At 48.1% G+C, this 138,298-nt stretch overlaps 12 protein-coding genes and 3 long non-coding RNA genes across 28 annotated transcripts in view; 7 read left to right on the top strand and 8 right to left on the bottom strand.

Annotated features, from left to right (window-relative positions):
* The window catches only part of LOC120673580 (NADH-quinone oxidoreductase subunit B 1-like), a 3,198-nt gene extending 1,366 nt beyond the window's left edge, over positions 1-1,832 (top strand). Inside the window, exon 2 of the mRNA XM_039954487.1 lies at positions 1,319-1,832. Within this exon, the coding sequence (XP_039810421.1) occupies positions 1,319-1,553 (235 nt within the window). The 3' untranslated portion in view covers positions 1,554-1,832. The remainder of the gene's footprint in view (positions 1-1,318) is intronic.
* Positions 1,833-2,383: 551 nt separating this feature from the next.
* On the top strand, positions 2,384-4,790 carry LOC120676064. The gene is made up of 3 exons (XM_039957284.1): positions 2,384-2,549; positions 2,654-2,850; positions 4,303-4,790. The coding sequence occupies exons 2-3, from the start codon at positions 2,660-2,662 to the stop codon at positions 4,487-4,489; spliced, it is 378 nt and encodes a 125-aa protein (XP_039813218.1). The 5' UTR covers positions 2,384-2,549; positions 2,654-2,659; the 3' UTR covers positions 4,490-4,790.
* Positions 4,735-6,630, top strand: LOC120674945 (aspartyl protease family protein 2-like). The gene is made up of 2 exons (XM_039956042.1): positions 4,735-4,743; positions 5,236-6,630. Exons 1-2 carry the CDS (start codon positions 4,735-4,737, stop codon positions 6,628-6,630), a joined length of 1,404 nt encoding a protein of 467 aa, XP_039811976.1.
* Positions 6,631-6,639: 9 nt separating this feature from the next.
* On the bottom strand, positions 6,640-15,170 carry LOC120676087 (uncharacterized protein At4g10930-like). 9 transcript variants are annotated; one of them, XM_039957304.1, is made up of 15 exons: positions 14,551-15,169; positions 13,693-13,790; positions 13,341-13,437; positions 12,646-12,736; positions 12,437-12,486; positions 11,881-11,953; positions 11,668-11,777; positions 11,501-11,566; positions 10,783-11,396; positions 10,410-10,458; positions 9,123-10,323; positions 8,968-9,042; positions 8,133-8,613; positions 7,456-8,045; positions 6,668-7,367 (listed from the first exon to the last, which is right to left on the bottom strand). In XM_039957304.1, the coding sequence occupies exons 3-15, from the start codon at positions 13,376-13,378 to the stop codon at positions 7,143-7,145; spliced, it is 3,663 nt and encodes a 1,220-aa protein (XP_039813238.1). In that variant the 5' UTR covers positions 13,379-13,437; positions 13,693-13,790; positions 14,551-15,169; the 3' UTR covers positions 6,668-7,142. The 9 variants fall into 9 exon arrangements, with proteins under 9 accessions (XP_039813235.1, XP_039813243.1, XP_039813238.1 ...); XM_039957307.1 differs by having other exon boundaries at positions 13,693-13,778; XM_039957301.1 differs by lacking the exon at positions 13,341-13,437 and having other exon boundaries at positions 6,640-7,367; positions 14,551-15,170.
* Positions 15,171-27,576: 12,406 nt separating this feature from the next.
* Positions 27,577-30,321, bottom strand: LOC120675863 (GDSL esterase/lipase At4g10955-like). Of its 2 annotated transcripts, none has more exons than XM_039957077.1 (3): positions 29,773-30,321; positions 29,125-29,212; positions 27,577-28,966 (listed from the first exon to the last, which is right to left on the bottom strand). In XM_039957077.1, the coding sequence occupies exons 2-3, from the start codon at positions 29,184-29,186 to the stop codon at positions 27,979-27,981; spliced, it is 1,050 nt and encodes a 349-aa protein (XP_039813011.1). In that variant the 5' UTR covers positions 29,187-29,212; positions 29,773-30,321; the 3' UTR covers positions 27,577-27,978. The 2 variants fall into 2 exon arrangements, with proteins under 2 accessions (XP_039813011.1, XP_039813010.1); XM_039957076.1 differs by lacking the exon at positions 29,773-30,321 and adding an exon at positions 29,300-29,428.
* Positions 29,016-30,538, top strand: LOC120675864. Its single transcript, XR_005675523.1, has 2 exons — positions 29,016-29,259; positions 29,349-30,538. It is a non-coding gene; the product is annotated as an uncharacterized LOC120675864 (long non-coding RNA).
* Positions 30,539-31,809: 1,271 nt separating this feature from the next.
* Positions 31,810-50,793, bottom strand: LOC120673399 (fe-S cluster assembly factor HCF101, chloroplastic). Its single transcript, XM_039954213.1, has 15 exons — positions 50,589-50,793; positions 50,398-50,517; positions 35,660-35,802; positions 35,504-35,554; positions 35,052-35,207; positions 34,833-34,976; positions 34,611-34,753; positions 34,367-34,436; positions 34,178-34,273; positions 34,001-34,090; positions 33,860-33,913; positions 33,664-33,787; positions 33,379-33,503; positions 32,365-32,487; positions 31,810-32,217 (listed from the first exon to the last, which is right to left on the bottom strand). The coding sequence occupies exons 1-15, from the start codon at positions 50,671-50,673 to the stop codon at positions 32,134-32,136; spliced, it is 1,608 nt and encodes a 535-aa protein (XP_039810147.1). The 5' UTR covers positions 50,674-50,793; the 3' UTR covers positions 31,810-32,133.
* A 10,636-nt stretch (positions 50,794-61,429) lies between these two features.
* On the bottom strand, positions 61,430-62,269 carry LOC120673318. The gene is made up of 2 exons (XM_039954099.1): positions 61,983-62,269; positions 61,430-61,794 (listed from the first exon to the last, which is right to left on the bottom strand). The coding sequence occupies exons 1-2, from the start codon at positions 62,233-62,235 to the stop codon at positions 61,658-61,660; spliced, it is 390 nt and encodes a 129-aa protein (XP_039810033.1). The 5' UTR covers positions 62,236-62,269; the 3' UTR covers positions 61,430-61,657.
* A 2,335-nt stretch (positions 62,270-64,604) lies between these two features.
* On the top strand, positions 64,605-65,609 carry LOC120675683. Its single transcript, XR_005675445.1, has 2 exons — positions 64,605-64,717; positions 65,444-65,609. It is a non-coding gene; the product is annotated as an uncharacterized LOC120675683 (long non-coding RNA).
* Positions 65,610-66,878: 1,269 nt separating this feature from the next.
* Positions 66,879-71,424, bottom strand: LOC120676063 (probable sulfate transporter 3.5). 2 transcript variants are annotated; one of them, XM_039957283.1, is made up of 11 exons: positions 70,773-71,424; positions 70,427-70,634; positions 70,114-70,285; positions 69,091-69,156; positions 68,767-68,880; positions 68,531-68,647; positions 68,022-68,435; positions 67,738-67,928; positions 67,592-67,651; positions 67,404-67,480; positions 66,879-67,313 (listed from the first exon to the last, which is right to left on the bottom strand). In XM_039957283.1, exons 1-10 carry the CDS (start codon positions 71,113-71,115, stop codon positions 67,420-67,422), a joined length of 1,746 nt encoding a protein of 581 aa, XP_039813217.1. In that variant the 5' UTR covers positions 71,116-71,424; the 3' UTR covers positions 66,879-67,313; positions 67,404-67,419. The 2 variants fall into 2 exon arrangements, with proteins under 2 accessions (XP_039813217.1, XP_039813216.1); XM_039957282.1 differs by having other exon boundaries at positions 67,569-67,651; positions 70,773-71,423.
* Positions 71,425-94,423: 22,999 nt separating this feature from the next.
* LOC120675488 (probable E3 ubiquitin-protein ligase RZFP34) lies at positions 94,424-99,724 on the top strand. Of its 4 annotated transcripts, none has more exons than XM_039956692.1 (12): positions 94,424-94,608; positions 96,233-96,466; positions 96,560-96,647; positions 97,092-97,151; positions 97,237-97,269; positions 97,361-97,438; positions 97,530-97,573; positions 97,668-97,708; positions 98,159-98,241; positions 98,356-98,447; positions 98,526-98,631; positions 99,162-99,724. In XM_039956692.1, exons 2-12 carry the CDS (start codon positions 96,288-96,290, stop codon positions 99,264-99,266), a joined length of 909 nt encoding a protein of 302 aa, XP_039812626.1. In that variant the 5' UTR covers positions 94,424-94,608; positions 96,233-96,287; the 3' UTR covers positions 99,267-99,724. The 4 variants fall into 4 exon arrangements, with proteins under 4 accessions (XP_039812626.1, XP_039812625.1, XP_039812624.1 ...); XM_039956691.1 differs by having other exon boundaries at positions 95,896-96,466; XM_039956689.1 differs by having other exon boundaries at positions 94,425-95,742; positions 95,896-96,466.
* A 1,747-nt stretch (positions 99,725-101,471) lies between these two features.
* Positions 101,472-103,620, bottom strand: LOC120675487 (FCS-Like Zinc finger 10-like). Its single transcript, XM_039956688.1, has 3 exons — positions 103,512-103,620; positions 102,013-102,707; positions 101,472-101,902 (listed from the first exon to the last, which is right to left on the bottom strand). Exons 2-3 carry the CDS (start codon positions 102,663-102,665, stop codon positions 101,794-101,796), a joined length of 762 nt encoding a protein of 253 aa, XP_039812622.1. The 5' UTR covers positions 102,666-102,707; positions 103,512-103,620; the 3' UTR covers positions 101,472-101,793.
* Positions 103,621-107,361: 3,741 nt separating this feature from the next.
* On the bottom strand, positions 107,362-108,549 carry LOC120675486. The gene is made up of 3 exons (XR_005675373.1): positions 108,198-108,549; positions 108,008-108,085; positions 107,362-107,597 (listed from the first exon to the last, which is right to left on the bottom strand). It is a non-coding gene; the product is annotated as an uncharacterized LOC120675486 (long non-coding RNA).
* Positions 108,550-123,283: 14,734 nt separating this feature from the next.
* LOC120675485 (trihelix transcription factor ASIL1-like) lies at positions 123,284-132,772 on the top strand. The gene is made up of 2 exons (XM_039956687.1): positions 123,284-124,500; positions 132,431-132,772. The coding sequence occupies exon 1, from the start codon at positions 123,393-123,395 to the stop codon at positions 124,470-124,472; it is 1,080 nt and encodes a 359-aa protein (XP_039812621.1). The 5' UTR covers positions 123,284-123,392; the 3' UTR covers positions 124,473-124,500; positions 132,431-132,772.
* Positions 132,773-133,318: 546 nt separating this feature from the next.
* Positions 133,319-136,022, bottom strand: LOC120674944 (potassium channel KAT4-like). The gene is made up of 8 exons (XM_039956041.1): positions 135,871-136,022; positions 135,380-135,748; positions 134,849-135,224; positions 134,494-134,733; positions 134,286-134,384; positions 134,130-134,165; positions 133,778-133,994; positions 133,319-133,674 (listed from the first exon to the last, which is right to left on the bottom strand). Exons 1-8 carry the CDS (start codon positions 136,020-136,022, stop codon positions 133,319-133,321), a joined length of 1,845 nt encoding a protein of 614 aa, XP_039811975.1.
* Positions 136,023-138,298: the final 2,276 nt, after the last annotated feature.

The following is a 138,298-nucleotide window of genomic DNA, read 5'->3' as shown; positions in this document are numbered from 1 at the left end:
ACCCGCCCTAGCCCAGAGGGTGTGTACTCGGGGGTTAGCTAGTCTTAGATCAATCTTCCTCAAGAACTCGATGAACACAACGGGATTTAGAGTGGTTCGGGCCGCCGGAGCGTAATACCCTACGTCCACTGTGTGTTGTATTGCCTTCCCACGAGAGTGAGAAGGTGCGAGAGTTTCAGCCTGTCTGGATCCGTCTCCCTCTACGGTCTAGCGGGCGTGCTCTCCCTTTTATATGTCCAAGGGGAGCACGTACACTGAGCGGGGCCCCGACATGTGGACTCGGCGATGTATTATAAACTACATTTTGGCCTTCAATGCCTCAGATCCGGAGATCTTGTCGTCGGCCTCCGTGCGTAGCTTCTGACCAGGGATGGTCTTGAGCTGTCCTGTCAGAGTAGAGTCCAGCCTCTGCAGCCGCGCGTCGAGGTCATGATGAAGCGCCGAACTACTGACTCAGTCCACTGTAGCAGCGTACACTGTTGCTCCAGTCAGTAGCTGGTCATCATGACTCGTCGCCCATGGGCGCGGCGCTGCGTCTTTAGTGCTTGCCTTGGTAACTGACGAGCCGCCTCGGTAACTGGCGATCCACAGTGTGGACTGACAAAAGCTGCCCCGTGCCCAGCGGCAGCAGAGCCTGCCTCAACCACTCGCACTTAATGCGGGTGGGTGAGGGAGCTTCCAGCGGAAGGCTTGCGCCCGCGCCCGCGTCTGCGCGACACGTGGCGGCTCCGGACCCCCCCCCCCCCGAGTAGCTAGCTGAGCCGAGAGCTCACGGGGGGTCCGGATGGCACGTGGAGGTCCCGGACCCACCTGCGGGAGTCCGGATGGCACGTGGAGGTCCCGGACCCACCTGCGGGAGTCCGGATGGCACGTGGAGGTCCCGGACCCACCTGCGGGGATCCGGGTCCGCGGCCACAGGTGTTGAGCATTTCCACCTCTGGGACACGTGGTGACACCAGACCCGTCCCCGAACGGGAAGCGGGTCCGGGACCGTTGGTCCGGTGAGATGGAGTCGGAACCCAGGAGTCCGGCTGCTCAGCTCCTTAGGGCGTAGTTACGGATAACTACGCGAGTCTTGGCACAGTAGGAGTGGGTACCCCAGTTGTAGGGTCCCGACAATTCGCTTCAGCTTTAGTTACTTCTAATATTGCCATTCCTCATCCCCTGTTTTTTTTTTTTCTGAGATGTGTGCAGGCTTAAGAAGATTACGCAAGCAATTTCTTATTGACTGTTATAGTTTGGGGATAACTTTAAAATTTATACATTATCAACTCATAGTTTCCTAATACTCCTCGTTCACTTCATTTATTATTTGCAGGGTTTATGACCAAATGCCTGAACCTCGATGGGTTATCTCGATGGGCAGCTGTGCTAATGGTGGTGGATACTACCACTATTCCTACTCTGTTGTCCGCGGATGCGACCGTATTGTTCCCGTTGACATCTACGTCCCTGGATGCCCACCAACCGCCGAGGCACTACTGTACGGTGTCCTCCAGCTCCAAAAGAAGATCAACAGGCGCAAGGATTTCCTTCACTGGTGGACCAAGTGAAGCAATTGTCTGTTCTTGTTGTTGCTCCCGTGCTATATTTCTTCGCATTTGACCTACTCGTCATCTGAAATAAGGACAGCCTCGGTGCTTGGATTTGCGAATTTGTTGTTGTACCTGGAAGGATGCATGCCCAGGTTGTTTGATAAGCATGGAACTCATGTACTTAAAATCAGTTCAACAGTAGTGGACAGACCAGCTGTGAATCTGTATTTTTTCTTTCCACTGTAATGCGGGAGTACGCCGTGTCTTGTTTGTGAATGGCAGAATGGGTTTATCTTCTTTGCAAATTGCAATATGAGTGCTACTCTTCCCTCACCATTGGGATTTAGGGTTCGGTTGGGCTTTAGATGCAGCAGGAACTGTCGAGTTAATGTAATTGCATATGACTGCTGACTTGTACAATAGTACTCTAAATGCCTCCTTCCAAGTTAAATGCTGCAAGCCCCATAGAGGAAGATTTTCTTCGGTAGCACTGCGATTTGTTTTTGAAATGCTGCAAGCCCTATGGAGCTAGTACAGTACTATTGCAGTTCGTTTCGGAAAAAAAAAGTATAATCGCTGTGTTCGCTTGGCTTGTCAGCCAACCAGATAGCAGTATTATTCTCTCATACTAAATCAGCACCAGCCAGTCAGCAGTACTGTTCTCTCATAACAAATTAGTATTAGCCACAGCCAAGCGAACATAGAAGTGGCAGAATGTGAGATAACAGGTGGTCCTGGGACCACATGTTAGTGACACATTTGTGCTATGTTGTTTGGAAATAGTGATATTCCATGGAGCTTAGATTTTACCATCGAAAATCGTATGCATAATGGAGTTCTCTTGGACAAAGCAGCCCTAACCTCCCTTCCAAGACAAGAGCGCCGCTGCAACACCAGGACCAGGCCTGCCCCTCCTCTCCTCCCCCAATAGCCGCCTCTCTCCCCCAAGTCGTGCCCTCTCCTCGGATCTCTCCGTCCGCCCCCTTCCTCCAACTCGTCGGCCTCAACCAAAAGGTAACAGCCTTGAATCTGCGCTCTCGAACCGGTGGATTTCCTCTCCTTTCTTCCTTTCGATTTCTTCTCACCACCCGCATTGCCCCGTTTTGAACCGTGAGCAGATCCCCATGGCGGCGCTAGGGTCGAAGCTGGCGCAGCTGCAGTCCAAGGCGTGCGAGGCGACGAGGTTCGTGGCCAAGCACGGCTGCGCGTACCACAAGCCGCTCATGGAGAAGAACAAGCACCACGTCGTCGACCCGCCCACCATCCAGAAGTGCCAGGAGCTCTCCAGGCAGCTCTTCTACACCCGCCTCGCAAGGTCAGTGCTTGTTACCTGCCCTATAGGCTATACGCCCGAGTCCTAGGCGTCGATTGGTGTCTGTAATGCTAGATTGTTTCGTGATGTTTGTGTAGTTGCGTCATGGCAAGTGGTAGTCGATCATGCTGTGAGTTTGCCCAATTTTAACGAGTAATTAAAACAACTTGGAACTGTAGGTGGATGTGCCTTTAGATGTCCCTGTGGCTAGTTGTAGTTGATCTTACTGCCAAATCCATGTAATTTGCCCAACTTACGTAATTAGAACAACTTGGAACTTTAGGTGGATATGCCTTTGATGGTTCCTGTGGCGCTTATGTTGGTCTCCCTGCATCGATTTTTTTGGGCTTGTATACCCATGGGAAGCACATTGGTGACTTTTATTGCACACTAGGTTCAGTGAACTGATGGGGATGTGAGAACGGTTCATATGGGATTTGTGTATGCTCAGAGGGGATTGAATGGAGGGGGATATGGATTGATCCAAAGAGCCCGTGGTTACATTCATTGCTTCTTTGTTGGGAAGAGCCTATTTTTTTTTTTTTTGAAGTAAAGGAAGAGCCTAAATTTTTCCTTGTTAACCTTGAAGTCTTCTAGGTTGATCTCAGTGAGGTAAGATTTGTAGGAGATAATACAGCTGAAGCTCAGGAGGTGCAAGCACTTTGCTAAAATTATGATTGCCTCTTGTTGCGGTATGCACAAAGGTTGGGTTGCCTGAACACATATAGACCATAGAAAATTACACATAAGTCCTTTTGATGGGCTGGTCTAGCACCTATTTACCTTTTAACTATTGCAAATTGTAGTTTTCTTCAGGTCACAGTTTGCAGAATGCTATCAAACTAATCATAAGGATAATCTTAAGGCTTGAGATATCTTTGTTCAGATGAATCATGTATCTTCTACCACATTTATATTTTTCAATTATGTCTGCTGCCTTGGATGTTGAATTATATCTGCTTAGTTTTTGTACAGAAGTTTGTTTGTGCTTGTTTATTAACAGAAATGTTTATGGTACCTTGTCTGTATAGGAAATTGTTGCTGCTCAAATTTCTTTTCCATTAAACCTTTGTGATCGATAGGGAATTCTTGAAAAATTTTGTTGTTATCTCCTAAAGTTCTAGTCCCCAAGAGGTACTAGGTGCCCTGTGATGAGGTATTTGATATCAGCCATATGTTTGATCTGCTATGTCAGGTTGTTGTATAGTTCTGAAATTAAATTAAAAATCTTGCACGTGGTAAACCTGTAATGTCAAGTTTCAATTATTGGATCAAGAATGCTTGACATCTCAGTGTCAGTGGTCCATGAACGCCACCTAGACTGAACTCTCGGGCAGTCTCCAGTTCAGTTGGACATTTTTTTTCAGCTGACAATTTTTAGAAATATGCATTGCATATACTTTGCTGTCTTCAAAATTTCAATGTAGTTTACCTGTGGATATGTGTTTCTTGCAGCCTTCCTGGTCGTTACGAGGCATTCTGGAAGGAGCTTGATAGCGCGAAGCTATTGTGGAAAAACAGAAACAACCTGAAGGTTGAGGATGCTGGCGTCGCGGCGTTGTTTGGCATCGAGTTGTATGCTTGGTCCTGCCTTGGTGAGATCGTCGGGAGAGGATTCACTCTTACGGGCTACCATGTCTGAAGCCTTACCTCTAGCATGAACAACCACATTAGTCCACATTTGCCGACGAATACTGTGTCGGTGGTCAGTTTTAGTCTGACATGAATCGCGTGATGCAAAGTTTTGTTATTATTCCCAAATACTCTTGAAGCCTTGATGCCGTAGAACTACATTGATCTCGGTGGAACGAGAAATGGTGAGCTAATAATTTGCTGTTATCCTGCCCTTTTGTGCGCCAGGTCTATCATATGCTTGTGTAACTGGGCATGAGATTGGTATGTCATAAACTCATTTGCTTATATACGCAATGCTATACATCCAAGGCCCCGCGTCTACAAAATTCTGGTTCAAGTATTACCATGTGTGAGTTGCTTGTTGCCTCTGTTGTGTGATACATGGAAATGTGGTATTTGTAACCCGTCTGTGTCTGTGATTCATGGGAAAGGTGGTGTTTCGACACTTGGACATGGCCCAAGAGGCCCACAAGGGTGTGCGATTGTTTGGATCATCAATTGGGATCTGGAAATGCCGCCGGGAGTTGAGGCTTGAGATACACGCAGCCCAGCAGCGGAGAAACAGATGGTTATTAAAGCAACTCAAGTCTGAAAGGGGTGTTTCGAATTAAAGCAACGAGCCAGTAGCATTCATGGCTGAAAACTTACACGCCTAGTGTAATTGACAAACTGATTTTTTAAACGGACGCTTCACGAGGAGAGAACTCCCAACGAAACATCTTTCTCACGCATGCCTCTCCATCAGCAATTCAGCATACACCTCCCGCCGGCGTGCCCTCATGGCGTTGCGCAGCCTACTGCTCCCCCTCCTCCTCGTCTCCTTCAGCGCCAGCGCCACCCAACCACCAAGAACGCTCCAGCCTCCAAGTCCCCGTCGTCCACCGCGACGCGGTCTTCCCGCCCGCGCCCGGCGCCCCGCCGGGTGGCCTCCTCCGCCTCCGCCACGGAGCCGACGCCGGCCACTACACCGTGCAGCTGGCGTCCCTCCACCCGACCGCCGCCGCCGACGACGACGACCGGCTCCGCTCCCCCGTTCTCTCGGGCCTCCCTTTCGACAGCGGCGAGTACTTCGCGGTCATCGGCGTCGGCGACCCGTCCACGCGAGCGCTCGTCGTCATCGACACCGGCAGCGACCTCATCTGGCTCCAGTGCGCGCCCTGCCGCCACTGCTACCGCCAGATGACCCCGCTCTACGACCCGCGGAGCTCCAGCGCGTACCGGCGGATCCCCTGCGCCTCGCATCGGTGCCGCCGCGACGTCCTCCGGTACCCCGGCTGCGACGCCCGCACCGGGGGCTGCGTGTATATGGTCATGTACGGCGACGGCTCCGCCTCCAGCGGCGACCTCGCCACCGACAGGCTCGTCTTCCCCAGCGACACGCACGTCCACAACGTCACGCTCGGGTGCGGCCACGACAACAGGGGGCTGTTCGAGTCGGCGGCCGGGCTGCTCGGCGTCGGCCGGGGCAATCTGTCCTTCCCGACGCAGGTGGCGGCGGCCTACGGGCGCGTCTTCTCCTACTGCCTCGGCGACCGCATGTCCCGCGCGAAGGATAGCTCCTCCTACCTCGTGTTCAGCCGCACGCCGGAGCTTCCGTCCACGGCGTTCACCCCGCTGCGGACGAACCGGCGGCGGCCGAGCCTCTACTACGTGGACATGGTCGGCTTCAGCGTCGGCGGCGAGCCTGTCACCGGATTCTCCAAGGCCAGCCTCGCGCTGGACCCGGCGACCGGGCGCGGCGGCATCGTGGTCAACTCCGGCACGGCCATTTCGCGGTTCGCCCGGGACGCGTACGCGGCGGTGCGCGACGCCTTCAACTCGCGCGCGGCGGCGGGCGGGATGCGGAAGCTGGACACCAACTTCTCGGTGTTCGACGCGTGCTACGACCTCCGAGGGAGAGGCCACGCGACGGTCCGCGTGCCCAGCATCGTGCTGCACTTCGCCGGCGGCATGGACATGGCGCTGCCTCCGGCGAACTACCTCGTCCCCGTGGAGGGAAGCGATCGCCGGACGTACTTCTGCCTGGGGCTCCAGGCGGCGGACGACGGCCTCAACGTGCTCGGCAACGTGCAGCAACAAGGGTTTGGGGTTGTGTTCGATGTGGAACTTGAGAGGATCGGTTTCGCGCCAAACGGATGCTCAGCCTGAGTGATCAGATGCGAGTAAAATTTTTTGAATGCAGTTCTGAACCCGAAACACTTTGTGCGTGGCAAAATGCAGTTCTGAACTGTTTTTCGGGTCTCAGATGTACAGAAGTAACAGGAAGGATGACACATAGACATAGCCATGAATGCCCCCCATGCGTTTCGGGAGCTAATTTCAAGTGCTAAAGTTTAGGTGGATAAAATTTAGCCAGCTAAACTTTAGCACTATCCTGTTTGGAGCCATGTGCTAATCACATGCTAATGGGAACCTATTAGCACCTATTAGCTCCTTCGCCCCATCTAATGTTTTGCCCATATCCATATATCTGAAGTTTTCTAAACTTTAGCACTCCTGTTTGGAGGTGCTAATGCTAAAGTTTAGTACTTCTGTGCATTTGCACTAGTCTCCAAGCAGACCCTCAGAAGGATTGGTACTCCGAGAGGAGCTGCCAATTTGCCGCATGGACTTCATGTATGGATGAATTGCGGTTTTACTTCGTAGTTGCATTTACAAAATCAGGCAGAGTCTGATTTAATCTTCTGCTGAGCAGCCTCAACGTACTGCAGCGCAAGCTTTTTCACCTTGTCACCCTCCTTGATCAAAAAGCTCGCGTTCTTTGCGTCGCGGTGGAAGTTCATTACCTTGTCTGTTGTTTTCGCGACAGACCACCTATACTGATCAACGGTGATCACACCACTCTTGCAGAGTGGCCTGATGTGCTCTTTCACGAACATTTCAACCTACATACATTGAAAGAAAAACATGTATGAAGAAGTGGCAATGGTGAGAGCTATTAGAGAAATGCCGTCCATCGAATAAGTGGGTTACCTTCTTATATGTAGAACTTGAGCCATCTGGTGTGTTATTACTGGCTGGATCAGGTGCTTGCTTCTTTGGATCATCTCCACCTTCAGCTATATGGGTTGGTTTGTCTCCTTTTGGATGTTTGCTGTTTAGTGATGGTTTGACACTGGAAGATTTCTCTTTAGTGGGTTCTAAATTCTTTGGATTTCTGATCACTTCACCATCTATTGGCAAGCCATCCTCTTGAGGTTGATTAGGCAAACTGCTAGCTGCTTTTTCCACATCTCTCGAGGTCTCCACATTCCCAGCAACTTTATCAGGCATGTTGCGATCAACTGAAATTCCACTACCTGGTCCACTTGATTTTTCACATTGCTCACTGCACCCATCAGTTTCAGCCAAGTTCATTGCATTGGTTTTGTTTGCTGTCACGTCCTTCTCAGCATCTCCCCGAGCTGCCAACTTCTGTTGCTCCCCAGAATTAGGTTGCGGTTGCTGACACGACACAGTATTGAGGTTTTCGCAGATTGCAGCATCAAAATCATTAGGCAGTGATGATATGTCATCTTTCAGTGACTGCAAGTTTTTGCTCTGTTCCTCTAGTCTGCATTCTCCTGCATTAACCGACAGAGTATCTTTCACAGTTAATATTTCCTTTGAGAAAACTTTGGATAATTAGATACTCAGGGAATTAGAATTACCTTCAACGGATGTGATCTCTCTCTCAGGGCTGTTAGGAGGGGAATCAAAGAGGCCCGCTTTTCTTAGTGCTTCTTCTGCGCTGCTGAAGCTAATAGTGTGCTCGGGCACAGTTTGCTCTGATGCAATATCATTGCCCAGTTCACTTTCTTGATCAGAGACAACTACTCTATGTACAGCATCTTCCATATCACTGCTGCTAATATTGGTATTCTCAGATGTAACTTTCTGTAATATCAGATCACTGCCTAATTCAGTCTTTTTGGTTAGAGTTGAAGTGTCCTTATCAGATTTTTCCTTGGCAGGCTGACGACTAGCCTGAGAGCAAAGACTCACATATATGGATTTGCTACTTGACCTTCCATAAATATCCTTCTCAACATTGACAGCATCAGCAATGGCCAATTCAGTATCTGCACATCTGCGGATGACATCCAAATTTGCTTTCTGCAAATAGTGCTCAGCGATGCGGTGAAGTTGTGCCTGAGATATATAACATAAGTCTTATTAGTACTTGACCACTAGATTCAAAAGATAATGCAAGCACAGTTATGCCTAGGGCAGTTTGTGATTGTTGCAGTTTATGTTTTAAGATGGTGTTGTGAAGTAGTTGTGAGAAAGTCGGCGTCATGTTTGGCAAATCAGGTATCAGTTTAGGAAAAAAAATATCATCAAATGGCCAATTAGCTAAACCATTTTTTTCTGTTGTTTGAAAAGCAACAATTTTGCACCATGGTCGTGCAGACAAGGGCAGCTAACAAGCATTAGAAACTATTTAACAGCTGGTCGAGCAAATGAGATTCTTGAAATCTATAGCAATGCCTAACATATGGTTACCTGTCTAACTGATATGGGAACTTTGTTATTGCGGCCAGCTGCAAGCTTTGGCCTCATATCCACCGGAAGTTGTGCCTAAGAAAACCAAGTAAATGAGTATTTCTGGAGCTGTTAATGTACTTCTTTAAAAACATTTTTGAAAAACTGGCACATACTAGTAGAGGGAAGTTTCCCTTGAGAGCATCATTGTCTCCAGTTTGGTCTTTGCTTGTAACAGAGCTGGCATTTTTTCTTGCCAGGATCTCAAGAGCCCATTTTCTCTTGTCCTCCTTGATATCACCAGAAGAACGATTTTTCTTATCCAGGGAAGGCTGACTGTTTCTATTTTCTCTTCTGATTGATGCTTCCTTATTTAGAGTTGAAGAACTTGGTATTTTTCCAGTGCTGCTGGGTGAACTGATTTTAGTTGCATCAATCTCTGCTGCAGATATGTTAGGAGATTTGCTATTATTAGCTTTGATTTGGCTACTTTTATCTAATGGTGCACATCCTTCAAGGGCAGAGAGAGGTCTTATATCATCTTTCCTTGGAACAACTGATGCATCAGCTAAATACAACCTGGACAAAATGGAATTGTTACTCTCTCCCCTTTTCCCCTGAGCACTTTCCTTGTCCATTTCAGAGGATCTCTTGAGTAGCTGAAGTACTGATTGCAGCGTCTCGATCTTTTCAGGATTCGTTCCTGGGGAGCAACGGTATTTCCAAAATTCAACTTCCCAATCACGATGCCAATCACTTCTTCTTCTTCCTGTGGATGTTCCATACAACTTTTTAGTCAGGTTCTCACGTTTATTGCCCTTCTGAAGCAATGACCTCCTTGTTCTAATTAATTGGTTGGTATTTTTTGCTGTTCCATCCACTGACTTTCCAATAGCTGCACGGAACGCAGTTAACAGTTTTTCATCAAAAGATCCATCCTTCTCGATTATATTAGTGCCTGTATCTCTAACTACTTCCCTGATCTCTTTCTGTAGCTTTTGAACCATAGCAGATGATTGTTTTCCCTCTTCCTTTCTTAAGATCTTTTTCACTCTAAGACCAGACTTATCTCCTGCTCTTCGTCCTACAGGTTTCGCCAGCTCTCTACCAGGATCCCTTATGTAGGTCTCACCTTCAACAATACTCATTATATCAGGAACAGATTTATGTTGTGCAAGAAACTCTGACATATCATCAACATTATCTTTTGCAGAATTAGTAGTATGACTGTGTGTTGAAGAAAAAACTGAGTTTCCAGTTAGATTCATATCCTGCTCATGCACTTCCAATTTTGCTTTCTTCGCGGGGTGGCTCACTTCACTTCCTGATTCCAAGTCTTTCTCTTCTTTCATGCTGTTGCTCTCATGTCCATCATGCCTAAAAAAACCAAATAAAGGAGTTACTTAATGAAATGGTTAAACTAACATGAAACAGGTGAGTTCTAAGTTCCTGAGGATTTTTACCTGAGTGGCGACTGCATGTTCTGAGCAGTTTTCATCTGCTGAACTGCATCTGTATCAATCACATGCATGTCAATCAATCTTACAGTCTTACTACCAGCATTGATACTTGATAGAAGAGAATACGCCATGTTGGATGCAAAAACTTGGTCCTAGAACAAAATGCAGCTTAACAAAACAGGATTACAATAGTCATGGTATATCTACATGAGATATCGTAGTTGCTTAAGTAGCCTATAAAATAATTAATGGTAAAAAACAGTGATCAATATATGAATACTTCTCACAGTTGCACTTAGTGTAATTGACGTGGCATGTCTAAATAAAGCAAGCTATAAATATGACATATCTGACTACGCAAATGGTCACAGCATACCTGGCAAGGAAGGTTGTGGAGATTTGACCACAGGAGGTCTTTCATCATTGCTTCTTTGCGCTGCATTATCATCTCCAGTATTTGTAGCCTCCTTACTGTTGCCTCTAACTGGACAAGACACAAGCTTTGGTACATCCAACTGTTCATTTGACATGTTACTCTGCTCTGCGCTTATGGTTACTGCTGACTCACGTATTGGTGAAAACTGTAATGGCATTTCTGTTGATTCAGAGTAAAGAGTGCGAACAATATTCATTTCTGAAGATCTATTCTGGGATCTACTGAAACTATCTGTGTTCCTCAGGCTACTAGAATCTGCTGCAGTATTATGTGTAAAAGCATCTCTGGAATGGCTTGAATATGGACTGTAGTCAAATGCTTCATGTGTTGTCTTCAAGCCTAGTGAACCTTCTGATAGATCACTCCTAGTTTCATACTGTACACCCACCATTGATACAACAAGGGCAGTTTCTCCCTCATCAGCAACAGATACAGAGACCCTCCCAGAAAATGATGCATCAGTACTTGTCCTATCAGAACCAATTACACATTCCTCACTTAAGTTTTGCTTCAAGATAACATCTGCCGTGTGTTTCACTTCAGAAGACACGCACCTAGAATGGAATTGATGATTCAATTATCACAACAGTAGAGCAAATTCAACATAATGGTTACTACTATCAAAGGGTGATTGAAGAGAGAGAATATATCACATTACCTTGGGCACAGCCATGAATTTTCAGAAGTCACTTCTGGATTGAACCCCACACAAATAGCATGATACCTGGTTTAAAGTTAAGGGTCGACAAAATTAGAAAAAGAATATGGTTCTCAAGTCCCAAACTCTCAACTGGCAATTTCATAAAGGAAGACAGAATTAAGTACCATTTATCACAGGAGTCACAAGCAATTGATGTATCTAAAGTTGCATCATCTTCAGCTGCCACAAGTCCACTCCGAATCTTGCAATCACCATCATCCAAACAAACTACTGCCTGGAGAATGAGATAAACGGAGCAAGCTACACAATCAATTTTGTGGGAGAGAGAAGTATGTTTGTTTGAAAGAAGATTGTGAGTGCTATCTGAATGTTGTTACTTCGGCATCAATATAGTACGATGGGAAGGAAAGTGTGCTGCTTTCCTCTTGCACATACCAATCATCATCACAGCTGCACAATGAGAAGCATAAATAGAAGTCATGAAATGGCCTTAATTTTATTTCTTTGAGCATTGGTAGAAACTAGAAAGGGGTTAACATAAGATTGGGTGAATCATAAAATAAGAAGTGCACAATCATGGTATTCGTGGAAAAATGATAGCACGAATTCACATGCAAATGATGCAGCAATATACAAACTTCCAGGTATACCAATCATTTCCTGCTTCACATGGTCAGGTAACTCAATATCACTTTTTGGTTGCATCGCTTGAGAAGTAACCAAGGCCATGCTTTCATTGGCACAGTGATTCAAAGACTTAAGAGGAAATAAAACACTCTGAGATAAAAGACTAAAGCATATGATAGAAATAGTCTACTTTAGGACTTAGGAGGAAACAGGTGGCCACAGAATATATATAACATAAGCAATTAACAATACTAGTGTTAAACTAACATGTGTGCATACTGGAAGCACAAGGAGTTGCCACCATACCTGGTTAAAGAGTATTCATCTTCATCAACAGCTCCAATCGCACCATATACCTTCACCAGTAAAAAGCAATATAAAAATATTACATTCCAGTAAAATTCTATCTTCCAAGGTGAGAAATTGAGATAAATTTTTTACATCAAATTTCCTCCACATTTATTATCAGAATCCAGTCAGGGAAAGATTGACAAAAAAGAATACCCGATACTTACTGGAGTGCTTGTTATATGTTGAAATTCACTTTTGCAAAGGGGGCAGCGATTTGTGATGGCAGCCCAGTTGTCAATGCATGTATAGCAAAACCTGGTATTTGGAAATTCAGATTTCTATGCATCACATTACTGTTTAAAGGAATCTTCATATCAATCTTTGAAAAATAATTACTATATTCGGTAGTTATGCTGAGCTGCAAGTTCTTTTCTAAGATCCCTTGTGATACATAGATTAAGTGCTGAGAGAACAGAATGAATGGCTACTAATCCAAAATAAGAGGATGCAACTCTAGCATATAATAGGGACATCAATTTAGAACCAAAGCACTTGACTTCAAATGTAACAGGCAAGAAAAGGAATTGAAATGAGCAAGTAATACTGGAGTGGTGGTCAGGTGGATTAAAACCACAGACAATGTAGGATCAAATGAAGATGAACTGGATGGTGATAAAGAACTGTGCTCCGCGCCTTGCAGCTCTTACTGCCCGGCAGCATTAAAGAAAGAGTCATGAGAATACATAGATGCTGCCAAAAAGCAATACGTATCCAATCCATTACCAAATGTTCTTCTTCTTCGGCGTCCATAAGGAGGATATAATCTTTAGCCGAAGGAAGGCCACTCATACGAATTCATTTTTTCACTTTTCTAAATAGGCTTTGTTCATCTATATTTCATCGATAGTTCTTCGATTACCTCTTGAAGCTCTTTGTTCGTTCAAGCGAACAATTCATCGATGTTCGACAACCCCATCATTCAAATGAGAAAAGAAAAGGATGCCGTTCGAGAAAGCCTGTCAAAGAGTCCGGTAGTGGGTGAGTAGAGTCTTTGCTTTTCCCCTCTCGCCATTTCATTGCTTTTAGTTGACGTTTGTACTGACAAGCTTAGCTTGGATATTGGAACTATCTAATATACAAATTTCCTTGCCTCATTAATATCTTCCCAATAATATATATTCCAAGGAAATTCCCAAGTGACCTTGATGGAATATGCATGAGAGGTGATGAATCAAATCCTAGAAACTATAAATCTACAACTGAAGCCCTACCAGTGTTGGCAACAATCCAAGACTCCTCTATCGATGACGATGTCTCCACAAATGCCACAACTTTCGTTCTTGAATGCATAATTTTCCTGCAAAACAGTCTGATGGCTCATATTAGAGCCCAAACATGATTATGTGAGGAAACATGGAATCAAGGTACAGATAATAGATAGCTCCTATAAAAGCAAGCACTAACTATTGCACTTACTGGGCTATGTTATTCTTACAAAGTTAGAAACAGGATATTCCTTTAATGTTTGAACAATCTACTCAACAACCTACATCTACTTAAGACATTATCACACTACACACTTTCATCCCATGACACAAGTTTGGTCAGGAACATCTGAGGCATAAACCATACTAACAAAGCATAAAATTGGGAAGAATTGCAGAAACGGAAATTTCCATGTATACCAAAAAATCCGTTATTAGTTTCGCTTTTCATCTCTCCAAAACACAAATCCCCATAAGAAAGGTGGCACTGTTTAAATAATTCATAATTGAGAAACAACTCTGAAGTTTGATTCATTGCTTCTTCATGCTATACCAATGTAGCCAGTGAACTGACAACATTCCATACCCTGTGAGCAATCATGAATTGCTCTAAGACTGTAGAAGCATCCTAGCATGATCCGACTGGAAAACTAACAAAACTCGCTATAAAAAATCTAAGAACTACAGCATAGTAGTTACTGGGAATTACTATCTGCATAGAACTAGTTCATTCTTCATTGAACAACTCGACCGGCAAATGCAGTACCACCAATTAATAGCACAACAATGAAACCGTAAATCCAGCAGCAGCAAAGCAATTTTGACTTCGCTAAGTACAAGTAAAATCCTAAAGGGACACAGTACCGGATCATCCATCTTCCCCGGTGCTCCACTCGATTCTCCATCAACCTCCATTTCCCATGGGAACATCGCGATTGAGCTTCGGCACGCAGAAGGCGGCTACGAGCGCGCCCTTGCACGAACCCAGTACCCGCAACCAAAAATCAGGGACTAATCAAGCGCCGGAGCTTAAGAGAGCTGGGGAATCTCGCGGTCCGATCGCTCGCCACTCTAATTGGGGAAACGCTGAACCGATCGGCGCAGGGTATCACCGGCTCCGGCGAGCGGCAACTGGGGAAGCCCTAGCAAAGGGGGTTAGTTGGGTGGCTGGAGGGACAGCCTGGTCACGGCGGCGACAGGTCTGCTGGCCTCCAGTCTGCCTCCCACAGCAGGCGCCCGATGGCCAAGCGCCGCAGCCAGCGGCCGGATGCGGCGCGGCGGCGGCCGGGTTCGACGCGGGGCCGGCCTCCTCCCTCGCGGGGTGGCGGCGACCGGGTGCAGCACGGCGGTGGCCGGGTGCGGCGCCGCGACGGGGGCGGGCCGGCGGCCAGGCGTAGCGGGCGGCCTCCGAGCTGCCTCGCGGTGGTGGCCGAGCGCGGGCGAGACGAGCGCAGCGACGCGAGCGCAAGATGGGCGGCGGGATTCAGATCCCCTGCAGTCGCGTGTATCGACTGCTTTCTGCAGTCGCTTCACCTGCACCGTTCCCCTGCGATCCAACAGCGGGCTCGTCAAACTCCTCGCCCAAACCGCACAACAGCTAGTTAGAGCGGCCCATCTGATCCCATGGCGCTTCACCTATTCCCCTTCCAAGGTTAATAATCCCGACCGGTCCGGTCAAACCGCTACGGAAGGGCGGCGGTTTGACCGGACCGGTTTGATTGGAAATCGGTAGAAACCGTTGAATTCAAATCCAAATTCAAAATTGCATTTGTAATCGGTTTGACCGGTATACCGGTCGGTTTGACCGGTTTACTGGCCGGTTTGACCAGTTTGAATTCAAATCTAAATTCAAAATCGCATGTGTAACCAGTTTGAAACGGTATACCGGCCGGTTTGACCGGTTTACCAAGTGGGCCTTAATGGGCCGTCTCATTTTTTTTCTTTTTCTTTTTTGGTTTAACTTTAAATGTCCGAAAAGTATGTTAAACGAACGAATTTTTGAGAAAATTTGACGCCATTAGATTCGTCGCACCTTGAAGTATTTTTAGGAATTTTTTAAGAATTTTTCATTTTTTCGAATTCAAATTTAAATTTTGAATTTGGGCCGGTTTGGTACCGGCCCAAACCGGAACCGGACCGGACCAGTTTGACCTATAACCGGTTCCCACCGATTTTGTAAACCCTGCCCCTTCGCCATCGACCATCATCTTCCTCGTCTCCTCCGGCGTCGTCATCCTGACGACAGGCTACGGCTACCTTCGCTCCCATGCTAGAACCTCGAGTGCTTCTCCATAGATGTGCCCCGGATGACGCGCTCGCCGATGCGGTGCACGACGTTGGACTCGGCAAGCATCAGCGCCCAGTAGAACTTGATAGTGGCGTCGTAGTCCCTGGCCCTGGAAATGCTGAGTGAACGACTTGGCGCTGTTGGGATGGCGTGGTGGAGGCGTGGAGCAGTCAAAGCACAGATCAAAATCGAAATACGACAGTGATTTTCCCCGAATTTACAGTTAACTGAAATGGAGTCCGAATCCTAGGAGCTGAACCGGCTTCCTCAAGCTCAATCAGGTGTGGGCGAAGTAGGAGGCACACGCGGGACGCCGCAGTAGGCCACACACGAAGGAAGGCGCGGCCGCTGTAGCCGGGTACGCGGAGTGTTGACCCTATTTTGCGCCAACACACTCGAAAGCGCTAGAACGCGCGGATCATCGACATGATCTTCACCAACGGGCTCCCTGCACATAGATCGGTCAGACCGGTTATGGCGACCGGTCAGACCGGTTCTATAGAGAACGCCGCGAAAACCTAAAACCTCGAGCTCGGGAGGGACCCCGTCGGAGCTCGTGGATCTAGGATTGCTCTGAGGTCGGCAGGCCACTCAGAACATCCTCGAACGCCGTAGAGACAAATGAAGAACAGCATATGAGATTAGAAAAGTTTGGGTTTGGAGGCAAAAAGTAAAGGATAAATGTGTGAATCGATTGGGATTGCCTCAATCGGTCTTAGGCTTTATATTTATAGGCCGGGGAAGTCATACCCCTTCTCCAACTCGGATTACACAAAGTTTCCACAAATAAAACAACTCCTACTCGGACTAAAACTGGGCAGACCGGTCAGAACGATCGGCCTCTGACTTGCCAAATTTGGCTGTCAACATATGCCCCTCTACTTTTTGGTGAGTTCCACAAGCCAAAAAGTAAGAACTATCCTGATGTACATATTTTACACAGAGCATACAAATCTAAAAATAAAACTAAGGGTGATATCTAATACCGGCCATCTTCGTCTTGACGCACTTTGCCACACGTTAGGATAAAACTTCTTCAAGTATCTCCCATAGATAGATCTAGGTAGACCCTCACCTTGCTTCGTCTCCATCATATATGAATTACCAGAGATGACCTTGATAATCTTGTATGGACCCTCCTAATTTGGCGATCATTTGCCAAACTTGTTGTTTTTCATCCTAAGAGGCAAAATTATCTTTCAAACCAGATCTCCAACCTGAAAAGATTTAAGTTTTACCTTCTTATTGTAAGCTCTAGCCACCCGAAACTTGTCTTTCTCAATTTCCTTCAAAGCCTTCAAACGCTTGTCGGTCACCTCATCAATATTATCCATCATCAAATCATGATAATCAATAGCGGAAAGGTTATTTTGTTTCGCTAGTCTATAAGCGTCCAGATTTACCTCAACGGGCAAAACGGCCTCTTGACCATACACAGGCTCAAAAGGAGTAACCTTAGTAGCACCATGTCTAGATATACGATGAGCCCACAATGCTTCAGATAACACTCCATGCCACCTCTTAGGATTTTTGTCTATCTTATTCTTGACAAGTTTGATCAAAATCTTATTACTAGACTTGGTCTGCCCATTGGCCTGAGTATAGTATGGAGATGAATTAAATAACTTAATCTTGTAAGATTCGGTAAAGGCACGCGGCTCTTTTGATATAAATAAAGAACCTTGATCCGTTGTCGAAATTTGTGGAATGTCGAATCTATGAATAATATGCTCAGTAATAAACTCAATTACCTCCTTATGTGTCATGTTCTTCAAAGGAACTTTTTCGGTCCATTTAATGAAATAATCCGTAGCAACCAACACGAAGCGATGTCCCTTTGAAGATGGAGGATTAATTTGTCCAATGAAATCCAACCACCAACCTCAGAACGACCATGGTTTAATAATATGATGTATCAACACAGCAGGCACCAATTGCAAATCACCAAACCGCTGACATTCTTCACATCCTTTATAGTACTTGAAACAATCGGACATCATGGTGGGCCAATAAAAACCGGCTCTTCTAAGTAACTATTTCATCTTGGGAGCCGATTGATGAGTACCACAAATACCTTCATGAACCTCACCCATAGCAACTTGGACCTGATCCGAGTCTAATCATTTGAGAAGAAAATCTTCGGCAGTTCGACGATAAAGCTCATCGTCTATTAAAACATACTTGAAAGCCAAACGCCGAATATTTCTCTCTGCACCACGACCAGGATTTCTCAAATATGATATAAGAGGGACCCTCCAATCCTGGGCTTCAGCCGAGACAGCTGAATCATCCTTTTTGGCCGAACCAGAACCAACAGCAGCATCACCGGTCAGACCGGTCCAGGCGGTCAGACCGGTCTCACTGACCGGTCGGACTGGTGCGTCCAGAACCAGAAACTCGGCTTTCGTTTGCATCGGCTTGCGAATGTTGAAATATTTTTTCGTAACATTATAGCCAGATGCTTGCTGAGACAGAGTGTTTGCCTTTCCATTCTCTTCCCTCGAAATATGTTTAATAATAAATTCATCGAAGGAAGAAATAATATCAAGGCATTTATCAAGATACGCATTTAGAGAACTTTTATAGCATTAGCATACCTTGGATACTTGCTGCACCTCCAGAAGAGAATCTCAAAAGGCTTCAACATGCTTCACGCCCATGGATTGTAAAAATTCCAAGCCAAATAGAAGCGCTTCATACTCGACTTGGTTATTTGTGCATTCCTCTTCCAATCGGTTTGAAAATTCAAAAACAACACTACTTGGAGAAATAAGAACGGCACTAATTCCTTGACCATCATCACAAACCGATCCATCAAAGTACAACTTCCATAGTGTGCAAGTAATATAACCGACTTCTAGATTATGCTTGTCATTAATCCGATGCTCAACAATAAAATCCGCTACAATTTGGCCTCTCCTAGATTTTAAAGATTCACAAGCCAAATCATATTCAACCAAAGCATAAGCCCACTTACCGATTCGACCATTCAAAATCGGCTTTTGTAACATATGTTTGATCACATCGGTTTGACATACTACTATGCAAACACTAGATAGTAGGTAATGCCTCAATTTGGTACAAGCATAATAAAGAGGCAAACATAACTTCTCAATAAATATATACTTTGTCTCCGCATCAATAAGTCGTCGGCTTAAATATGTAATGATGTACTCCTTCTCTTCGGTCTCTTGAGTCAAAACAGCCCCAATGATCTTATCTTCAGCAGCCACATAAAGCTAGAAAGGAACCCCTCTCCTAGGCGCCTTGAGCACATGTAGTGAAAACAAGTAAACCTTGATATTTTCAAAGGCCTCTTTCTGTTCAGCCCCCCCAAGTAAGTTCAATTTTATTCTTTAACCGAAGAATAGAAGTAAGAGCATCAATATGCCTCATTACAAACAGTTTGCCAATTTTTCTAGCTCGAATTGAAAAACTTATAATTCGGCTTTTATTTGCTGATGTTTACAATTTTCAACCAGCTCAATACCTCAAATACATAATCAAAGTCTTGAGAGCCCCTTGCAAACTGATCTGTTGCATAGAAACTTCATGAGGTAAATTATCAGTTGCCAATATTTTGCCCCCCCCCCCCCGAGCACTTAAATGTCGTTGAGCTCCATATCGTTGTGTTTTTGATGTAACCTCATGATCCACTAGCTCTTCATTGCCTTGTACCGAGAATGCTAGCGGTGTTTTTCCATCGCAAGGAGCCGAAACAGGCACTGTCAATTTGGCTTTCTGCTCTACTGCAACCTCAACCGGTCTGACTGGTTGGTCTGGCCGGTCAGACCGGTCGCTTGTACCGGTCAGACCGGTCGTGCTGGCTGGTCAACTGCTTTGACCCTCCATACCTTGCACTGAGGAACCATAGGTCTGTAGTTGTTGAATTGTTTATCCCTCAGTCTCTTGAACTCCTGGTCCTTCTTCTCTTGAGCACGTAAACGCTGCAGATTCCTTATTTGAGTACGAGTCAACTCTGGAGGACACCATTTTGGTTGAAAGTACCTTGATGTTGAACTACTGCTGCTGGCCCCATGATCATTAGCCATGATCGGCCTTTGGATAGAAGGATTGACCGATTTACCAAAAACCATCGGTCTTGTACCCACATCACTGACATCCACCTTGATGTCGCCGATCTGCACATCGTCATCGGCTTTAGCTTTCTCTGGATTAACAGTGGATTGTACATCTTCTCTCTTCTCCTTGACACGGTAAACCTGTCTTGGAGAATGAGCCTTTCTCGGCCTCCGATGAGACCGGTCGGACCGGTCAGTGGTGACCGGTCTGACCGGTGTAGGCTGCCACCTCTGACCTGATTGGTGGGATCCCAATCGATCGTGCACTGGTCGTGAAACCTTGTTGAACACTGGCCTTATGTGATCCTCCTCCCTGTGGTGAGATGGTGGATATAGCATCGGATAACAAAACATCAAATTCCTTCATGCCCCCATGTAGGACAAGAGAAACCCGATGCCAGTGACACCTATGACGTAGTAGCATACACCTTCTTAGGAGGGAACACTGTAGTGCTATCACCCCTATGCTTCCTGGATTCTCCCCTAGAAGAAAAACGCTTGCCTTGACACGGAGGTGAACTTGGTTCTTTTTTTAGTGGCCGATTTTTTGGAACGACCTTTGTGTACTTGTTCAGTAGCTGAGCAAAGATGAGCTTCTGCTTCGTAAAACTTCCCTGCACCCTTGACTCATTAAGCTTCCGAGTACCTCCTTCCGGGCGCTTAGGCTTGAAAGTTCTGGGCTAGTCTTTTGTCTGACCGGTCTGACCGGTCGTGCCTGAGTTGCAGGCTGACTCGTCTTTTGAGAGGAACTTTCTTGCCCCCCGGGTCTTGAAGCTTTGACAGTGATCTTCAGTGACTCCTTTCCATTAGGAGTTTTCTCCATCGTCACTTCCTTAGTCTGAATCTTGTCATTGACATTTTTCGGCCTTGGCTCGCCAATGATAATATTTTTTCCTTTTGCTCCTTCGGCTTGTTCCGGCCGAATGAGTACCTTGACATTATCCAAATCGATTGTAGGGACAGGGAATGACACCTTGTCATCTTTCACCTCATGCATTACCAATCGTCTTTCATTAACGGCCGATTGGATTTTTCGACGAAAGATATTGCAATCATTAGTTGCATGGGAAAAAAGTATTATGCCACTTGCAATATGCATGCTGCTTTAGCTCCTCAAGCGGCGGTATGGCATGAGACATCTTGATGTTTCCGCTTCTAAGCAATTCATCAGATATACGATCACACTTAGAAACATCAAATGTGAAACGAACTTGTTCTTGTCGATTCTTTGGAATCGGCTTAAGCGATGAACAAGAACATGGCTTAACTTCTGATGGCCATATGAACTCAGCAACTTCCTTTTTCTCATCGTCCGAATCAGATTTACAATCAACATCTATGGACCGATGAGTATTATGGGCATCTTTTGCGCTCTGGAGTCTAAATTCTAAACCCAAGACTTTCATGTGCAAATAATTAATAGTATGGTACTCAAAGCATTCGAGTTCTTTTTTAAAATAAGAACGCAAACCATCAAAAGCCAAATCAGCCAATTTCTTTTTAGAAACTGTTAAATTGAAGCATTGATTTTTTATATCTTTAAATCTTCGGAAGTAATCCGAAACAGGCTCATCTTAGACTTGCCTAATCGATGCCAAATCTGACAGCTTAGCCTCATTGTCCCCATTATAAAAACGATCATGAAACTTACGTTTCAACTGATTCCAAGATTGAATAGAATTCGGGGCCAATGAAGAAAACCAAGAAAAGACGGTTCCAGTCAAAGATAATGAAAATAAGCGAACGCGCAAAGCATCATAGAAACATGCTTTTCTCAGTTGTAAAATATATTGGTCAATGTGCTCCCAAGGTGCTCTATTATCATCACCACTAAATTTCACAAAATTAGGAACACACCAACCAGCAGGAAAAGAAACCAAATCAAATTCAGCAGGATACGGTTTTTGGTATAATGTAGAATTACCTATATACACACATAATTTGGTTTTTATCGCACTAGCCGGATCCTCTTTTAATCTAGCAAGATCGGCCTCGCATCTACCACTTGTGGATGCTTGTGCTACAGAAGTAAGACGATGTTCTATAGGATCGTCTTGTACCATCATCTGAACCGAACTTATCGGTGCATGCCCCGCAGAATTTCCATGTACATTAACAAAAATCGGTTCATGTGGAGAATCGGATTCTTGTGAAGGAGAAGGCTGCACATAATTTGTCATCTCATTGATTCGACTAAGGGTTGCTGAGTAAGGAGTACACGTGTTCGGTGTATATGTTAATGGGCTGACCACCATCGCACTGGTCTGACCGGTCAGTTGGACCGGTCCGACCGGTCCAGCCATGTTTTGCTGTAATGCTCGCGGTGGTAGTGTTTGCCCTTTATAGTAGTTCATCGGCATGGCATACAATACTTCTTGGGCAGATGCTGGCGTAGCCGATGAACTAACAATTTGGAAAGCACAATTATCATCTACAGATTTTTCTTTTTTCATAATGTCTAATTGACCCTTTAAATTATTCATGGGCTTATATATATCAGCAATCTTTTCATCCATAATAGATGATAATTGGCTAAACAAGTCGGAAGATGAAGTGCTTACATCGCTTATTACCTCGACTTGCTTATTCTTGAGCGTGAAGGAGGGCATCACGAAGTCTTGAATCCTAGTGACCTGGCCTTGCTGATTTTTCTTGAATCCCTTCAAGAATTGTGCTTTGAAGTGCTCCCTGACCACCAAGTAATCTTGGCGCTCCTCCTCGCTGAGTTCCTCGATAGATGTGGAGATGTTGCCTTCGTCGAGGTCGGTGATGACGCCCATCTTCTTTGAGAACTAGATTAGATCGGTTTAAAAACCAGATTAATCTGTCCCCGGCGGAGTCGCCAAAAAGTGTGTTGACACTATTTTGCGCCAACACACTCGAAAGCGCTAGAACGCGCGGACGATCGTCGACACGATCTTCACCAACGGGCTCCCTGCACACAGACCGGTCAGACCGGTTATGGCGACCGATCAGACCGATTCTACAGAGAACGCCGCGAAAGCCTAAAACCTCGAGCTCGGGAGGGACCCCGTCGGAGCTCGTGGATCTAAGATTGCTCTGAGGTCGGCAGGCCACTCAGAACATCTTCGAACGCCGTAGAGGAGAGCAAAGAACAGCAGATGAGATCGGAAAAGTTAGGGTTTGGAGGCAAAAAAGTAAAGGATAAATGTGTGAATCGATTGGGATTACCTCAATCGGTCTTAGCCTTTATATTTATAGGCCGGGGAAGTCGTACCCCTTCTCCAAGTCGGATTACACAAAGTTTTCACAAATAAAATAACTCTTACTCAGACTAAAACAAGGCTGACCGGTCTGACCGGTCGGCCTCTGACTTGCCAAATTTAGCTGTCAACACGGAGGAGCGGAGGAGAGGTTCGGCCGTTGTCGCGAGGAGAAGGAGCGCGGACAAACTCCACCACAGCCAAGCCTGACCGGTCAGACTGGTTGGCCTCTGACTTGCCAAATTTAGCTGTCAACACGGAGGAGCGGAGGAGAGGCTCGGCCGTTGTCGCGAGGAGAAGGAGCGCGGACAAACTCCACCGCAGCCAAGCCCAGGCAGGGAGTGAGGGCGGATGCAGCAGCCTGCCCTCGGGACGACGACGACGCCCGAGGAGACGAGGAAGACGATTTTCGATGGCGAAGGGAATAGGTGAACTCGCGTCATGGGCAGAGATGGGCTGCTCGGACTAGCTGTTGTGTGGCCCGCGAGAGGAGTTTAACCAGCTCGCTGTTGGATCGTAGTAAGTTTTTTCACTGCCTTTTTTCTCCCTAAAATTTTGATCCAACAGTTTTTGAAACTATGCTTCATGATTGAGTATTATTTTTGGGGCAACATATAGCGATGGTACATTTCATTATAAAGGGTCAAAAGTACCAAAATATGTCCAATATCAATAACATAGTGCAGAGTTGATTTGAGCAACCTTACGACCATCAAGGGGGCATTTTCAAACGGGAACATAGTTCATGAGAAATTTATGACGATGCACACAGCCAATTTATATATTTATTTAAAAAATATACACAAGATTTAAAATTTATAAGTCTGTTTTCTTTGAACGAACAGTCTCGAGATTAAAGTTAACAAGTCATCGATGCATTACTCCACTACCATATCAAACGTGCATTACTCCACTACCATATCAAACGTGCTTTCACAATTTGTTAAGTAGAGGGGGCCACGTTTGTTCACGTCCGCCCTATGCCGGAGGTCTTAGGGCATGTACAATGACAATAAATTCCTCATCTACGAACGGTTTATTTTGATTACCGATGGAGAGTTATTGCTAAACCGGGAGCTATCGTCGTCTCACAAGAGGACGACTTCGGCTCGTGGCCCGAGCGCGAAGCAACTCCTCGGCGACCGCTGTACGAGCGCGGCGGCGACTCAGCGACGAAGGCCCTGATCCGCTGCTCCTTGTGCCGATTTTGGCGGGCAGAAGCGCGCGCGAAATCCCCATGGCGGCAAACTCCGCAGGCATGCATTCCTTTGCCCCCTTTTTTCCATCTGTTCCCAACATATCCTCCAACAACAGCAGCAATCGGCGGATGCAGCAGGGCCATGGGGTCGGAGCAGCAACCGGCAGCCGCGGCTGCGTCCATGGCGTGCGAACAGAAGGAGCTTGCGGCACCGGCATGGGGTCGAAAGCTCGGGACAAAGGCGACGGCGGTGCGGGGCGAGAAGACTACGGCGGCTGCGATGGCGGCGCATGGGATGAAGGCGGCAGCGGTGCGCGGCGACAAGTCTGTGACTACAACGACGATGGCGCATGGGCAGCAGCGTCCTCCCGAAGAGCCAAGGTTCTCCGGCCTTACCCTTGCCTATGGCCGATTCAGCACTAGCCCAAGCTTTGTGGCCCCTCCACGCGGCGGCAGGATCTTCACGGCCACCCCAAGGTCCAACAGCGGCATCAACTTGTCCGGCAGCCCCAGCTTGACGTCCTCAACCATGGCCAGTCATGAATCACTGACTTATGCCGATCCGAGAGAATGGTAACCATATTCCTGCCCCCTCCTGTTTCTGAATGTGAGATTGTCTGATGCCTACTAGTTCTGCATGTGAGCTGAATGTGAGATTGTCAAACTATTAATGGGTGAAGCTGAATGAGATTGATTTTTTTTTCTAAGTGAATGTTGTTGTGGAATTTGGTCTTACTATGCAGGGATGTTTGCCTGTTTGCCTGAAAGTGGGATCTAGTTAGTGTATAAATTTTGTTAGTGCCAAGTGTTAAATAGTATAATCAGTGAACTATTTTCCGAATGTTGTGTACATGACAGTAGCATGAATATTAGTGAAATTGCCTAAGATTTAGTTCATTGGTCTACATTTGGACCAATGCAAGATCTGTTTTTTGCTCTGTATGCATAGAACAATATTTGGGCAGCCTGAATTTCTGGAGCTTTGCAAGGTCTTTCATGTGCATAAGCCTGAAATGTTATAGCCATTTTTGCTCTTGAACTGTTACATACATTTTCTGGAAAAAGCTAAGAATATTGAATTTTTTCTTTGCTCCTGCATTATTATGTATAAGCAGATCCCAAGAGATATTGGACATGTGTACAATTTTTTTCCCCTGAAAGCACCACTTTTCACTTAATGGTAGATCTGTATTTGAACCATGCTTTCTTAAACTTTTGACTGACCTGACCTTTTTCAGGTTATATTGTTTCACCTATGGGGCTTATGTTGTTGCAAGGTCAGTATCGCCATCATCTATGCTTGACCTTTTAGTTGCATTATTTGTGCTCCTGAACTGACAACAGTTCAATGTGCCTTACAGGTACAAGAAGGAAGGCAAAATTTGAGCAAAATGATACACTGCCTGAAGAGATAGGAGGCTCTATTGTTAGTTTGTCATTGCTAAAAAAATGAGACTTGTTTCTGTCATTAGTCAAAAATTGAGTTGTATCTGAAAATGAGTAGTCAAGCATGTTCTATGTCAAATTGAAGCTATTTGTGAATGTGAACAGGCTATCTATTTGAATAGGTCTCTGATTTGTGAAATGTGAATAGGTAACTGCAGTGTGAATGGGGCTGTATGAATGTTAATTGCTGCATGTGGACTTTCACATTTTGAAACTAAAGTAACTCAGGCAAGTTACTTGTCGCCTGTGTATATATAGAAGCACATCCTGGCGCCTATGTGTTTTATTTCTCATCGGCATCTTAAGCAAGTAACTCAAGGAAGAATTTGTCATCGGCATCTGAAAAAGATGACAAAGGTATGCATCTCAATTTGCATCCATATGTCCTGCCGCCTGGGGTTCTCCTGTTCTATCACCTAGCACAAGCATCTGTACAAATTGCAAGTCGAGTCAAGGCTTAAACACTACAGTATCAGTACCAACTTACTGGTATCTGTGTTGGTTTAGTTTGAGTATTCTGTTGCCGATTCTGAAATTGGACAGCCTGTTGATAGTTGCCTGTTAATTCTTGATCTTTAGCAGGGATGCAACTCGACTATGAAACAAAGATCCCAGGAAATACACTACATTCTATCAGGCACAAATGATTTATTTACGTGTGATTTATTTTGCATATATATTATCATCTCTTAAAAATATCCATGTGATTTATTTTTTTAGATAAGGAAATATATTAAGCATATTTCAGCCGCTGTATCGATTGATACATATAGATAAGGGAATATCCATGTGATTTATTTGCATTCACAAATGATTCTTCCATGTATGCCACAAACCAATACACAAAGATCCATTTAACATGTTTGATCACCACGTTTTATGTGCCTAGCCATGTATTAAATAGATTGCAGACAGCCATACAGACATACTATTGTACATGTTGTCTATTCTGTCGTCTGCGTGCGCTATTCTAGACACATACAGACGGCAGCCGTCTAACCATTGTACATGCCCTTACACGAAGCAGCGGACCGGCGGCTCACCATCCAAGGATCACACGATCAGTCTAAGGGCATGTACAATAGTCTAGACAATTGCCGTCTATAAGTACTTCGTATACATCACACAGATAATAAAATAGACAACTCATACAATGATGTGTCTATTACGCTGTCTTCAAAGCTTTTAATTCAAACATGGATCCATATATCATGAGGATCAAGTATAAATTATATCTCTATGTGGTATTTTGTTGCTTGTTCTACATAATATATGTTCTATGCTACATAATATTATAGAGTTGTAATGTAGTTTTATATTTAATTTCATTCTCTTCATGCATGACTAAAGATTTTATTTGTAACTTCAGCATTCTACAAGAACTATTTCACAAAATAGCTAGGGGCTATATTGTAAAAATACCAAAAATATCTTTTAATCCTCATCGTCTCCGTCCATGAGTGGTCCTCTCCATCTCTCTTCGACTCTCCAAGCAGCAGCGCACAGGCAGCGGCAGCAAGGCCTCCACAGGCAGCGGCAGCAAGGCCTCCACCGGCAGCGTCGAGAGCAGCAAGGCATGGTCACCACCGGCAGCGGCACAAGCAGCCGCAAGACCTCCATTGGCAGCGGTGCAAGCAGCAAGGCGCGGGCACGTTGAGCTCGGCATCAACGGCAAGGTCTCCACCGGCAGCGGCGCGAGCAGCAAGGCGTGGCGAGGGCTGTGCGGCGGCCAGCAGGCTCGGCACCAAGCGGGTGGCCGGGGAAGACAATGTAGGTGCGCACACGAGATCCGTAGAAGTCATCTCCGAACTGCAACCATACATACAACGGGGGAGCGCCCGTCGATTTGATTTGGGAGCACGAGCCGGAGACGACGGCACCGCCCGGTTCGTGAGTTAATGACCCTCGTTAATCGCAATAAAACAGATGCAGACGACGTATTAATGACCATTGTACATGCCCTAAAGATTTGATTGCAGTTCCATGGAGATGCCAGTAACTCTTTCAGTTTCTGTTTCAATTAAACAGTCGAACGCTCGTCGTGACCAATCAGAATCAAGTGTAGTAATGCGCGGTGCACTCGAGCGCCAGGTCGGGCCGCCACCACTGATGGATCCCGTGCGCCGTCTTGAAGTCCGGCGAGGGCCCGCGGTTCACCGTCAGCACGGCCGACGGGAACAGGTGCAGCGGCTCGCACCCGCCGCCCCCCTTGCCGATGCCGAGCAGCAGGTCCTTGACCGAGTTCCTCGTCGCCAGCCTCCCCACGGCGCCGGCCCCGATGGCCTCCATCTTCCTGCGGTGGTCGAAGTACCCCACGTACTCCGCGCTGATGGGGTCCGCCGGGTTCACGAACAGGTTCGGCACCCACGCCGCCAGCGCCGAGAACGACGCGTCGCGCACGCCGCCGCCGCCGCCCCTCTGCAGGACGGCCGCCACGCCCGCGGTCACGAAGCTGCTGGCGATGCGGATGCCCTGCCTCACCCGCCGGTCCCCGATCCGCTCCACGGGCGCCGACAGGAACGGCGCGTTGAAGAGGAACGTGGGCAGGACGGCGGCGCCCGCCCTGGCCAGGGTCTTGGCGGCCAGCGTCGCGATCGCCGACCCCAGCGAGTGCCCCGCCAGCCAGACGCGGTCGTGCTGCCCGGCCGCCGCGGCCACCGTGTCGTGGATGGCCTGCATGGCGACGCGGAAGCGGGACTTGCCTTCCAGCCCGTTGCGGACCAGCTGGAGGTCCAGCTCCAGGTCCCGCTTCGCCGAGCCCTTCTTGGTGATGGTGCCGCGGAAGGCGACGACGTAGTGCGGGGCGCTGGCGGCCGCCGTGTTATCCAGGAGGTGGAACGGCGGCTGGAACGCGTAGACGGCGCCGAAGATGGAGCCGTCGGCGGCGTCGACGAGCACCCGGCGCAGCTCGAAGTGGAAGAACCTCCACCACGCCGGCGCGCGGGCGTCGGGGCCCTGCCGATTCCACTGGCGGTCGCGCTCGAGGACGTACACGCCCTGGACAAGGCTCGCCATGACGGAACGCTGGTGGTGCGGGCAGTTCCTGGCCGGAGCAGCATCAGATTTCGCCAATTTTTGCAGGTTAGCATAAATCAGGAATCGCATTTCTAGCTCACTAGAATCATTGTGTCTACTTTCGAATTCAACGAAAAAAAATCGATCGAGATTCAGTCATTCAGAAAGAAACAGTAAACAACGCACCAATTCACATATGTCAAATACGTAGGCCCTGAAGCATCAAAGAGGTCCTTCAGTGACGGCATTTCGCTTGCCCCTGGTTCTGGTCCTTCTGTAAAAAAAGAAAACGAAAAGGAATGCTTGTAAAACTTGATGGGGGTAGGGTTGAACATCAGCAAAGTAAACTGGTACTACTTACGAAAGAAGAAATCCATCATTCGGTCAACTTAAATTCTTCTTTCCTACAGGGATACTCCGGAGTTGTCAAGAACAATACGCAAATTTCGAAATTTCGATGATCAAGAAGTTCAGACAAAAGCAGAGACGCAAAGCCTCCAAGGTAAATTCTTCAGAGCTCTTTTCAGCAACACAGATGGATCAACACAATCCCATACGCCTACAAGACCCAAAATGCCTCTCTTCCTTTACTCCTGCATTCTCTCCGGAGCTTTCTTCTCCATGGATATAAACCCACATTCTCCATCACACCTTTATTCCCCCAACCCCCTTTCCTCTCATCGGATATTCTCCCTCAACAATCCATGATCCAGCACCGGATCGGGGCCTTAGAGAAAGTGAATCATGAATTCAAGATGCCAGCAATCACATCTCTGAAGACCCAACAGATAGAAAGAAAAAAAAAACGAAAAAGAAACGGTGCTAGGAAATTACCAGGGCGACATCTTCTTCAGCAGTTCACCCTTGGAGCAACGTCTCCCTCATTCCACTACGGACTCTGCAATGATGAACGAATCTCGTACGCTGCCGTACCTCTGCAGCTGAATATATCGTGCACGCGGCTTTCAGGGTCAAAGAGAGGCGGACAATACTTTAAAGATCGATCGGCACGGCGTCGGACCAGGGCACCGTACCAACGGGGAGATGCAGCTGCAGGAGTTGGGCAATATTTTTGGCTGTGCTGACTCAGACCAAAGGTTTTAAAAGAAACCTTTGGCACCGGAGTTCGCCGAGGAGAGAAGACTTGCGATGAGAGCAAGGAGCGTCGAAGCCTTCCCATTTATAAAGCTGGGAGGATCACAAGTGGGATGGTAGATGACAAGAGGCGCATACCAGGATATCATATTCAGATTTGCACTGAACAGCATTATTTCTGGGGTATCTTCTTTCCCTGAACCGGCAAGTGCAGATGTGGCCAGCTGATGGAAGGAATGTATAGATACAGTACTTGGGCTGCTGGAGCTAGGTTGTATTAATTCTCCTCTGGACTGGTTTGTTTGGATGGATTTTTTTTTATAGAAAAGATGCAGTGGAGGCCTGCAGGGATATTTTCTGCAAAAAAGAAAAGCAGGCTACGAGGCAAATTTGCTTGTAGTTGTAGGTTGGTGGCAACTGGCAACACCTTCGATGAACCTAAATGTGTCGATGGCCACTATGAATATATGATTCTGTGATAATGGAGCATTGTCATTCTGTAGTAGATCCAACGCTCATGGAAGAACTATCACTTACTGGAAGCAAAAAAAAAGATCTTACATGGTAGATTCAATTCACTGAACAATCTGTTTGTGCCCGATAACTAGTAACTACTATGAGCTACGGATCTACAATATTTTGTGCGTTGCGACCAGGTAAACGGGAGAGCGCAAATAAAATTGCAGTATTCTGCTGATATTATTGTTTAAAGTTCAGACGTCATACAAAAGTCCGTGGCACGTCGTTTTAAGTTTTTGGAGGTATATGTGGCCTGTGGATATATATATATATAGTGCAAAACGCGTAGAGGATTTTCCACTTTCCGTTTCCTCAAATGTTTTTCAGTTGGCTACAGCCACAGGATGTCATCCAAAACATATATACAACACATTCACTAGCTTCAAAAAGATTTAGAAGTGAGCATCTCCAACAGTTTGGCAAATTGATTTCCCATCTTTAATTTTTTTGGAAAAATGAGAAAAACAGGTCTCCAACAGTTAGGCATCGCACTTGGCATCTTTTCCAAAGTTGCTAAATCCGGGTCTTCCACGCGCATATTTGCGCGCGCACATCGGCCGCGCATCTGAGGCATCGACGTGCTGCTTTGCCTGCTTGCTTTGTGTCGGACTGCAACATCTGCGCATAGCAACAGACTCTAGCTTCAAAGGTTGCACTGCAGACGACATGACCCATCACTACAACTCGTTGCACGGAACATTGCGACCCTAGCGTGTGAGGAATAACAATGCAGTTCTGCACTTCTTCTCGGTGCATCACGTGCCTAGTGCGGGGTACTGTCCATGATTCCATGATCTGCACTTCCGTAGTGCACCCATGCAGTTCCGCCATGGAGCAAGCGTGAGACCAGCCTCGAGCCTCGTGCCAAGCGGAGGAGGGAAAGAGTTTGCAGAAGAAAAAAAACAAGCCGTCAAAAAAAATTTGAGGGTCCACAAATTAGATATTGGAAAGGTAAAAATGCCAAACTATTGGAAAAGAGTTGTTTTTTTACTTGACATATGGTTTTGAGAGTTGGCAAATCACAAGATTTGCCAAGTAGATTTTGGCGAACTCTTGGAGATGAGAATGTAAAATCCTCATGGCTATAAATGTTCCTTACCCATTTCGGTTGGCTTCAGGATATGTAACACATTGACACTACTCTCCTCTAGAAAAGCAGGGAAATGGTGACCCTTTTTGCGAATGAGGGTGCTTTATTGAAAATTAAGTAATATCAATAAAAAAGAGCAACTTTAACACCCTAGGAAAGGGGAAAAATTAAATAAACTCAACACTTGAAATGGATTAGGGAGTTCATAATTCTTAATTCTGTCATACGAATTTGGAAGCGACGAAGCTGTAGAATCCTCATGGATATGCCTGTGACCTAGTGTAATAACGACAGGAAAAAAAAACAAATAGCACGTCTGTTACTTAAACCGTCGTTTCAGATCACACCTGTCTGGCTGAAAATAAGAAGAACGCTGTCTCTTATTTCAATAAATAATTTTTAACTGTAGACCTATAAATTATATGAGAAGCTAATTGCAAGGAAAGCCTGCTTTCTTGTCCCTTGAGAACTGAACACGGTTTCCCACTGTATCATGATGAGGCCACTGCAGGTGTTGCTGCACGCGGAGCATCCACTACCCGCTCAAGCATTTCCAATTGGTCGTAAGGTGCTATCTGCAAAGCATCAGACGCTAATGGATTTTAGATCTATGCATCCATTTTTCAGAACATGGATATGCCATATTAGATGAGTTCCAGAACTTCCATATACTACAAATGTGACAATACATAAGATGAAGTGGATCCATTTTGTCATATTACCTGACTAAATCCATCAGGCCAAGTTATAGAAACAGCGTAGTTTCCCATCGGCCTAATCTCTTCAGGCTCGATGTCATCTGGTACATCACCGTACTGAATTTTCTGCTCTCCTGTCCATTCATCCTGTAGAAGAGGATGTTGTAGTTTGTAAACAAGAAAAGCAAAGTTGTGGCAAATCTACAAACAACAACAACAACAATATAGCCTTTTTTCCCAAGCAAGTTGGGGTAGGCTAGAGATGAAACCCGAAAGAAATAAGTTCAAGGTTCAGGCACATTGATAGCTAGTCTCCAAGCGCTCCTATCCAAAGCTATCTCTTTAGAGATATTCCAATCCTTAAGGTCTCTCTTAACCAACTCATCCCACGTCAGTTTAGGTCTACCTCTACCCCTCTTTACATTATTGACCCGCTCAAGAACCCCATTATGCACCGGCGCCTCAGGAGGCCTTCGTTGGACATGTCCAAACCATCTCAGCCGATGCTGGGTAAGTTTCTCCTCAATTGGTGCAAATCTGTTTCCCAAAATATAAATAGCATGCATGACTTAATATTTAAAAAAAGAAAGGTCGACTCTTGGGGGAGAACCTCCCCAAAGGGGATCCTCAATCTGCAGGGCCGCAGAAAAGGCCCCTATCCAGGGCATGCCTACAGCACATGTAACTCTGAAGACTATTGAATCAGCCGAAATCGCAGAATACTATTGAATCAGCTGGCTTTTCCACCAGTCGAAATCTTGGTGAGGGGCCTTTTTTTTTTTGATGAGACCAAGGGTTTGAGCCCTGGTCGGCTGGTACCACAACTGGGTATACAGCCACTGCACTGTTTATGCGTTCTCATATTTGAAAAATACAATATACCATGCATTTGGGACCCCTGATGATGGTTACATGTGATCAAACTTAGAAGTAATTTATGATCTGAATATATAAAGATGTTATTAATTGGAAGGTTTAGGAGCTGGTGTAAGAATCATATATATCCCACATATGGATTGATGGAAAGCAGATACACACCACGCTTTGAGCAGATCGATCATTCCTCCTGACTGTTGCCGGATGCAACAAGAACTCTTCATCTGAATCTGGCACTTTCACTCTGATCGCTCTAATTGATCTATCATAGGACACTGCTGTTGAAACTGAAAACAGAAAAATAACAATTTTAACACAAATCTCTTTTCTGTATAGTAGAATTACACCATAGTTTGGTGTGTGTGTGTTTCTGGTCGTGTCAATATTTACGACTTTCTTACTTCCCTGAACTATTTTTCCACTCCCAGATTAGAAGCTTCAGCTTACCTTGTTGCCTAATTTTAGCACATTGTTGAACAACACAAACTCCAAGATTTTGAAATGTCTTGGCAACATCTCCTTGTGGATCAGCCACTACTTCAGGTATCCCAGTATCTCCAGAAGCTGAAAGCTGTACAAATAACCAAACTGTGATTTCTACTCTCTTATTTAGTCAACTGTAAGTACATTGGATTGAACTTACAGTTGGCCGTATCGGCAAATCGAAGAGGTGAGGTATTCCGAATTGCTCCACAACCTGAAACAGTGATCATGTTTCAAAAGCAATTCAACAACCATCCAAGAGAACTATGCTACAAAATAAATGATATGGTGTGTTACTTGCCTGAGTTCCAGAACCTTGTCCAAATGGGTAATAACGCTTTCCATCAGCATCAAAGTAGCACATGTTCTCAACAACTGCAACACAAGGAACCTTGGCAACAAAGGAGACAGAAAACAAGTCAATACAAGGTTAAGAACCTCTCGCTTTTAATGTGTCACGTTCTGCAAAATTACACACCTTCAGCTTAGAGAACATCCTTACTCCCTTTGCGACATCAATGAAAGCCAGCTTCTGAGGCGTGGTAACAATCACAGCTGCAGTCAATGGAGCTACCTGACATTTACAGATATGTTATTTTACAATACTTTGAAGGACTGTTAATATTACTGCAAATGATTTGTACAGCATAGAGGCTGGAGGTACCACCTGACAGAGTGTTAAGTGTATGTCGCCTGTTCCAGGAGGCATGTCAATGACAAGGTAGTCAAGCTCGCCCCTATGCAAAGTCAAAGAACAAACTCAATTTATTTATTACCAGGAAATCAGGAACATTCTTGGGAGTATAACTGAACTAGCGAAGACTATGCCTGGCAAGAATGTCCTATCTTTTATGTACATGTTACTATGCCTTTACAAAGGTAATTAATAACAGCATTGCAAGTTTTCCTACCAATCAGTAGTGGTCAGCAACTGATTAATGACTCCGGAAACCATTGGACCTCGCATGATTGCTCTTCCTTGTCCAGCAAATCCAAAAGACACCATTTTGACGCCCAAATACTCAGTCGGAAGGATACTTCTGCTTTCTGGGTTCTAAAGGTAAGTCTGTTTACCATTATTAGTGCAAGTACTAAGTTCCATGCTAACATGGGAGTTCAACCAGGAGGTTTACCATCACTAGCAACCGGTTCTGTGGAGAAACCATAGTTGGTAAGCTTGGACCGAAGACATCAGCATCAAAGATTCCAACCCTGGCTCCCATTCCGGCTAGTGTATAAGCTAGATTTACAGCAACAGTAGATTTTCCAACTCCTCCCTGGAAAAAGATATATTTCTTTAGTGAAAAGAATGGTGAGATTTGCTTGATATGCATAAAGTTACAAAGGCTTACCTTGCAGCTTGATACTGCTATGATGTTTGAGATCTTCTGCAGTCCTTCTGGAAGGTCACCTCCATATACTGGCTGTGCAGGTTGCGCAGACATTGTGACTTCTACCTTCTTGACCCATGGAAGTGCTGCAACAACCTCGTTTGCCTTTTGTTCAAACTGTCCAGCACAAACCAACAGGGTTTCACACTTAAAATGGCTAGTTTGAACTCAGAAGTAGGAACTGATAATGTAATGTTGTCACAAGATAATTATTGCTTTACTTATATAGCTGAATACTCTTTACAAGCAGATTTATACAAATCAAGTATTCACATCCATCTATCCAAGGGCAATAAGCATAATATACACTCATACAGTTAATTTGTTGCCAGCATTATTCTTTAACACTAAAACAAAGAGTTAGTGAGTAGTTGTTCAGAGAAGTAGATACTAGATACAGGTGCTATACTTGCCTCGTCTTTGATTGGACATGCGGGAGTTGTCAGCTCCAGACGAAATGATACCTGAAACATAGCCAAGACCAACTGACGTAAGTCACCAATTCCCATCGATATGGATCTCATCGCACATCATAATCCTAGTTTGGCAAAGGAGTTCCCCTTAGTTACCTCATCCAATGCCTCATTGATCTGTAAATCCTTGACAAACCCACACGAGACGATGTCCGTGCCGAAATCAGGATCGATGATTTGGGAGAGTGCTACGAGCACATCCTTCTTGGCATCATCCACCGAGGTGACCGTCGCAACAGCTATTAAAAATTAAGAGTAAAATGCACTGGGGTCCTTAAACTAGTTGACATGTTCTGTTTAGATCCATGAACTTTGAAAGTGTATTTTTAGGTCCACAATCTATTCAAGTGTGTCACTTGAGGTCCAAAATACCTCTTACCAGTGTTGACCGCCTACGTGGACCGCCACGTAGATCCAACATGGACCGTATATTTGCAAATCACCCCTTTCCTACACTTTGTTCCCCAGGCCTTTCGCCGGGAGGGAGGAATGGGCAACGCGCAGAGGTGCTCGCCGGCCGCCCCTGCTCCGCGCCCCGCCCCGGCCATGGAGGTGCTCGCCGGCCGACCCTTCTCCGCGCCCCGCCCCGCACGCAGAGGTGCCATGGCCGCCGCCGTCGCCGAGCTCGAGGGCACGGGCACGCCCAGGCCCGCCCCCACCCTCCCCCCCCCCGCGCGCACGGGCCGCCTCCTCGCGCCACTTGGCCCTGTCCCACCGCGCGTGTGTAAGGATCGATGGACCAAGAGGGGGGGTGAATTGGGCCTTTTTCAATTTCTAAAACAAAGTAAGGCAACCTTAACCTATGCAAAGCTAGTAGGGCACCAATTCACCAACCGGATAACTAAGCTACCTACACAAGCTAAGAGAGAAAAAAACAAAGTAAAGCCTAGCAAGGTAGAGCTAAGTTATGATCTCTAAGTCAAGCACATGAGTAAATTGCATGAAAGAAAATGCTTGAATAAAAGGAATGGACAAGAGACAACCGGATTTTTTTCCCGTGGTATCGATGTGTTGGCACACACCCCTAATCCACGTTGTGACACTCACAAAGAGTCTTGTCACCTCCCAAGTCACCGAGACGAGGGCGCTCACTAAGAGTCTCCGTTCACCATCCCGGCGTGGTGGAGATCAAGCCACGTACAATCTTCTTCTCCGGGCTCCCACAATCCTTGGCAAGCTCCGCGAGAAACACCTCGATCACCAAGATCGCCTAGGTGATGCCAATCACCAAGAGTAACAAGCTAAGGCCTTCACTTGAGCAAGAACCGATCACCAAGAACGGATGCACACTAGCTTCTCTCTACTCAAGTCCTTAATCTTGCTTCTTGATTGATTGAAAGCACAAGTATGTGAATGATGAAGCTCAAGGTGGCTCTTGACTATGGTATGAGTGTTTGGATGTTGCCTGGTGTCAAGAGTGGGCGAAATGACCCATTGGAGGGGTATATATAGGCAGCTCACACAAATAGAGCCGTTGGAGAAAAGCTGCCAGAAAACTGCGTAGCGCCGGTTAATCCGACGTACCCCCCATTGTCATCGTCGGTTTAACCGGTGAATGTAAACTGCCTCTTCTGAAAACTAGCCGTTACAACTGGGGCAGATTAACCGACGTAGCATCGGTTTAACCGGTGAGTGTAGTTGTCCACTGAACCACTGAAAAATCAAGTCTCTGGACAACTGCACCGACGTTAACTCAAACCTATCGTCGGTTTAACCGGTGAGTACAACTTTTGAATTCCCCTGAAAAAACCATCTCACTGGTTAATTGCACCGACGTCTTGATTCAAACAGCGTCGGTTAATCCGGTGAATAGAACTTGAATTTCCCTGGAAAAACCAACTCTGGACCAATGCACCGACGTTAAATTCAAACACGTCGGTTTAACCGGTGTATTGAATTTGTCCAGACTCTGCTGACTTCGTTTAACCGACGTATAGAAAATTGAGAGCGTCGGTTAAACCGGTGTATAGACTTTTTCTGATTTTGTCTTTTCTGATTTGAGTCTTGAATGAAATCCAAATATTCTTGAGATATAGTTTGAGAACCACTTATTTGAACTTCTAGAAACCTGAGTGACCATAGTATGCATCCATTTTCAAATGACCATGTCCATGCTCAAGTTACTAAGCCTTAACCCCTCTTAATAGTGCGATCACTACAAAACTATAAAACCTATACTAACCTAAGTGTCCTTCTCAACCTTGCGACACTTAGGACTAGAAAGATCCTTAGCCTTGACATATATAAGTTGAAAACCGAGATCGCCTTTTAGAATAACCGAAATTGAGGGGCCTCTTTTGTCATATGACCAAATGAGCGATAATGATCTATTAAGCTGCACAAACTCATTAGTCACAATAATGGTTGTCATTAATCACCGAAACATACCTTGAGGGCCTAGATGCTTACAATCTCCCCCTTTTTGGTGATTGATGACAACACAAACATAAATAACGAGAGAGCGAGAAAGATAAAACAGGATAATCACAAGCAAACTCGAAAGCAGGACCAAAGAGCTCAAAGGCTCAAACGAAATCCATAGATATGTCTCAAAGAACGGCATACTCAAGCGACAAATGTACATATCCATGAATTAACACCAAATGTGATACAAAGAAACAAAGTCCTGATAACTACGAGCTCTCTCTAGCTCTACCCTCCCCCTAACTCTGGTGCTCCCCCTAACACCTCTCCCCCTTTGGCATCAAAGCACCAAAAGGCGAGCTACGGGTCGTGCTGTCGTGGTACGGCGACGAAGCGGTCCGGGTCGTCATCGTCGGACGGAGAACTCTCACCCTCGGTGACAGACGGAAGCTGCTGGTCTGGGTCTGAGCTCACTGGGGGAGTAACTGTCGTGGAGGCTCTCGTGCTGGCACTGCCTGGTAGAGGATCCGTAGAAGTCGTAACCGGGTCAGCAGAAGAAGTATCAATCTCTGAAGAGGTGACTGCTGAGGCTGCCGGCTGCGTCGACTGTGGAAGCAGGGACTCCTCTACTGCTCCTCCCCCTGAAGGTGCTGCCTGAAGTGAGGAGGGGAGGGCGACCGACTGAACCGCTGGCGGTGAGTCCTGAAAGAGTGTGGTCGCCGGCAGTGGTGAAAAGAGCGGACGACCGGCAGACCCAAAGAGTGCTGACATCGAGAACGTGGTCTCCGGTGTCGCTGAGGTAGCTGGAGCTGCAGTAGGAGCTGGAGGAGGAGGAGCTGGTGTGACGGCAAGCTGAGGTGCTCCTACACCCTGAAGTCCGGGCTGCTGCTGCTGTGGGGCGAGTCCGGTGTGAGAGTAAAGCTGGGAGATCATCCCGAACATCGCCATCATGCCCTGCTGCATCTGCTGGAATTGAGCGTCTGTCCTCTGTGAAACTCTGTCAATGAGGCCGACAAAACGCTCCTCTGTCGCTGCACGCTCTCGGGCTGCCTCTCTCTGAATAGCAGCAATCTGAGCCTCATGGGCTCTCCTGGCCTCCTCCTGAGCAAGCCTGTCCTCTCTCTGCTGGGTCACGAGCTGCTGTAGTAGTGAAGTGAGCTCGGACGGCTGAGTCACCTGAGACTCAGAGACTGTAGCAGCTGCTGAAGTCGGAGGTGCTGGCTGTCCTGAACCTCCTGCCTCGTGATCGTGACTGGCTGGGGCAGCTGAAGGAAAGTACTCAACGTCGTCGGAGGAGTCTGACTCAAGCTCAGACCAGTGAATCTCATCATCTCCCCCGGGAAGCTGTGCCTCTGCTGCTAGGAGTGCCTCATCCTCCTCTGCCACTCGTGCCTGAACCTCCGGTGACAGTCGAGCCATCGCTGCTCTATCTGCGTGTCTGCCCCTCCTCCTGTCCTGTGGAGCTGTGGGTCGGTAGACAGGGAACCTGGGAGCCTCGTCGTGACGGTAAGGAGTACTGATGGGTGACTCTGCTGGCACTATCATAGAGCATATGTAACTGATCCAGTGCGCATAGGGAAACTGTCGCACCACACCCATCCCATCAGTGATCACATCCTCGATCTCAGCCAAAATAAAGTCAACTATGTCAAAGGGCTCGTGAGTGAGGATGTGTAGAAGCAGGAGCTGCTGCAGTCCCGTAAACCCCTCTGGGTAGCCACTCCTCGGTAGCAAAGTCCTCCGGAGGGCCATGTGTACTGCGTAAGCCTCTGGGGTCAGCAAGCTCGGCACTCTGGCGTAAGAGGCTGGGAACGGCTGGCGGAAGCACTGAGTGATCGCCTCGTGAGAAGGAGCAATCCCGCCAACCATCGCCCTGCGGGGTGGATCTGAGTCCCCGTAAACCCTCTCGTGCAGCGAGACGTCGACCAGGTCAACTCCAAGAATACCAGCAATGGTCGCCCTCGACAAACCAAAGTCCTGCCCTCCAAACATGAAGTGTACAGCTCTGCGCTCGGGGGCTATCCAAGCTGTAGCGTAGAACACTCTGACCCAGTCCTCGATATAACGGTTCTGCTCCATCTCTAGCAGTCTAGGCAGACCTCTGAAGTGAGCAAAGTGTGCTCTCACATCCGCTCCCCCTGCGGCTGTCCTCAGTGAGACCCAGTCAAGAACCCTGTGCTGAAAGATCCGGTGGCCCCGCCTCTGAGGTCTCGTAGAAACTGGCCTGTAGCAAAGTCCAGAACCTCCTGTCGACTCTGCTGTCTCGGGTCACCGGGAACCAGACCTCCTCGTCAACACTCCACCTGAGCCTCTTGACCTTGGCCGCATTGGCTCGGGTCAAGTTCTGGAGCAGCACACCTGGCTCCAGACGCACAACAGTGTCCATACGGAACACTGCGCGCTCGGCCTCTAGGGCCTCGGCTCTACGAGCTGCTGCTGCTGCAGCTGTGGACCTGCGAGGCTCCTGTGGCTGGTGACCTCCTCGCGTCCTCGGTCCAGTGCGACGCTCGGTCGCTGGTGAAGTCTCTGCTGCTGGGGATGTCTGCCGAGTGCGGCCAGACCGTCGTAGAGTCGGTGACTCCTGTGTGCTCTGCCCCTGAGACTGCTCGGACTGCTCTGCCTCTGAATCTGAATCTGCAGCTGTATCTGACTGATCTGACTCTGCTGCTGCTGCTGTCGCTGCTCTGGTGGCCCTGGCACCTCTCACTCTGCCCATGCCCCTGCCTCTGCCTCTGCCTCTGCCTCTGGGGTCCTCCCTGATCTGGAACGGACGAGCGCGGCCTGATGCCTGCTCCTCGGCGGCCTTGGCCACCATCTCGGCCCTCTCGGCCTCCTTCTCTGCACGAGTCCGCTTGCGAGCGGGCTTCTCGACCACAACTTCCTTCCCTTTCCTCTTCTCGCGACCCATCTCGACTGACGGTGTGCGAAACACGAACGCGGCGCGAAAAAGGCAGCTCAGGCAAATCGTCGAGCACCTGGCGAGCTTCTGATCGGGTGCTGCTGCGGCGTGGCTGCGGCTGCGGCGTGGAGGCGTGGAGCACGGCGGCGCCCGGCAGTGGCGGCGTGGAGCGGCGTGGAGTAGCGTGGAGCGGCGGCGGCGGCGGCTACGCGCGCAGGCGGCGGCGCAGGCGCGCACGGGCGGCGCTGGGCGACCGCGAGGGCGCGGCGGCGGCGACTTCGACGTGCAGGCGGGCGGCGGCGCGGATGGCGCACGGCGGCGCGTGGGCTGTGGCGGAGCGGCGACGGTGGTCTTGCAGGCGAGCGGCGGCGCGGATGGCGCACGGCGGCGGTTCGAGATGGAGGGACGCGGGTGAAACAGAGAAGGAAGAGAGGCGGCGGCTCGAGCAAGACTCATATATGACAGACGGGCCCCACGAATTTCCTTAACACCGGTTAATCCGATGACTAGGTTTAGAACACCGGTCGATTGCGTCGGTGTAGTTCACCCGAGGCTTCTGTAGATCTGAAACTGAACGCCGGTTGAACCGATGATGTCAAGAGTATACTCGTCGGTTGATAAATCAAAACATCGGTTGATTGCTAGGTCTGATTTGCATTTACTATCACCGGTTGATCCGATGCTCTGACTTTTGTATACGCCGGTTGAACGCCTGAAACTTGACTGAGCTGAGACAAAACTTAGTAACGCCGGTTAAACCGATGATGATGCTCCATTGAACGTCGGTTTAACTGGTGAAGCCAAAAACCCCACACTCAGCTCACTCTTCTATGCTAAGTCCAATAAACTTATAAAATTCAAATAAACTCAAGTTAATGGACTTGCATAGGCGACTTTACCCCTCAAAATAAATAGGATAGCACACTTGCTTAAATAAATTTCTTTTTAAACACAAGGAAAAGCCGCAAGAGAGACAAAGCGCCAAATAAAATGTATGAGCCATGTCATAGGAATATTGAAGATAGAAAGCTTCAAACTCATCATGACATTGCTCACTAGGCAATAACGCACCTAACACTTTGCTCTTTTCACTTTTCATGAATTAAGATCTTGTATATGAAAACAAGTCTCATTTTCATCAAGTGATCTCCTTTGTGACCCTTACGCATGCAATGATGATGCAAACTACAACCACATGCGAAAGTATAATAAACATGAAGTGCACACCTATATGACAAGAAATGCATAACAAGAAATTAAGATCTACTTGTCAAGTTTGAACCCACGGGAAGCTTCTTCATGATTGAGCCTTTCTACAAGCCTAGAGGAAAACAAGTGGACCACCACCTCTAGCTAAACCCTTGCTCATCACTATCTTACCATGGTTAGACAAGTGTCCTATATGTATGCATTTTTCTATATGACATGGCAACTTACATGACGTTTGCCGCATCTAACACATTTAGCTCATTTCTTAGCCTAACAAAGGTACTCTCGTCTAAAGGTTTTGTGAATATATCCGCCAATTGCTCCTCGGATCTCACACCTTGAAGGGAAATGTCCCCCTTGGCTTCGTGATCACGCAAGAAGTGATGGCGAATATCAATGTGCTTTGTGCGAGAGTGTTGAACTGGATTCTTGGCAATTTTTACGGCACTTTCATTGTCACAAAGGAGTGGAATCCTATCTAGTTTCACACCAAAGTCCAAAAGGGTTTGCTTCATATATAGGATTTGGGCACAACATGCACCGGCCGCTATATATTCCGCTTCCGCGGTGGACAAAGCCACGGAATTCTGCTTCTTACTCGACCAAGAAACTAGAGAACGCCCCAGCAAGTGGCAACCCCCGGAGGTACTCTTGCGATCCACACGGCTTCCGGCAAAATCCGAATCCGAGTATCCCAAGAGATCTAAACTAGCGCCTTTGGGGTACCACAAGCCTATGCTAGGAGTGTGCTTGAGATACCGAAGGATCCTATTCACAGCCGAAAGGTGTGACTCCTTTGGGTTAGCTTGAAAGCGGGCACACAAGCACACACTAAACATTATATCGGGCCTAGATGCGGTAAGGTAAAGCAAAGACCCTATCATAGAACGATAGAGGGATTGATCAATCGGTTTACCGTCCACATCCAAGTCGAGATGCCCATTTGTTGCCATGGGTGTCTTGATTGGCTTGCACTCATCCATCTTGAACTTCTTTAAGATATCTTTGGTATACTTTTCTTGATGGATGAATGTCCCTTCCTTCATTTGTTTGACTTGAAAACCAAGGAAGAAGGTCAATTCGCCAATCATGGACATCTCGAATTCCCTAGACATCATGGTAGCAAACTCATGGCTTAGCAAATCATTAATTGAGCCAAAGATAATATCGTCAACATAAATTTGACAAATAAAAAGATCCCCGTTGACGTCTTTTGTGAACAACGTGGTGTCCACCCTCCCGATCTTGAAGCCTTGCATGATTAGGAAGTCACGAAGCCTCTCATACCAAGCCCTTGGAGCTTGTTTGAGCCCATAGAGTGCCTTGTGCAACCTATAAACATGGTTAGGATTCCTCGGATCTTCAAACCCGGGAGGTTGCTCAACATAAACAAGTTCGTTAATAACACCATTTAAGAATGCACTTTTCACATCCATTTGATACAACTTAATGTTATGATGTGAAGAGTAAGCAAGAAAGATACGGATAGCTTCAAGTCTTGCGACCGGAGCAAAAGTTTCACCAAAATCCAAACCTTCGACTTGAGAAAACTCTTTTGCCACAAGTCTTGCTTTGTTGCGTACCACCACCCCATGTTCATCTTGCTTGTTCCGGAAGACCCACTTGGTGCCGATGATGTTCTTGTCTTTTGGAGGAGCTTCGAGGACCCAAACTTCATTGCGGGTGAAGTTGTTCAACTCATCTTGCATGGCCATCACCCAATCCGAGTCCTCAAGCGCTTCCTCTATGCTAGTGGGTTCAATACAAGAAACAAACGAGTGATGTTCGCAAAATGAAGCATGTTTAGAGCGAGTTCTTACTCCCTTGGAAGGACTACCAATGATTTGACCAATTGGATGATCCTTGGAGATGCGACCATGCTTCACTAGCGGTACTTGCGTTGATGCTTGTTGGGGTGGATCATGAGTGACTTGTGCTTGTGGTGGAACACTTTGCTCTTCTTGTTCTTGAACTTGGGTTGTTGGTGTTGGCACTTCTTCCTGAGGTTGTGTATCATCTTTTTCTTGATCTTTATCCACTTGGGGCGCCGTGGAGGTGCTTGGTGTAGATGAGGAAGGTCCTCCCCCTTGATCATTGTCTTCATGCACCTCTTCCGGCTTGATATCCCCAATGGACATCTTCTTCAAAGCTTCATCGATCTCCTCATCACCTACATTTTCATAGCCAATAACCTCCTCTTGGGAGCCATTAGATTCATCAAACTCCACATCACATGTTTCTTCAACTAACCCGGAGGTTTGATTGAATACTCTATATGCTTTGGAGTTTGATGCATAACCAAGAAAGAAACCTTCATCACATCTACTTTCAAACTTACCGAGCCTTTTCTTCTTATAGATGAAGCACTTGCAACCAAAGACTCGAAAGTATGATATATTTGGTTTCTTCCCGGTGATGAGCTCATATGGAGTTTTCTTGAGGAGTCGGTGAGGATATACTCGGTTGGATGCATGATACGCCGTGTTGATTGCTTCCGCCCAAAACTTCTCGGACGTGCCATAATCATCCAACATTGCTCTAGCTAGGGTGATGAGAGTCTTGTTCTTTCTTTCCACCACTCCATTTTGTTGAGGCGTGTAGGTGGCGGAAAACTCATGCTTGATGCCCTCTTCATCGCACCATTCTTCAATCTTCATGTTCTTGAATTCGGTGCCGTTGTCACTCCGGATCTTCACAATTGGGGAGTTGTACTCCCTTTGAGCTCTTCTTGCAAATGTCTTGAAGAGTTCCGGAGTTTCACCCTTATCGCCTAGAAACATAACCCAAGTGTAACGTGAAAAATCATCAACGATTACTAGGCAATAGAGGTTACCACCAATGCTCTTGTATGTAGTTGGACCAAAGAGATCCATGTGTAGTAGCTCGAGCGGCTTGGAGGTAGACAACATCGTCTTGATGGGATGATGTGTTGCAACTTGTTTCCCGGCTTGACATGCTTTACATAGCTTGTTCTTGTCAAAGGTGACGTCCTTCAAGCCGGTGATCATCCCTCTCTTGTGGGCTTTCTTGAGGTTGCTCATGCCAATATGAGCAATTCTTCTATGCCAAAGCCACCCAAGAGAAGACTTGGTGAAGAGGCATGTCATGGTACTTGTTTGCTTTGAAGAGAAATCCACCAAGTAAATGTTGCCATGCCTAAACCCCGTGAATACCAATGACTTGTCTTTTTCATGAGTTACTACAACACCATTCTTGTCAAAGGCACACGTTAGTCCAAGATCACACAATTGAGCAATTGAAATAAGATTAAAACTAAGTGCTTCTACAAACAAAACATTAGAAATAGATAAATCTTTAGAAATTGCTATTCTACCCAAACCTAAAACTTTTCCCTTTGAGTTATCACCATAGGTGACGTGTTCATGATCGCCGGGGTCTTCAAGGGAGGTGAACATGCTATCATTGCCGGTCATGTGTTGAGAGCAACCGCTATCAAGTACCCAATGTTTTCCACCGGCTTTGTAGTTCACCTACACACATGAGAATTCACTTTTGAGTTTTAGGAACCCAAACAAGCTTTGGGCCTTGCACATGTGTGACAAGAGCTTTTGGGACCCAAAGTTGCTTGGGGAGCTTCTTCTTTGACTCCTTAGTGAGTTTGCCAATGAATTTGGCCTTCACCTTGCCCTTCACTTTACTCAAGAGAAAATGGTTATTTTTAAACATTGAAGAGTAATTCTTGGGTAATTTAGGAAGAGGACGTGATGGTAAAGTGCACTCCCTAGTGTGGTGCCCGGTGACTTGGCAATGTTGGCAATATGATCCAACTTCCTTGATGAAGCTAATCTTGATCTCCGGAGAAGGAGTAGTGCCTTGATTTGGCTCCGGAAATGAACCAAGACCTCTCTTGCCATAGTCACGTGCATTGTTGAAGAGAATCTCTTTGTGGATGTATTCTCCTCTTGAGAGCTTCTCCACACTACTCTTGAGGCTTGCAACTTGATCCATCAATTCTTTTTCCCTAGAAGGTGCAAGCTCAGGCAAAGCATTAGTAGCATTTGCATTAATGAGTAGGTCATCACATGAAGTAGAAGCATTGACCTTCTCAATAGTTTCATGAGCAAAGTTCTCAAGACTTGGGTCAATTGCTTGAATCTTCACTTGATGAGACATCGGTCACCCACTCTTGTTTTTCCACCAAGAAGCTTCTCTTGGTGTGCCCTTTCTTCTTTGGGAAGAGCTTGGTCTTCTTGTCATGGCTCTTTTTCTTCCCAAGTCTCTTGTTTTTGTTCTTCCTTTCTTCTTCTTCATCATCGCTTGAATCATGGCGATGCTTGCTCTTGTGATCCTTGTTTCTTTTGTCCGGCTTGGGGCAATTTGGACGGATGTGACCTTTTTCTCCACAATTGTAGCAAATTTTGTTCTTGACATCCATTGGCCGGAACATTCCCTTCTTAGAGTCAAAGTTGAACCCCTTCTTGTTGATCTTGTCATTCAAGCGGGTGAACTTTCTCATCATAAGAGCAAGCTCTCCATCATCTTCAACATCGGATGAGCTTTCATGATGATCATCTTCTTCATTGCTTGAGCTTGAATCTTGCTTGATCATCTTGAGCTTGCGGTGCTTGTTGGCCTTGGTTTTGAGAGCAATTGATTTGCTTGTTGTTGGCTCTTCGGTCATACCAAGGATACTCATTTCATGAGCGCGAATTTCGCCCACAAGCTCTCCCACTTCCATTGTATCAAGATTCTCCTTTTGAAGCATAGCATTGATAATGTTGTACTTGGGCTTCGGAAGGAGCATGAGAATCTTGCGGTTGATGGAGCCACTGTCAATTTTGGAGACTTCAAGAGCATTAATGTCCTTGACAATGACATTCAAGCGAGAGTACATATCATTGCAATTTTCATGAGCTAGCATTTTAAAGGAATCATACTTAGCTCTAAACAAGTGATATTTTTGTTCACGGACTTTTGTGGAGCCTTCATGAATTTCAATTAGCTCTTTCCATATATCACTTGCTAAGTCCATGCCATTTACTCTAGCAAAGACTTCCTCACTAATGGCTTCGAAAATTGCATTTCTAGCCTTTGCATTCCATTTTAATTGCTCGGCGGTGGGAGTTCCGGTGAATCCGGTCTTAGTGGCCAACCACACTTCGGGGGCAATCGCATCAAGGTATGCGGCCATGCGAACTTTCCAATAAGCAAAGTTCTTGCCCTCGAAGTGAGGTGGCGAACCACCCATCTTGGCCATAGCTCTAGGCGGTGAAGCCTAATGATCCAAATGAGCAACGAGGCTCTGATACCAATTGTAAGGATCGATGGACCAAGAGGGGGGGTGAATTGGGCCTTTTTCAATTTCTAAAACAAAGTAAGGCAACCTTAACCTATGCAAAGCTAGTAGGGCACCAATTCACCAACCGGATAACTAAGCTACCTACACAAGCTAAGAGAGAAAAAAACAAAGTAAAGACTAGCAAGGTAGAGCTAAGTTATGATCTCTAAGTCAAGCACATGAGTAAATTGCATGAAAGAAAATGCTTGAATAAAAGGAATGGACAAGAGACAACCGGATTTTTTTCCCGTGGTATCGATGTGTTGGCACACACCCCTAATCCACGTTGTGACACTCACAAAGAGTCTTGTCACCTCCCAAGTCACCGAGACGAGGGCGCTCACTAAGAGTCTCCGTTCACCATCCCGGCGTGGTGGAGATCAAGCCACGTACAATCTTCTTCTCCGGGCTCCCACAATCCTTGGCAAGCTCCGCGAGAAACACCTCGATCACCAAGATCGCCTAGGTGATGCCAATCACCAAGAGTAACAAGCTAAGGCCTTCACTTGAGCAAGAACCGATCACCAAGAACGGATGCACACTAGCTTCTCTCTACTCAAGTCCTTAATCTTGCTTCTTGATTGATTGAAAGCACAAGTATGTGAATGATGAAGCTCAAGGTGGCTCTTGACTATGGTATGAGTGTTTGGATGTTGCCTGGTGTCAAGAGTGGGCGAAATGACCCATTGGAGGGGTATATATAGGCAGCTCACACAAATAGAGCCGTTGGAGAAAAGCTGCCAGAAAACTGCGTAGCGCCGGTTAATCCGACGTACCCCCCATTGTCATCGTCGGTTTAACCGGTGAATGTAAACTGCCTCTTCTGAAAACTAGCCGTTACAACTGGGGCAGATTAACCGACGTAGCATCGGTTTAACCGGTGAGTGTAGTTGTCCACTGAACCACTGAAAAATCAAGTCTCTGGACAACTGCACCGACGTTAACTCAAACCTATCGTCGGTTTAACCGGTGAGTACAACTTTTGAATTCCCCTGAAAAAACCATCTCACTGGTTAATTGCACCGACGTCTTGATTCAAACAGCGTCGGTTAATCCGGTGAATAGAACTTGAATTTCCCTGGAAAAACCAACTCTGGACCAATGCACCGACGTTAAATTCAAACACGTCGGTTTAACCGGTGTATTGAATTTGTCCAGACTCTGCTGACTTCGTTTAACCGACGTATAGAAAATTGAGAGCGTCGGTTAAACCGGTGTATAGACTTTTTCTGATTTTGTCTTTTCTGATTTGAGTCTTGAATGAAATCCAAATATTCTTGAGATATAGTTTGAGAACCACTTATTTGAACTTCTAGAAACCTGAGTGACCATAGTATGCATCCATTTTCAAATGACCATGTCCATGCTCAAGTTACTAAGCCTTAACCCCTCTTAATAGTGCGATCACTACAAAACTATAAAACCTATACTAACCTAAGTGTCCTTCTCAACCTTGCGACACTTAGGACTAGAAAGATCCTTAGCCTTGACATATATAAGTTGAAAACCGAGATCGCCTTTTAGAATAACCGAAATTGAGGGGCCTCTTTTGTCATATGACCAAATGAGCGATAATGATCTATTAAGCTGCACAAACTCATTAGTCACAATAATGGTTGTCATTAATCACCGAAACATACCTTGAGGGCCTAGATGCTTACAGCGTGCCCAGCTCCGGCTCGCCGCGCATCTGCCATGGCTGCCGGAGACGCGCGTTGGAGCAGCGGCCGGCCTCCTCCGCGGCGGGCCCGCCATGGCCGCCAAATCCGGCCGAGCTCGAGTGAGCCTGCCATGGAGTAGGAGAGGGGGCCCGGGCCGCCCTGCCTCCGCCGCGCCGTGGGCGAGCCACCCGCGGGCTGTCCGCACTACTTCGCCGCGCCGCATGTGCAGGGGTGGGCCGGGGATCCACGGCGCTCGCCCAGTCGCCTCCACCTTCGCCTCGCGCGCGCCCGGTCGAGCAGGGGACGTGGCCGCCGCGAGCAGAGGGATGCCCGCCGCCACCTCCTTGACGCCGCCGTCCTCCGCACATCCTCCGCGCCGCCAGTGCCAGCGCGCGGGCCAGCTCGAGGTGGGGAGGGGCAGCGAGCCGGGGAGGGGCGGCGCGGCTCGCTGCTCTGCGCGAGTAGGGAGGGTGCTCGCCCGCCGCGCGTGCCCGGCCCTGCTCGCCACGGAGCAGGGGCCGCGGCGGCGCCCTGCTCTGCCCCCCGTGAGCTCGAGCGGGAGGGAGAGGGAGGGAGGAGGGGCCGCCATGGCCGCGCCATGACCCGCCATGGCCGGCGGCCAGAGAGACGGCCCGAGCTCGGTCCGCGCTGCCGGGGGCGGGGCAACGCCGCGCCGCGCGCGGATCCGGCCGGCGGCGGGGCGCCTCCGCGCCACGGGCCTCCGCGGCGAGGGAGGAGGAGGAGGACCGGGGCGGCGCGGCGAGGGAGGAGGGGAGAGGCCGCGGCGGCGCGGAGCTGAGGCCGGAGGAGGGGCGCACCCATGGCCGACGCGGGGAGGGAGCAGGAGCGCCCATGGCCAAGGCGCGGGGAGGGAGCCGAGTAGCGGGGCTGCAGCGGCCCAGCGGTGCGGGAGCAGAGGAGATGAAAGGATGGGGGAGAATTGAGGAGGGCTCGGCTTGGGAGGGGTGATTTGCAAATATACGGTCCACGTTGGATCTACGTGGCGGTCTACGTAGGCGGTCAACGCTGGTAAGAGGTGTTTTGGACCTCAAGTGACACACTTGAATAGATTGTGGACCTAAAAATACACTTTCAAAGTTCATGGACCTAAACAGAACAGGTCAACTAGTTTAAGGACCCCAGTGCATTTTACTCAAAAATTAAATAGGACGTTTTGAGCAGAGTGCATAACTGCATATGCTGCACTTGCACGGGTCAGTGGGATCCATTTACACACAACGCACAGACATGTCACAGGCAACAGCATACACGGTAGCCAAATTTTGCTCTGTATATATACTAGGACACTCCGAGTCTCCGACTCGTACACAGAGCTGATTTTCATGGTTTGTTTAGGACTGATATTAAGTAAATTTCCCGTGCTAAATTATAAGGAGCTTACCACCGGACGAAGCAGCCCTGGAGCACCGCCGGCGCTGGCTCGGGCGGCGGGACGACGGGAAGCAAGCGCGCGACCGGCTGGCGACCGCGGCAGGGACAGGACCCTTTGCCGATAGACACCCTGATGCAGGCACCACGGAGTGATCATCAGCAATTCAGTATAGGGCGAGACCGCGCGAGAGAGACACACACCTCTTAGGGCCGTTGCGCCTGGCGGAAGGAGGTGGGGAGCGGGCGGCGCGAGGAAGGAGGCGGGCGCGGCATGGAACGTCTGCATTGCCGCGCTGCCGGAAGACGAAGCAGACGAGGCTTGTGACGGAGAGCGGACGGGGGGCGGACAGCCGGAGAGGATGAGGGGAGGGAGTGGCTGTTTCGGGGCCGCTGGTTGTGTGGATTTGGTCGGGCGTCCTCGGCCACTGGCTTTAAAGATTGGCCACAGTGGCGCAGCTGCTCGCACAGCGAGAGCGTGGCAAGCACAGGCCGGCGCCGCCGTGGCGAAGTGGATGATGGTTCAAGTTGATGCTCATTCATGACGCGTGATAGGTGTCACGAAATTCGTTTGCAGAAAAACGCAGCGAACACTGTATCGGTCTTATGGAGAGAGGACTCTAAAACCTACATCCCGAAAACACACAAATATAGGGCTCGAATTATTTTTTTATCCGAAAAATCACGCCCACGTTGAATCCAATAGGTGTTTGTCTATAATGTCATCAACGAAAAACTCCCGACTATGACCCCGGTAGATTGTTCGGAACCTGAAAGTCGAAAAAAATGGAGGATTCCCAACTCCGCCTTCTTGCACTCTATCAGAACTATCTTGGCAACATTCTCATAGAAGATGGGTGCAACAGGGCAAATGATGGATTAAGAAAACTTCGAAGACTTGATTAAGTTCCGTATAACAGTCATAATTTCGTCCAGCAGACTCAGAATCATGGGCTGTCGGTCTTGATGAAAAGAGGACTCTAAAACCTACATCCCAAGAATGAAAACACACTAATGTGGGGCTCGGATTAATTTTTATCAAAAAAATCACGCCCACGCTGAATCCAATAGGTGTTTGTCTATAATGTTCTCAACGAAAAACTCTCGACTGTGACCCCGGTAGATCGTCCGGGACCTGAAAGTCGCAAAAATTGGAGGATTCCCAAAACCGTCTTCTTGTCCTCTATCAGTACTATCTTGGCAACATTCTCATAGAAGATGGGTGCAACAGGGCAAATGATGGATTCAGAATACTTCGAAGACTTGAGTAGGTTCCATATAACGGTCATAAATCGTAGAGCGGACTCATAATCATGGGCTGTGGGTCCTGATGGAAAATGGAAAGAGGACTAAAAAACCTATATCCCAAGGACGAAAATACACAAATATGGGTCTCGGATTATTTTTTATCCAAAAAATCACACCCACGCTAAATCCTATAGGTGTTTGTCTAGAATGTCCTCAACGAAAAATTTCCGAATGTGACCCCGATAGATCGTCTGGGACCTTAAAGTACTAAAAATTGGATTCCCAAATCTGTCTTCTTGCACTCTATCAGGACTATCTTGGCAACATTCTCACAAAAGATGGGTGCAACGGGGCAAATGATGGATTCAGAAAACTTCGAAGACTTGACTAGGTTCCGTATAACGGTCATAACTTCGTCCAGCGGACTCAGAATCATGGGCTGTCGGTCTTGATGGTAAGAGGACTCTAAAACCTACATCCCAAGGATGAAAACGCACAAATGTGGGGCTCGTATTAATCTTTATCCAAAAAATCACGCCCACGCTAAATCCTATAGGTGTTTGTCTAGAATGTCCTCAACGAAAAACTCCCGACTGTGACCCCGGTAGATCGTCCGGGACCTCAAAGTCGAAAAAATTGGAGGATTCCCAACTCCGTCTTCTTGAACTCTATCAGGACTATCTTGGCAACATTCTTATAGAAGATGGGTGCAACAGGGCAAATGATGGATTAAAAAAACTTCAAAGACTTGACTAGATTCCGTATAACGGTCATAACTTCATCCAGCAGACTCAGAATCTTGGGCTGTCGGTCTTGATGAAAAAAGGACTATAAAACCTACGTCCCAAGGATGAAAACACACTAATGTGGGGTTCGAATTAATTTTTATAAAAAAAAATCACGCTCGCGCTGAATCCAATAGGTATTTGTCTATAATGTTCTCAACGAAAAACTCTCGACTGTAACCTCGGTATATCGTCCGGGACCTGAAAGTCGCAAAAATCGAAGAATTCCCAAATCCGTCTTCTTTCCCTCGATCAGTACTATCTTGGCAACATTCCCATAGAAGATGGGTGCAATGGGGCAAATGATGGATTCAGAAAACTTCGAAAACTTGACTAGGTTCCGTATAACAGTCATAAATTCGTCCAGCGGACTCAGAATCAAGGGCTGCCGGTCTTGATGGAAAGATAACTCTAAAACCTACATCCCAAGGACGAAAACACACAAATGTGGGGCTCGAATTAATTTTTATCCAAAAAATCACGCCCACGCTGAATCCAATAGGTGTTTGTCTATAATGTCCTCAACGAAAAACTCCCGACTGTGACCCCGGTAGATCGTCCGGGACCTGAAAGTCGCAAAAATTGGAGGATTCCCAAAACCGTCTTGTTGCCCACTATCAGGACTATCTTGGCAACATTCTCACAGAAAATGGGTGCAGCGGGACAAATGATGGATTCAGAAAACTTCGAAGACTTGACTAGGTTCTGTATAACTATACGGTCATAACTTCGTCCAGCAGACTCAGAATCATGGGCTGTCGGTCTTGATGGAAAGAGGACTCTAAACCTACATCCCAAGGACGAAAACGCACAAATGTGGGGGTCATATTAATCTTTATCCAAAAAATCACACCCACGCTAAATCCTATAGGTGTTTGTCTAGAATGTCCTCAACGAAAAACTCCCGACTGTGACCCCGGTAGATCGTCCGGGACCTGGAAGTCGTAAAAATTGGAGGATTCCCAACTCCGTCTTCTTGCACTCTATCAGGACTATCTTGGCAACATTCTCACAGAAGATGGGTGCAACGGGGCAAATGATGGTTTTAGAAAACTTGACTAGGTTCCGTATAACGGTCATAACTTCGTCCAGCGGACTCAGAATCATGGGCTGTCGGTCTTGATGGAAAGAGGACTCTAAAACCTACATTCCAAGGACGAAAACACACAAATGTGGGGCTCGAATTAATTTTTATCCAAAAAATCACGCCCACGCTGAATCCAATAGGTGTTTGTCTATAATGTCTTCAACGAAAAACTCCCGACTGTGACCCCGGTAGATCGTCCCTTACCTGAAAGTCTCCTCCCTTCTCCCTTCCACACCATCAAAATTGCTGACTTGCTTTGCTATAAGGGCAGTCCCAACGCTGCTGAGTTGGATAGTTTCCATGCCATTAAATTGCATACCACGTAAGCAAAACGCCGACGTGGCAAGAGATTTATTGAGGAAAGAGAAGAACTGAGGAGGAAACCATTTCTCTTGCACGAAACAGTGTCGGCACTCCATCCAAAGCACGAAGAAACATCCCCGCGTGCGTTGGGGGACTTGATAGTTCCCTCCCCACACGTTTTCTAGGACCCGCAGTGCCCACCACCGGCGGCGCGGCCTCCGCCGCTCCCTGCCCACCGTCGCGGCCCGCCGGCGTGAGCTCCCGGTGCGGCCGGCGGGAGCACCCAAGCGTGGCGGGTGGAGCTCCCATGGCGGTGGGCGGAGCTCCCCGCGCGGCTGGCGTCGAGGGAACACCGACGCGCGGCCCGCAGTGCGCCATCGCGCGGCCCGCTCGGCGCTCCCCGCACACTGGCGGAGCTCGCCTGCGCGGCGGCTCGACGGCACCTGCGTGCTCGCCGGCACACCCATGCCTCCCCGCACGTTCGCCCTGCGCGCTCGCCGGCGCGTGCTCGCGGCTCCGTGCCGCCCCGCGCACCCTCACCGGCATGCGCTGCTGCTTGGCCAATTATTAAGGGGGTGGTTTGGAATAGGGACTTAAAAAAAGTCCACTTTTTAGTATTTATAAGTATTAAATAAATATTAATTATAAAACTAACTGCAGAACTATGGGGCTAAACTGCGAGACGAATCTAATGAAGTATCTTAATTCATGATTAGCGAATGGTTACTGTAGCATCACTGTAGCAAATTATGAATTAATTAGGCTCATTAGATTCGTCTCGCGAAAAAGCACTCAGCTGTCAAAAAAACATTTATAAACAGATTTTATTTAATACTATAAAATAGTAAGATTCCTTTTAATGTGATAGAGACTTCTGAAAAAAATTTGGAACCGGCCTAAGAATGATATCGTCAGAGCATTTCAGGGCAGTCCCAATGGGACATTTATTGTAGTTTCTATCATCATTTATTTTCTTGGTAGCTCTGCATTTTGCTGATATGGCATAGGTATTAATGAGGAAAGAGAGGGAAAAACATGCGAACGGTTTCTACATGAAGGAACGATTTCGACAGTAGTACCTACGCACCAAGAAACGAGCAAAATGGCGATGGGGAGAAACAACTCGTTTCTATTCCCCTGAGACCGGATCCTGTGCTCCGCCGCCGGCCTGCACAATCGGAGTCCATGATCCACCTGTTTTCCAAGCCTCCGACCTGCACATCAGTAGTGAGACAAAGGGTGAGCAAATGTCTCAACACTGGGGTTAGCAAAGTGAGAAGCAAACCAGTGTCGAGCCATTTACTCTACAGAAGGGTTAGCAAAACCAGGCAAAGCGTATCCCCCGTCCCGTCTACCGCGTGACTGACGAACACCACCGCGAGGAAAGCGTGGAGCATCGAAACCTCCTCCAAAGCCTCGGTCCCGTGGTCCATAGCCATACTGAAAACGACCAGGAGCACGACCGGCAAAGCGACCACCCGCTGGAGCACGGTAACTACCACCGTCTCCCTGACCTCCACCTACACGGCGCGCCCTAGCATCTTGCCTACCACCACGCCGAGATGGACCATGCACCCGAGCAGAGTACATGTCTGCGTTCCGTCTCTCCTGCTCTCGCCTCACAGCTCGCTTCCTCCTGAAGCAAAACTCCTCCAGGTGATCTTCCCTGTCACAGAACTCATAGTGGTACCTCACTTCACGCTTGGGAGGTGGAGGCCTAGCCTGCGGACGGGGAGGAGCAGCCCCCTTCTTCTGGGCAACCAGGGCTGCGGCAGCAGGGAGCGTGTCGAGGGGATTCCTCAGCTCATTTGGTTTCGGAACCCAAACCTACTTCTGCGGAGGTGCTTTCGGTGGTTCTTTAAGCACACCATCCGCGGGGTCAACAAGCGAAGGTTGTGTGCTCGTGCTAGCAGTGTTTCCAGTAGCCTTGCCAATCTTACCATACAACCTGTCAAAGTCTGACTTCGTGTATATGTAACCGACCACGAACCCATCACCACGCTTGAACTGCTTAATCATCATGCCTAACTACGGCTCACTGATAGAAACCCAACTCAGAATCGTCCTAAGATAGGTATTCTCATTCTCCAAGTTGGCTTTCTCTACCGCAAGACTGTACAGATCAGCAATCAAACCAGGGCAAACAGAGCAGTCAATAGGTGGGCTAGACTCTATGACCTTAGTCTTCCCAAAAGACTTGATCAAAGCGTTCTTCTCATCTAGCTCCAACCTAAGCGTGGGACAAAGCTTACAAGCACCAAGCAAAACTGGCCTAGACTTCATCTCCTCTAGCTCGCACACAACAGTAGCAAACTTGGACTGCAACGAAGCTAGATCAGACTTGAAAATAGGACACTCATCACATTCAAGCACATCACTAACAATTGGAGCGTCCTTAACCAGTTCTAGTTCATACTTGGCCTTAGCGAGCTCATGAGACACGTCAGCAAGCGAAGTCTTAGCAACATCTAAGTTCGCGACGTTCTCATCATGCTTGGCACGGAGAGCAACAAGATCGTTCATGTGAGATATGCAGCCTGCGCACTCATCCTCACTAGATTTCTCCCAAGCATAAGCCAGCTCAGCTCTAAGTTTTCTACGCTCTCTAGCTACTTCCTTAAGCAGCCTTTTCTGGTTGTCGAGAGCGGCGTACAACTCTCTAACCTCTGTATCTAGCAGGTCGATCGTGGAGTTTACCTCTGAATCACTCTCGGATCCAGGAGAAGAGTCGGCGTGCGTCGGTGTAGCATGTCCACCTGAAGACGCTCGTGCACCATCGGCTTTGCCCGCCATGGTGCAGAAACTCTTGCGCCGACCGGCCGCCAAGCAAAGGCCGATGAAGCCTGTGGCTTCCTTGTCCCGCTTCTTCTTCTTCTTGTCGTCGTCGTCAGAGGTCGGTGAAGAAGAGCGGTCGGTGTCGGAGCTCTTGTCGAGGTCGCCGAGCTGCGCGAGGAAGGCCTTCTTCCGCTTCTTGGCCTTGTACTGGAAGCGCTTCTTGAGCGACTCCTTGTCGAAGCGTCCTCCCCGGTCACGACTGCGGTGCTTGTGACGCCGACGCTCCTTGTTGGAGCCTCCCTCGTCGCGGTGGCGGTGGCGGTAGTAGTCGAAGTGGTTGTTCTGGCCACCGCCGGACTTCTTGGGGGGAATCGGCGATGAAGTGGTTCAAATCGCCGCAGTAGTAGCACCCGGGGTTCTTCTTCCTCTGCCTGTTGTGGTAGACGCGCTGGAACTTGCTGATGAAGAGGCACAAGTCATCGTCGCCCAGCGTCTCCAGCTGTTCATCTGAAACAGAAGGCAAAGAGGCAAGAGAAAAACCAAGAGCAGAGTTAGCGTTAGAGCTCGATCCACCTGGGCCAGCCACAAGAGCGATGCTTTTGGAAGAAGGGGCACCATTGAGCTTGGCTCGTGTCTGGTTATCCACCTCTGTGGCCTTGAGCTTGCTGAAAAGCTCATTTACCGTCAGAGTCTCATAGCCAGCAGACTCAATGATGGTGTTCACCTTGAGATCCCACACAGAGCGGTCAAGTGCGTTAGCCTCGTGCTCAGTCACTTGAAGAGGAGTGACCCGAGCGGCAAGCACCACGTAAGCCTGATTCTTGGTAATATCCCAGACCTCGGCTCCCATGCTCTGCAAGAATGCTCTCATGCGAACCTTCCAGTAGGCATAGTCCTCGCCGGAAAACACTGGGATCTTCCCAAGACTCGCCATGGTCGCCAAGTGGTTTTCGAACCGGTTAAGATACTAAAAACCTCAACCAAGCTCTGATACCAATTGAGGGACCGAAGCCGGCGACCAGAGGGGGGGTGAATGGAAGCCGATTAAAATTTCTTCCGAAATTCAAATAGTCGGCCTATATCCCGAAAATCACCCAAGCCCTCAAGTGTTCTGACCAAAGTTTGGAGTAGCTATGGAAAAACTAAACCAACACAAAAGGCCTCGAATGTGCGAGCGAAACCACGAAGCAAATCGGAAGCGAGTCGAAAAACAGCAGATCTCTGTCTGCCTGGACCGGTCTGACCGGTGCAACAAACCGGTCGGACCGGTCAGGGCCTGAACACGGCTAGACTGGTCTGACCGGTCTCGCTGTCTGGTCTGACCGGTCGGCACCCAGAAAAACTCGTGAACAAGTCTTCAAACCACGAATCTCGAGCAAATCATGTCCAAATCTGATGAAACTTGGAGGAAAGCTTCGTACCTACCCCGTGAACATATCCACAAGGGATCTCACCCTAAAGATCTTCATAGCAAGAGAATTTCGGGATGAGATCAAAAGGGGTGAGGTTTTCTCAAGACCTCAAGAAATCCAAATTCGAAAGAGCTCGTGATTCCAGAGGGTTTGGGATAGAACTAGAAGCACGGGAATCACAACAAAGAGCTCGTAGAATCCTCGCAATCTTGTGCACCAAAAACGAAATCAAAATCCATCACACAAGGGCACAAAAACGAGGGGATTGGATTGATTCAAAAAGCCCAGAGGGCACAAGGAGGATAGGGCCTCCTTTCCCAATCAAATCCAACACAAAGTCTCACAAATCCATGGACTAATTCTACTCTAAAGAGAAGAACGGGGGAGAGAGACACAGGGGTGGCGGCCTGGGAGAAAGAGCAATTCACGGACGAGTTACAAAAGCCACACGACCTAATAAAAGTGAAGGGGTATTTATACCCGCGGAGACCGGTCAAACTGGTTCCATGGACCGGTCAGACCGGACGGTTAGACCGGTGCCAGGGACCGGTCAGACCGGTTGGTCTGCAGTATCCCCCTGTACACGATCCCATCTGACGGCTGAGGTTCTTTCTTCGAAACGAAGTCTTCTCCATGATGCCGCCATCTTGATGAAGATCTGGTCCGCGGTTTTGGAGAGTCCGCAAAACCCAGGTAGGTGGCCGGTTTTGAGAAAACTGCCAAAACCTCACGCCCGAGAAGATTCCCGCCTCCACGCCGTGGTCCTAGACGTCGTTCCTGCCTCGGTCTTCTGACGGCCCTAGACGCCGCCCGACGCCCATCACCTCCTCGCCCGCAGCGAGGCCCTAGACGCCGTCGACGCCCGTCGTCTCCGCCAGTCCCGAGACCGACGCCCGTACCTCCACGACTTGGCGTCTTCAACCACCGTCTGCCTCCTTGGTTTTGTGGCGCAAACCAAAAAACCCGCCTTCAGTCGTCGCTTGCGCCCTCGATCCAGGAATGGACGCCACAGCTGCCGCCCGGCCCGAGCTCCTCCACGGCAACTCTCCGTCGACACTCGACGCCCGTGTACCTGCAATCCAAAGACCAAGCGCACGATCACACTGCACAGTTGACAATTCACTCATCACAGGCAGGATAGAGTACTCTCGTTCCTCAGTCCCGTTTGCCGGAAAATTCAGATAATGTGGTGGAAGCAATGTTTAATGTTTCTTTGTCGGTCGTCGGGGGCGATGGCTCCAGTTCCTTCTTCTTGTCAGATAGATGGATTCATGGTCATTCAGTTGGTGAGCTTGCCCCTGCCTTGCTGAATGCTGTTCGCCCCCGTGCGCGCCAAGTGAGAACAGTTGCCGACGGTCTACTCAACAATTACTGGGCCAGGGATATAACAGGTGCCTTAACAGTCCAAGTAATTCTAGACTACCTACTGCTTTGGGACATACTCAGGGAATGGCAGCAGCATCGCAATTTGAACACCCCTGATACTTTCAGATGGAAGTGGAGTGCAGATGGTCAGTTCACCACAGCCTCGGCATACAGGGCCTTCTTTCTTGGCCAGCATGCAATCCCAGGAGCCAAGCAACTAACCAAATCCCGGGCTCCAGGTCGCTGCAAATTCTTTTTCTGGCTTGCCATCCATGATCGTTGCTGGACTAATGAAAGGAGGAAAAGACACAACTTGCAAGATGTCGACAATTGCACTTTCTGTGATCAACATTCCGAAACAATTACCCACCTCTTGGTTGGCTGTGTACTCGCCAGGGAAGTCTGGTATATGGTGTTCAGGAGAGGGAACCTGCAAAGGCTCACACCACACCATTGTCACCTAACTCTGACCTGGTTCACTGGTGGCTCCTCTCACGTAAGCAGTTAAGAAAGGAAATGAGGAAACCTTTTGACTCGCTGGTAATCCTGGCGGCATGGATAATTTGGAAGGAACGTAACCAACGAATCTTCCAAAAGGTCAAACTCTCGGTGACAGACCTATCCACTTTGATTATGGACGAGATAAAAGTTTGGGTACAAGCCGGGATAGTGGATTTTCGATTGCTCTTCCCCACTACACCTCAGGGCAATGCTCTAGGAGAAGCTTACCAAATAGGTCGCACAGGGACTTTGGTGTAATCTTTTTTCATAATTCCCTCTTTCAGTGATCTCTTCTGAGATCATGACTTGTAACAAACTTCTCTCTTCTCCTCTTAATGAAAAACGTGCTCAGGCACGGTCGCTAAAAAAGAAGCCCAAAAGACAATAGAGCTTGCCGGCCATGGCTGGCTTTGCTGTTTGCTTAATACTTAACTCGCTCTGCCCTGTCCATTTCCAGCTCGGGAAAGAGGCTTTATATTATTTAAAGGTGAGACAATGGGAGACCAGTGGAAAACTCTGTCTGGCAGAAAATGTATGTTCTTCCTAGTAAGCACTACCAATACTAGGCAACAGTGTATTATATGAAATGAACTATAATATTACATATTTGATTTTCCTCACAGAAACTACAGAACAACCAGTTGATTACTGATGGCTAGTGACAGTTTATCACGTTAACAAAACCAAAAGCAGGCAAAAGAATGCCCAACACACGATTAATTAAGATACAGCAAAATCGCATGCTTTGTAACTCTATCACGTGAAAAAACTAAGCATTGCAAAGCCAGAAATGCAATGATGTCGTATGAAGGCCTACAACTGAAAAGTAGAGCAGTGACTGGCAGCAACTACAGCTCAAAGCAAACGTTCTAGAACAGCTGAAAAAAGAAAAGAAAATTAAAAGATGAGTTTGTTTTATTTTATAAATTCAAGACGTATTATTGCATCATTAAACTAGAGTAGTACATTTAATTTCTACTCCTAGCTAATCATGTCCTGACACTGCCTGCTTTAAATTGAGGCCATACTTTAAAGATTTAATTTGTTTGTAACAGTTTGCGGAATGCGGAAGAATGCATACCTACGGAAGGTTTGAATTAGTAGATAAATATTAAATTCAGACAATGCTTGTGGAAGGAAACTTTATTTATCCCTCTAGAAATGATGGATGTTGTGTAGAGTGTAGACGAGACTTTTTTACAGCATCGGTGTTCTTACAAACAACATAGGCAAGACAGCGAGAGCAGTACCATGAAAGAACTGCAAGCAGAAGCCGAATACATCTGAGAATCTGTTGGACCGGATCTTCATTTCACCAGTATACCGAGCTCACGTTGGACTGACAATTTTGGTGGTCTAATTATTATGCTGGGGGGGGTAGCTGTAGCTTATGTTGTATTGGTTCGACTGACATATTGATCGCGGAACATACGTGCAGATTGATCAGTTCTAGTCACCCGTGGTCAGCAGTAAAAACACTAGAAGCACGAGAAGTTATACGTGCAGCGAACACTCCAGGCCTTTTCTCTTAAACGTTCATCATCAAGCATATAAAACGACAGGCACACACAGAGAGTTGTCCTCAGTGATCAAGTCCAGATATATAACCACAACCAACACGACCCTTCCAGAATGGAGAACAGATCTCAACACAATTCACAAGCATGCACTTTTATTCTTACTGCTAGTACCATATACTCTCAGCTAGCCTTTACGGCCACCAGATTATGTCGTCTTTCCATCTCAGCAGCTAGCCTCCATTCTCCATGCATGCAGCACCGTCCAGGCGTCCAGCTCTCAAGGAGCGGCTCCCTCTCCAGTGCCATTCACCATGCCCAGACTACCACCACCGGCAGCGACAGTCCCTCCAGCTCCAGTGCCATTCATCATGCCCCCCAGGCGGCCTCCGCCGGAAGCGATGGCTACACCCACGTCTGAAAAAAAAATCAGCGATAGAACACAAGAAACTAGGAAGATGAGGCAATCAATCACCACACAGAAAAAAAAACCACAAGGAACACGTAGTTCAGGCAAACGGACTTTGCAAGCAACAGACGAGAACCAGCAGCCATTATAGATGATCAGATAGAAACGACTAAACGAGGAGAGTTGTTGAACTCACCGTCATCGCTGGAGGAGTGCCCGCGGTGATAATTCTTGCAGCTGAAGCTGCACCTGCTGTCTTCGAAGCACCACCAGTGGCACTTCACCTTGGCGTTGCGGAGGTTAGGGTTGTTGCGCTTGCAGTCGTTGTAGCAGGAGCAGGAGCAGGGCTCGAACACACCGGCCACTCCCTGCATCAGGAGGAAGGAGACCAGCGTGGCCACCACAACCACAAGGGCCCTCAGCAGCGGCGCGGTCCGGGGCACCATCATCGAGGGATTGGCTGGGATGGGCGTGATCGAGAGGGGTCTGGCCGATTGGGTGTGTGCTGTCTGCTGTGAGCGCGCGTCCGAATTTATAGGCTGGCGAGACTCCTACTGTTCTTCTGAACTTATGGGTTGAGGTTCGTCGGATCTCTGATCAACGGCAGCTATGCCTGTATGCATGCTTTGAGACGAAGCATTACCATTTCGATCCGGGTCATGCACGACCAGTAACCAAAGCGGGTGAAAGGGGCGTGTAACTGAAGAACAGATCAGGAACACTAGAACCTGCAATTTTAGTATCCCGGTTGGTGTTTGTTTGTTACCGTGTCAGGTCAGGGACTAGCTCTGGGTCAGGGTGAGTACATTTTTCCTACCAAAAGCGCACCGCATTGCTAAACAGAGCAGGGGCACTGCATCGTGCCGAGTCAGAACTCATCGCAAAATAGGGGTGTCCTCTGCTAATCACGCCATCGCTTTGGAGGCCGAAACGAAACACCTCATGTCTACTGAACTACAGCATAAGCTACCAACAAAATTAAACCCGCGAAGCTATCAGTCCCACAGATTTAGTGCAAAGATTGTGTTGTGTCCTAGAGCTTCTACTTTCCTTCTCTTTCGGAAGTTCTACTTGCCTTCTTATATTTTGGAAGTGCTCTTGACTATATGTTGTTTGTAAGGGCGCCAATGCTGCAAAATGAAATCTCATCTGCACGGTTTGCCGTTTGTGCCAATTCCGGAGGAATATTTTGTTTTCTTCCAGGAAGTTTGTTATGATGTAATATTTTCAACTTACAAGCAATTCAAACCGTATCATTCTTCTGCATTATGCATTCTGCTGCATACTGATGGAAAAAATGCCAAATTGTTGGGGGTTCATCATGCCTCCAAAGCAAATCTGCATGACGTCATTAGCTGGGAGTTAGAATTATCCAACATTTATATCTGCTTAAACATCAATATGGATATTCATATCCGTATTCGAATTTAATGTGGTAGTAAAGTGGATACATCCGAATCCGATTTTCATTTATTTTCTCTATCCGCGATTTTATATCCGTATTCGACAATCTCCGATACTATCCATATCTGTTTTCATCCAAAAACTATTTAAATTATATTCATTTCTCACAACCCATATTATTAATTTTATAATAAAGAAGATTAGATTTACTTTCAAATATTCTTGTTTTTATCTTGAAATTACTTCTATATTATTTATTTAAATATATATAAATATTTATATGTTTATTGCAATATATTTTTATTTCTAATTTTTTTCTATGTATTTATTTGTTAAATATTTATGGATAAATTAACTATTTTAACTAGCTATCGTTATTACATTATTATACTTTAGTTTGTACATATATAATAATTTTGCAATCTAAAACTATCAATAAAAAAATAGATAAACATTAGCTCACATGTAAGTAAATATCCGAATTAGAATCTGAATAGGAGGTATTCCGTTTTGCATTCGTATCCGAGAATATTTAAATCTATATATGTATTCGATTTAAAATATGGTAAAAGGTGCTATCCGATTCTAATTCCATGCGAATCCGTTCCGTTTCCATCCCTAGGCACTAGGAACTCGCTGAGTAGGACAGCTACGGACACCCGTTCATCATCTGACAGCACATGCTCTTAGTGGTAGGTGATGTTTCTGTTGATAGTGAGGTATTTATGGTGACTTCGTCAGTTTTGATGATTCACCGGTTCAGTATTCGAAGATGCTTATAGGGATAGAGTTTTCGTACGTACGTTCATAAGGTGAGTGTGCTTGCATTGTTAGTGTTTGAGTTGTATTGTGTGATTAAAAAATCTGGCAATACATGCTCTCCCAGGTTTGGTGCTGATGCATCAACTTTAGGCCCTGGTTCAGGCGTGGCTGCTGGCTGGGCGTTGAGGTGACGCGGGTTCTGAGCTTCAGGTGGTTTTCTTATGGATCGGATGGGAAATGGATGAGACCGGGTTGCTTGATCTACTATGGGGGAGTTTTCCGCGGCCCGCGGGCAGTTTAAATGTCGCCGAACAAATGCACGGACGGGCCGCAGGACTGAATTGGCCCAATTATATTTTCAGCCCACTATTTCAGTAGACAATCAGCCCATGCATGCGCGGAGGGGTCCCAACCACAGGCTCACAACCAACTGGCAAGGTTTTCCATTTTTCTTCTTCTCTCTTTTTTCTTTTCTGTTCATTTTCTTCCTATTTTTATTTTACGAAAAGCTACAGCTCACATGATGAGGGATTCATGCGTCTCTGTCACTCGATTTTGTGGCCGTTGAATTTGTTTCGGGCTTCTTCTGATTCATATGCTTACTCCTTTTTATTCCTTTTATTTTTATATCTCTGACACTGGCCTGCTTGAAGCTTCGCTTTATGTATTTTGGGAGTCGAGCCTACCCTCCCCCTCCGACGCCTGGAAGTTTCTATTCAACTCATTTGCTCTTCATATCCATTTCGCATGGTTGGCTCCCTTGAGGTCAAGCAATTCTAGGGTTTCGACCTGATCTTTTCTTCAGCTTTAATTTCCGCTAATTAATTCACTCGATTCCGTTCGTTTGTATTATGCTCTATCTGCAGTTACTCTTGTATTTTGCTGAGTGAATTGTTCGATTTGGTGGTTTGTTCTAATTCTTCCCATTTGAATTCTGAGTATTAGTGCTGCGGGTGGTTTTCTTCAAATCGTTGTAGTTGCGATTGATTAGATGCCTTAGTTGATTGGTTGCTCTATTCATAGTCGGATGCCTCAGTTATTTCCATGGTTACGTGGTCTTAGGAGCTTGGGTATTCCTCAATTTTTTGCCTGTTTGTTTATGCGTTGCATGTAAGGGGATTGAGGTTTCTTAAAATCAGTGTAGTTGCGATTGAATTAGTTTCCCAGGTTTGTCTCGTTGTTGTATCTATTTTGCCTTTTGAATTTAGAGGATGCAGTGTTTTTCGTGGTTGATTTTGTAGTCTTAGTTGATGGACGTAATCATGTGCTATTTTCATGTTTGCGAGTGAGCTGATTTTGGAATTTTGTTTGTTCAAGACAAGTGATTTAGGTTTGATTTTCACAGTACTTCGTGGTGATGTGGTCGCGTACATATCAGTTTGCTGAGTTGAACTCTGATTTCATATCTGGTGATTCGACACATCGCTTTGTGGTTGCGCTGAAGGTTTTTCGTCTGAATCTAGCTTGATTTAGTTGTGCGGCTGCCTGCAGGATGTGGGCCTCAGCGAGAATTGCGCGATGGGAGCTATGCCGAGTGGCGTAGTATAGCCACTAGTGTTCTTTGTTTGATTTGTTCGTGTTAGGACCATGAGGCAGCATGTCAATCAAAATATTTCTCAACTTGTAGCTTAAATATTCAGATATTTGTGTTCAATTTCATGCTCTGAATGCTTATGCAGGCTCTTATCTCTTGATTATCTCTCTATTTTTTGATGGATGCCAGAATTGAATGATGCAACTTCTATGTATAGCTACAATATGAGCTATGTATAGCTTGAAGTTTTCTGTATGAGTACTATCACTACCATTAACTTGGCATTATTTTGTTTGACTGTGACGATCAATAATTTCATACAGTTATAGATGTGGTTTTTTCTTGGAGTTGTGGCATATATATGGTACAACCTTGACTTCTTTTTAATTTACCAATAATATCTGATTTGTTATATTGACAGTATGAATACACTTCGATTTGGTTATATTCAAAGTTAATTTCTTAAAAACCTACAATCATCCTCATACTGTCAATTGAATATTAAGTGGGTGTAATTTGACCAGTTTTAATTTTTTTATTTGTTTATATTTACAATTTATTTCATATGATTTTACAGTGCTCATTGTACTGTTATTTATATATGAGTTTGGTGTAATTACCAATTATTTAGTATCCATTTTTTGTTTAAGTCACAGAATCTATCTTACAATTTTACTATATTCTTTACACTGTCATATATTCATGGTTTGTTGTAATTACTAAGTCTCTAATTCAGTTTTTTTGTTCTTCTGTCATTTTACCTTTACATTTTTGGGATTACATAAGGTTCTTCCAAGAATTCTGAAATTTTGTATTCCTTAGAATAATTTTGAGGGTTTTGAAAAAATTGATATTCTTGCTTTTTATGTTACCCTTTGCCTCTGCGGGATTTACACAGGGTTCTCCGAGAATTGTGAGATTTTGTATTCCATAGAAAACTTTGTTTTTTTGTATTTTTTATATTAATATCTTTGTTCTCTTTTGTGTTGAAACCATGCCTTTTAGTTTTTTTTGGGTCTGTTGATTCCTGATTTGAGGCTTATAAATTTCGGGTGACCAAGTCTTTTGATTCACTCTAATTCTTCTAGTACTAAATTTGGATGAAACGAAGGCCCAAATCACTTGAATGATGGAATACTCCGGATCACTCGAGTTAGCAACAGATAGATCCATTCATTTTTTTAATTATGATCCATAGGAGACACTACGTAATTTTTCATTCTTAGCAAAATTTAGTTCGCGATGTTAACCTGTTCGTTCGTGTGTGAATTTAGTTATATGCGATATGTTCGTAGTGTAAAATTATTTATTTGTTTTGTAGACTAATTTGTTGGTGCCACCACCTTGCCCTTGCGGATCTGGTCGTAGTGCGCTCATCACAGTTAATTTCCATGTGTTCTGCCCCTTTTGAAATGATTATATCTTGTTAGTAAGGAAGTCAATGCTTCGAAGAAAAGAAACTCTTCCAGTTCGTGGTTTCCCATCACTTCTAGCAAACAAGAGCTATTATCCTATTCTTCTGCGTTATGCAAACTGCTACCAAAGACCTATCCCCACCCAGTTCCACACGCAATATCCATGCTGAGCCACCCAACAATATCTACACCTACATCTGCCTTCCTAAAACACACACAATCCATGGACACTGGTCACTAGCTATACTTCACTGTCCTCCTGCTTGCCTCTGGATCTCTGGAGCCCGTACCGGCACGCCGTGATGGCGTCCTTCACTGTGAGGAACACCCACTCCTTCCCTACCTTGTCCCTGATGAACCCGGACAGCACCAGCTTCTCTGTTACCTCCAGCCTGGGGTTCGTCAGAGCTACCTGCAAGGTTCAGAAAATGCGGGACCGATCAGATTCTGCTGCTGGAAATTCAAGCTGTGGGCAAATAACAAGTATGGCGTTGGACATCACCGTGACCCCTTTCCGGTCAAGGCTCTTGTGAACTTCTCCTAGCATCCCGATCCCCGTGTTGTCGATCGAACTGACACCTGTGCAATGTTCAGATTCAGACATGTGATCGAGCTCAACACCTGTGGCCTGAACTTGAAAAGAGATGAAATGGGCGGATGGCCATACCACCAAGATCAAGGATCACGTACTGTAGATCTTGCCCGTCTGCCTTGCTAACGCTCTCCTCATCTTCTACCCATCTCAAAATCCTGGAACATGCACGGCAGATTAGCATCACTTCACAAGGGAAGTAGGAAGAAGAAAAAGACATGATCTGATCACGCAGTGTGCTCACCTTTCTCGCAAGTAACCCGCGTTGACGAAATAGATGGGAGATCCCAGCTGCAGCACGAGAACGTTGGGGATGTTCCTCGCGTGCGGGTAGTGCCTGACGTCGCAGAAGATCTCGCCTCCCGCCATGCTTCCGAGCTTGCAGGTGGTCGGCCTCGCTACGTGCAGCAGTGCTCTGATCACTGACAAGCCTATCTGCACCGTGCACAGTTCGAGCGAAGCAGCGCATCAGCAGTGCGCAGAGAGACTTGGCACCAAGCAGAGCAACTGCAGCCAGGGGGTACTTACTGATGCGCCGAGGCCGATGACCATGGTGAAGAAGACGACGCCGACGAAGGCGACCATGCAGATGCAGAAGTCGAACTTGTCCACCCGGTAGAGGTGTAGGAACTCCTTGACCTTGATGAGCCCGATCATGGCGACCACGATGATGGAGGACAGCGCCACCAGCGGGGTGTACTTGAAGAGCGGAGCAAGGAACAGCAGCACCAGCATGATGCACACCGACATCACCACGTTCGACATGGGCGTCCGGCACCCGGCGTGGAAGTTCACCGCAGACTTGGAGAAGGGGCCCGTCGTGAGGTAGCAGGAGGTGCAGGACCCCGCGATGTTCATGATGCCGAACGCGATCATCTCCTTGTTCCCGTCGATCTGCTCGTTCTTGATCAGCGCCAGGCTCCGGCCGACGGCGATCCCTTCCTGAGAGCGATCGAGACAGTCTGATGAGAAACACTTCCAGTAACAGAAAAACATAAATTCAAAAAAGCGGAGAGATGGGGCAAACATGTTCGTACTGCCAGTGCGAGGATCCCAGACAAGAATCCTGCTTTCACAGCTGTGTTGACGTGCTTGCCCTTGAACGTTAGCTGCGAAATGGACAGTGGATTGATCCCTTTCTTCAGGTCACCTACCTGCGCACCAACACATAAACAAGTAAATAAGCCACTGAAACAGTCACGCATGGATCTGCTGAAAAATTATGTCGCTCTGAAGCCTGAACATCGAGGGATTCTGGCCATGGACGGCTTACAATTGGGATCCCGTGCTCGTTTCCTTTGACCAAGAAAGCGAAGATGCCACCGATGATGACAACCATGAATGGCGCAATGGCCGACACCCAGAACAAGTTTGGCCTTTTCTTTCTCTGAAATTTGCCGAATCAAAACACAATCATGGTATACTCCCTCCATCCTTTAATGTTTAATTAACACTAGTTTGTTAAATTTTGAGCTAACCAACGTCAAACTTAAGAAAGGAGGTAGAGACGTAGAGTAGTTGATATAAACAGTATCGTAGAAATAAATTAAGAAAGTGTGTGTGTTGATTAGGATTACATGCTCTAAAACCCACTTACCAGTTGCTTGCTTAACAGCAAGAACAGGAGGAAGCCTACGCCGAGAACTGCACTCTGCCACCTCCACTGCGCAAGGGAAAAGAGACATACAAAATTTCAGACAGTTACATTTCAGAACCTTACACGTACAAATTCCCACTCAAATCATTTGTTTTTTTAGAAAATATATGGGAATGTTCTACACGTAGAAGCTGTATAAACATCTGCTGATTTTGATGGGCACGATGGACAGGGATCATCACACTTTATCTGACGTTGGCCAGTGTCACCAAATTATGCAGGGTCCCTCCGGGGTCGAAAACTCCCCGAGGGTTGTTGAAAAACAAGCACCACATGCATGTCGACATCTACCCAGTGCATACGACTACGTACTAATATACCACGACTTGTCAGTTTTGGGATCCACACAGCAATGATTTCGGGTCTTTTGTTATAAGGACAAGATCTAGTCACAAGTAAACATGTGTGTTCGTCCATCAGCCATCATTGAGATATGCTTGTCTTGTTCTGAAACTGTTTGTTCAGAGACAGCCAGTTCAATTCTATTATTTCAGTTCGAGAAACCGCTAGCTTGTTAAAGGAAAGGAAAAGCTGTTCTACAGATAACTGGAGAGTTTCGATGAGTAGTGAACATTGGGCACGAGTAAAATTACGGAGAATGGAAGTTGATTTTTGTTTTTCTTTCCTTGGCTCCTACTCCTCGGAGAAGTTACTGAGAGCGGTTAGGAACAAGTTCCAACCACAACACGTCTTGTCAGTTACTAGACGGCTAGGCCTCTCAGCGTACGGTTGCATGCCACTTTTAGCCGATAAGATTGGATTACTTCGCCGGAAATTAATTAACAAGCGCATTTGAATTTTGGAACCCAAGGAAAAATGAAAGAAAAACTGCCCAAAAAAAGTGGGAAGAAGCAAAGGAGGAAGCAACTTCTACTCCTGCAGTGTCATGTCCTGCGATGGGAATGGAACTGAAGGTGCAGAGGAGATCGAGGAGAAATGCATGCGCGCGATCATCTCACTCACCTCGTCCCTGTAAAGGAAGATGGAGCGCACGACGGAGACGACGTCGGTCTTGGACGTGAAGTGCTTCATCCCCAGCATCCCCTTGAGCTGCTGCAGGATGATGATCGCCGCCGTGCCGCCCATGAACCCGGTGATGGTCGACCGCGACAGGAAATCCACTATCAGACCTAACCTTCACACCAGACAGCGTAACCATGGATGAAACTCGTGTGTTCGATTCCGAGCGGCTAGGAGTACTACTAGATAGAACCGGTTGACCAAAGGCATGCAAACGGATCATCAAAGAGAAGGATCGTGCCTAACTGTTACGTACCTGAAGACGCCCAGTGCGGTCTGGATGACGCCGGTGAAGAAGGCGGCGGTGTAGAAGATCTGCAGGTACAGTTCCGGGTTGTCGTCCCGCGGGACCTCCGCCTCAACGATGGACGCCAGCAGCAGCGACGCCGCCGCCACCGTCCCCACCGCCAGGTTGTTGGAGCTCCCGAACACCGCGTACAGCAGCGGCGGCACGAAGCTCGAATCTAGCAGCAGCGCACAGGACAAAACAAAAAAACACAATAAATGTGAGGGGAATTAATGCGCATCCGGTGGTGGTCACTGGTCAGGAATCGACAGAGGAGGAGAGAGGTGCCACGGCAGGGCGGCGCGTGCGTGCGTACAGAGGCCGATGATGGGCGGGAGGTTGGCGAGCTTGGCGTAGCTGATGCCCTGCGGGATGGCGAGGCTGGCGATGGTGACGCCGGCGAGGAGGTCGTACTTGAACTTGCCGAGGGTGTAGCGCGGCGCCCACTCGAGGGCCGGGACGAAGTACTTGAGCCCGCCCCACGCGCGCTCGGCGGGCGGGAGCGACCCGAACCCCCGGAACGGGTCGTCGGGGAAGAACGTCTCCGCGAGGCCCGTCCGCAGCACCTCCGCGAACGGCCGCTGCGCCGTCAGGTTCACCTTGTGCTCCGCCGCCGCCGCGCCGAGGGGGTGGCCCCCATCGCCGGCAGCTGTCCCCATGAACTCCGGTGGTCGACCGGATCAATCAGTCGCACTATCCTACCCGCGGATCGGAGACGGGGCCGGGGACGGGGACGGGAACGGGAGGAGCGGATCGACGAGGAAATCGAACCGGGGAGGGAGTGTCCGTCCTTGTGTGGCCACTATCTCCTCTCTCAGTCTGAGGGCTAAATTAAGCCGGTCGATGGCGGCCGGTCGGGGAAGAAGCACAACACTGTGGATTGGATTGTCTCAACACCGACCGCGAGCAGGTGGGTGCTCGATCTCCCTCTCGCGCCCCTGTGGTTGGGCTGCATGCGTGGAGCGGCGAGGAGCGCATGGCGGTTTATATAGAGCGCCGGCCGGTTGGGGGAGCGCAAGACGTGCGGGCGGGCAGTTCACGTCTCTAAGCGGATTGGCTCGACTCAGGCTGCTGCGGTTGTGCATGTGTAGGTGACGATGTGACAAATCGATCGACGTGGAATTCAGCAATTTTGAGAGGAGAAAACTTAAGCAGAGGGCTTCTTTTACAGGCCGTTTGATGCAAGATCCTCCAATCATGTATCTTTACGTTCAGACACGCCAATCATGTATCTTTACATTCGGACACGCATTAGCTTTGAACGGTGTGTAAAAGTTAAACATACGCCCTGTTTGTATACTCTAACTCAGTTAGAGGTTAGAGTTAGTTTCTAGCTCATGACTAACTCTGACTAACTCTAATAAAAAAGATATTTGGATGCAAGGATTAGATGAACAATAAATGTAATTTTTCAATCATTTGGCTCTTTTAAAGCCTCTATAATTTCCAGCCGGATCTGGTGTGACTGGCAATCCCGGACATTGTAGTGCTCCGATGGTCCAAGCGCTACGCCGTGGCCTCGGCGCTCCTCGTGCCGGTCCTCATGGCCGCCATCTCCTGCCCCTCCAGCCCCACCGTCCTGCTCTCCACGGTGGTGGCGGGGGCCGTCCTCGCGGCCGTGGCGGCCCACGCCACGGCCTCCGCTGCCTCCCATGGCCCGCTGGCGGGTTCTTGACGTCCGTGCTATGGTCCTACATGCTAGCGCATATAGATGCCCATGCAGCCCGCAGTCTGTTGGCCGGCCCAAGCACGGTCAATTTGGCCCGACCCAAGCACGGACTGGCCCGCTCTCCACCGTGCCTGGGCTAGCCCGGCCCGTCAACCGTGCCTGGGCTTGGGCCGTCACCCTATCCCGTGGGCTGGCACGACCCGGCACGGAGTTAGCAGACCGGCCTGATGTTGGACTGCTAACTCCAAAGACCTACACAAGCACACAGCCTATCCCACAGCCGCACAGCGACAAACCCTTGCACCCCCCGTCCCCCCGACCCCATCCGACTCCTCGACTCCCCCGATTCGACTCCCCGTCGGCCGCCGCCACGCGCAGCACCCCTCCCCTCGGCCCTCGCGCAGTGCTCCCCCCCCCCCCCCGCCCCTCCCCCCACCAATCCGCCTCCCCCGACTCCTCGACTCCCCGCCGGAGGAGGTCCTCGGCTCCTCCTCACCGGCCGCCGCCTCCTCGACGCCGCCCCTTGCCCCGCAACCGTAGCCGGCTAGGCTGGCCCCTAGATCTAGCGCCGCTTCGTGGGCCGCCATCGCCATGCCTCTCCGCCGCCATCGCCTCGCCGGTCCACCGCGCCTCCTATCCGCCGCCGTCGCCGCGCCTCCTCTCGCGACCTGCGTGGCTGCGCCTTGCCGGTCCACCACGCCTCCTCCCGCGGTCGAGCACCGGCGCCCCCATCGTGGGCTGCGGGGGGCCCGAGCCCAACAAGCAAGCCAGGCTCCGCGGGCTGGCCCGGCACGAAACAGGTCTGTTGGCCCATGTCTGGCCCGTCGGCGCAGCCCGTGGGCTGACCCGGCACGGCCTGCTAAGGAATACAGCCGGGCCAGGCACGACCCGGAGGTTACCGGGCAGGGGCCGGGCCGAGCGGCCTGAATGGACATCTATACTGGCGCGCGAGCTGGTGGTGATCGGGCTAGTTGCCGGCGTGAAGGCGAGCCTGCTGGACACGACGGTGCTGGCGTGGGGCAACTCGTTGGGGACCTGGTGGCGGATGTGGCCTTGGCCGTGCACAGAGGCACCGCGGGCGCCCAGACGACAGTGTCGGGCTGCTACGCGGGCCCTGCATTCAACACGGTGATGGGGCTGGGCCTGTCGCTGACACTGGCGGCTGGTGCCCGGTACCTGTGGCCGTACCCGATCCCGGCAGACGCGTCGGCGTACGGGGCGGCGAGGTTCCTCGCGGCAGCACTGGTGTGGGTGCTGTTGGTGCTGCCCTTACGCGGGCGCAGCTCCAAGGGGCGGCGAGGGTGGCGCAGATCTGGGGAGGCTCCAAGGGGCACCGAGGATACCAGGCGCGGCGAGGGGCGGATGGGCGGCGCGGCGAGGGGCAGACCCAGGGGGCGCAGCGAGGGGCGGGGCTGGAGGCGCAAGCCCCTGCTCGGGTGCGGATGGGGCAAGCGGATGGGGGAGACTTAGCCACAAACGGATGCGAGAGCAAAAAAAAAGGTGGGCTCCACCTAATCTAACCCCAATAACCTTCCTGTTTGGGTACTTTAGGGTTAGATGAGCCCAAAAAACCAAAACTAACTCTAATCCATGTATCCAAATAGGACCATATGAGAAGTTACCTTTAATTTCATGCTATAGCCCCTTTTTGAGATGTTAACCGTCAGGTAGTAGCAACAACTAGAGGTGGGATTTAAATTTAGATCGTCGCATCCATGATTCTTGAATGTCATTTACATTTTCTAAGTGAGGCGATGTGGACTAGTCTCAAGTCTCAACAAAGGCCAGCAAAATCGAATAGTTCTTTGAGGTGTTAGAAGGTTTCAATATTATAGGAAAAGAAAGAATGTACTTATATTTCTATAAATACCATGTAGAATGTTTAACGTCGAAGTGCTGGCTCATAATAAGGAATACTCCCTCCATTCCAAACTAAGCATTGTTTTATAAAATTTCATACACATTACTTATCCTAAGAAATGACTTTGTTACCCCTAATTACTTCTAGCCATTGTGATTGAAAACCGTGCTATTTATTTGATTTTCTGGATCCTCAATGAATGCATATATATTATTGGAACTCGAAGAGTACCATATACTAGTAAGTATTTGATTGGTTCTATGTTTATTCTTGTACAATATTTTCTTGGACTTGTTATTGATTTAATTAGATGGATCTCATTACAAGCTAAAACAATACTCTTTGTGGGATAAAATTTAAATACCAAAACAACACTTATTTTGAAACGTGGGTAGTACTCCCAAACATGCACAAACATCCATATGCACCTTGTACACAAGATATAAATTCATCTAGCCATGTGCCAGCTTCACATAAGAAAGTTGATTTCAGAAAAATGTATGATATAGGAATTGGGAGAGCCAAGATAAATGAAAGACCAAAGGTTTGTTTGCATTGAGTCCTCGTAGACAACTCTCTAGCAAGGCAGAGATCCTAATCCCCTAGGCAATCAAAATCGAACATTTGGAAACGCTGCCTGGGCCAGGCACCCCTACCCATGAGCCAACCGAATGTCCTTTAATTGCAACATCAGCGAATCTCAAGTTCCAAGTTTCAAATGCACACCGAAATTTCAATGATATAGATTTTCTTGTGATACAAAATGAGGGGGTTGAGGGGCTCTAGGCCCCCTTTGCAAGATGAACGCAGCTATTATATATATGGATTTTTCACCATATAAATTAGTTTAAATATCAAAATTAGCCCATCTAATTAATAATTTTCTACAATTTTGCCCCTTATCATTTTATTCTGATTTCATCCCCAAGCATCTTCAGCAGATCCTCATTCCCCATGCAAGTAACATATTGGAGGAGTTGGTGCAAAAGTAGTGCTCCAGCAATGCAAATTTACTTATCTTTTCCTCTACCACTAATTATTGGGACTACCCAATAATTTACTCACTCTCCTCAAATATACGGTAATTGAATTGGAATGAAGTTATTTGAGAACCGCAAAAGCAAACCCTCAGTACCTATGAAAGAAATATTAGGAGAACATCCCTATTAATTGGTTATTATTGAAAAGGGTTTATTAGGAGCTACTTAGGATGCTCTAAGCAAATTTTAGCGCGTTCATTGAGCAGCCCCTGGGCACAAAATTTGACCTACACTTTGATTGAACTACTGGAGACATGCATGTCAATGCCGTAGACAAAACCACAACGGTAACCAGCAGCAGCAAAACTTCGTGTTGGACTCCAGCTTTTGTCGCCTTAAGATTTGCTGTTTCCCTGACCGTAAAGAAGCTCTCTTCCAGAGGGGCCCCACATGGTACGGGCTACTAGACGAGTACTACACTGCAGAGATGTTCAGACTACTTGGAACTAGGGCCCGTTTAGTTCCCAAAAATTTTCACCTCCTCTTTGAACACATATATGAAGCACTAAATGTAATTAAATAATAAAACTAATTGCACAGTTTGGATGTACACGACGAGACGAATCTTTTGAGCCTAATTAGTGCATGTTTAGCCATAAGTGCTACAGTAACCCACATGTGATAATGATGCGGTCAAAGGCCTCAAAAGATTCGTCTCGCGGTTTCCAAGTGAGTTCTGAAATTAATTTTTTAATTAGTGTTCGAAAAACCCTCCCGACATCTGATTAAACCCTCAATTTGACATCCAAAAATTTTTCTTCCGGAACTAAACGGCCCCTAGGATCCATGGACGTGGTCGACCCGTGCGACCACCACCATCTCAGACGAGCGAGACAACTTCAGAACAAGCCGCGCGCGCGGGGTCCCTCGTCACGGGCGCGCGCGCCCGTGCTCGGTGCTGCGACATGCATGCCCATGCTGAAATGCGGCGCCGGCCCAGAGTCACCTGTGATCCTGTCAATTGTCAATCATGGCGAACCATTCCCATTCGATGCATCATCCGTAGATGCACGATCGAGTACTACGTATGTGTATCCGCTAGATAGGTCCATATCCGACCGTCCCTTTCGGTCGCGGATAGATAGACCACGCATACCCATGGATCCGCAGCTACGCACCTGCAGCAGTAGAGAGACGTCACGCACGCAGACGCCGCGCGCCAGCCCCGAGAACTAAGAGTGGAGTGACTATAAATAGACTAAAAAATAGTGTGCTCTATTTTTGGTAGCCTAAATAGAGGGTAACCAAATTGAAAGGTTGGGAGAGAAAATTTAGTCACCCCCTCATTTTAGTCATCTAAATAGGGACCCTGCTGGAGATGGAATTTTGAGCAAAATTACTAAAATATAGATTTAGTCATCCAAATAAAAACTGTAACATCCCAAAATTCGCTGAGTTAAATCGTGTGCTAATTAGTTTCAAAAATCGAGTTTTCGTCGTTGAGCTCAAAGTTTTTTTTCCCTAAAGCCCTAACCCTAATATTTCGGGAACTGTCCATGTTCCGAACATCTCGATGTCCAATCCCTGTCGCGGCCCTCTCTTTTTCTGTGCCGCGCGTCACGAACCACCGACCGCTGCGCCACGCCCGACCGACACGCGTGCGCGAGCAGTCGCGGTCAGCGCCGCGATCGGCGCGATTCCCGCCCTCCCTCTCTCTTTCTCTCTCGCCCCTCCTTTTCTTTTTATTTTCCCATTTTTCATTTTCTTTTCTTTTCTTCTTTTCTTTTCCTCTCTCCCTCCTTCTCTCTCTCTTCCTTCTCCCCTCGGTCACGCACGCGCCGGCCCGACCCCTCCTCGCCTCCCCCGCGCGCGCTCGCCCACGCCTCGGCCGTTCCCGGCACCCTGCTCCCGCACGCGCCCGCGCACCCCGCCCGGCCGGCCGCCTGCCGTGCGCACGCCGCTCTGGGCCGCGCATCCCGCCGCGCCAAGCACGCCGCTGCCGCTGCTGTGCGCACGCGTGCACACGCACGTCGCCACGCCGCTCGCCGTGTCGCCGCTCGCCACCGCCTGGAAACGCGCGCCGCACATATTCCACGCGCACCGGAGACCCGCCGCGCCGCCCGTCGATCGTCACCGCCCTCCTACGCACCTCGCCGCCCGCGCCGCTGTCAAAGACGAAGCCGGGTACGGTGCACTGCTCGCACACAGTGGCCGGTCCTCTTCCCCCCACGCGCGCCTGCCCGAGCAATCTTGTCACCTGTGGCCACCTCGCCGCCCGTGCACCGCTCCGCGTTGCTCGCCAGTGGCCAAAACGCCATTAATGGCGCCCGCAAGGCTCGCCGGCCGGCCACGCCGCGGCCACCGCCCTCCCCACCGCCTTACTTGGCCTATAAAGAGGCCCCGCGCCGCTTCCCCAGCACCACGACCACCCCCACCGCCGCACAACCCCCTCCTCTGCACGACAGCGCCACCGCTCGCCATTGCCGCCGCCGGCCACCGCGGAGCTCCCCTCCCCGCTGCCCCTCGGTCCGAATCAAGGTAGGAATTGGCACCCCCGAGGCTCCCCGGTGCTCTTCCCCACCTCCATGACCGCCACCACGCCTCTGAGCCGCCGACCCAGAGCCACCGCCGCCCGCTGCCGCCGGCCGCCGAGGCCAGGCCATCCTGGGCCGCCTCCGCCCGAGCTGCGGCCGGGGATCGGCCCCGCGGGCCCCCCTCTCCTTTTCCCCTCACCCCGGAGCCGCCCCCGAGCCCCTGGCCGCCGGAATCGGCACCGCCGACGAGCGCCGCCCCCTCCCCTGTTTCCCAGCGCGGGGGGAGGAAGAAGACAGGGCATTATGCCCAAAACCCCCTAGCCTTCCCCGTTTTTGTGAAAGAAACCCCCACCCTTTTAACTTTTTTTCCAAGAAGCCCTTCCTGTTTCCTTATTTTGCAAACAAGCCCTCCAACTTATAAACCCAATAATAAATAAACCCCTACACCTTCCTAATAGGCCCAAATATTTCTAAAAATTACAAACCAAGCCCCTGCTTTCTCAAATATAATCACAAACAGGTCCCTGGACCCCTATTTAGACCCTAAACACCCCATTGACCTATCATTTCATGCACCAGACGACCTCGGATCTACCCAAAACTTTACCATGCCTCTCATGACATAATTTTGTCCATGCCATTAGGAAACTGCCCGAAAATATTACTCCGAACTCCATATTTTAATTATTTCCGAATCGAGCTCAACGATAAAATTTTTATTTCTTTTTCCTGATTGTGTGTTTGTTTGTATGCGTCGTAGACCACAGTGTGAACGAAGGAGAGCCCGTTGACGAGCAGTACTGCGAGCCCGCGAACGAGGACCAGTTCCGTGACCCCGAGTCCGAAGGACAGTGCTTCGACAAGGACCTCCCCGAAGGCTTCGAAGACGGCAAGTTCAATCCCATCCTTTGATGCATGTTTTGTCCTAGTTTTTATAAACACAACTCATTGGCCTGTTTTACAAAATTGTATATGTTTTGCTTGCTGAAAACATGGTTGGATAGCCACCCCTTGATTTGTTATGATCATTCCTTGACCACCTAGATTAATGTCTGATTTTGTTTGGACGTTAATCAATACTAGAACGCTTAGGACCTGCTACTTTATACAACTTGTTTTATAAAGAAAAGGTGTGTGTGGGAAGGGATAAAAGTGGATTTTCGAAAGATGAGTCTAGACGGGATGGATGGCATTTCAGTGTGATTTGTCGTTTGGTGTGCTCGTGCCGGTACGGCAGGGCAAGGAAGGGAGATATCCATCTTGTCACAACTAAGGACCGAGTTGGTGTTACATCTCACCTAACTCCACTTTCGTGCAAACCACTCGACCGTTGTATGGGCAACGGCTTAGCATAAACCCCACTAGTTAGTCTGATAGCCATCAAGAGAGCTGAGAGCAACGGGTGATCAAGGAGAAGGGATAAGCTCTATGTAACTTATGCCCCGGTTAAACCTAGGTGAAAGGTCGATGACCCCTTGGTGCATCCCGTGATGGCTAGTCAGGTCTAGCTAAGGTGGGTAATGGCTTTGTTGGGATCTGCACCGACACTAAGGTGATCGAGTTGCGGTACCCCGCTTGTGGGTAAAGTTGCACACCTCTGCAGAGTTAAGAATCTATTCGAATAGCCGTGCCCACGGTACTGGGCGAGTTACGGTGTGGTCTCACAATTAGTGTTTACTTTGGGATGGGTTGGTGTGAGTTGTTTTGGAAATGCGTCCGGCAGTTGTGCCGTGTGCTACGGCGGATGAGGAGTCCGGTAGCATCTTAAAACTTGGATCCTGTGGGGATCAACCCCTCGTGTTACTTGATAAAAGAAAACTGGTTTTGGGGAAAATGGTTTCTTTCAAATGAACCCCTGCATAAAATATTGCTTTCCGCAAAATAAACCCTAGCCCTATCCTTGACTTACCATGTGCATGATATTCTGTTTATACCCCCTCCGTGGGTGTGGTTGGAGTTGCTGAGTACGTTTGTACTCACCCCATTCTTTATTTTTACAGAAGAAGATCCAGACTTTGTACCCGACGACGTTGAGTAGGGGTACCGTCCTGCACCCAGCCTTGCCTGTGGATTAGGGTCACCCGCAGGAGATACCGCATGGCGCAAGACTCTGATGATTTTCTTTTTGTTTTCAATATCGTTGCGTGTGTGTGGATTGTAATCCTTGCGATAGTGGCGCTTCTCTGCTCACTACCGCGTAGAGTTGTACGGTAATGAACCATCTGATGTAATAAATATGTCATCAACCTCCTGAAACTGATGTTTGTAACTCATTTAAATCTTCTCTTATGAGGGGACGCTTCAAAAACCCTGCTGGAGTTGCTCTAAACTCGTCGACTCGTCCAACGAAGCACGAACGCGGCAGCTGGCCAATCAACTCAAGCGTGCATGGTTCGGATCATGGGCTGGCGGTTTTCGGCGGCGGTGTGCGGGCAGGATATGCTTGGAAGTTGGAACCGTGACCATGGGCGCGCGTCGCGGCAGATTTGCGGCCCCTCCCCCACGATCAGATCGATGGCGAGTCCGAGGAAGATCGGATCGCGATGCGACGTGGCGCGCCGGCGCGGGCGGTTGGTCGGCACGTTCGTATAGCTGGGGGAGAGAACCCAGGCGCGAGTTGAGGCGGTCGCATCGCGTGGGATTCGGGAGACCCCGCAGGCCGCCCGCCGCCCGCCGCCCGCCGCCCGCCGCGTGCCCCTCTCCCTCTGTTGCTGCCGTCACCGCAGCTAGCTGCCGGGCAGCTCTCCCCCCGCTGCACCTGCATGCCACCGCGCGCGGCGTCGGCTTCTGGGGAAGTGGTTTTTGGAGGCAGGCGGGATCGAGCCCGCGCGGAACCAACCCCGCTCGCATCGCATCGCACGGCAACGGCACGACGCGCCCCCGTCATTCGTCGGTGCTTTTCTACCGTGCGGCGGGAGACGACGGGTGCCAAGGTGGTGGTTGTGGTCTTGACTCTTGAGAATGAGAGGTTACGCTTTCAGCAGGGAATTGGTTTTTGGCTGCGAAAGTGGATTGTGGAGTTGGGTGCCATGTGTTGTTATTTCCAGGCATCTTTGGACACGCCCGCAGCCATGGATATCTGATTGAGCTTCAGCACTCCACTGATCAGAGATTCAGAGGTCATAACTCATACGCACAAACAAATACGTAGGAGTACAAGCGAATGCGATTCGGAGGTCAGAGAACAGAGCGACCTGCTATTGTCCTAAAAAAGGGCAGAGCGACTATGCGGTTAACAGTGATGTTTCTTCAGTCAGCACTACGTGTGCTAGAATCTGTTCAGTCCATCTCGCCTCTGTACCGGAGCGGTGACGACTGCAGGGTGATCCTGGTCATCGCCAGGAGTGATTGCTACCCCGACATCCAGCCGTGGCGAGTGACCGCTACGGGGTTTAGGCACCAAGACACCTATCCCTTAGCCATCAGAAAGACACTCCGCTACCTGTGCCGGATTTACGAAGAACACCTAACCCCCACGCCAATGAGGTTCTTTCCGCCGGCCATCAGAACCCCAGTTTGGGAAGCACGCATGAGAAGTCTGGAACGGCGCCGCCATGAAGAGGACCCTCTATACCAAGTGGCTACCAACCTAGCCGCCTTGGATCAGCTCTTTGACGAGCAAGCCAACATTATGAGGGAACAGACCCATCGAGCCGAGCAAGCAGAGCTCGCGGTGAGACTGCAACAGATACGAGCAGCCCAAGCTGAGGCGAGAGCCGCAGCCGCGGTCAGCAGTGAAGCAGTTGTTCAGGAGAGCCTCAGGCAAGCTCGAGACCGGCGTATGCAAGAATGGACCAGAAGTGGAACCCCAGTTCCGGCAATTGGAGAAGACCAAGTTCTACTCGGGACACCCGTCATAGGATGGGGACCACTCGTGATAACCCCACAAGCCCCACCCGAGAACCCCGAAGGGTCTACTGCTGTCGGTGAAGGAGAAGCTGCTACGCAACCCCAGGAGAACGGGAACTTAGAGGACGACGAGCAAGGACTACTCGCACACTCCGCCCCAGAAGAAGGCTCGCCCCGCGAGTAGATTGACCGACGCCATCCTAGTGTTGTACCCTCCCAGCTCCCCTGGCTGGAGTTGTACCCTTAGTGTGAACCTGTACCCGGACGTGTAGTACGTGTTTAGTCTTGCCCCGTGTTGTACCCCCCTTGCAGTAATGAAGTTGTTTGTGCTTGTTGTTTGCCATGTGTGTGTACTTGATTGTGTGCTATTCGGCAGAAGGTAGATTCTGTATTTTCAAAAATATGATTTAAACAATTTAAACATCACTTAATCCTAATTTCACAAAAACTCTACCCAATTTACAGATGGCTTCCCGAAGTGTTACGAGGGCTTCCCTCATTCGGAACCCTACAGTCGCTGGCACGGGAATGCAGCCGGATGGACAGAACCCTCCCCAGGATGAACAAGAAGTAAGCCAGAACCGAGGACAAAATCAAGAAGTGCCACTGCCAGCACCTCCACCCCTCGGAGACCTGGCACAAATAATCCACAATCAGACCCTCATCCTAGAAACGCTGGCCAATGCCCTTGTCAGCAGGCAGCCGCGAGGACAAACCATGAATGACAAGCTGACGGCTTTTCTGAGGACCAAGCCGCCCACCTTTGCTGGATCCAGCAACCCTTTGGATGCAGATGACTGGCTGCGTGTGATCCAGAGGAAGCTTGAGCCGTTCGAGTGCCAGGATCGAGATAAAGTTCTGCTGGCAACACATCAACTCACCGGGTCTACCTTAGCCTGGTGGGAGAATTACTGCGCTGCTGCCAAGGATGCCTCCACCATCACTTGGAATGAATTCGTGAAGGAGTTCTGCCGCTATCATATCCCCTCGGCCACCATGAAGCGCAAGGTGGATGAATTCCGTGCACTTCAGCAAGGGAGTATGTCGGTGGAAGAGTATACTCACCAGTTTATGGAGCTGGCTCGCTATGCACCAGAAGAAGTGAACGACGACGAGAAGAAGCAGGATATGTTCAAGAAGGGACTAAACCCGAAACTCAGAACCCTGCTCACCCCTCAGATCTACCCAGATTTCAACACTCTGATGAACAAGGCAATCCTCACAGAGAAGGCCAAGATTGATGAAAGGAAAGATAACAAGCGCAAATTCCTGGAGAGCAAGTCTCGCCAGCAGGATCGTTTCCAGAAGCCCAGAAGCTTCAGCTACAACGCACCAATGTCCCAAGCCCCAATGCAATACAGAACTCAGTCTCAAGTGACAGGACCACGGGCCCCTAACACCCAGCCCAGAAGCCAGAACACCATGAGGGCCCCGCAGAGTAATGCAAGCCAGGTCACCATAAGGGACTTGGACAACAAATGTCCAAGTATTGAGTTTAGCTTGTTTTGGCTTGAACCTTCACTTCAACTTGTAAGCTAAGCCTCCAAATCCCCGAAGCTGTTCTTGGCTTTAACTCTCCTTTGGAACCCACACTATTTGAGGCCCCTTCAAGTTGGTGATGATGTCCCTGGGCACCCAAATGGAGTGGTTCCAACTTTGTGAGCAATCACCTTGTCATTTGTCTTCTTTTTTATTACATAGGAGGTGCTATTGCTTTTGTTCCTCCGGTTAGGCTTGGTGTAGATGAGAGAACTCTTGATTGTGAGTTTCTTTTTGTTCTTCTCATCCGGAAGCTTCTTCCTTGGTTGAGGACACTTGTTGGATTTGTTATCTTCTTTGTGGCACTTTGAGAAAGTCACGGTGGACCCCTTCTCAAGCTTCTTCACCATGTCTTCACGGTTATCTTAAGAAGGTTGGACATTGCTCTCTATGCCTTTGCCCTTCAATCTATACAAGTCCTTCATGAGCCTTTCCACTTCTTACTTGAGCTCATCATTTTCCTTGGTGTAAGGATCACCGGGGTGTCCGACCCTAGAGGGGGAGGGGTGAATAGGGTCGCTAATCGCTTTCTATCCTAGGGCTCAATCTATTTGCATAAGATAAACGTAACACGTCCTACACATGTTAGTTATGACTAAGGTTTATCTATGTTACTCTCTACTTACCCCTAAAAGACTTGCAACCTAGTCAATCCTAATCAAACCAACTAGGAAACTAAAGGTACGCAAGATAGAGTAAATGCGGAAACGTAATACGGTAAGTAAAGAGGTAAGTGCAAGAGGGATGCAAACTCCCGAGTAGACACTGTCATGTAACGTGGTTCGGCACAAATGCCTACGTCCACGGGACACCGAGGCTCTTCCGATCACCGTCTTGCACTACAACACCAAGGCGATGCCGGCAAGCAAAGGCAAGTGCACACAAGACACCGAGTCTAGTGCACTGCCACCGTCTCTCTCGGTCACCCGGCCGAAATCCACTACGGAGCTTCTCCACCAAGGAGGGGGTCTCCTCTTCCCCCGCACAAAGTGTCATTGCCACTCCACACCAAGTCGGAGGGTCACACGACGGATCACAAGGATTACTTGCCGCAACAAGACTTCTCTCAAGGGAGCTCTTGCAAGAACTAATCCCTATTACAAGTACTAAGCACTCTCACAAGTGTGCTTAAGCCTATATAATGTACAATGAAGCTCTAAGGTGGTTGGAGATGATCTTTGGTTCTTGTATACTTCTTTGGTCTCCAGCAATCTCAAATGAGCCGTGGGGTGGCATATATATAGCCCACACACCCCAAACTAGCCGTTGGAAAAAGGCTGACAAAAGCGCTATCACCGGTTAAACCGATGCTCCCGTTTTTGTCATCACCGGTTTAACCGGTGAGTGCATTTTCCAACTAGCCGTTATGCTTCAACGGCTACCTCAATCGACCGACGTAATCAACCGATGCAGCGTCGGTTTAACCGGTGAGTGTAGTTGCTGAAAAACTAAGTCTCCGGACAACTGCACCGACGTTCACCAATATCTAGCGTCGGTTCATCCGGTGTATAGATTTTGCCTCAGCTGCTGAGTTCATTGCACCGACGTATTCAACTTTCCTGGCGTCGGTTCAACCGGTGTTACCAAAACTTCCAGACGTGCTCCAAGTCAATGCACCGACGTATGTAATTTTCTTAGCGTCGGTTCAACCGGTGATACTAAAATATCTCTGTCTTGATTGTTTTGACTTGATTTCTTCACGGTCTCTTTAATCTTCGAATCCTTTGGACCGAAGAGGTTTCAGGGCCTTCGGGCCTAGCTACGCCTATTTTCTTTTTGTCATCACTTAAACCTAAAAGCCTGAGAATGTTCATCTTAACAAGAATATTAGTCCAAGTGTTGTGTGTGTCATCAATCGCCAAAACATTATATTGAAATATGGCATGAGAAGCCATTTTCGCTACACTTGGCAATGAGATCATCACATGATTCTACAACAACATTCTCATAGCATTTCTCATTGCAAGGGTTAGAGCAAGAATCATCAATTAAATCAATGCAAGAAGTCGAAGCATCTACCATAGAGATAGGAATTGCACAAGGGATAGTTTGCTTTATTTTCAAAGAGTCATTAGTATCATTAATGCTCTTAAATTTTAATTTGAGCTCTTCATGCTCCTTGCTAAGCAATTTGAATTTGCACATCAAATCTTCAAAATCTGTAGCAAGAGAAGCATTTAGATCTTTGAGAGTATTAAGGTTTTTAATTTTTTTTTATTGTTTCTTAATGATTTTTTGGTGCTCATGAAAAAGGTCAAGAAATTCATCAATTGAAGAAGAGTCGGAGTCATTATCACTTACATCGCTATCCATACTTTTGGCCATAAAACAAATATTGGATGATGATCCCATGCGAGTGGTGAATTTTTTGTTTGATTCATCACTTGAACTTGATTCTTCACCACCGCTAACCCATTCACCAAATATGGCAAATGATTCATGCTTGGGCTTCTTCTCCTTCTTTTGCTTGTTCTTCTTGAACTTCTTCTCAACCTTCATAAGTTGATAGTGAGGCCTATCTTTGAGGAAGACCATATACCCACATTGAGTTGATTTCCTTCAAGCATTTGTTCATCTTCTTTACTTGCTTATAGAGGTTGGGGTGCATTGCCTCTTTATCATCACTTGAGGAGGTTCTTGCATCCTCTTCTTCCTCATAACTTGAGATACCTTTGATGGTCATCTTCTTCAACTTCTTGAGTTGTTTGCATGTAAGAGCGCTATGCGTTGGTGAAGAAGAAGACGCTTTTGCCTTGATGTCATTGCGTAGCTCATGGGCGATCACCTTGTTGAGGACTTGATTTGGTGTCATTGTGGTAAGATCTTTTACATATAGAATTGTTGTCACCAAATCATAGTCCGGCCTTCGGAGTGAGTGAAGGATCTTGCAAATGAGTTCCAAATCTTCAATTTGCTTCACACCTAACGAATTAACCTCATTCACAAGAGTATTCAACCGTGAGTACATAGATTCAGCATTCTCATCATCCAGTTACTTAAAACTATTAAGCTTATCAATGAGAACATGATATCTTTCGTTGGCAACATCCTCCATGCCCTCATGGTTCTCGATGATAGTTTGCCATAGCTTTTTAGCATTTTCACAAGAATAAACACGATTGAACATATTATCACTAAGATAAGACAAAATTATGCATTTTGCGGTGACATCATATTGATTCTCTTGTTAACCATTATTTTTTATGTCCTCATTCACAACTCTCCAAACGTTTAGCCCCGTTGCTTGGAGATGGGCTTGCATTAACATCTTCCATCGTTGGAAGCCCGTGCCGTCGAACCATGGAGCGGGTCTAAAAGGATCCATCCTTTCCCCCTAAGAGCTAACTCACTAGGCGGTGAAGCCTACCGATCTAATGAGCCGGTAAACACAAATTTGTCAATGGAATTGGCTTTCTTTGTGAGAGAAGTGAGTCCCGGCTCTGATACGAATTGAAAGTGATCGGGTGCTCTAGCCTAAGAGGGGGAGGGGGTGAATTAGGCACTATTAAAACCTAAACCTAAGGGTCAAACTAGTTTGCACAAAACTTAAACTAGATCAAGCTATCTAGATGTGCAACTACGGTTCACCTTAGTGTGAAACCCTCATCCCAAAGAGTTTTGCAACCTATAACCAATTCTCGCAAGATACTACACTAAGAAAGTAAAGGCACTCAAGTTGCAATATAAAATACGGAAACTTAAAAGGTGGGATGAGAGAAAGCAAACTCTCGACATGAGGATTTATCCCGTGGTTCGAATTGCCACAAAGGTGTCCCTACGTCCACATTGTTGAAGCACTCACGAAGAGCATCGCTTCCCGGCAATCAAGTCTCTTCCGTGAACACAATCACGGTCACCTTGATCCCGATCTTCACTAAGGGAGATTGCCCACGAAGGAGGGGTCTCCGTCCCCCGTACAATGTCGTCGACGCCGCTCCACACCAAGTCGGAGGGTCGTTGACTTGCCGGCGAGCCACAAAAGCTCCAAGGATGGCCGGTGCACCAAGATATAATGTTGGTTCACTCTAGAATCACAGCACAAGGATCTAAACCTTGCTTGATCACTCACTCAAGAGCTAACCTACCACTAACACTCACAAAGCTTGTGCTAAGGACTAAGAATTTGATCTTTATGCTCTTGGATGGCTTGGAAGTGTTCTTGGGTGGGAGTGGGATGTCCAGCAACTCCAGCAAACTTCAAATGGCCGGGGTGAGGTGTATATATAGGCCACCAAGTCTTGTAGCCGTTGCTCCAACGGTCAGCAAAAAACAGCATACCATCGGATGAACCGATGCCTTTGCAAGAGGCGGCGTCGGTTCATCCGGTCACTCTCAGACCTGAAGTAGCCATTGAGCTTTTGATGCACTGTCTGCGACACCACCGGTTTAACCGATGACTATGTGTCGGTTAAACCGGTCACTCACAGCACTCAACTAGCTGTTGGTCTCTTTCTCTCCTGCTGACGTCATTATACCGGTGCTATGCTCCGATGGACCACCGGTTCAACCAGTGCTGAAGATTTAGCTCCTGCGTGCTTGACATCGTCTCTGGAACATAGTACATCCAATGCACCGATGCCTAGCTTGACGCCGTCGGTTCAACCGGTGACTTGGCTATCTTCACTTGGTCTTTGCTTGATCTCCATTTGGTGCTTAGATTTGCACCGATGCCAGGGCGTCGGAACTTCCGACAACCATCGGATGCACCGATGCTACATGCATCGGTTCTTTCGGTGCTCCTGTTTTCTGCAGAACTCATCCAATTCGGCGTTTCTTTGAGTTCTTTCTTCGTGTATTGCTTTGTATGACTTTTTTACTTTATCCCTAGGATCTAGAAATGTTCACTTAACAAAACCATTAGTTCCATTGATTGTGTTGTCATACGATTACCAAAATCACTCGAAATGTTACAAATAATGCCATAATGCCATGTTCGTTACATATAGCCAAATGCTCGTCCTTTTCATTCCCCATTCAAGATTCGGCCACTCACGGCATGCGTTGTGTGGCGTTTTCCTTGTAATGGAGGGAGAGAAAAAAGAGACACGGCGTGTAAAATACTGCCACCGGTTGCAAGGAAATCAGTAGGTCATCAATATTATTCGCGCTAGATCATTATCGGTAGCACTACCAGCATTCCCTGACCTCATTCCCAGTGAGCCCATGAACCAGATTCTGAAACTGTTTTTCCAGCTTAGTTGGTACTAGAAGATAGCGTATCCTAATGCCTCCCCAAAACAGAACGGAATTCCGAATCTCCTTTTACTTTTTTTTTAAAAAAACGAACTGTGACAGGAGAGCTACCGATTAGAAACAAACTTAGACTAGGCACAACAGTCTCAAAGTTAGCAAACACAATTATTCTACTCTACGCCATTAACCCTCGTGGCTCACAACTTCCTTCCTGCTCCTCCTAGCTTTTTGACCACCCCCCTGGTGGATAGGAATTCGAATGGAGATCCGAAACATGACCATTGATCCATCCTTCCTGCCCTTGTTCAACGAAGAACAGGGCATTTTCGTCAACGATTAACAGGGCAGTTGCGCCAATAATGCAAAAAGGGTTCTAGCACTTTCTTCAAATCTGACTCACCACTTCCAAATCTTCTCACAAAGAGAGTTGAAATCTGCCACCCATGCATCCGTCCATAAAATGGTGGGATGCGCTCATTAGCCACCGCCGAATGATGCCTCCCTCAGGTGAAGCAATGCAAAGCTTATTCGGGAGAGTCTAGCTAGCTGCTCTCTGCTCCCCGGCGGCTGCTGTGAACTGTCATGCGTGACGACGCCACAAGATTCGCCGCGCGGAAAGGAAGTAGAATCCGCCATCTTCTCGGGAATCACATGCCGAAATAGATGATGATTTGCTGCATTTATCTCACAAATCTTAACTGTAATATAGGAGTAGTATATCCTAGCGTATAAATGGGTTATCCGGTTTATCCTTTGAGTGCCTTCCTCCGGCTTATTAGCCATTCGGGGATGGCGAGATATGGAAGAATCCAACGAGATGAACTGGACTGGACTGACCAGGAAATTATCAAAGAGAGCGAGTAGATTATGATCTTAAAACTTGGGAATGGTAACCGGTCAGCCGGTTTCTAGAGCTCCATTTGTTTATGCTTGTTCGTCACTTGCCTTTTTGGAAGTCTAGAACACGAAATTAAATATTTACGTGTACTGCCACACCTAACCTGTGACTAATTTCGTGTTGATTGCCCATGCAGCGTTGAAATAGTAGCTCCTCTACCTTTAGAGCCATGACTATGGTAGTACTCCGAGTACTAAGCAAACCAAAGCAGAGGAGGTCGGACTGTCAACGAACATAGGAAACCGATCGATCAGGCAGAAAAAGGCAAAAAGCACAGAGCCCGTCTTATCGTACGCTTCCGTGGGTGTCGTAGTGGTTGCTAGCAACGTATACGCAGGTCAACAGTCACACGCATCAGGTGATGGCGGACGAGGACGGCTGAAACCAGAATAACATCTTGTTTAGTTTTCTTCAAAATTCCAAAACTTTATAAGATTTCACATCACATCGAATCTTTAAACACATGTATGAAGTATTAAATATAACAAAATAACTAATTACACAGTTTATCTATAATTTGCGATATGAATCTTTTAAGCCTAGTTAATCAATGATCGGACAATAATTACCAAATACAAACGAAAGTGCTACAATACTTAATATCTTCCCTTTTACGCATCTAAACAAGGGCTAGATTAACCTGTTGCTGGCAAATGACGTGCGTGCACAGTGGAGTCCACCCGCATGCGCGAGGTGTAGAGTGAAGTTTGAATGCTTACAGTACTATTACATCGCGAGTGGAATGGTTCAACAGTTGCGATCGAAATATTCGAAACAAGCTCAAGCTTCTACTGGTATAAGGTTTTTGCAAAGGAAAAGCTCAAGGACAGAAAGATAATAATTTTCAGAAAGGCCGAAATCCATGGAGACATATGCTACTGGGCCTGCTGCGGATACGATGGGCTCTTTAGAAAACTCCGTGCACTATGTGGGCCTAATGGGCCCTCCAACATGGAGCAGAGTATTCAACCCCTCCTCGTCCAAACGAACGAAAGAAAGAAAAAGGAGGGCCATTTGGTTGGCGGTTTTTTCTTTTTTATATTTTAAAAAATTAAATTTTCAAAAATATATGTCGGTTTTGGAAAATTTCAAAAATATACCCCGGTCGCCCTATGGGGGGCGACAGGCCTCAAATGTAATTTTTTTCCTTCAAATTTGCAAAGAAATTCCTGGAGAAGAAAAAATTGGGGGGCCTATCGCCCCCAACGGGCGACAGGCCCCTGTCGCCCATCCAGGGGCGACAGGGTCCCCGCCCTTTGTCATTTGAGCCTAAAAAATCAGAAAAAAAGAGAGGGGTGAGGAGAAGAAAAGCGTCGAAACTCTGCCGAATTATACACCTAGATGATTTCATGCCATGATCTATAACATATGATGTTCATCGGTTTAAGATGTATTCGCATTTAGTATTGTTAATGTTGTATTATGCTTGTATGTATGTCTCGTACCAAACTTGCATTCACTGGACATGTACATAATGTCGAGTTTGAATCGTACTTAGTCGTAATGGAGCATCGAAGTATAAACATATCATCTATTGATTGTAATGGAAAATACGAGAGTGATCAGAGGCGAACGTTGAAGTGTATAAATAAGCGGTCCACAGCTATCTCATTACAAATAAACATCAGAGATACAAACATCAGATATATCTAACCACCCCAATGGCGTCGGACCCTCTTAGGCCTCTGCTGGGCACGGACATGGCCCTCGGAGCTTTTAATGTCACTAGAATATTAAAAAGCACACATGTAATTAATATAACGATAAGAAATAAGAACTAAGAAATGCATTACGTAATGTGAACCACCAAATTTTACATCATAATACAACGATAATGAAACACACATCACACATGCAGTGGCATGTCAGAACCCGTTGCAAACTACGGTAAACAGATTCCGGACTAACCTAACATGCCTTAGGTAATTTAAAAAAAACAGAACAAACACAATGATGCAGCATGTCACTAACACTAGGGTAGTCCTAGTAGCCGTACCCCCACGTAGCAAACTGCGTTGAGCCTTCTCCGCAGTATCCACCCATTGCAGGTGGTGCAGGCGGTGGTGCCGGAGGCGCATGGCCCTTCTTCTTGTGATAAGAGCAGTTGCAGTAAGGAATAGTGCATGGTTCATCCTGTGAACCAGCTGCATTGCTGGTATCATCATCTTCGTCGTCTTTGTTACCCTCGCTCACTTCCTCATAATGGTTCACCTTACATTCCAGATCAAAGATCTTTATCTGGAGGTACTCGATGAACTCCTGAACAGAATCAATTGGTGCAGGATCTACCCACCTAGTAAAACCACAGTTTTCTGGAGCATCGGAAGACTGCAAAACAAATTACATGTAAGGTGTCTCATTCAAGATAAACAAATGAAACAACCGAGTATTACCCATGCGTGTGGACATTTAAAGAAACGCCGACCGCCATCCATCCCGTCGGTGAACATCTGCACTAAGCAGTCCGCACCATGTCTGCATTTTGACCACGATTCTCTACGGTTATCGTATTGTCGAAGAGGAGTTTCATTGGTAAATTCACTCTTGTGCTGTGGCGGAAACTCAAACACTGGTTCCGGAAAGGAATCAGGTCCAAGAGGCCCCTCCCATATTATGGGGTCTCCCTTTCTTCCCACTTTTCTTTTCCCAAAACCATAGTAATTCTTCCCGCTAGACCCACCTCCAGACATTGGGTATACAATGAGGTTTGGTGTTTGACTTGTGCTGGGAGTTCACAAACTTGGGAGTATTTATAGGCGCACAAAGGTCTGATACCCGGAGTGTGGAGTGTAAATGCACCTAAAAAACCTACATGACAACACAGTGAAGAGGCTAGCTGACGTAACACTGAAAAGGCTAGATTCGATGCTCGAAATGACTACTCGATGCATTTCTGTGCATGCAGACTCACAGCACTGCATTGCTGCCGCTCGGTCGATCGCGCCTAGATGCCGCCTTCCCCACTACACGCCACAGACCTTCGCTGTAGAATGACAGGTCCGTCGTCCTCGCCAGAGAGACTGCTTTGAAGGTGAGCTGGTGTGGTTGCCGTCTTGTCACATCTTTTTGAAATGGTGGAAGAGCACTGCTATTGGGTTGTCGTCTTTTGTCACGTATGTCTGGGCAAAGAATGCGACATTTGGGAAACCCGTGATCGCCGTGCTGAGCAGTGGCAACCTGTGATCTCGTACTCACAGCTAGATACACTATGGTTCCTATTTTGAGCTATTCGAGCTTTTTAGCAGTAGACCCTGATCGCTTATCCTGCTTTCTCCGACCCGCGACACCGATGGAAACATCACCGTGCTGAACTGCTGATCGGTGCTGCACCGTCACACGACGGAGGCGTCCTGATCACCGGCCGTCAGCGTCTTGCCGTTGCCCGCCGCCCCGTGTAGAAAACACTGGTCGGTCCTGCCGTCAGCACGAGCCACGCCACAATCCCGTCGCGCCCTCGCAGCTTTCGTGCCGCCGGATGCCCTCCACGCAAGCAACCAAGCCATCATTTGCTGGTAGACTGATTGGCTAGTGCGTGGCAAATCAAGCATTTAAGCCGCTGGGCTGTAATGATCCTGGGACTAATAATTGCAGCGCGACCTGTGCTGTGCTGTGCTGTGCCCCCCACGTGTGCCGCGTTTCATCAGAAATTCGGGGGGGGGGGGGGGGGGTGCTTGGCAGCTGTACGCACGAGAAGTGATCCTGTGGTAGTAGTAGCACAGCAGCAGCTGGCGTATACGAAACGGATTGTTACCCGACGATGGGATTGGGTCATCGGGATTTATCCGCGTGATCATTTGAACCTGCGGTTTCGTGGCGCAGGCTGGAGCCGCGCTGGTGCACGCTGGGAGCTCCGCCAAGTCAAACACGTCTGATTTCTAAAACTTGCCCAGGAGACCAACTCGTGGAATTCCATTCCATCAAGAGCCCGCGACGCGCTGTGCACGGGAGAGACGTTTTTTCTATTTTCTATTTTTTTAAAATATTTTTTACAAAAATATATTTTTAGTTTCACAATTTACAGTTTTATATCCCTACCGCCCGGCAGGGGGGCGGCAGGGGGCCTCTGCCGCCCCCCTACCGGGCGGTAGGGACCTATATGTAATTAAAATTTGAGTACTATCGCATAGAGACCCCTACCGCCCGGTGGAGGAGTGGCAGGCAAGCCGACCGCCCGGCAGGGGGGCGGCAGGCTCCCCCCAATATAAAAGCAGAGTGCCCCCCTGCATTTGCAGCAAACAACATCCATAGAGGGAAAAATGAGAGATGTGGGGTGAGGGAGAGAGTTGCAACAGCGAAGCCCTGCCGGATTTTGGATCCGAACCGCAGGTAACTAATATTTCTCAACTTTGTCATTCTAAATTTTTTGTATTTTTAATTCTATGATTAGTGTTTTTTATAATTGTAATCGCTTAGGGTTCGGATTAGTGGTTATAATTGAAGCCGTACCATGGTTTTAGAAACTGGTTTAATTAAAATTAAGTCTTTGGATTGCCAGATATGTCGAGCAAGGTGGCGTTTCAAGCTCATTACGTTTCAAGTTAATTAAATTAAATTACTTTACAATATTAATGGATTCATACGTAACTTACCTGCAGATCACAAGTGCGGAATCCGGCAGGGTTTCGCTGTTGCAACTCCCTCCCTCACCCCACGTCTTTCTTTTTTCCCTCTATGAATGTTGTTTGCTGCAAATGCAGGTGTGGGGGGACCTCAGCTTTTATATTGGGGAGGAGCCCGCCGCCACCCTGCCGGGCGGTCGGCCTGCCTGCCGCCCCTCCACCGGGCGGTAGGGGCCTCCATGCGATAGCACTCAAATTTTAATTACATATAGATCCCTAGGCGGTAGGGGGCATACAACTGTAAATTGTAAAACCAAAAATATATTTATGTAAAAAACTTTTTTTAAAATATAAAAATAAAAAAGGCCACGGGAGAGCCACTAGCTCCTGTACACGTCTCGGCCCAAGAGGGACACGTCGCGCCCCAGAGGGAGGGCGGGACGCACGCGGGCGAGCAACAGGCCGCATGATTCATGCGCCGCCGGCCGCGCGCCCGCGCCGAATCACCGTCGCGGCGGCTAATTATTTGTACGATCCATTCGGGTCGCGCGGGACGGGACGTAACGTAACGTATGATTTCTCTCCGCGGGAACACGTCGTAGCTCCTCACGTCACGGCACGGGCCGGCAGGCTCCCGGCAGGTCCGTGGCGGAGGCCCGTGGGGCGGTGGAGGCTGGAGCCTACGTGGCGGCATCTGCAGCGGACCCAATAACAACGTTTTTTTTTGTTAATCCACGCCCATACGCCTCGTTGGTTTCTCTCGTCGTCCTCACCCCCAGGATAGGACCAAAATCGCAGTCGCGGTCCACTAGGCCCGGTCCATGTCAGCCGAATCCTCTGGAAACTGTCCCCGGAAAGCAGTTTAAATACGCTCCTCCCAACCTTCCCCATCCGAACCGCAGTCACCACTCTCTCAGCTACGAAACCTTCCCACCCCAACCCCATCGTCCTCGTCTCCGAGTTCCCCAAATCCACATCCCGCAGGCGCTGCAGGATCCGGCCTCCTCTCGGTCGGCGCCCGCCGCCGCGGCGTCCCGCCCCGCTCGATTGGGTCGCGTGTGCGATAGGAAGTTCGTCATACGCCTCGCGGTTTTTCTAGTTTCTGTTTTGATTTCTGTGCGCGCTTAAATTTGTGTTCCGATTGATCGATCTGCTTAGGTACGTGAGATTGTTTTGATTGCTTCCGGGTGCGCGTAGGTGATGACGAGCTGATAATGTCTAATTGCTCTGATTTGATTTGCGGTGACTAATTGCTCGCTTGAATGCGTATTGTGATGACTTATTGTTTGATTTACTTTTCGTGTGCACGGTGGAACATCAGTACCCTTGGCGATTGATTGGTCGTGCGATCTGTATAAAATGTCCATCCCCTTTATCGTTTTGAAACAACTGCATGTGCCTGATTCGTTTGGTTTGTACCGACAGCGTTGGGTGCCTACTTGAGATGATATTGAAGATTCTGGGGGTTGTGTTCTAGGTTTGTGGTAATGTTATGTGCATGGTTGATGGTTAGCCAGTAGTTCTCAGATAATGGGCTAGAATTTAACATTGCCAAGGACTCCGTGCCTTTAGAAGTTCAGAACTTATGTACTGTCCTAAGCAGCGCATTCTGCGACTTCCATAACCAATATTTACTGCATATGATTTTCGTCAAAAATGTTTGATCCATATGCATACCACACTTCTGTTTGCTCTATCATCTCTTGTGGCACAACACTACGCCATTTTGCATCCTTGATTTGGCTGTCCTTTGCAAATACCGTTGAGCACAGGTCGATTGCAATTCTTTCGCTAAATTAAAGAGAAGTATACGTTTTAGCAACGTAATGGGGGAAACTATCATCTTCTGGACGAATTCCTTTATGTGCCCCAGTTGACGAGAATTTGAGAAGCAGTTTGTGGACTGCTCACAGGCTATTCATTTCTGTACTCCTTGTGAGAGAATTAGGCAGACATTTCTCTTATGCCGGTCATGTAAAACTGGGTCACTGGTGATGATCTCTGTTCAGTTGAAAGTAGAGATAGGTTAAATTTCAGGTCTGAATTGATGAAATCTCAAGTAGAACCTTAGGATGATGCACGAAAGAGCATGCTGGTTTTCTCCAAGGTACTTCTTATCGAAGAATCAATGGATTGAAAATCTCTTATGGGTAGCAGTGCATGTTAAGTAAAGATTTCGAAGATGAAGCAGATGTCTGCTGGAGGTAGGCTTTCCTTGAAATCTAACGTCTTAATGAACCTTTCAGAGTAAAACAAGTGCATGAGTGGTACACGTTAACATATCGAAACCTTGTCACGTTTCATTTTTTTTCTTCCATTTCCTGGCATTTGATGCTATGACGTGTTCCTCTTGCCAGAGAATGGGGGTGGACAACGCGGTAAATTTCGTGCAGATGGATGTTCGATTGCTTGGGAATTCTCTGGAGTCTGGATGGATACCAATCGAGTAGTATTATTCCCCTCTCAGCTCACTGTGCAGATAGATAGTGCTATCTGTGACTGTTGGGTGATCAGTTTATCGAGATTTTGCTGGTTGAAGATGTTCGGCGTTGCTTTCATCTTTTGTGATGCCTGGTCTTCAGCAGTATATGGCATTCCAGAACTGTGCGGAGTGGTTTCCTTGAATTTAGGATCTCCCACTGCATTCTGTATCGGGACTCGGGAGCAATCCTGCTAAATACATGATATTTGCAGGTATTTGTGTTGTGTTTGCAACGTGATAGCTTTCAGCGATAAAAAAACAGTCAAGATGGGCGCATTGGACCTACACCTTGAGTCTACTTCTGCTCAACATGGACAAGCCAAGCTAAATGTGGAGGAATATGCCAAGGGCTCTTTGGAGTCTGGTGGAAATTACAAAAAAGAGAAGATCAATGGTTCAGATCCTGATGATTTTGAGAAATTTGAGAAAGGAATAATGCAGTATGGGTATGATTTTCACTTAACCTTTGGTTGCCTTGTCAATTTGGCATCAGCTTAGGAGTTCTCCGTGATATCAAGTAACAAGCATTTGAATGGCAGGTGTCCACACTACAGAAGGAGATGCCGCATACGAGCTCCTTGCTGCAATGAGATCTTTGATTGCCGGCACTGCCACAATGAAGTTAAGGTATAATTTTTAGAGTTGTTAGTGCGGGGGATCAATTTTATATTGTCACGTCATGTTTTCTGATCTAGGATATTCAATTTGCTTTGTGCGCTTTGTCAATTGTCGTGTATTGATGCATGATCTTACTAATAGTGAAAAGTCTGAAAACACATGCAGTATGGTATGTTTTTACTCATTCTAGATAGGTACTCAGTTCTTGCTCAAGATACTTAGTAGCTTGATGTCTGCTACAGCTTTATACGTGGCACTTGCAGCCTGTATTTCTATCTAGAATCTTCAGTGAGTATTATCTGCTCTTGTTTTGTTTCTATTATGTAATTGGTATTCAGTGGAATATTCCATGTTTATTGTATGTGCTTAGTATGAGTGTGCCTATTATTGTTTTTGAACCATGGTTCATCTTACATATAGGAAAACTAATATAAGATGTACTTTTACTGACAGAATTCCATTAAAGTTGATACAATGAGGAGGCATGAACTTCCACGCCAGGAAGTACAGCAAGTAAGTTTTCCCTCTAGGTTCACCTTTTGCTTGCAAGTTACTTTTGCATTCAGCTGAGTCCATGTTTTCACTTTTCTGTCATCAGGTTATATGCTCATTATGTGGCACCGAACAAGAGGTGTGTGACTCAACCTTTGCTACTACTTCGTGACATGCTAAATTTATGTATCTATGTAAGTATATCATCATGCTGCTTTGTCTGTTGCCAGGTACGACAAGTATGCATCAATTGTGGAGTATGCATGGGGAAGTACTTCTGTGGATTGTGCAAGCTCTTTGATGATGATGTTAGTAAGATAAATTTTGCTATTGTATCTTCTGTTTGTTTTATGTAGATGTTAGTGCGTGCCTTGCTAAATCTTCTGTTTGTGATTTTAGGTTTCTAAACAACAGTATCACTGCAATGGATGTGGAATATGTAGGTACGTATGTGGTAGTTTTTCCTAGCGGACATGGTATGAATGCCGTTAAAGTCTTAAGTATAGAAAATAATACTTCGATTATAACTGTTTGCAGAATTGGAGGGAGGGAAAATTTCTTCCACTGCTCAAAATGTGGTACTGCCTCACGTCTCTGTTTTGTGTAATATTTCATTCTAAAGTCAGTAGTATATAATTCATTCTGCGCTTCTAATAGTTTTGATCTTTCTCTGAATTTGTAATTTCCATTATGCCATGCAGCACGCGATTGGTTATATGATTTTAGTTTTCAATGACAGTTTGACCTATTTTAATTTGTAGATTACTAGCTGAAAAATGTTGTAGACTGAATTGGAAAATGGAAGATGCACTTCCTAAACTCTAGTTGGCTAACCATCCAATCCTAAACTCTACTTGGCTAACCATCCAATAAGTTGCATTTTACTAATACTATTTGTTCTTGTAAGAATTGTTTTTCAGAATCCTTATGTTACTATTATACGGTTATGAAGTGATTCAGCATTGTTATAATTTATAGGCAAATTAGTCAACTAGTATGGTTTATCACTGTTTATCTATTTCGTGTAGGATGTTGTTATTCAATTGTGCTGAAGAATAGTCATGCATGTGTTGAAGGAGCAATGCATCATGACTGTCCAATCTGCTTTGAGGTAGGTGTTCTGCTCTTTTTTAATGTTCAAGATATTCGATTATGTTTTTGGTGACTTGTTTAATTCTGTTATTCTGATACTGTCCTGTTACTGATCCTGTTTCATGAATGTCAGTACTTGTTTGAGTCGACAAATGATGTTTCTGTCCTGCCTTGTGGTCATACCATTCATGTGAAGTGCTTGAAAGAAATGGAGGAGCACTGCCAGTAAGTTCTGCATGTCCCTTTTGTATGCTTTGGTTTACCATACAGACTGGGTTTTGACTGCTAAAAATGAATCTACAGGTTTGCATGCCCACTTTGCTCCAAGTCAGTTTGTGACATGTCCAAGGCGTGGGAGAGACTCGACATGGAGCTAGCGACTCTGTCCGATTCTTATGATGACAAGATGGTAATCTTCCTTTCTCTTTTGCTGTGGTTAGATCCATAAAATAGTGGTAAAAAGAGTCACATCAGACACTGTAGCACTTTTCGTTTGTTTGTGATAATTGTTGTCCTACCATGACCTAACTAGGCTCAAAAGATTCGTCTCGTCGTGTACATCAAAACTATACAATTAGTTTTTTTTATTTACCTACATTTAATACTCCATGCATGAGGTAAGAGATTTGATGTGATAGGTGAATAGTGAAGTTTGGAGAGAGAAATTTTGGAACTAAACACGGCCATGATTGCAGCTTTTTAAGGATAAAAACCCTGCTCTTCAGGCTGAAAAGAAAGTTGATAAGTCACGTCTAACATCTCGAACGGTAGCTACTAGCCATGAAATTATTCTAAGTGTGGTGACGTGGGATAGTGGAAATATGTGATCCCATGAAACCCGTGACAAAGCCAATTCTGGATCCTTCGATGTACTAGATAAATTGAACTAGAGGCACAGCCTGTTCTGAACACTTCTAATTAGATTTTATTTCCTTGTAGGTCAGCATATTATGCAACGACTGCGGGGCAATATCAGAGGTGCACTTCCATTTGATCGCGCACAAGTGCCAGAATTGCAAGTCATACAACACCCGCCAGATATGAAGAAAGGGATTCTTATGCGGTTTCTGCATTCTTCAAGAAGCGTGTTCTTCAAGAAGCGTGACGGCGCCTCTTGCGTGAGCTGCTGAGCTCTCGGGACGGGGATCCCATATCATCGGGTGCAGTTTCAGGCTTTCAGCGAAGGCGAATCACTTGAGAATTGAGATTATCTATCTGTGCTATTAGCTGTTGTCCTTGATTGCGCCTCTTTAGCCTGTTAGCTGTTACTCTAGGTGCTTCCGCCTGTTTACTTCTGTTGTCTGTGGTTCCGGTGTATTGGTTATAATTCCTCGCTTGAAGATTGTGTCCTCGGAGGTCCTAGCTGAGATAAATGCCCAAGCTTGTAGCTGGAAGTCGATTCATGTAGGGGTCTCTGTTGGCAGGATGAGAGAGGTTTGTGGTTGCACGGCAAATATGTGGCTCTCCTACATTTTCCGTATATTTAATTCTTTATATTACCAGATTTTGCTCTTCGTTTAGATTCTGGAACTTTGTTTAGATGTACATGTAATTTTTTTGAAAAAATAAATCTTTTCACATTTGAAGTATTAAACATAGACTAATTACAAAATTAATTACATAATTCATCTATAAACTATAAGATGAATTTATTTAGACTAATTAATTTACAGTTAGTACATGTTTATTGTAGCAATTTAATATCTAATCATGATCTAATTAGATTTATTAAATTTGTCTCGTAATTTATAAGTAAACTATATAATTAGTTTTTATTTCGTCTAGGTTTAGTATTCCATGTCAGCTGCACAGGAATGTGATAGTTTTGAAATTTTAAATTTTACATCTAAACCAAAGTCCAGCCAATAAACAGTCTGTTCGGATGCCCTGAAAAGGGCTGGCTGGGCTGAAATCGGCTAGTATTCCCTATTCAATTTGGATATGGTGGTGTTGGCTGGTGTTAGCATCATACAGTGATGCGAGAAGGAAGCTGTTTAAAGGGCTGCCCGCCGCGTTCAGCTGTCCGGCTCCTGACCGGCTGGACCAGCGATTCCAGCCCAGCCAGAGCTTATTAGCTCATCCGAACAGGCTGAAAGTACATACAGTACACTGTACACATCTCTGATGGCTGCAAACGCCTTCAGTTCTGCAGCGCTCAGGTCATATGGCGAGCGGTTTCGTGTGAGCTCATCTTCTGACTTCCCAGGCTCGTTACTTCACAGTTCTTCCAGTAGCTGCTCTCGAGCTCAGAGCTCTCCTCCAACAGGAAAGAAAGGATCAGACGATCCCGCGTTTCGCGGCTTCCAAGAGTACAGAGGGTGTGTTTAGATACACGAAATTTTGGGGAAAAAAGTCACATCGGACACTGCAGTGTACTGTAGTACTTTTTATTTGTTTGTAGTAAATATTGTCCTACCATGACCTAACTAGGTTCAAAAGATTCGTCTCGTAACGTACATAAAAAACTATGCAATTAGTTTTTTTATTTACCTATATTTAGTACTCCATATATGGAGTATGGAGGAATGGAAACGAACTAAACAGTCAACGGCGGCACATGAAAAATCCTTCTTGGAAAATTTGCTATATTTAATATTTTAATGTGATTTCGATGTGATGTAAAATTTGGAAAGTTTGGAGGAATGAGAAGAACTAAACAGCCAAGGCGGCACATGAAAAATCCTTCTTGGAATGGATGGCGCCGGCGGCCAGGCAGCTGTCTGTTGTCAGCGTCTTCCGAGAAAGGATGGGACGTGGCCTCAATAGCCACGTGCCACGTGCCACGTGCCACGTGCCACGGCAGGTTTCGTTTCACGCGGGCTCGCTCGCCAAGCAGCAAGCAGGACTCGCGCGTGTCGCCCTGATGAGTGATGACCCGCGTGCTGTGGTAGTAAGATCTGCAGAGAGTAGCAGAGACGAGTACGCGACGGCCGACGGACCTGAGTCGGCGCCTTGGATGCCACTGCCATGGAACGAGCAATGCCTGCCCGCTTGCCGGCGTCCTTGCGTTTGCGTAACGCGACATGCCGCTGGACCTGAGTCTGGAGCTACTGTACGGGCGGAGGTTGTTGATAATTGCCCTGCAACGGGAGTTAGTGGCTCTGGCAAGGTCGCCAGATCACAGTTTTCCTGACGAGCATCTGCTTGGGCTTTGCTGCTGACAGAGTGCATGATGATGAGAAATCTCAGCAGGATTTGCCATGATAAAGACAGGAGTAGAAATCACCAGCATTCAAAGGACCAAGAGGGTATAAAAAAGGGCGTGAACCAGAACTAGCCTTGTAAAAATGGGGTAATACATGGCGCAGAGATAGTTTGACAGCGGCCAAAATGTGGAGCGCAACAAAATCGTTAAAATTGGCTCGGCCATTGCACAACCAAGCCGAGCCTAAACCTCTCCATTTCAGAAAAACATGAACGAGAGGCATTTCCCTTCCCTCCTTTTTTTCTGTTATTTTTTTTCTTTCCTCTTACTAATTAATCCTAGCAGTAAAGGCAAAAGAGATGGCAGAAAGCTTGCGGGCAATAATTATACTACTACTTTGCCTCGGCAGCTTAACAAAATCTTCAATCAGAGATTCAGAACAGAGTCCAGAATCATTAACTCCTCCGCCTCCTCGACCTCGATCTCCTCCTCGATGTCGCCTTTCCTGCACTCGTTGCTGCAGAATGCCTTGCCCCTGCACATCCACAAGTCCACAACAAATTCTGTCAAAACTCAAGAACTAAAACGGCTGCAACGATCGCCATGCACTCAAGCTAGAGAACGAGAACGCTGATGAAAACTCACAGGTACATGAAGATGTCCCTGTCCTCCGGCAGCCTCTTCATGCAGCAGCGGCAGCGGCCGGACGCGGCACTTACCGGCGCCGCCGCCGGCAATGACGTCGACAGCTGCTGGTCGCTCAGAGGCTCGATGCTGAAAATCGCCTTCCTGCAACCACCACCGCCTGCTTCGCCCTTGCCGGTGCCGCGCACCTCCAGCGTCTCGCCGGCGAGGATGTGCGTCGTGCGCGGGTTGGGCCCGCGCGAGATGACGCAAGTGTACTCCTCGGAGTCCGCGTAGTCGTTCGCCTCATCCAGCGTGGTGGCGGCGCCGGCCGACGAGGCAGCTTTGCTCCCGCACACCGCCTTGGGCAGCGCCAGCTCGAGGAATGGCCTGATGGAGTCGAGGAACGAGCTCCTGCACCCCAGCTGCACGGAGCAGCCCCCGTCGGCGGTGAGCGCGTCGACGAGGCCGAGGCCGACCCTGGGCGGGCTGGACCTGAGGCCCCTGAAGTCCAGCGGGGAGGTCGGACTCCACACCGAGTCGGCGTCCACGGCACTGCTCGCCGCCTCGGCTCTCTTGGTGGTGCTGGTGCCCAGCCTCACGAACAGCCCCGCCACCCTGAAAACCCCCGCGGCGGCAGGCGCGGCGCCCCGCAGGCCATTGGATTCCACCATGGCTTGGTTGGTGTTGAGCAGGCGAGCAGCACCTTGGCGTCCCTGATCAAAACGGTCGCAGTTGTCGGTTGGATCAGTTGCATGATGTAAGGTTTCTGGTCAAGGGGTGATGGGAAGCCAAGAAAAAGGCGAGCTGAAATTCAGCTTTTGCTTTCGTTCCCAACCAAGTCAAAGTTGCAGGCAAAAGAGAAAGGGGGATAATATCATGCGCATCAAACGAAAGTACAGAAGCAAACAAAATCGGAAAGGCGAGGGATTCAAAGGGGAACGTGGTTCTGTTGCAGGCCCAAAGAGGAAGAGGAGGCCACTGGTCTGGAACCGATTTCAATTTCAAGCATCTAACGAATGCGAACTAATGATGAACAAGTAAAAGGCAGCGCTCATTTGAACCGAACATGATCATCAGGAAACATAATAAATAACAAATGCAAGAGCACCGCCAAAGCACTGGCTCGTTTTCACCCCAAATCCTCTAAAATCACCCGTCCACGAACTCGTCCCCAACATTTCAGGACAGACCAATCGCTCGCCTCAGGAAGAGCAACTTGATTGAAATGCAGAGATCGAGCTCACAGCTCCCCACCATCACGTTGCGCCCGCTGGTGGAAGGCGGCACCACCGCGGCGCCCAGCCAAAACCACCCAGGCGGCGCAGCAAGCAAATCACCAGCAGAAGCCTCGCACTAAGCGATCGCCAACGGAAGCAATCCGATCCGAGGCCCGAACTACGGTACGGGCCACCCAGCCCCAGCAACGCAGCGCGAGCAGCCGCGTACGATACGAGCAAAGCGCGGGGCGGGAAAGAGCACGAGTAAAAGGTGGGAAACGAGGATGAGCGGCGGCGTACCTCGGCGACCGGCTCGGCGTGGGCCGATGGCGGGGGGGGGGGGGGGTGCGGCGGCTGCGGACTGCTCGCCTCGACCGGGGGAGCTGCTGCTTTAATAAGGAGAGGCGAGGAGGAAGGAGAGGCTTCCGCGGCACTCACCTTCTCGCTCAAGAGTCAAGACTTTGCTTGGGGTCCCCTCGCTCCGGCCTCCGGGCCACCTCGCAACCCAAATCTGTCTGCTTGGTGGGGTTTCGTGTGCGGGGGGCGTGGGGTGGTGGCGTCGTCAATGTGCTGCGCGCTGGGGGAGGGGACAGGTGTCCGCGGAGGCATGCCGGGGCAACGGGCGGGTGCGGTGGCTGGCGCCCTCCCGGCTCACCACCTCTCCACGCGGGACCCCTCTCTCCTTGTTTTTTCTTTGCCTTCTCTTTCTCTCCTCCCTATTTTTTCCCCCCTTCATTCTATCCTACCCTCTTTTCTCGGCTTTTATATTTTGTTCTATCGCTTTTCATTCTATCGCTTCTTGGAGCACAATTTCGTCTTTTCTCACGGCATGGGCATTTTATATTTTGTTCTCACTTTATGTCAAAGGACGAAAGGCCAAGACCTGGAGCTGGTAAGATGGGTGCTAGTACCAAATGACTCGAGACTCCACGGAAGATCCAGAATGGTTTTTTTTTTGTGCTGATTTGATGCCTCGCCGGTTTAGCTCAGTAATCATCACCACGCGCTACACACTATTGGCGCCTTCTCGATGGTGTCCAATAACTCCAACGAGATGGTCCAGCCAGAGAGACGCGTCCCGCGCCTGTGCGGCGCTTCGATTGGGCTTTCGCGGTCGCAGTGCATCGCTTCATGAGTCGTGTCGTGACGTCCCTGGGATCCCTACGCATGATGAGCTGCCTCCTGTTTTGTTCTCATCGTCGGACCGGTGAGCGGTCCGGTCAGCTCACTATTCCTGCAGGCTCCAACGATGGTTTTTACCTGCCTTTGCGTCACAAGGGTGTGTACAGTTTACTTTGAATTTTAGATTTTTGGAAAAAAATCTTTCATATTTGAAGTATTAAATGTAGATTAATCATAAAACTAATTATATATCTCGTCTTTAAACTACGAGACGAATCTAATGAGTCTAATTACCATCATTAGAGCATGTTTAATGTAGATTTATTGTATCAATTTAGTATCTAATCACGACCTAATTATAATCATTAGATTCGTCTCGCGATTTATAGTCTATTTGTGTAATACGATTTATTTTTTAACTATATTTAATACATCATGCAGGCAATTTTTGAGATTTTGGATCTAAACACAGCCCAAACAGTTTCCACTTTTAACAGAAAAAAAAGGTATAGAAGCGCTTAAGGACCTTAAGCTGATGTCCCACGGGGATTAAAAAGTAACCACGGGGATTATATTCCTACAGCCCTGCTGCAGGGCAGCACCCCAGACCCCACCTCCAGGCTATGTTTGACCGCCGCTGTGAAAACGTCGAAACGGAAACGGGCGTGTGTGGTGGCGCTTGTTGGCTTGTGCGCCCGGAGACATCCGTGGTACGACGCGTGTATAGCCGTGCTGTGCCGACTGCCGAGCACCCGTCCTGCTTAGCTTTTGCTTGGCTGTTCTTTTTTTGTAATACGCCCTTTGAAAAGCGACAGCACATGGTAATTACCACGGATGATGACGCATCTGTCCGTTCGGCCCGGCACCACTGTATACGGGCCCACAAGTCAGCGTCCGGAAAACATGTTGCACGTTCAGTACTATTTTACTTAGGAGCAAAGCAAATCCTATCAGCATTTACATGCCGAAAGAGATTGTACTATTCGCTTTCTCGTACGAGGCCTTATCTACTAATCTACCCCTCTCCGTCCAGGTGCAGTGTCCGCACCCATCACCCTGCGGTTAACCTGGTTCACTAAGACTGTCACTAGCCGCCAAGCACGGTGATTAGGGAGCTTTTGTCTTTGTCACAGGCCGTGGGGGCAGGTGTCGCCCCCCGAGCCGTCGTTATCCCATCGCTATCCGCGGTAATAATTAATTAACCCCCCTCGTGCGGTTCCTACGATGATCAACTTGACCCCCGCTCCCCGTCGCCGACCACGAGAAATTCCTCCGGCTTGGGCCGGGCCTTTTTACCTTTTTGCCGCGCATTATTTTACCTTTCTGCCCAGGCAGCGGGTTGGGTTGCGCTCTGCTTCGTTCGATGGGTGTCTGCGGCGTCCGCGGCCGCGGGGGACAGCCCCGCCGTGGTGACTCACCGCAACAAGCAGCAGTAAATAATTTTTAAAACGTCCCTAATCTAAATCTAAAAAAAGATCTGTCACTGGGGCTGGACGAAAAATTCGTAACTCGCTATCTCGCTCGACTCGCTCATTTTATAACAAGCCAGCTCGTTTTATATCGAGCCAGACTCGTTTTATAACAAGCCAGCTCATTTTATATCGAGCCAGCTCGAGCCGGCTCCATAACAAACCATGTTGAATCTCAAGCTTACAATAAAAATTGGCTTGAACCATATAACCACACATCCCTTGGCAGCTGGGCCCAACCCAATTATGAAACCCTAACCTTTGTACAAAGCAGTACACCACACCACCACCATCCACGATCCACAGTCTCCTTTCTCTTTCACCCTTTCCCCTTTCCCCTCCTCCCCATCCCGAGTTGCCGCCGGCTGCCCTGCCTCCGGCGTGGCGCCGCCCTGCCTGCGCAGCGCACGCTGGCCTGCGCGCGTGGCGCCACCCCTGCCAGCTGCTGCTGCCCGCCGCCTGCCTGCGCAGCGCAAGACGCCCTACGTTGCGCGCGCGGCACCACCTCCGCCAGGCCGCCGCCTTGTTCGCCCTGAGCACGCTGAACGCCGCCTGCACGCACGACAGACGACATCATTGTACTGTGCTTTTGTGATTTGGCTCGCGAGCCAAACGAGCTGACTCGAGCTTTTTAGCGAGCCGAGTCGAACTGATCTGCTAGCTCGTTTGTATAACGAGCCGAGCCGAGCCATAACGAGCCGAGCTAGCTCGAAATCGAGCCATATCTGTCACCGAGTGGCGATGCGTTTCAAAGCTTTCGCCTTTAAAGGCTCTGACGCCCACTACGGCCCATGAAGGCTGAGCACGCGACGCATCGTGCCGTTCGTGGAGCAGCGAGGCCCGTGCGCGTTGTCGGATCGGGAGAGAGATTAGCCCTCTGATCAGCGTGGGTTTCAGATTGCAGATTGGCTCGACTGCAACTGCAAACGCCAGGAGATATTGAAACCCCGAAGCTTTGGTCCTTGTTTAGATGTCTTTAAAATTTCAAAATTTTACAAGATTTTTCATAAATCTTTGAACACATGCATGAAGTATTAAATATAGTTAAATAAAATAACTAATTTACACAGATTGTTTATAATTTCCGAGACCAATCTTTAGAGTATAGTTAACTCTTGACGCACTACAAGAGATTTGACTATCCATGATGATCCATTATCGTCACAAAAAATATGGGTTTTCGTCATAGAAGCTTAATAGTGACATTTAGCCTGCGTCATGAGAATCGTCACAGAACGACCGTCACAAAATAGTATTGGTGACGTTCTTCACAAAATCGTCATAGAATGGAACTAGTTTGTGACGATTCACTTATCGTCATTAAAACATACTTTATGACAATTTCTATAACATAATGTAATGTATTTTATGACGATTACATTATCATCACTAAATTTATACATTCTATGACGATATTTTTTATCATCCAATATCACCAAAGCATCACAAATCCTCTGCATACATAGCTATTCTGTGACGAAAATATCTCCACATTGTCATAAAAGGTTATCCAAATACACGTAGATGACAAATGAAAACCATTCAAAAGAATAAATATATATATATTAGACAATCATCCTAGAATTCTTTTACTTATACAAGACCAGCACTTGGTCACAAGTATTCACCACCATATACAAATAAATATACACAAAAAAGACAGTGTGAACAAATGATCCTAAAGATGGTGGCCGCAATCATCGTTTGCCGTAGTTGATTCCAGTGTGCAGCTAACGCAAACATGGTTGACCACTGATGTTGACCATGTGAATGTCGACACTCTGCATGGTTTTCCCTGCTCACACAAACATGAATCAGTTGCCTGTTTAGATACGTGAAAAGACAAGAAACCACAATATAGCTGTAACATGGTTTCACAATCCACCGCTCCTTTGAAAAAAAAAGATATCTACTCTAATTAAGGACATGAAAAGCTGTATAGAAGTCACATAAATTGATTTTCAGATGAGATAAGCTTCAACTGAAGTAAATCAATGGAAGCCAATTGGCTTGACAGAACATCTAGCTTCACGACATGTCACATTAATGATGCCTTTTAACTAATATGTGAAATTTCTTTCAGTCATCAGAGAGGAGATTAAGGAAAAGCATCTATGAATTCCTAAGATTTGGGGCATCTCACGCACATATGGCATCTCAGTGAAAGAAGCAATAGAGATTTGGGGCGAATGGAGTGATTGTTACCTATAAGCTGCCGGCGGTGCTTGAATCGTGGACAAAGTCAAGGGCAGCTTGGATTGGACATGACCCGAACTCCAAATCCTGTCACAGGGAGAGAGCATATCGTGACTCATGAGCCAAGAAAGAAACTGGATCTAAATTAAAGATCGAAATTAGTTGCAATGGATTGGGGGGATTGGGAGAAGTTGAGCACCTGCTCGGCGGCGTTCCTTGCGCCCAATGTAGCCATCCGCCATGGCGTGCGAGTACTCCGGGAGCCCGGCCGTGTACCCATTCTTGCCGCTGCATATGGCCCCAGCAAGCAGTGTGCGCACCTCGCCGTAGTCCGCTCGCATGCTGTGCTGCGCAACAGGCTGAGGCTGGCGGTGATGGAGGCCAGAGCGACGAGGCAGGCAGAGGGCATCACCCCGCTGCGTGCGCCGGCGCAGCGGCGCTACGCATGGAACTTGGGGAATAGGCCAGGCGCTTGGTTCTTGGTGCTGGTGGTGTGTGGTGCTTGGTTCTTGGTACTGAGGAGGGAGAGAGAACAGACGAGGGAGAGACGAAGGGATAAGAATGGAACGTGTGGACAGGAGCGCTTGGATTCCAAATTTTGAAGGCCGCGCGCGCGCAGGAGATAGCGGGGTATTTTCAGTTCTGAAAGATGGAAGGTTGGCCGCCAAAACTTTCAAAATAAAAGTTTGGCCGCCAAAATTTTAGGTGCCGAATGTAGTATGTCTGGCCTTTTTATCTGAAAATAATATGGGACTCATATTTTGCCTAAGAATTTTGCTATTAAAAAATATTTGAACTAATAATCACCTTGTATCACAAAAATATTGAACTACTAACAAATTAAATGATTCTATCAAATAGACCTAGTGAAAAATACTAATAAAAAAATTGAACTAATAATCACCTTGGTGTGTTTGGATCTATGGGTTATTTTTTAGCCAAAAGGGAGCCAAACAGGAGGGCTATTTCATTTAAGGGCTATTTTCTTGAGTTAAACTTTAGCCCTCAAAATAACTCTCGGCTATTTCTCCGAACAAGGCCCTTGTATCAATGTAGCTTGCTAGTCAATATGATAACTATGAATGTACGCTGTCAGTTAACACTAAATGGGATTACCTCTTTCGTTTCATTTTTAAAACTTTTTTGGGACCTTAAAAAAGATGCATGCACCGTAACCATCCCTACCATCCTAGAGTAGCCGCTATTGCTCGTCGTTGCTCGCACACATATGAAAGAAGTGTCCTTTTGAAAATAGTATTATTGAGTAAAACTATTAATAGTCTTTTTTATATAAGCAAACATATGAAATAAGGTTTTGTTATATTTTAGTGTGAAGAAGTAATGTTAGCTCTTAATCATATTGAGAGGGAAGACTAGGACTTCAAAGGTGTACTCTCCCTAGAAGGCTAAATGAAGAATAAGTTTATGATGTTTGGTATTTAGTGACGAACCTACATTTATCATGAAACAAAAACGTCACTAACTATTTGATATTTGACGACAAATTTGTCATATCGTCATTGATTGTTGCATCTTTTGTGACGAAAATTCATGTTCGTCATTAAGGTACTCGTCTACCTTAGATTAGTGACGATATTGCTTAAATCGTCACAGAATGGCAGCTATTCTATGACATTTTCGTTTTTCGTCATTTAGATTTTCGTCACGGATACTCATATTTCTTGTAGTGACGGGACAATAATTATCAAATACAACGAAAGTGCTATAATATTTTACAGCCAAAATTTTATACATCTAAACATGGGCTTTGTTCGATTGCGGTTTGCAGATTGGGGCACAGTGACTCGTGCGCATAGAAATCTACTACTACTACCCGTTTCGAAGTCTCTGGTTTTTTACCGGGCGCGGCCTCCTGTCTGCCTTCACCAGTCTTGCGACCTCGATCTAAGATCAGCTTCTGTTAGAGCATGTACAAAAGTTTTTTTTAATATCACACAAAGATAACAATTTGTACAAAGACTTATCTATTAAGCTGTATGTAAACTGATGATCAGTTCATATCTAGAGACATAAAACATGATCAAACAAATTCGAACTTTGCGTGTCATTTTGTGGCCTGTTTGAGAGAAGGCACTGTTGCACTAACATTCTATTATATTTGGCGTCCATGTTGCCACCTCTGTCTCGTGGAGAATGGCACGGTAACACCTTGCCTCCGGACGGTCCGTTCTAGAGCGGCGGACGGTCCGCCCAAGTAACACCTAGATATTTTACCTCCTTCTGGGACTCGCCTGTCATATCCTCTTTTCTCCTCCTCACGACAACCAGAGACGAGCTCCGCTCGTCCGCTCGCCCCGCCGTCGCCCCCTTCTTTCGATCTCCCTCCTCCGGCCACCATACCTCGATTCCTTGCGTGAGCATCTTCCCCAGCACCTCCTCCACCTTTCCCAACCTCCAGCCAGCTCATTCCCGGCCGGAATCACCCCCGCCACCGCCGGTCACCATTGGAGCCCGCTTGAAACTTTGCTCCACCGTCGATCCGCTTCTCCGGTCATCCTCCGCCCGAACCGACGATAAGAATGGATTTGTGGTGAGTTACTTGTGCTCCCTAGCCTTTTTCCCCTCCTGTTGTGCGTCGTCGGCGCCGGTGATGCGAGCGGTGATGCCGGCACGGGTGCCTTACCAGGAGGTTTTTCCTCCTATAGCACCTAGACTGTCGGTGGATTAGATCCAGCCCAACAAACTCATTTGCTGTATTTTTTCTTTTTTTCTAAAAGAAATTAACTATATTTTTAGCCTCACAACTAGTTAAAAAAAATTGTTTGCATTGGACCACCCTAACATTAACATCTAGATTCGCCACTGTAGACTGTTCTAGGCAAAACTAGAGTACGCACACACGCGTGCGTGTTTAGTGATACTGTGCCTTTCCCAGAATTTAAACCCTCCATGCGTGCGGTGTGAGTGTGGTGTAGTGTGCGTCCTGTTGTTGTACCCTCTCCAAAAAAACAAAAAGCTAGATGCCCTTGCCGGCTCTTTGTGTACAAGCATGAGACTCATGAACCTGCTACGTGCGGGCCGCAGCGTGCAGCGCGCTGCCAGGTCAATGGCCGCCAGATCCTGCCTGCATGTCTAGGGCTAGCCGCTAGTACTCCGTAGAACGCTAGCCGCATGCACCACCGCAGACAACAGGTAAATAATCATTTCTTTTCGTCCAAGGCGACCGAGCCTATCCCCAAGATGACAACCACTGAGGCACTGTTCACTTCCAAAAAAAGTTTGCTACAGTAACTTTTCATCTCAAAATCGCAAATTGAACGGGGTCTAAAAGAACGGGGCCTAAAAACACCGGGACTGGAACCTGTTGGCTGTTGCTCTCTCTCCTCATTGTTCGACCTTCCTTGGGCTCCAAGAAGAAGCTGCTGCCATTCGAACCCCAGCCACTTGTGCTCCAAGACTCCCACGCAGAAACTCTACCTCCCGGCTGGTATGCCTTCTAGGGGGCGCTGGACAGCGCTCGCGGCAAACAGGTATTCCTTCTTCTACTGTTCTTCCTCCTCCCTCTTCCCTCCTCCTTTCTTCTTTCTTCTTCTGTCTCTGTTCTTCTCGTCGCCCCCGCCGCCGACTGCCTCCTTCGGCTCCGGCAGCCTCCGCCGCCGCCATCCCTAACCGAGCATGCCACCATCGCGCCGTCTTCTCCCGCTGCCCCCACCGCCGGCCCCAGTCCGGCTGGTGGCGCTCCCGCGCCCTCCGCCGGCCGAACCGCCGCCACCGCCGGGCCACCGCCACCCCAGGCCCCCTCCTCTATGGCCGGCGGCCATGGAGCCGCCCCAACCCCGACAACCCAAAAACATAAAGGCCGCCGTCTCCCGCCACCACCCCGACAGCTGGCGACCTCGCCGGCGCCCGCTCCGCCCACCTCCCACCCTCCTTGGTCGCCCCCTCCCCCCAAACCCTAGGTCGCTAGTGGCGGCGGCGGCGGGCCATGAAAATCGTGCCTTCTGCTGCCGGCGGCTACCGTTAGGAATAGTAGGTGTTGCAACTTGCAAGATGCCTAGGCCCACCTAAAGATGCCCCATAGGACAGGGCAGCAGTTCTTCACTTCTTCCCTTTTGTTGAGCAGGAAAGGAATCGCGGGATGCGTAACGATTTGGCTGACGGACCCGTCAGCACACATGGACCTTTTTGGAGGAGCGAGGCCGTGAGGCCCACGACCTACTTTGACCTAGTCCGGCCCATCCACAAGTATACTAAGGCTCCGTCCCAGAAAAGGCTTTGCAGAAAAATGCACGATATCACTAGTAGCCTGGTAGGGATTCAACGGGGGAAAATGTGTTGAGTTTCAAAAGCATTTTTTTTACTATGTGTATACCCATGCGTTGCACGGGTAAAATAATTTTTTATATAAGAAAAAATACATTATGTATCCTATACTAAAAATGATTTAACTTTTCAAGAAATGCTTCTCAAAGCTCATGAAGTCCATCGACTAACAGAAGCCAGAATCATATTCATGAATCTTTACTCCTAAAATTCATGTTTAGCTTGTGAATTAACTCTACACATAATCTCTTAACTCCTTTATTCAATTAATACCATTTTGATATGCTAGGAATTTTGGTTTATTCCTTGCCCATTGTAGGAATTCTGTCAGTTGCATACTGTGGTATAGTTCATTACTACATTACAGATTGCATAAAGACTGCATCCGAGAGACCGGATATCCGTCCTCTCATCAATATCAGCATGGTCTGGGTAGTCCAAAAAAATCAAGGGCACGATAAGGTGTAGAACAATGCTTTGCACGGTTGCACCCTGCAATATCTTTAGTCCATAATCGTAAATGTAGTAACAAGCAATTCATACAACTTTTTTGAGAAAATTTTTAGCTTATATAGTTGTAGTAAATAATCAGACATCTACCAATTATCCATTGGTTGCCATTAAGCTAAAAATAGTACAACAAGCAAGGCCTAAATAATCACATGGATAATGAGTTGATCATGGTGCCGTGACAACATATAACACAATCCACATGTGTCTGGTCAAATACGTCTACATGACATAATCACTGAAAAGCTTTCCACATTCCTTGATCACATCAAGCTGCCTCTCAACAAGCTCTTGTTCCATTAACACCGCAGCAGGCCACATCACGCAGAAACTCAAAAACCTCAGCACAATATAATGCAACCCGAGCTGATAAAATAGATCAAATTCATGGTTCAGAATTCAGATAAGCCTAGATACACACCAATCAGGTGGATGGCCAGCACTTATAAGATGAATTAGGTAGCAAACGATTGAACTCTAAAACATAGTAAGATTGCGGAAGCACCTAACCTAGCACCACGAACGAACACTATGACTATTCAAAGTTCAAAAGACTGACAGATGTTGAGCACCAACATCACAAAAGCAGCTGCATCGAACACCTGGCCACCAGAGCAGTGAAACTAAGCCCTCTCGCCGCGAATCCTCCTATCCAGCTGAATGTCCTTGGGCATGATCGTCCGCTTGGCGTGGATGGCGCACAGGTTGGTGTCCTCGAACAGACGCACCAGGTCCTGTTTGTTTCGGTGCGGTAATACTTAGCACACGATTCCCGAAAAAAAAATCTTCAATACATGGAGTACTAAACGAAGTTTATTTGCAAAAATTTTTCACGAACGGGTGTAACTTCTCACGACGAATCTAATGATAGTAATTAATCGATAATTGGCTACAGTGATGCTACAGTAACCATCCTCTAATCGTGCGGGCAAAGGCCTCATTAGGTTCATCTCGCGAAGTAGCGCAGGGTTGTGGAGTTAGTTTTGTAAATTGCCTTTATTTATTATCCCTAATTATTGGTCAAAATTTTTATGCTACTAATACTACTACAAACCAAACACGGCCCAAATATGCTTGTGCAGCCTCCTGCAGGGCAAGCACTGCATGGCTCTGGAAACGCAGATCAGTCTGCACAAATACACGGGAAGAGATTAAGGGAAGTTTTAGTTATACTTCAGAACCGTGGCACCACATGACTGATCACAATATCATATGGGTTAAATAGATCTATGCCATTATAATTATTTGAGTTCACTGATCTACCATTACAATTCATCATGTTGAAATCATGTCATTACAATTTTATAACTCCTCCAAATACACCACTACTTACTCATACGCTGTGTTTGTAAAAAAATTTTGGTCCCCGCGCGTCTGCAGCACCACCGCGCGCCGCGCCGCGTTCCGGCCAGCCCGCACGCCGCCTCGCTTGCCACGCGCGCCGCACCCTGCACCGGTGGCCCCGCCCCCGCGTTGCTGCAGCGTCGCCGCACGCTGCTCCGCCGGGAGAGATGTCGGCGGCCGTGGCGTGCGCCGAGAGGGCGACCAACGACATGCTCATCGTCCCGGACTGGGCGGCCAACATGGAGCTCTGCGACATCATCAACATGGATCTTGGGTCTGACCAAACTCTCTTTCTCTCTTTCTACCTTGTCTATGATTTGTTAGTTCTTTGATATTAATTACATATACTTAGGGCCAAGAATTGGCGCAAGCTCATGAATTGTGGGCCCGTGCACTGTTCATGCGGGTCCCACATACTATTCGCGTGGGACCCATGTGGGCCCATGTACTATTCAGACGGGGCCCACGTGGGACCCACATATTATTCAGTGGGACCCACGTGGAACCCATGTACTATTCGGGCGAGACCCACGTGGGGCCCACGATTCTATTAAGTTAGTCTCTTTATCTTAAAAAAATATTTTCCTTCCATTATTTGATAATACAAAATATATTTACCTACTTTCTACATACAAAAATAATAACTAAACTTTGTATACTACATTTACATGTGGTAGTTGTACTACTTCTTGAGTTTTGATTTCCCTCCGTAAACTCACAAAATATAATTAAACTGTTCATTCATTTCTAATATTATTTTTTCCCAACTAAAGTAATTAAACTATACCTACTGACACAAAAAAAATTCCTAAGGAAAAATTAGTTGTACCTCTATACTACAATGTCTGAGATTGGCGCGCTCTCAGACACAAAACTACTATGCCGCTTTACTGTAATTTTTAGATCTAACTCAAACATCGATACAATGTTGCTTCGAACATAGTAACGGATAATATCTTTCTATTAATATTTTAGGTCCACGTTTTGGTATAGGCGCGCATAGCGCGCCAACCTGACTAGTATACTATACTAAAGCTCCAAGAATCGGAGTGTTTCCGTGAGTCGCGGCCCCACGTGGGGCCCACACACTGTTTATGCGGGTCCCACATACTATTTAGGTGGGACCCACATGGGACCCACACGCTATTCAGGCGGGACCCACGTGGGACCCACGCGCTATTCAGGCGGGACCCACGTGGGACCCACGCGCTATTCAGACGGGACCCACGTGGGGCCCACGGTTCTTTTAAGTGAGCCTTTTTATCTTAAAAAAATTATTTTCCTTCCATTATTTGACAATACAAAATATATTTAACTACTTCCTACATATAAAAATAATAACTAAACTTTGTACACTACATTCACACGTGGTAGTTCTACTACTTTTTGGCTTTGGGTTTCCCTCCGTAAACTCACAAAATATACTTGAACTGTTCATTCATTTCTAATTTTTTTTCCCTACTAAAGTAATCAAACTATACCTACTGACACAAAAAAAATGAATTCCTAAGGAAAAATTGTCTGTACCTCTATACTAAAATGCTTGAGATTGGCGCGCTCTCAGACTCTAAACTACTATGCTGTTTAACTGTAATTTTTAGATTTAACTCAATACATCGATACGATATTGTTTCAAACATAGTAACGAATAATATCTTTCCATTAATATTTTAGGTCAATATTTTTTTTATAGGCGTGCGTAGCGCGCCAACCTGCCTAGTTTGTCACAAGATCCCACCTTTCCATGAGCCCGTGATGGAACACGCCCGGAGAACCCACCTTTGACCCCGCAAGAACTCGAATCGTTTCTCGAGCGCCTGCGCCCCGCCGCATCCTGGCCCGCCTACACGCCGTCTCGCCGGCCACACCTCCGCGCCTGCGCTCAACGGCCGGCCCGAACCGCCGCGCACAGACATGTGAGGATGGCCGCCCGAACTGGACCGCCAGACCGCGGCGGCCGCGGACGCGCAGGGCCGGGCTGGGAGGAGGACGGGTGGTGGATGCGCGCGTCGGGCAGAGCGGCCGGCGGCCATGACATGGAGAGACAGAGGAGGGGAAGAGATGAGATATAGGATGGGAGGAAGAAGATGAGGGCATTTTGGTCTAAAATTTTTCAGAAACACATCGAAGGAGTAAGTAATGGTATTCTTTAGAGAATTGTGAAATTATAATGGCATGGTTCCGATATGATGAATTGTAATAGTAGATCTGTGAACTCAAACAATTGTAGTGGTATAGATCCAATTAACCCTAATACGAATACAAATCTCGCGGGAGGGTCTGGGAGCGGCTCAGATCGCTCAAGAGGCTCAGGAGCCACCTGTGACCGTCGTAGGTTTAACCAAAGGAGGGGTGACTATGTAGACGAAAAAAACGTCACCTTAGTCTCTTTTTAGAGATAGAGATAGAGATAGTAGAGATAATAACAAGAAAGGAAGCCCCGCGCAAAAAAAAAACAAGAAAGGCCTTTTGACTCTTTTATTTTTATGTCGTTAACAATCTGCATCTCTTTAAATATCGATAAAACTCCCTTCATCTAAGAATAGGCACCTGAACTTTGAAGCTGAAAGAATCTTGATGATGGTTTGGTATGTACCTTGAGCGTCTGACAAGTGGCTCATCACTAGCAAGAAAATAAAAGAGTAAGCCAAACATCACAAAATGAGTTTGCTCCACTGGCAGATGCCGTATGGTGCATACATAAAGAAAAGGAGGCAACGACTACGCCACACACCGATTAAGTGCGAGTGCCGTGTACGTGTGTTGTAAGGTGGCACTCAGGATTCAGGAATGGCTACAATAAACTACCATTGCCGTGCGTCACGGGGAGGCAGCTATTGCCAATGCAAAATTTGCAGCCGCCAGAAAAGATCAAGACTAGACTAGTAAAAGATGCACGAATTTGATCGAACACGCTCTCCCTGTCTGTCACCTATTCAATTCTATTCAGTCGAGCCCAGTTCAAAGCAAGCAGGCGACAGGGAGTTTCACTTGGCATGGGCACGGGCTACCAAATGGAGCACCGGATCATCTCACCTCCATTTCCTTGAAATATAATGCAAGCTCAATGCAAGCTCTCCCGGCCCTCTGCCAGCCTAGTCATCTTCACCTATAAAAAGACCACCTGCATCAAGCTATTCTCCTCCCAAATCCGAAGGGCCTAATTTTATTCCATTTCATGGCTCCTACTTCTACTTCTGTCCCGGAGCAGCAGCCCTTCACCTTCACAAGTCCAGTCTCGTCAGAAACCCACGAGGACGCACTCGACTTCGACTACGAATCTTGGATCGAGCAATCCAAGATCGCCAACCACTGCTCCGATCTGTGGCCGGACGACGCCGAGGCACAGGCGATCAGCAGGCACCACCGGGAGATGATGCTACGAGCAGCGGACAGCCTGCCTCAAGAAGCCTATGAACTGTCCCTGCGAGACCTCAGCGAGCTGTCTCTGTCTGGTAGGCCCACAACCACGGACGAACCAGCATCGAGCAGCTCGTTGAGATTGAGCACGGCAAGGAGTCGTCCTTCGCCTTCCAGCACCAAGCCCTGGAGGAAGAAGACGCCCTCCATGGACGGGGCAAGCTTCATCATCAAGCTGTTCATGCCTTCGGCATCAAGAGCTGCTGCTGGTGGTGGCAGCAGGAGGAGGAAAAGCTTCTCCAATTCAACTGTGTCCCTGCGAGAAAACAGTGCGTCAGTAGTCAATGATAGTTCCATGGAGAATGCAGCTTCTGGCCGGACGAGAAGTGACCTTAGCCCTACACGCAGCCATAGCATGCCAAGGAAGAACCACCAAGATACTACCAACAGGTATCTGCAGATACTAGGAATTTCAAGATTCAAGAATGCCAGGTTTAGGCTGTAGTCACCTTCATGGAGACTAATAATTTCCCTTTTGCTAGTATGCTTCTTTGTTCATCTCTTAAGACCGTGAACAATGCAAACTTGCAGGAAATCAATGGGCTGCTATCCATTCTTCAATCCCATCAAGTACAGACTGAAAAGGGAAGCCGGTGGCCGCTTGGGCATATAGATTGCTGATGGAGGCTGGAGATCAAGCGTTAGGGAGTGGTGTCTGCACATAACCTTAATGATCTTATTACATACTACTTAGGAGTTATTCTGTTCCAAGTTGCAAATAGCGCAAAAGGCTGCAAGATACGTGGATCGGATAGTGGTGCATGAATAAGGCACGCGTGTGTTCCCAACTTGAGATATGCCTGGTTTCCACGAACTTGGCCCGTCAAACAAATAGATGTCGTATACTATTCTCCAGGGAATTAAACAAGTGAATCAGATAAATAAGTGACAGCTATCCTATGTATCTTTTTTCTTAAAAAATAAAGGTCACAATCTACAATACACAGTCTAGTTAGCAAAAAAAAAACCTTTAACCAATCAGCTACTAGATGCGCACTCCTTCCCTCCAAAAAACAAATCATTTTAGAATTCAATATTTGTCCTAAAAAACAAGTCATCTTGCCCTATTTATAAAGTGCATGTAGATGCAAGAATCAATTATTGTTAAATATGGGCAATAAGTAGAGATAAACATGGTCACTTTACCTTTTTAGTTAATTTATCCTAAAATTTTTAGGATGACCTTTTTTTTGGGGGATGGACGGATGTTGGCGTTTCTTATGCCCGATAGAATAGATATTCTGCAAGCGCATAGAATCATTGTTGTAGCACTTCACCTTGGAGTATTCCAGGATATCGTATTTTTCCTCAGGAAGCACTATGGTAAAGAGTATCGTAAATTGAATGATAACCGTACTAGCTTATTCGTCCGGCTAATTAGACAGGGATAAGCCTGGTAGATAAGTGAGATAAATGGTCAGGCAATAACCGAGTGACACACGGAGGTTCAACTCCTTAGAGAGGTAGCAGCTGTGAGGACAACGAGCGAGATAAGACATCTGATACAATTTTGAACTATCGAGCTAACCTCTCTAGATCAGACTAAACACCTAACTAGTTCTCGGGAAAGCAGAGCTTTCTTCGGCGGCTGGAAGAGGAATGACTTCAGAAAGGGATGAGAAGGGAGTCTAACGGCAACCTGCACTACTGCTATGAAAACACCCGAACGTGGTGGACTATAAAAGACGGATAGGGCTGTCACCACCTACCGACTACCACAACGGTTCCGTGGGGTGGAACACACTTTCTAGCTAACACTAAGACCAGATACCACGTCTGCACTTGGTGTTAGGATTTCTCTCGAGGCCTTCGAGAGAAATCCCCTTCAACCTAGAGCGCTAACTTGAGATACTCTAGTTCGGGCAAAAAAACCTGTAAGATAAGATCCCGACCACTAAGAAAGATAATTTAGTCTAAGCTAAAGGAAAACTTCCGCGCACGAGCTGGACACTCAGACTCGAGTAAATAAAAGACAGCGGAAAGAAAAGCTGACTCAGAAAAGTAGAGAAGATAACTTATACTGATAATGTCAAAAGAAGGATACAAGAGCTATACCAGACTTCCGACGACTCCGGAGTCCCGAGCAAGCTCGACTCGACTCTAACTTCCAAGCTACTAACCTACTCTAGAAAGTACAAGTGAAGAGAGAAGAGTTCCAATTGTGTGTGTTGAAGTGATGGGTGGTGCTTCTATTTATAACCTTTCAGGGTCGGTTCTTAGCAGTTAATCCCCGTAGCGTCAGTTGTAAGCAGGTAAGGTCGGTGTGCTTGTCTTCCACGCGAAGCCGGGGCGTGAGAGACTGCAAGGTGGGGCCGGCGGGCCTCCCCTAGGCCGGCCGGCCTGGGGGTGCGGCCATCTGGCCACCGCCTTTGCACGGACGTCCTGGATTGCTTTCTGAGGTTGGTATTCGTTGCGTTGCCCGAACGCTGACAGTTGTAGGCCGGCCGGCCTCCCTCTGGCCCAACTCGGCCCTCCGTTGCGCCGACGTCCCCTCTGCGTTCTAGTGATCTTGCCACGGTGGTGGATCGCTGCCCTGGACCCAAGTTGGTATTGAGTTGTGGGCCCTTTGTTCTTTGTGCAAGCCTTCCGATCCATCCGATCAAACCGAGACCCAATCCTCAATTCAGGGCATTATGATCGTGTCACATTGCCTCTGGTTCAAGTCGGGGCCCTGTCTTCAGGGGTGCTAGGCCGGCCGGCCTGGGGGTGGCTGGTCGGCCTGGGTTTTCGCTCAATTTTGCCCATTTTGGTGTATGTTTACCTGAAATCAAAACTCATCCAAAACTTGTGAAACTCGTTAGAAATAAATAAAATATAAATGGAATATAGTGTAAAGCTCGTGTTATTCCCGAGAAGTTGATGGCTAGAATGCAAATTTATGGCCGTCAACACCGGAGTACCTGGGGCTGATTGGTTTGTGCATCTGGCTAGCCTGGCTCGCATCCCCAGCTAGGCCTGAGTAGGACAGGCTCAGCGAATGCAGGAGTACCATGTTTGATTGCTTAGTCTGTTCAATTTGGCTGGCTACGGATATTGTTGGTTACCTGCATTTCGTGGAGCCATGCATGGGCGGAGCTAAAATGCCGAGTGTCCAGAGCACTCGTTTGCATTCAGCAAGCGGGGCTTGCCGGGAACGCCGATTTTTCCGCATCTGCCCGAGCCAGACCTAGGACTCCTTTTTGTATCCGGCAAGCCAGATCGGAGAGGGGGAATCTATTCATCGCATATGTGAGCTCGCGCTGGTCTATCGCAGAAGGACTTCTTCCTCCGACTCACGGCAGTGATGGCCGTTGGGGTTAAGGGAGGGGGGTTGCGAGCTAGATGGGGGAGGGTGGAGTGGCTGTCGACTGGGGGAGGGGGGAGCGACTGCTGGCAACCTCGCCGGCGGTTGCGGTGGTGGTCGAGGTGGCGGATGTTAGGGTTTTGTGTTTTCGGGGCTCCAATGGCTTATGGCTTTAGAGAAGGAGGTCGACGGCGGTGAAGGCGAGCGGCGCGGAAGCGCCGCCGGCCGGCCGGGGCTAGATAACCAATGGGAGGTGGCCGGCGGCGGGAGCGAGGAGAAGGTCGGGAAGGGGGAGGGAAGGCGGCGGTGGGTGGTGGGCCGTGGGCGGGCGGCACAACGGCTAGAGCCACCGCCCGGGATGGAGAATGAGGAGGTGGGGAGGTCTTATGTGACAGCTTGACGTGAGCTAGAAATAGATAGCCCCTCGGAGAGGTGGTACAGGCAACCAAACATTACAATCTTGCATCCGGGGAGCCTAGTTGGGGGTATATCCACCCAACCAATCACGATATAAAAGCTCATGCAAAGCTGAATCATGGTTGGGAAAGAAATGCAAACAATACAACAAGGAATCAAACTTTTCATAAATGACTGATCAGAGAATGTTGATTATAGAAGCCTAAAAATTTCTCCACAAATTTAACGGACCTTCCCTAATTCGCCCACAAACCTCTTTTTTAGCTATCGCCAGGATCACATATTTTCTCACCTAGACTACTGAGTCATTTAGTTCGAAGGTTTGCTTCGGTTTCTCGGTTTTTTAAAGAAATTTGGTTCCTAAGAAATAGGAACGGATCGGTTCCAAAAAAATTTAGGCACCGAGTACTTTCATTGTAGCTGAACTAACCGAAATTTGTTGGCAGAAGCTAAGATAACAAGAAAAACATACATGTTATACAACAAATTTAGACAATACTTCCTTTATTTTGGAGAAAAATAATTGAGAAGGGAACAATAATGATATATTAAGAGATATACATAGCAATTGAAATATGACACATCACAAATAAACTAAATATACGCTTACAAAATACAAGGTTTATGTAATTCGGTTCTTTCGATTAATTTGGTTAACCGAGAGTAGGAACCAAACTTTTTCGGTTCCATGGTTTCTGGAATCAAATAGGAAACCAATTTTTTCAGGTCGGTTATTTTGGTTCCGGTTCCATTATTTTGATTCGATTTTCAATTCTCGGTTAATTATGCCCACATGAGGAATATGAATGCAATGCGAAAGAAACCAACCAAAACCAAGCCTAGAAGACCTAGGGTATTAGATGATCCAAAACATGCTCCGCCAAAAGGGTCCTCGGAGTTCAACATACAAAGTATTAGATGAATCCAATATGACCAATTGACCATCGATTACTTTGACACATCCTCAGAGAAAAGGGTCTTGAACTTGAATTGTTGGAGACTATATATGCAACATGGTATTGGATGATCCAATACAGGTTCAAATTAGACATAACATATAAAGGGTATCAGATGGACAGGTAAATAAAACAATTAAAACAAACACTGATTCTCGCAAAGTATTAACCATATAGCCTCGCAAACACACAGCGAGTCTCTGGCCAAAAAATCCTAAGAAATATCAAGACTTCATAACAAATAAACCAACTTTTATGGAACTGGGAGTGGACAAGAGTAGTTCTAAATATAAATAACTCAAGAAAAAATCTTAAAGTCCCGAACTTCAAATCCAAACAAACCAGGTGCAAATTCAACAAAATCTTAGCTACACCTCCATGTACATGGTTAACTTTTGCCCAAAAATACCTTTTAAGAAAAGATAAAGATTTTACTGCCGAGTTTGCAGATTTGTTTGGGAGAGAATTCGGGAAATTTCAAACTCCGAGATGCTTGCGTAGATTTATCATCGAGGCTGTGTTTAGTCCGCGAAAAAGTTTAGATTTTGGTATTGTAGCATATTTCGTTATTATTTAGCAATTAATGTTCAATCTTGGACCAATTAAACTTAAAAGATTCGTCTCGTATGAAACAATTAAACTGTGTAATTAGTTATTCTTTTAACTGCATTTAATACTTCATGTATGTGTCCGAAGATTCAATATGATGAATATGGATATTGTAGGAAATTTTTTAGGAACTAAACAGGGCCAGAACGTACTAAATGTTATTACACATGTTCTAGCACTGGACTCCCTTCCTAGAAAAATACCTGAAACACGCGCAACCAACCAAGCATGAGATAGAAACATCAACCAAAAATAGTTCCAATAATAATAATAAAATTTAGATAAGGAGCAAGAAACACTTTAGTACTTTTCAACTATAATTTACTACTGACTTGCTTATATTTTCATTCTCGATTGTAAGTTTCAAAAAGGACAAACTTTTAATTGCCATCTGTCCCGTTTTCACTAGCGTACAGTAGCTGTTGCTCTCGCAGGACGTGGCTACAGTGTCGCGCTGAACCCCACGGAGGACGGACGACCTGCCCAAACTCGCCGGATTCCTACCGGTCCCGGCCAACCCACCTCGCCGAACAAATCTACCAACCACGAGCTCGAAACCCTAGCCGCGCCCATGGGCGACGACGCGGCCCACGAGCTCGAAACCCTAGCCGCGGCGATGGTCGACGGCGCGGCCGCCGCCGCGCCCCCCTCGCCGTCGCCCTCCCCATCCTCTCCTTCCTCATCGGGCGCCTCCCCGTCGCCCACCTCCCCGCGCACCAAGCGCCGCCGCACCGACCGGTACGCGCTCGGCTTCGAGTTCGCCCCGCGGCTCGCTCCCTACGAGGTCCTGGCCCCGCGCGGCGGGGCCGGGCCCAAGTGGACGGAGCGCTCCACCTTCGCGCTCCTCGACGCCTGGGGCGACCGATTCGTCCGCCCAGGGGCGGGCCGCAGCGGCATTAGTGCCGATGAGTGGCTCGAGATCGCTCGCCTCGCCTCCGCCGCGGAAGACCGCCCTGCGGGGTACTTCTCGGAGACGCACTGCCGCAACCGCATCGACACGCTCCGGAAGCAGTTCAAGAAGGAGAAGGAGAGGGCGCGCCTCGCCGCACGCCGCGGCCTCTCCTCCGCCTTCGGCGGCGTGAAATGGGTCTACTACGACAAGATGGAGTCAATCCTGTGCCCGTCGCTCCCGCCCCCGCTACTTCCCCCTTTCCAGTCACCGGTCGTGAAGCGCCGCCGCGACACGCAGCCATCACCGCGCTTGGGATGGGGGATGAAGGCTCCGGAGTGTCTGCTAGGCGGTGGTGCAGAGGCAGCGCCCAGAGTTACGGGTCCGGTAGCGGAATTGGGTGAACCTGAACCCCAGAAAATTAGCGCCGTTGAAGGGAATCAGGACGGGTTCATGGCTGTCACGGAGTCGATTCAGAAGTTTGCAGAGGTTTTTGCAAGGATAGAGAGTAGCAAGAGGCGGCACATGGCTGAAGTGGAGCAAATGAGGAGGGATTTGCAAAGGGACCTCGACGCAAAGTGGAGGGAGATTTTGGAGAAGGCACAAGCGGAGATTGCTAGCCTCAGCGATGAGGATGAGGATGAGGATGAGGACGAGGGTGAGGGTGATGTGGAGGAAGATGGGGATGTTGGTAATGATAAGATATTGGAGGATGTTGGTGGTGAAGAGCAAAACAATGGTACCATGGATGCTTCTCTGTAGTATGCAGCCTAGAAGTTCCCAAAATGAGGTTGGTTTACTCATCTCAGCAGCTTATATTGTGTGCAATATTTTGCTGAAGCGATGTGCCCGATCATGTTTTATTGTAGCATATGTGATATATGTTTGGATTTCATTAATTTTTGCATGATTGAGTAAACTAAAGACCCAATCATTTTATTTTTTCGGGTCTGGAAATTATCTCTGTCTTCAGTTCCATGTGGAGAGCCATATTATTCAAGATCTCTATCTTCAATTTCATGTGGAGAGCCATATTATTCAAGAAACTAAGTGTGTGGTTGCCAATGCCAACGGCGATCGGGAGCAGCTTACTCCTAATTTCGCATCTGATGTTATCATTCGGCACCATTGCTAAAATTTGTAGAGTCGTGTATGAACAGTTTTGGGCGTCTTGACGTTGTTGACATAGTATTTTGTGTTTTATGTTCTCTCAGAAGGAAGATTAGCAGAATAAATCACATGGTTGATGCACTGTTTGCCTACACGGCCGTTTAGTCTATTTACACGTCGTGTAAATGCTACACAGTGGTTAGCCGTGTACGTTTAATCAACTGTTTATCCTGTTTAATGACCATTTAACCCATTTAAATAAATGTTTAGTCCAAATAAAGAGCTAAAAGGTAGGCGACAGACTGTTTAGTGTTAACCGTTTAGGCTAACACTGGGTTGATGTTAGTTTTATTGAAGGAAATAGTAGAAGGCACAGCAAGGTATCTTCAAATATTTGAGACAGAGATGCAAAATAATGCCAGTTTCTCTCTTAAATCTCTGATTAGTTTTTTTATGATATTGAAATCTGGAGTCAGTGGATGGAAATATATGCTAGTGTAGATCAGTACTGCTATTGCTATTTCTGAAGTATTCAAAATCTGGCCATAGATATGTTGGGAATATTGGAATCTATTTTCCATACATGAACTTTCATTGTTGCTTTTGATCATGATAGGTTCAACAGTATATGAGCTTACCATACCTGTTTGCCCCCCAAAATTTTTCACGTGCTACAGTAACTTCAACGGTTTGGCCACTAATTAGGAGTATTAAATGTGGATAACTGACATAACCCATTTCATAACCCTCAGGGCAAAATCGCGAGATGAATCTAATGAACCTAATTATGCAATTATTAGACAATGTTGTGCTACAGTAAACAACCTTTAATGACGGATTAATTAGGTTTAATAGATTTGTCTCGCGATTTCCCATCCATCCGTGTAATTAGTTTTATAATTAGTTTATGTTTAATACTCCTAATTAGTCTGGTAAAAGTTCCCAAAAAATTTTGCCCAAAATTTTTTGGGAACTAAACGGGATACCTTGATACGTGAGTCAGTTTTGTGCTGGAACATCAGTAGGTCCTGATTATGAGCTAGTTCAACTTTAATCTGAAGGTTCTCAAGTTCACCATTCATATAATTTACTCACCCTCTCAAAGTCAAAAGATTACTAGTTTAAATGTCATCATGCGTGGCATATAAAAGTAGTTGTGCTTGAGCTGTCATTTATGTGTGTTTAATTTGGCATGTGTCATGGTGGGACTCCGACATAGCAGGCGCAGCAAATCAAGGAAGGAGTCCTAGTCGGTTTGGTTAGATAAGATTGATTCGGTTAGAGTTTATTTCCTTTGTTTGTTTCCAGGCTTGGCATATATAAGCCCTGACCTGTGATTAGTTTGCATCTAAGATTGTATCTAAACATTGGTCTGGGTTCCTGCCTCCTTGCCGCGCTGTGAGCTTCAACCATAGCTCCGGCGCGCCGACGAGGTCCAGGGCCACGGTCACCTACCTCCTTTGAATACAATCTTCGCATCGTTCCTCCAACCAACTCTCATCCATCCCTAGCCCGTGACATCTTGGTATCAGGAGTCTCTGGTTCCGTGTCCATGGCGGATGCCGGCGAGAAGAACCCCCTGGAGACGACCGTCGACGACATGCTCACCACTCTCACCGACCTCGCCGCCAAGGTCTCCGAGCTCGCCGCGCAGACCGACTCCCTTAAACCCTTTGCTTCCGCTGGTCAAGCAACTCAATGGCTTGCCGGACAAGGTCACCACTCTCCAGGCGGCAGCGTTCGAGGGCTCGAACCAGGTCGCCGCCCTGAGCCTCGCCGTCACCCGCCTGGAGAAAGCGCACCGCGGCGAGAAGGAGCCGGCGCTGGAGGAAAACATCGCCTCCGCGTCGGCCCTGGCTCCGTTCCGCGAGACGCCCCTGTTGGCCCGCCGGGACCTCGACGACGACGGCGACGATGACCCTCGCTTCCACCCGCGCACCCGCATCGAGTTCCCAACCTTCGACGGCAAGAAAGACCCACTGCCATGGCTGAATAGATGCGAGACGTTCTTCCGGTGCCAACACACACCGGAACGCCGTCGCGTTCCCTACGCGTCCCTGCATCTCACCGGGACCGCCCAGCTGTGGTACAACCGCCTGGAGTTGACATCGGGCACGCCGTCGTGGCGCCGTTTCGCGCAGCTGGTTCAACAGTGTTTCGGCCTGCCCATGACGGACAGCCCGGTCGGCGAAATCATGATGCTCCGCCGGGACGACACCGTGGACGACTACACCGACAAGTTCCTCACCCTCGCGTACCGCGACGCCGACTTGACGGAAGCACAACTGGTCCAGATGTACACCGCCGGCCTCGTCAACCCCCTCAAGACGGACGTGGCGCTACGACGACCCTCCTCGCTCGACGACGCCATCATGCTCGCCCGGGCATACGAGCAACGGCTGCAGCTGTCGTCGACCGATCCCGGCCACATGAGGGGCACACGCTCCTCGTTCCGAGCTCCGTCGGCGGCAACAACACCGTCATCCACGCCATCGGCAACACCCCCGCGACACGGCGTCCTCGGCGCAAGCAGGCTCGGGCAGGGCCTCGCCGCTCGTGTCCACCCTGCCTCGCCGACGCTTATCTCCAGTCGAGATGACGCAGCGCCGAGCAGAGGGCTTGTGCTACAACTGCGACGAAAAGTTCGTCACGGGCCACCGGTGCAAGAAGCTTTTCGTCATCGAGATCGTGGGCTTCGACGACATGGAGACAAACGCGGAGGCGGACACGGCCGCGGACGCGAACGCCGACCCGGGCATCTCCCTGCACGCGATCACCGGCGTGCGCGCGCGCGCTTGTCAGACCATGAAAGTGCGCGTGTCCATCGCCGGCATCAGCAGGATCGCCCTCCTCGACTCCGGATCGTCCCACAACTTCATCGACACTGCCTTGGCGCAGCGTGCGGGCGTTCGTCTTCAGCCCTGCCTGCACCTGACAGTCACCGTGGCGAACGGCGACCGTGTCGCGTCTCCAGGGATGGCGCCTGCACAGAACGTCTCCATCGACGGCGAAGCGTTCGGCGTCGACCTCTACGCGCTTCCCCTGGGCAAATACGACATGGTGCTGGGCGTCCATTGGCTTGGCACGCTTGGCCCTATCCTGTGGGACTTTGCAAGGCACACTATGTGCTTCACACGTGCTGGGCGCCCCATCACCTGGAGCGGCCTGGACGCCACGCCGGGACTCTCCTCGGCGTCCTTCATGAGCCGCGAAGGTGATCTGCTAGACGCTCTACTGGAGGAGTTCGAGTCCCTCTTCGCCGAGCCCCAGGGACTTCCTCCGGAGCGTCACCTCTCCCACCGGATTCGACTCAAACCGGGAGCAAACGCCGTGGCGGTTCGTCCATACCGCTACGCGCACACCCAGAAGGACGAACTCGAATGCCAGTGTGATGAGATGTTGCGCCTGGGCATCATCCGGCGTAGTTCGTCGGCGTTTTCCTCTCCGGCTCTACTGATCCGCAAGCGCGACGGAACATGGCGATTCTGCGTGGATTACCGCGCGCTCAACGATGCCACCATCAAGGACAAGTTTCCCATCCCTGTGGTGGAGGAGCTGTTGGACGAGCTGCGCGGGGCGCGGTTCTTCACTAAGCTGGACATGCGCTCGGGCTATCACCAAGTCTTAATGCACCCCAGGGACGTCGACAAGACCGCGTTCCGCACTCACCAGGGCTTGTTCGAGTTCCTCGTGATGCCGTTCGGCCTCACTAACGCGCCCGCAACGTTCCAAGCAATGATGAATGACATCTTGCTACCGTACCTACGCCGGTTCGTCCTTGTTTTCTTCGATGATATCCTAATTTACAGCTCATCGTGGTCGGATCATCTCCGCCACGTTCTCACGGTGTTTCGCACGCTGCAGGACCGCTAGCTCTTCCTCAAGAGGTCAAAGTGTGAGTTCGGGCTCTCCTCCGTGGCGTACTTGGGCCATGTCATCTCAGAACATGGCGTCGCCGTCGACAAGCAGAAGGTGGACGCCATCTTGTCTTGGCCGGTGCCGTCCTCCGCTCGCGCGGTGCGGGGATTCCTCGGCTTGGCCGGGTACTACCGTCGCTTCATCCGCGACTACGGCTCTATCGCTGCTCCCCTCACGGCGTTGCTCAAGAAGGAGGGGTTCCGTTGGAACCAAGACGCCGAGCGGGCGTTCAGAGCTCTGCAGCGAGCTCTCACGGAGGCACCCGTTCTGCAGCTTCCCGACTTCGCCCGCGACTTCGTCGTCGAGTGCGACGCGTCGGGGTCCGGCTTTGGCGCCGTTCTTCACCAAGGCGACGGCCCCCTCGCGTTCTTTAGCAGGCCCATCGCCCCTCGCCACGCTCAGCTCGCGGCATATGAACGCGAGCTGATCGGCCTTGTTCAAGCTGTTCGTCATTGGAGGCCTTATCTATGGGGCCGACGCTTCATCGTGCGCACGGATCATCGGAGTTTGCGGTTCCTTTTGGATCAGCGCCTGACAACAATACCCCAGTATCAATGGGCGAGTAAGCTTTTGGGGTTCGATTTCGTGGTGGAGTACAAACCCGGTGCCTTGAACGTGGTCGCTGATGCTTTATCTCGGCGCAGTGAACATGAGGGTGAGCTAGCAGCGTTGTCTGGGCCTACATTCACCGTGTTCGACCAGGTTCGCCAAGAAATCAATGGAGATGATGATCTTTCATTGCTGCGCGACGCCGTTCGTGGGGGGCTTAAGCCGGTGCAGTGGTCGGTGGTTGATGGCCTGATTCTGTTCAAGGGCAGAGTGTTCATCCCAGCATCATCTGGTCTTCTTTCAACCATCCTGGAAGCTGTCCATGGCGTCGGACATGAAGGAGTGCACAAGACATTACATCGCCTCAGAGCTGATTTCCATGTGCCCAATGATCGCAAGGTGGTGCAAGATTTTGTGCGCGCATGTACAACTTGTCAGCGCCATAAGAGTGAACATTTGCAGCCTGGGGGTTTGCTGCAACCGCTAGAAGTCCCATCATCAGTATGGTCCGATGTGGCAATGGATTTCATTGAAGCTTTGCCAAAAGTCAATGGGAAATCCGTCATCTTGACAGTCATTGATCGTTTCTCCAAGGCAGCTCATTTCATTGCTCTTGCTCATCCTTATACAGCAGTCTCAGTGGCACGGGTTTTCTTTTCAGAGGTGGTCCGTCTACATGGCATTCCTACCTCGATCGTAAGCGATCGCGATCCGGTGTTCACAAGCTCATTTTGGCGCGAGCTCTTCAGATTATCAGGTGTGAAGTTGCAGTTCACTTCAGCCTTCCATCCGCAGTCTGATGGGCAATCCGAGGCAGCAAACAAGATCATCTCCATGTATCTGAGGTGTCTCACAGGTGATCGACCACGTAATTGGTTGGAGTGGCTCCCGTGGGCAGAGTTTTGCTACAACTCGTCATATCAGCAGTCCCTGAAGACATCTCCCTTCCATGTGGTCTATGGTCGCCATCCTCCAACCATTCGTTCCTATGAGCATGGGGACACTCGCTTGCCGGCGGTAGACAAGGCGATGAGCGAACGGGATGAGTTTCTTGCGGAGGTAGGGGACCGTTTGGAGCAGGCTCAGCAACACTACAAGGCTATCTATGATAAGCGTCATCGTCCAGTGGAGTTCGCACCGGGACAGTGGGTTTGGCTTCGATTGTTGCATCGGCCTGCCGCTTCCCTGAATGTGCGCGGCCGTGGAAAGTTGGGGCCTCGTTTCTTTGGGCCGTATCAAATTATGGAGCGCGTTGGCGATGTGGCGTACAAACTAGTTCTTCCGATTGGCACTCGTATTCATGATGTCTTTCATGTTGGGCTACTAAAACCGTTTCATGGGGAGCCGCCAGTGGTGATTCCAGCTTTACCACCATTGCAGCATGGTCGTGCCGTTCCAGAGCCAGAAGCAGTGCTTAAGAGTCGTCTTGCTCGGGGCCATCTGGAGTTCTTAGTCCAGTGGAAGGGAGCTCCTGCAACAGAAACTTCCTGGGTTGCCCGTGATGAGTTTCAGCGCTTATTTCCGAAGTTCCAGCTCGAGGACGAGCTGCTTCTCCAGGAGGGGAGAGATGTCATGGTGGGACTCCGATATAGCAGGCGCAGCAAATCAAGGAAGGAGTCCTAGTCGGTTTGGTTAGATAAGATTGATTCGGTTAGAGTTTATTTCCTTTGTTTGTTTCCAGGCTTGGCATATATAAGCCCTGACCTGTGATTAGTTTGCATCTAAGATTGTATCTAAACATTGGCCTGGGTTCCTGCCTCCTTGCCGCGCTGTGAGCTTCAACCATAGCTCCGGCGCGCCGACGAGGTCCAGGGCCACGGCCGCCTACCTCCTTTGAATACAATCTTCGCATCGTTCCTCCAACCAACTCTCATCCATCCCTAGCCCGTGACACATGGCGATCTCCATTTTAAGTATATGTTGTGGAAAGAGAGATGAGTGCAACTTTCAGTAGTCATTGTACTGTAATGGAGAAGGTTAAAGGTATCTGCTTATGTAGAGAACCAGACATGTTTCTTGAGTGGTAATATGCATATTGGCGATTTTAGGGTTCTATTTTGTGCAGTGACTATGTTAATAAAAAGTTTCTCTTTAAATAATTAAGCTTCCAATTGATAGGTATTGCTAAGTCAGATATAAACTTGTTAAAAATATTTTGCCTGCTGTCAAGAAAAACTTGTTAAAATATTTTGAGAAAAATGGTTATGTATGTCAAGAAATGGAGGTGTTCATGAATCCTTATTTCTCTTCACCTGTTTGGTCCAGTTGGAAACTAGGGTATAAATTTCCATTATCGTTTAGAATTGGTTACTTTGTGAGGAACATAGTCGAGATGTGCTCTTGAACGCATCTTTTGTAGGCATCTCCCAACCTTTTGTTTCGTTCACATGGTGATATGAAACCTATGCCCCTCTTGTTATGTTCTGATGACTATACCTGTTCCATGTCAAGCTTTTGAGCTCAAGTTCACAAACACTTGTGACTTAATATGGTAGTTGCATCTTAGTTTTCCATGATTTGAAAGAATGGTCAACATATCTATTCTGAAGTAGTTGGCATAGAGCTGACATGGCCACTGCCCTTTGGCCTTTGTTGGAGTTTAGTTTTTGCATCTACGGCAGCCAGTGGGGGGTGTAACTTCTGGGTTTCCGCCAATGGTTCACGTATTGCCTGTCGTAGTGGAAGTTGAATCACAGTCCAACAAATTTTTTTGGGGGGCTTCTATATTGAGCTAACTCCCTTTGGTCTTAAATATATGACGTTTAGGACGAAGGTAGTATGTTGTGAAATATTTCAGGCACTAGCTAGAATTTTGCAGTACGTTTAGAATGGAGGTAGTATATTGTAAAATATATGACGTTCTCAATTGTATTGACTATTGAGGCATGGACCTTGCTGACAATATGAACTAGCTAGCTTGTTCTAAATTTCATATATTGAGAACGGAGGTAATATGTTGTGAAATGTTGTCAGCAAAGTCCATGTCCATTTTCTTTTTGTTAGGATCTCTTGTATTTTTGAACATGTGGTTTTATTGTATCCAAGTGGTTCCCTTGAATGTGTGCCCATTGTAATTTGCTGCCTTGTAAGGTTTATGTTGGAAGCAGGAGCAGATGATGACTTATTGAACTTTGTTATTTCAGGAACAAAAGTTTGGGGCTTTCATGTCAATAGATGAATCCACATGGTAGTCAGGTGATTATGATTAACTCTGTAACTGCTGATATTAGGATTGTGAGTACTCAGATCCCAAGAGATATGTAGCTAATGAATTAACAGGGAATATATCTGCCAACAACGGTGCAGATTGTTGTGTAATTCTCTTTTGTATTTTGTCCTCATCAATGCTGCTAAGCAAAATATTACTGCTCTTTTGGTTACTGTATATGGCTATTGGCTTACTGACGTGTGATTTCGAGATAATGGCATTTGATAGCTCTTGGTCCTTCATGTACTGGGTTATAATTGCTCAGATTGTCGTGTAATTCTCTTTTGTGTTTTGTCCTCATCATCAATGCTGCTAAGCAAAATATTACTGCTCTTTTGGTTACTGTATGGTTGTTAGCTTACTGACGTGTGATTTCGAGATAATGGCATTTGATAGCTCGTAGCCCTTCATGTACGAGTTATAGCTGCTGAATTTCACATATCCACTGAGACTTAAGTGGCCTTTTTGCAGATTTGTTTGCATGGTGCTCAGGTAGTCATGTACAATTGTGCTTTCAACCTGTGCTCACAAAAAAAAGCGCATATTTTTCTTTGTGTTCTAACGGAGTGTGCTTCCCCAACGGTTTTGCATATTCTTTTCCAGCGGGCCGGTGTTTTACTCTCACCGTGACTGGACATTCTTTGTACGAAATTATCTGCTACCGTACGATTTTTCTGGGACAGTTTTTACATCAAAATTGCACAATCCGACTTTGTTTTCACTCTTCCCCTTGCGTAAAATTTCGAGAACAGGATGATGTGAATTGTGAAACGCTTTTGCGCGCGCTTGTTGCTAGCTGCTTGCGAGTGGGTCTATCCTACTTCTACCAACACAGAACCAGGCGATCCCCGTCTCTTAGCACGGCGATGTCGTCCACCTCGGCGCCGTCGACGGTGAGCACCCTCCTCACCGCCTTCCCAAACTTCGCCTCGGCAATTTCCATCAGCTCTTGCAGCGATTCCGGGAGGCAGATGAGCTTCCCCCCTGGACGGTTCCGAGTCTTCTCGGCGCCATCACCGGGGAACTGATCATGGATGACCACTCGTGGTCTGTATCGCCGTCGTTCGTATTGCTCGTTGCCAAGCCTGGCATCCTGGTCCCGAACGATCTCGGCGCCGTTGCGCGGCTGCCTCTGAAAAATGGCGCCGTTCTGGAGCTGATCCTGCACAAATGGGACATGTCACACAAGTTTCAGAGCCGAGCTCCTTCACTTCAGCAAGTCTTTTTTGGGTACTTACCAGGCCCGTGTCGGAAAGGATCTCCCTGAAAAATGGTGCGTCCGCTACAACGTGTTCCTTCAGAGATTTGAGGTACTGAACAAAATTGGCGTGCACAGTGTCCGCATCTGCAGTGTTGGCACCGAGCATCTGCAGAAGATGGCTCTGGCCGATGCGCACGACCTCCGTGAGCCTTCTGCTCCGGACGGTGAACGGCTGCGGGATGCCAAAGATCACCCCCAGTTCCCCTGCCATGCCGTTCGGCCCTACCTTCATCACAAGCTGCAAGAGGGCAACACAGTGGATGAGAACTGTCGGACGGATCCAAGAAAGGAAGACAGTGACTTCAGTATCATGGGCTCATGGCTGGGTACGATGTTCAGTGTGTCTATGGACTTTGGGGTTCGAGTGGTTTACCTCCTCTCTTCCATCATCAGCAGTCGCCAACACGTCCTGATACACAGGCAAGCAGAAGGAACAGGGCGAACAGGGTTAGAGGCTCAGAGCAAGGTGACGAATCTGAACTGAAGATCATTGGAGGGGGGCTGCTGACAGGCGCGAGATCGTGCTTACCACTTCGCCGGACACAATGATGTAGCAGTCCGTCGAGGTCTCGTTCTGCAGGACAATGTCCGCCTTCGGAGGGAAATACTCTGCCGTCATCTCTGAAACCTGCGATTCACCCAGTTGCATTGTTTGGGTCAGTACACGGCCACTAGACTAGGTCTCTCGGAGCACGGCGGTTGCGAATGGTGGCTAGATGTCACTGTTCGTTCAGTACCAGCTGCACGACGAGGCCGTCGGAGACGCCGTGGAACAGGTAGCAGCGCTCGACCGTGTCCCTGAACAGGTGCTGCGCGATCCCGGACCTGAGCGCCCTGGGCAGATCGGACAGCAGCTGCTGCTGGACCACCTCCCCCGTGTTGAACCTCAGCTGCGCGCTCGCCATCATCTGCTCCCTCAGCTCCCGCGGCAGCCGGTTCACGCTCCCGAACGTCGACACCCGCCGCACCATGTCCCTCTGCAACAGCAGCGTATGCACATCAGATCATCAAGAACTTCGCCGCGCGCCGTACGTAGTAATTTCACGCTGCCGGCCGGCAAGCCGGCATCGCCTACGGGCTATACGTACGTACCATCTTGAAGGTGTTGGTGGCGGCGTGGACGACGAGGTTGGTCATGTTGCCGATGATGTAGGAGGTGAGGCCGAGGTTGAAGAGCATGTAGCAGGTGGCGAATGCCATCTCGCCGGGGTTCACGGCGTGCAGGTCGCCGTACCCGACGGTGGCGAGCGTGGTGATGGACCAGTACACCGCGCAGGTGTAGCCGACCCAGACGCTGCGGTCCGTGAAGTCGCGCACCTGGCTGCCCAGCCACGTGCGCTCCTTGTCCCGGTGGTGGAACGCCATCCACAGGAAGATGCACGCCGACGAGTGCAGCGCGAACAGCGTCACGCCGATGAGCTTGACGACCCTGGTGTAGAAGTAGTTGAACCTGATGTCCTTCTCCAATCTGCAAAGGGAGGGAACATGATCGATCACAATGCAGCATACTAATAGTGAGTATTTCACACGAAAGTATCTGCTTCTGAATGTTTCAATGCAGTATGTTTCATACTGCACTGATGATAATTCATGGGATCGATGGAGGGCCGGGGACCGGGGTACCTTGCGAAGAGCTTGCTGACGCGGCGCAGCCGCCACAGCCGGAGAAGGTTGAGGTACCTGAACCCGGTGCTCCTGCCGCTGACCAGCCGGTAGATGATGTGGAACGGGACCGTCGACGCCACGTCCATGGCGAACCAGGGCCGCGTCAGGCACCTCGTGGCGATCTTCCTGCGGTCGTCGACGAAGAGGTTGGCGGGCCTGTCGAAGTAGGCGACGGAGAAGGAGACGGCGATGTCGACGGCGAAGAAGGCGTCGACGACCAGGTCCACGACGAGGAGCGGCGTGGTGGCGGCCCGCTCGAGGGCCAGCTCGAACGGCGACGCCCACGCCGAGTACAGCACCAGAACGATCAGGAACCCGTTCCACCACCTGGGAGCAGAGAGACCGGCCCGGGCCCGGCCAGCAGCGTGCGCGGACACGTCAGCTCGTGCATGGATCGAGACGTCCACGTGCGCACGCAGGGCGTAGTATAACACGAGACGTGTATGTACCTGTAGCGGCAGTCGTAAGGGTTGATGATGTTCCCGACGGAAGGAGGGAACGGTTCGCCGAACGCCGGGAGAAGCTCGCCGGAGACGCCGCGGCGGCCGTTGTTCGCGGCCGGCAGCGTCCAGCTTTCTCCCTCCGCCTCCGGTCTTGCCATTGCCATGCTACAACCTGCTGGCAACTTCTTCTATGAGCTGGATCAGTATAGAGTTCATAGGAGCTACTAGGTAATACAGAGATGATGGATGCACAAAAGCAATGGAACAGTGCTGCACTCCTGCCTGACCTCCAAATAATTCAGCCACTTTAGCCCCGGCGGCGTAGATCATGGTCTGGCTAAACACGGCGATAATATTTGTTTTTAACAATGATTGGGTCCGGACGAGTTAAAAGGCAAGCCATAGAGGTTTATCCAGATAGCTAGTCTCGCCGTAGGCCTGACTAGCGAGTTCTAATGCATGGCTTGATGGCACTTATTTCTTTTAGACCTAAATGAATGCATGCTTACTGTACAAAAGAAACATCAGAGACGACCTGAACTCTCTCGTCGCAAGAAACGGAAGGACCCCAAAAGATTCAAGGGCATCATCAACCATGCGCAGATTAGTTCGCATCGGTTACATACTGACGCATACTCTCTCCGTCCCAAGAAAAAAATTAAAGGGTGCGCTTCTAAATTTATGCTAATGACTTAAGCCAAACTGCTAACTGAATTTACAGAGAAGACTGAAGAGTAGTGCAAACCTGCAGCTGCTAGCTACTGGGTGACGCTGTCCATGGAGGCTGGACGAGGGAGACGACGAGAGGTAGAGGAAGAGGAAGTACCTCGAGCCCAATTATACAGATCTCCAGCAAGACACGAATAGGGAAACCTGGGTCGTTTATTTGGCAGCAAGACGAGCGCAGGCCTGGTCTCAGATTTCCAACAAGGCAAGAACAGGGAAACTTCGGATCGATCTCTGTCGTCAGGCTCGTGCCCAAGCCGACGCCCTGCGCCTTCCGCCATGAACACCGAGTAGGATAGGATTCCTTTAATCCTTTACGGTTGCGTTGCAGGATCGGGTAATAATTAAGCGCGGCACCTTCGTCGGATTGGAGAATTGATCGCTCCAGGATTTCCTACTCGGATTCTCTTTCCCGATTCGACACGGGATGCCGGGTCATTCCCTAAAGGCCGCACTCGCTGCCGGCCGCCTCAGCCATCCTTATGGTAGGTCCCATCCACGCGTCCCTTCCAACTTGCAAGCTAAGGTGATCGATGGAGCCATGGGCCTGGGAGGGACACGGACACCGTTGCCGGCCGGCCTCGTCAAGGCTCCGGCGGCCAATGGGGCGACGGGCCCTGACGCCGCAGCTAGCCTCGCATCGCAGGACAACACGCCGCGCACTGCGGCACCGGACCCGGCTCCCGTCGGAATACGCTCGGAGGCTGGAGCCACGCCGGCGTCGGCGCCATTGTTCAAGCTGTCTGGAAACGCGGTGAGGACGGCAAATGAAATACCGACCGGGCGGACGGTGTTTCATTTACCGTCCATCCCGGGTTTGCGCTGACCGTTGGATTAGTCGTGCGCGGCTCAGATTGGTCCGGACAAAGGGCGGCAGAGACCTTCATATCATTTCCGTCCACGCACGGGCCCACGTGACAGTGTAACAGGAGGGTTGAAGGAAGACGCCATTGCCGGCCATCCGTCCGAAGCACCCGGCGGCGGGGGAGAAGAAGGTCCTTGGGAATCAGGCGAATGGCGAAACCAAACGAAAATGCCTGGGGTCTTCTGCGGTGGCGGTTTCGACGCCGAGGGTGTAGCGGGCTAGGTGCATGGGCATGGCCACATGGGTGCGGCATAAACGTTGGAGCGAGCACTGCCGGGGCGGAGAGGCAGGGATGGATGGTGCGTGGCACCGGCACTCGAGCACGTACGATCGTGCCCGATGACAGAGCGCCGTGCTCGTGGAAGAGGGAAAGGCGGGCGAGCCCTACTGCCGCCGCATGGATGCATGCGCTCATGATTTGAGAGGAGCTAGCAAGCGCGCCACGGACAATCGATGGCGGCGGCGGCGGTCGGCGCATTGCTGCATAAGTGAGGAGAGTCGTCGCCTCGTCGGGTGCCCACCAGCTCGAGGTGTCGTAGAAGAACTCGTCTCGCCGGCGTGCCGGAAAGCCTCGGGGCGGTGGTCCTCTGGACAGCGCGTAGTCCTCCCCGTGGAAGACCAAAGTGGCGCGGTGGCCAGAGGGTGAAAAATTTGGTGGCCGGCGCTGCGGCTCGCTCTCACCAAGTTCCACGACGCCCTGGTGCGCGCCGAGGCCCGTCTGGGCGCCGCGCAGGTGCTGCCGGACCATCGGGGTGTCCCGGAGCAAGTGGCTGCATCAACGCCGAGCGGCTCACCGCCGCCAGCGCCATCGGTCGAGGCCGCGCTGCGGGCTGCTGTTTGCGG

The sequence above is a fragment of the Panicum virgatum genome, chromosome 5N (assembly GCF_016808335.1).
Source record: "Panicum virgatum strain AP13 chromosome 5N, P.virgatum_v5, whole genome shotgun sequence".
Classification (NCBI taxonomy): domain Eukaryota; kingdom Viridiplantae; phylum Streptophyta; class Magnoliopsida; order Poales; family Poaceae; genus Panicum; species Panicum virgatum.
Note: the sequence above shows the minus strand (reverse complement) of the source record. Positions and strands in the feature narration are given on the sequence as shown.

Excerpts from the sequence above, each read along its gene's own strand:
- LOC120676064 (XM_039957284.1), top strand. The coding sequence starts at position 2,660 with ATGGCGGCGCTAGGGTCGAAGCTGGCGCAGCTGCAGTCCAAGGCGTGC. Across the intron at positions 2,851-4,302 it reads TTCTACACCCGCCTCGCAAG|CCTTCCTGGTCGTTACGAGG; the intron begins GTCAGTGCTTGT and ends TGTTTCTTGCAG.
- LOC120676087 (XM_039957301.1), bottom strand. The coding sequence starts at position 14,616 with ATGTTCCCATGGGAAATGGAGGTTGATGGAGAATCGAGTGGAGCACCG. Across the intron at positions 11,397-11,500 it reads AATTCATGGCTGTGCCCAAG|GTGCGTGTCTTCTGAAGTGA; the intron begins GTAATGTGATAT and ends ATTCCATTCTAG. Across the intron at positions 10,459-10,782 it reads TCCACAACCTTCCTTGCCAG|ATGCAGTTCAGCAGATGAAA; the intron begins GTATGCTGTGAC and ends TGATTGATACAG.
- LOC120675863 (XM_039957076.1), bottom strand. Across the intron at positions 28,967-29,124 it reads TATTTGACATATGTGAATTG|GAACTGCCCGCACCACCAGC; the intron begins GTGCGTTGTTTA and ends TGCTCCGGCCAG.
- LOC120673399 (XM_039954213.1), bottom strand. The coding sequence starts at position 50,673 with ATGCAGACGTTCCATGCCGCGCCCGCCTCCTTCCTCGCGCCGCCCGCT. Across the intron at positions 34,437-34,610 it reads TTGCTGACCACTACTGATTG|GGGCGAGCTTGACTACCTTG; the intron begins GTAGGAAAACTT and ends GACTTTGCATAG. Across the intron at positions 32,488-33,378 it reads ATCGATCTGCTCAAAGCGTG|GATGAATGGACAGGAGAGCA; the intron begins GTGTGTATCTGC and ends CCTCTTCTACAG.
- LOC120673318 (XM_039954099.1), bottom strand. The coding sequence starts at position 62,235 with ATGATGGTGCCCCGGACCGCGCCGCTGCTGAGGGCCCTTGTGGTTGTG. Across the intron at positions 61,795-61,982 it reads GCACTCCTCCAGCGATGACG|ACGTGGGTGTAGCCATCGCT; the intron begins GTGAGTTCAACA and ends TTTTTTTTTCAG.
- LOC120676063 (XM_039957282.1), bottom strand. The coding sequence starts at position 71,115 with ATGGGGACAGCTGCCGGCGATGGGGGCCACCCCCTCGGCGCGGCGGCG. Across the intron at positions 68,436-68,530 it reads CTGGGATCCTCGCACTGGCA|GAAGGGATCGCCGTCGGCCG; the intron begins GTACGAACATGT and ends GATCGCTCTCAG. Across the intron at positions 67,929-68,021 it reads TCATCGGCCTCGGCGCATCA|ATAGGCTTGTCAGTGATCAG; the intron begins GTAAGTACCCCC and ends TGCACGGTGCAG.
- LOC120675488 (XM_039956692.1), top strand. The coding sequence starts at position 96,288 with ATGGGCGCATTGGACCTACACCTTGAGTCTACTTCTGCTCAACATGGA. Across the intron at positions 96,467-96,559 it reads AAAGGAATAATGCAGTATGG|GTGTCCACACTACAGAAGGA; the intron begins GTATGATTTTCA and ends TTTGAATGGCAG. Across the intron at positions 97,270-97,360 it reads TATGTGGCACCGAACAAGAG|GTACGACAAGTATGCATCAA; the intron begins GTGTGTGACTCA and ends GTCTGTTGCCAG.
- LOC120675487 (XM_039956688.1), bottom strand. The coding sequence starts at position 102,665 with ATGGTGGAATCCAATGGCCTGCGGGGCGCCGCGCCTGCCGCCGCGGGG. Across the intron at positions 101,903-102,012 it reads AGGGACATCTTCATGTACCT|GGGCAAGGCATTCTGCAGCA; the intron begins GTGAGTTTTCAT and ends GTGGATGTGCAG.
- LOC120675485 (XM_039956687.1), top strand. The coding sequence starts at position 123,393 with ATGGGCGACGACGCGGCCCACGAGCTCGAAACCCTAGCCGCGGCGATG.
- LOC120674944 (XM_039956041.1), bottom strand. The coding sequence starts at position 136,022 with ATGGCAAGACCGGAGGCGGAGGGAGAAAGCTGGACGCTGCCGGCCGCG. Across the intron at positions 135,749-135,870 it reads CCTTACGACTGCCGCTACAG|GTGGTGGAACGGGTTCCTGA; the intron begins GTACATACACGT and ends CTCTGCTCCCAG. Across the intron at positions 133,995-134,129 it reads CTGATGATGGAAGAGAGGAG|CTTGTGATGAAGGTAGGGCC; the intron begins GTAAACCACTCG and ends GCCCTCTTGCAG.